This window comes from Calliphora vicina, chromosome 4, assembly GCF_958450345.1.
Source record: "Calliphora vicina chromosome 4, idCalVici1.1, whole genome shotgun sequence".
Lineage (NCBI taxonomy): Eukaryota > Metazoa > Arthropoda > Insecta > Diptera > Calliphoridae > Calliphora > Calliphora vicina.
In genome coordinates this window covers 101,591,800-101,711,481 of record NC_088783.1, presented here as the reverse complement: position 1 = coordinate 101,711,481, position 119,682 = coordinate 101,591,800, and the positions used below count along the sequence as shown (strand labels likewise).

Below are 119,682 nucleotides of genomic sequence, written 5' to 3'. Positions count from 1 at the left end.
TACGATTCGTATCATACGAGTACGAGTATCCACAGTGGAGAAACACGACATTGGGGGTACGTTTGTACAAATAGTTTGTGTTTTTGAATGTCCAACAAAAAACAAACAACTATAAAATAACAAACCCAAACAGACAACAACCAACAAACCAGCCAGCCAACCTTTATTTTGTTGGTATTTTCTTTGTATTTTATTTCTTAGTTTTCTGTTGTATCTCAGTTTCAATGGCGGTTTTAAATTTTTGCTCAATAATAAGAAAATGTTTAATTATTAAGAGTGTTCCCAACAAAATGTGTATTCTCTGCAATCTTAGCAATAATAGGCCAGTATTGCCGAAGATGAATATCAATTCTATACACCGAAGTCTGAAAATTATCCAAAATTTCTATGTAATTTGAACTGTTGCTGAAAATTTAAAAAATCCAAGAATTAACAAACAATCTATGACATCGAGGTTCGGAATAAAACAACTGACATGAATTGGATTCTTGCCCAACTAGAAGATTGCTAATGATAATCCTAATACCCACGCATTATCAGCCTGAAATAGAAATGTAAACCTGGTTATCTAAGGTAGAGAGGTAATCATCCCAAGAAATGGATGTGATTCGAATATTGTGCATTCGATGAAAGAGAACTTGATCACCACAACCTAAAGTATATATTGTGCTGCTGTGATGAGATAATAAAAACATTCCATGGAGCCCCACCCCCAAAAAATTACATGATACATGACCCCAGTGGCAGGTGTTCACTGAGTGTATGGTCTAATGTTTCGTTGAGCAAACCACAGAATGGTATGGTAATCAGGCAGCCGTCCAAAACCTTTGTCTCGTACAGCTCACTTGGGTCCAATAATCGTTCCCTTTGTGATACCTGACAAAGACAATGAAAACAGAAAGAAAAGAGAAATAGAAGTTGGAGAAAAGAGAAGTCTATAGATTGAGTTAGAGTGAAATTTGCAAGAGTAGAGTATGGATAGAAATGGCAGGAGAAGGAGGAGAAGAGGTTAAGAATTCATCTAACGCAGACCATCATGGGATAGTTGCTAGGTCCCTAAGAGGTGTAATTTGCATGGTCGGTCTTATCAACAATCTGCTTTACCTGATAAAGGCGGCTATGCAGCTTAGTTCCTTCACAGATAACCCGGAGAGGTTACTAAAGGATCGCTCACCTAAAAGCCTGGCACGTAGATGACCCAGTGCCGGACAATTAGACCCCTTTCACACTAGGCAATTTAGTTGCGCAAGTCTCTTGTGTTTGTACTGTCCGGTTAAGGAGAAAAAAATGTTGCATGCTGTTTTGCTGTTGGGCAAGAGACTTGCGCAATTAAATTGCCTAGTGTGAAAGGGGTATTACAAAAGAAGTGTAATACCCCTTTATTCTGACAACTTCGGCAGAAGTTGTGGTAAGGTAACCCAAGTCTTGCGGCCTGAATACCGAAAATGCAATGCCCGGTGATCATCATCCGCCACCTGGAATTTACTCCTGGATAACGTGATAAATCGCTTAACTTGACTGAGCCGCAATGGCCAACAAACTCCAACTCCACCCATTGCCCAGTTTTTTGTCTCTATCCGTTAGGGGTACCAAAACAAGGTTCCGGTCCGCCTATTGGCCAAACAATCAGCCGGTTAATTTAGCCTGCTCTGGACTTTGTTTTGAGTGGTTGGTGGGTCTTATATAAAGAGTTCCATGTGATAACCTTCCTCGTTTGGCTTTGAAGCCAAAGTTAATTTCAATTACCATTACTCAATATCGAAACTTTGGAATACTCAAGTATCATGGAGTAGGAATTTTCTGAGCAAAGTAAAGACTGTTATCGATCAAAGTAAAACCTAAGAGTATTCGTAAATGCATTTCTAAAGGATTTATATTTATTCGTGTATAATAAAGGTTAAAAAATGTAAAAACAACAAATGGCAACACTCAGAAACATCATAGTAGTAGTATTTGTAACAGTATTCGTATTAGTCTCTGCAGCAGAGTAACCAATATATCAATATTATAAAATTACGCTCAAATTAATATAAATAAATAAACGTAAACAACAATCGATGAGAATGTATGAATTGACAAAATGTCTGGTTATTCTTCTTCTTATTCTTGACAAGACGGTTGTAAACAACAACAATAATAACTAACGGCTTAGAAAAGTCTGTACAAAACGAGGACAGTTAAATAAGATAATACCCTGCCAGCGTTTTCTATCGTGGAAGTTTCTGCGTCATTATGTTTTTGAGTGGAAATTTTACATGTATTTTGTGTTTGTTACAATAGCAAAACACCTGTAAAATTTCAACCCAAAGTACTCGCTTGTATTATAAAAACATCACATAAATTCGTCGCGGATGAAATCGTATTCTGATCGCTGTAGTAACACCAGTTGGGAAGTAGTGTGCAACTACAGTCAAACACCTAAGGACATACTTTTTAGTGACTTCTAGAAGTAACGAATACGACTTTTCTGGATGTGTCAAAAAGATAACGAAATCAAGGAAGAAGTAAAGTAATACCATAATGGTATCTATGTGCATTGATTTTTAATCGATTTCAAAATATAGCACATAGACTGCGTTCACATCTATAAACGCATCTTATTTTTCGCTTATCCGTTTTGTCAAACAAAAATAACACATATGTCTGATACAACAACAAAATACTTTAACTACATGTATTTTGTTGTTGCAAGAGTTAGGTTTTTGACAACAGACTTAGGTTTTTGACAATTACGTCTCGTCTCTATGTTACCCTATAGAGACTATAGCTTTAAATCTACCTTCATTTTTCAAAATTGGCTGTCATAAGCAAATTCTCGTGCCCGTTTCGTAATCTTATATGTACATTACTATAAATAAATATATCTTCATCGCGTAAAAGTTGTCGCAATGACCGAAATGTGCTTTGATACATTTGTGGTGAATACACAATCAAAAAGCTCAGTAAACCTATAACAGACTTACCCCCATTTTCTCAATCTTTGGTTATAGTTTTTCGTAACGAACTGTCAGTATATCGACACGATAAAAAATAACAAAATTTTAAGATATTAAGAAACTGGGAGTTAGTGAGAAATACGTATTTCAATTACTTTAAGATGGAGACTATGGCCCTGAATAAGCCTTGGTGAACAGAAAGCGTCATTTGAAACGTAGTCATTTTGAAAGGGCTTCTGCCCTTTTGACTCCAGTCAAAATTTGAATAAACTGTTTCATTGAGGAGAAATTGGAAATAGTGAATTTCGTCTGCTCATTAAGCATTATTTTTTGCGGAATAAAATCCATCACTCAAATAAATTGGGTTAATCGGATGAGGTACTGCCGAGCCAGTCACGGTAGTCATATGAATGCTATTGTGTTTTATTCTTAAATGACAAAGTTCAACCATTCCAATAAAACCAGAAATTTGAACAAATAATCAGAACTTGTTTTATGGCCGATTAAAATTTTAAATTGTAAATGGCAAACCCCGTATCACATGATTCAGACGCAATTTTCAAAGTCTTTTGTCAAAAACGTCAATGTATTTTGTTGTTGTATCAGATATATGATTATTTTATTTATCTATGTATAATTCTATATGTCGAGGGTTCTATACAGCTTTGCCAATTTAGCTCTTCACGCGCTATATTTGTCGCTTTTTAACTACCCAAAAGTGGCATTTTTTCTCTTAGCGCTTTTTTAAAAATTAGCGCGTTGGAAAAATGTCATCGGAAAAATGTTTCACAATCGATTATGTTATCCCAAAAAAGATTTATTATACCCTTCACCTTCGTGAGAATATATATATATTCTGGATCCTTATAGATAGCGGAGTCGATTAAGCCATGCCCGTCTGTCTGTCTGTCTGTCAATTTTCAGAAGACCCCAGATATCTTCGGGATCCAAATCTTCAATAATTCTGTCAGACATGCTTTCGAGAAGTTTCTTATTTAAAATCGGTCCACAAATGGCTGAGATATAAGGAAAAAACTAGGACAACCTCGATTTTTTACCTATTTTTGACTTATATCTGGATTACTAAGTCATTTATATAGACAATATGGATATCTAATAGATAGATATTTCAAAGACCTTTGCAACGACGTATATAAGAAATCGGAAAAAATATTTTTAACCAGAATTTTTTTTTCACCAAAAGTTTTTTTTTCGCTAAATAATAAAAATAAAATTCAAAAATTGTTTTTCCAAAAAATGAAAAAACAACTTTGGAAAAAAAATTTGTTTACCTAAAAATATTTAAAATTTTTATTTTTAAGTATTATTTGGTGAAGGGTATATTAGATTCGGCACAGCCGAATATAGCTCTCTTACTAGTTTTCTTTAGTTGTCCCGGTTACTTTTATTGTTTACATTTTTTTGGAGTTGTCAACCCGGTTTTCGAATTATTCGAAAAAACGGTTTTTACAAAAGGACGGTTTTCGAGTTATTCGACAAACCGAAAACCGGTTTTTTTTGTCTCGAATTATTCCACAAAATCGAATATTTTTTAAAATTTATTTTAAGATTTAATGCGATTACTTTTAATAATTATCTATTTCCCTTTTTAATTTTAAACAAATTTTAATACAAAAATGTTATACATATTTAAATTAACAAACCAATGCACTATAGGAAATTTTCCCCATTTTTTGGCCATAATTAATTACACCCAAACGGCTGGACCGATTTAAATAATTTTTTTGGATTCGAATTTTTGAAGACTCTTAAAAGGGAGGGAGGGACCATCAAAACTTTTCCATACACTGAAAAAAAAATTTCAAAGATAAAAATAAAATTAACTAAAAATTTCTTCCAAACTGCGTTTACCGGGTTGTATGTTCCTGGATCCAGTCCATACCTGTAACTCTTAGGTATTTGCCTAAACTCTTTTCTTCTATTTTGTTTTTTGAGTGTAGTTAACTTTTGAAAATAAAACAAACTTAGTTATGGTTAAAATTTTAATTTATTCATTAATTTGATTTTCTAATTCTAAATTATCAACCATATTTAAAAAACAAGGGTTCAAAAGAACGCTCGATTCTATTTCTTCATCTTCACTTTCCGATTGCTCTTCATCTGTTTGGTAATTTTCTAAAGAAATAGGATAAGATTTGAGCATATGGATTACTTCTGTAGGAAGCTTTAATTTCTTCTGTTTTTTAATCCGTTTGTTCAGAGAAATACTGGAAATGAAAGGATCAGATGTATCCAATTCTCTATTAAAAACGTCGGTCAAATTATTCACACGGCTTCTTTTTCGTGCATGCAACAATCTATCAGATTTATATATTTTATGACGCGATTCAGAGGCGTCTTCACCGAAACATTCAACGGGAAGCACAGTTGATTCAATAATTTGCCTTGAATGCACAAAACATTCGTGACTGCTCCTCTAAACATTGATTTAGATTTTCTGAACAATCACTTTCATCAATATGTGACAAGAAATATGCATATATAGCGGCTCTTTTTTCATTTTCACCATATTTCTCATGGCATACATTAAATAATTCTGAGTTTTTCACACTGTATTTACCTGAAAAAATGCGTTTTTTGAAAAAGTATGCAAATATATGCAGCTGAAATATGAAAAATTCTGTAGGTAATTGACTGTCCTAAAGAACTGTTATGATGTTATAACTAACATCTGCTAACATTTTTTTGTAAGTCCAAATAAAATTCAGTTTCATAATTTTATTATTTAATCGTAAGGTCACTTTAATTTTTCCAATTTAATCGGTCTAATAGCCGAGTTCACCAAGATTTCTCTATATATTAATAAAGTACTCACTTTCAGCATTATTTTCCATTTTTTAATTTTTAAAAACTCTATATATTTATTATGAAAACTTTTATTAGAAATTGTATCAAAATTTGCTGCACTCAATCGTTATATGAAAACTTATTTAGAAATCGAACATAAAACAACTGATAAAGTGACAAATAATCAACTTTTTTGCAAAATTTAAAAATATATGTTTACTTTGTTATATTTTTATTTATACTAAAGCATAAAAAATGTATTTTTCAAAATTTTAAATTTTACATTTTGGCCAAGAAATGGGGAAAATTTCCTATAGTGCAATGTTAGCAAACTTTAAAAGATAGTAGTCAGAAAACATATCGAGCAAAAAATAATCAGATGGCTTTTTAATGTCATCTGTAATAAATTCGTCTTGTTGTACCGTACGCAGTAACACTTTTTAATTGACTTTTTGGTCAGAACTAAATGAAAGTTTATCAAACTCCGATTTATAATATATTGAAAGTGACTCGCAAATTTTAGAAGCTCAGCTCAGTTTAACATTAAAAGAAGTTCAAAATCTACACAAAATAACAAAGATTGCAACAACGAGCGACTTAAAACAAGATTGTAATTATTTGGACAAATTTTCAAAAATATCGCATTAAATCTTTCATACAATGCAATTTTAATTTTAACAGTTAGTCCATGTTTCTTCTTTAATAAAAAATAATTTAAGGAAAAAAATACAATTAACTATTATTATTATATAAAATATCTATTAATATACACACATCCTTTCTTTTGACTGAACGATTTTTTAATTTGTTTTAATAAAAAAAATAATTTAATATAACTCAATTCTTAAATTGACAAAAAAGACTAAAAACCGGTTATTCGAACCGGTTTTTGATAGAAAAAACAGAAAACCGGTTTTTAAAAATTAACCTTTTTCGAATTGTTCGAAAACCGGTTTTTAGAATATGTCGAATATTTGACAACTCTACCTTTTTTTTAATTTTTGATATCTAGTAAAATTGATCGTAATTTTCTTATTTGAGATTATGGCATTCGATATCGAGCACGAAATTTAGTACATTTTATAATAATTTCGATATCGAAAGAATTTCGATCACGGACGCAGGTTTTTATTTTAAAGTTGTTTTTAAAAAGAACCGACTTTAGTGTTTGACAATGATTATGGGCCATTATCTTTTCTAAATTTTATCATATTTCTTGTTGGACAATGTTAACGGGACTTTAGTACGCAAAATTACGTATACGTACTTTTACGTCAGAGTGTTCCTGTCTTAACGGTAAATTTTTAATTTGTACCAAAATGTACCAATACTGACTGCACTTTTTAGGTTTTAATTGTAACAACTATTTGTATTTCATCCCTGATGTGCATGATACAATATTTGGGCAAATCGTTTTTAATGCTGGGATTCATTCCTTTACCCATTACCCATGTGCGAGTATGAGCGTACAAGCATTTTGTCATGTGAGTGTTTTAAATTTAGCCAGCCACTATTTTTTTTATTTCACATTTTATTTATTTTGTAAATGTTTCAAAAACTATAATACAATTTACGTGTATTTGCTTAAAAATTACCACATGGAGAGTTTCTACATGAAAACAAAAAAATGTTGAGTGTATTTGAGTCAAAAAGAAAAAATAAAATAAAAAACATTTAGAGAACAAGCATCAATTTTAATTTTATTTTCATAGGTACAAATTGTACAATGTGCGTATATTTATTTATACACATATGTACAAATAACAAAATATCTACATACTTTGTCTATTTTTAAGTACTTATTTTAAATAAATTTGTACGTTTATGCATTTATATGCTTAGAAAATGGAATAGAGAAAAAAGTATGTAGTATGTACTTGATATCTCTGTGTACCTTGTGTAAATGAATCGAGTTGAACTGGTACTAGCGAGATGTAGAAAATGCATTTGTCTATTTGTAAAACTAATAAAAAAAATCTTTAAATATACGATTGATCATTAAATATTTTCTTTCACATTCGTTTGTTGTTATTATTCGCTAATTTTGTTTTGTTTCTTTTTCTGTTTCGAGTAGTTGTAGTATTTTGTTTGTACACACACAATTTGCCTTGTCCATCCATGTGTACGTAAGCAGCGGTGATGTTGTTGGTTTTGTTAGTGGCATAGTTTTATTTGTTGACACGCGCGTGCTCAATAAATGCGCAAAATGAATAGTAAACAACATTTTGTTTTTGCTATTAAATGAAAAAATAAGAAAAACCAAAAGAGAAAACTCAAAAGTATACCAAATAATAATAATAACAAAGAAAAGAAGAAGAGGCAGAACAAAAAAACTGTCATGTTAGTATTAGTTTTATACTTGTTATGTATGAATTTAATTTAGCCAGAGTTCCCTCGTAATTTTGTTTAAATAATTTCTAGAATGAAATCCTGAAATCCTGATCGATTTTGTAGGTGAGGTTTTTATTCCAAAATTAACTATCTGACTTTACTATTCTCATTTGTGTAGACTGAAGTGGGTCCTGGGTAGCTTTAACCCTGGCATTATACCAGCTCATCTGTCGCACAATGCTGTTCTCATTATGCCTGGCTTGGATATCTAAGGCCTGTATTGAGAGGTCTAAATCATGGGCCAATTGTAATGTCGCCTTAACACATGAGAAAACATCTCATACGAAACCGAAGGACAAATAGCCCTATAAGTAAAGTGTACAACTTGTTTTCACATTTAAAACGCTTTATTTACATATTAAAAAACTATTTTTTTTTCAACTTCTAGTATATTTAACAAAATATTTAATTGTTCTCTTACAATATATAAACAAAAAACTAAATTAATTCAACAGCAGCAAAAACAGTAACAACAAAAAAATACTCCATTTTTAACGCATCAAAAAAAGTGTACATCCTTTAAAACAGTTTCAAGAATTTCTACAAATTTTGATGTCACCTCTATTGGGATTTTGGACCACTCTTCCTGCAGGATTTCCTTTAAAGAGTATCTGCTGGTATTATTACTTTTTCTGATCTGTCTGTCCAAATACTCTCACAGATGTTCAATGGGATTAACGTCCGGTGACTCTAGGGGGTGGTCCAATTGTTTCGGTGTATGATACAACAACAATTCTTGAACAAGTTTAGAGGTATGCTTCGTATCCTTTTCCTGTTGTAAGTTCACAGTTCGATATAGATGGTTTTCAAATTATATTTTAGAATGTTTAGGTAATCGGTTTTGTTCATCAAAATATAAATAAATATGAGTTTTTCCACGCCACTTGCCGCCATACACCCCCACATTATCACCGAACCACCACCATGCGCTCGACGAAATGTACTGGCACTAACTCTCACTCCAGACGAATCTGTTAAATCTTCGCATAATTTCAACTCACTTACTGTGGGTTCTTTCTTCAATGCTCTCACAATTTATCGTACTTCAAAGTTGTTAATGCGTTTTGGTCTTCCAGCACGTGGCTAATCTTCTAAACTTCCAGTTTTATCATCCCTACCGTGGAATCTTGCAATAAATTGGATTTTCGACATGGTCGTTAAGCCCATACCACTATATGGTGCCCTTGTCTGGTGAATGGCTCTTAATAAATCCACACACCGTAGTCCGAACGGAAATATTCTACGTACTGTTGATTACGGGTGCAATATGCAACACACCGTCTGAGGTTCTCATTGCCATGCTAAATGAGACTCGATAAGAAAATCAAACAAAGTTTTATTAATTCGACAAATTGTAAAATGAACTAATAATGGTTTAAATATTATTAAAAAATATTTGATGAAAAACGTCCGGCGCAATTCGCAAAGTTTTGAAACGTGCGACTGTCACATTTTTGACCACGGAAATACCCATATATAGTTCAGCTTCTTTGAATGAAAATACTCAGGTTAAAACATATCCTCAATAGATTTTTGACCAGGGAAGTCTAAAGTGTTTTATTAATTACACGGTGCTACGATGGAAAATAACTTGGAAATCGACCTAGCGTAGGTTATAGGGCTTGCTGAGTACATTACAAATTGTGTAAAAAAAATTCCAAAACACCCTCAAATTCAGAAGTTATTCTGAAAAAACCGTTTTCAGTTATGTCCGTGACCTTATCGATCTGTAACTCAGTCAGTCTCTGTCCGACTTTAAATTTTTTAACGGGCTTAAAAAGAAAACTGATTACGCTTTAAAATGACGTGCATAAAATTGTCTATATATTTGTCTATATATATAATTACTGTGCAAAAAAAATAGGGTTTCATAGACAAAATTTAAATTAACTATTGTTGAATTTGAAAAATTAGGAAAAAATAAAAAAGAAAGCCAAACTATTTATAAAAACTTAAACAATTTCTAGGAATATATTTCTTATACATACATTTTATGAAAGCTTAATTCTTTACCTAACTATAATTGTTTAAAATTTTGAAATCGGTCTAAAAATGTGTGAGTTAGAGGTACTAAAGTACTACGATATACCCTAAAACAGTTTTTTCAAAATAACTAAAAATTTTGAGGGTGTTTCAAAATCTTTGAAAACGGTTTTAGTATGTCCTCACCTAGGCCTACAACCTCCACTAGGTGGCTTTTCAAGTTCTGACAAAAAGTGTCATTTTGTAGCAGAGTGTTATTTCATTCGTCATGTACAAAATAAAAAAAATATTAAGAGCATGAAGTACTCCACTAGACAAGCAGGATTGATTGTCCATATTTACGAAATTGACCGGATTTCCAGATCCTGTTAAGGCTTTGTCCTAAAATTTCTTGTGAAAAATATAAGAAACTCTCGATCGATCATATAATTAAAGAGCGTTATTTGAAACCATCTTATTAATCGAAAAAGTAATGCGAACTTTATAAATTCCACTCAACCCTTGAGGATGAATCTGAACATACTGACTGTAGTTCCCGAGTTCCAAAAAGAACGAGACAATGTTGAAATGAAATAAAACAAACTGTGTGTAAAGTAAATGAAATTTATTTTTATTTGTCAATTCAGAAGGTCTCTTATCAGTCATATTATCATAATGTCCTAATATATAACGACTCGGCAGCTCGGCTTAACCGACTCATAGGCATTCGGCGCAGGTCTCTGCTGGTTGGTTACGATACCACAATAAACATAGCATACAGAGTAGTATTATTTTAGGACATTTTTTGCTCGAAAAACAATAAAAACCATTGTAAAATATCAGGACATTATGATAATATGACATGATAAGAGACCTTGTAAATTGACCTTGTATTAACACAATAATATACGCAAAAAACTGGCAAAATAAAACTTCAAATTAATACATGTGGCAACTTCCATGCTTAAGTGTCATTTTATGCCGGAATTTCCCGAACAAATTTAGTTGGCAATTAACTGCGATCCCAAAAAAAAGTCTAGCTGCTTCAAATCATGATCTTGGTGAAATCACTAAATAAAAACCATTTCATTACAAATTATATTATGACTTGTCAATTTCCAATCAGTGCAAAAACTGTATGGCAATACAAATGAAATGTCATACATGCAATTGGTAACTCTAGTGCTGATTTTGTTGGGTTAAAAAAAACCACACATACACCAACAACAATGAAAATGTGTAAATTTTTGATGATAAAGTTTCTTAAATAAGAACAACAAAAATACATACAAACATATTAAAATAAATGAGAGATTAAAAAGCAACAACAAATAAAACAATAACAACAAAATTGGGTATGGCTAAAATAATATTTGTTGTATTGTACATATAAATGTGATGAGTGTAATTTACAGAGGAATTATACTGAACTGAATATTTTTATATGTGATGAACCCAGAGGTAAAAAGATGCAGTAAAGAGGCCTTCATACAGGCCTTATTTTACAAAATCGTTTAAATTGCACATGACGTGTCATTAGCTTCTGTTAGAGCGCTGACAGAAAGCCTTTTAGTTGGTCTTCCATAGAAGTTCTGTAAGCAGATCTGTCATAGAATGTCTGCATAGGAACTTCCCACCATAGTAGAAAAATAGTGTCATTCTCTTTATTCTCTTTATTTTTTGAAATTCTATATCTGACATGCTTAAGGATTTTGAAGTTTTCATTAAAATAGCAATACCATATTGATTTTAAATTAGCCCATATACATATTCTAAAAACAAAGCTACTTAATTTGTGAACATTATTTTAAGAATTAACAAGCATGAGTTGCATTTTCCCCAACAGCGAAAATACCAAATATTTTTGCCAAAATTCAAACATAAATTTGAAGGGGGACATTAAGTCCCTATATTGCCCAACAAATGACAACTGTGGCTGGATATACAGTAGTGGTCAAAACATTTGGAACTGAGGTCGCATTTTAACTTTTCATTGTCTAATTTTCTCCAAATCACATTTCGTTACGAAAATTTATTTTTTTTCATGTCATCATACATTTTGTTAAAAATATAAAAAAACAAATTCCGTTAAAGTAAAACAACAAAAGATTTAAAAGATGTATTCAAAAAGCAGCTGTTCAAAACATTTGCAACTCTTATTACTCTTACTCTTAATCGCATTCCTTTTATTAATTCGTGATTTAGATCTTTGCATTTTATTAAAAAACTCATCATAATTATTTAGCTATAAGAGTTTTATTGGAAGCATTAGCATCGTAAGAATTACTTTTGTGAAAAATTTCAGGAAACAAATACAATTATGTATTCAAGAACAAAGTTTTAAATTACTTTAAAAATCAACAATTTGTCGCATTGTTAATAGTGGTAACATCCATACAATTCACAAAGGAGGAAGACCCCGTATTACTAATGTAAGAGAAGACAGAAAAATCAAGAATTTTTCACGAAATATCCTAAAGCAGTTCATAGAGAAGTTAAAACTGAACTTTCCATAGATGCCAGTCTTTCCACAATATGTAAAAGAAGAGCCCGAGAATATGGTCTTAGAAGTTTTAGATGCACAAAAGAATCTTTTGTGTTGGAAAAAAATAGAAAAGCTCGGCTTGACTTTGCCCGCACCCATTTAAATTGGACTCAACTGCAATGGAAGAACGTACTATGGTTCGATTAGTCCAAATTCAACCTCCGGAGTTCAGATGGAAGAGCCTACATTCGACGACCACGGGGCGAATAGTTTAATCCCAGATACAAAACCGCCACAGTGAATCACGGTGGTGGAAACGTTATGGTGTGGGGGTGTTTTTCGGAAAATGGATTGGCCCAATTCACCGGATTACTAATACAATGACGGCCACAATATATAGATACCTTTTAAGCTCAGTTATGCTTCCATATGCAGAATGGGATATGCCACTTTCATGGACATTCCAGCACGATAACGACCCTCAACATACGGCAGGGGTCGTAAAAGTATGGTTGGAGGAAAATAATATTAGTGTCATGTCGTGGCCGCCACAATCTCCCGATCTCAACCCGATTGAGAACATGTGGATGATTGCAAAACGGAATATTGGAAATAAAGTATTCCGAAATGGTGATGAACTTTTCACCGAGTTGGAAAAGCAGTGGAATGAAATTCCCGAAGATTATATTAAAAAGCTAATAGCCTCAATGCCTAAAAGATGTTCAGAGGTAATAAAAAATAACGGCTATGCTACAAAATACTGAATATTAAAGTCAATTTACGAATTTGTATAATATTTTCTTTAAGAGTGGCAAATGTTTTGAACACTTGTATTTTGTTAAACTTGATTTTTTTTATTGTTTTTGTAAAATAACACTATACAATTTTTTTTTTCTAAAATTACAAGATCCGACCAATAAATTTTGATAGAGGAACAAAAAAAAAAAGACACGTGTATCGGCGTTTTGAAAGTTTACATCTGAATTTCATTTGAAGGGGGTTAAAGTTTCCCAACTTTGGCAAATTCTTATTGTTAATCGGCATAAGAAACCATGTGATCCTTACATTTTAGGTATAAAATGTGTTCAGCAAAGTTGTTAACCCACTAAATCCTCAAGGCATGGGTCTTTTTTGTCCTTCTTTTAAAAATGTGCAAAAACCACCATTAAAACAGGGATTTAAGGGGTTAAAATGTTCTGCAAAAAAATTATACGTGAAATTTTACTCTAAGTCCCTGAATACATAACGGAAAATTCAACCAAAAAGTCGGAAATAAGACATAACAAAAGAGAGCATAGGGTTAATTTCGCATTTATTAAGAATTTTATTTTAAAGAACATTTTAGGTATAAAATGTATGCAGCAAATTTATGTAAAATGTTACGAAGAACATTTTTGTATAATATGTTAACCTCTAAATCCCCAAGGAATGGGTCTTTTTTGTCCTGAACACATAAGGCTTAAAAGTTATATTTCAGTTAATACAAAAAGAATGAGATTGCATAGAAATGCTGTCTCAATGATCACAAGGTAACATCAAAAAATTGTCAACGAGTTTTAATTATGTATAAGAAAGCGAAAGTAAGGAATTGAATAAATAACTTCCAACACAATATGTATACTTAACTTAAATGCTAAATTATAAATTACACATCTTTTGTAAAAAATTTCTCAAAAATCAAAATCATTTTTAAGAATGTGTCAACGCTTTATATGTATATTCCGGATCCTTAAAGATAGCGGAGTCAATTAAGCCATGTCCGTCTGTCTGTTGAAATCAATTTTCTGAAGACCCCAGATATCTTCGGGATCCAAATCTTCAATAATTCTGTCAGACATGCATTCGAGAAGTTTCCTATTTAAAATCGGCAAAATCGGTCCACAAATAGCTGAGATATGAGGAAAAAACCAGGAACATCGATTTTTGATCTATATTAGAATTACTAAGTCATTAATATAGACAATATGGATATCTAATGATAGATATTTCAAAGACCTTTGCAACGACGTATATAAGACCATAGTAAGTTGGACCTACAATGGGTCAAAATCGGAAAAAATATTTTTTAAACCGAATTTTTTTTTTCACCAAAAAAAAAAAAAAATTTAAACTTTAAAAAATTTAAAAAAAAAATTTTAAAATAACAATTCGAAAAAATTTTTTTCCAAAAAATTAAAAAGACAACTTTGGAAAAAAAAATAAATTTTGTTTACCTAGAAATATTAAAAATTTGTGTTTTGAAGTATAATTTGCAGTTCTTTTATAAGGCCTACAAAGTGAAGACCACGAATTTTTTCCCGCTGGGTAGTAATATACCAATACATACTTACAAATATATGTACAATTCAAACGGTTGTTGTTGTTGTGATAAAAACAAACTATTACTAGTAGATGCATGTAACTATGCATGTGCATTCATGTTTGTATTAAAACATCCGTATATAAACAATGATTTGTAAAAATACATATCATACCTATAGTATATACTATCTGTAATGTAAGTATATAGTATCTACATACATACATATGATGAACGTAAGTACATACATACATATGTACACAGTTTTGTAACCATGATGCGGCTTATTCACAATGTTAATGGTGTGGCTGATCACATTATCAACAATAAAAAATGCGGGACAAACAAACAAGAACTAATGCAGATCTTAAAATATTGTTTATAGAAAAAGTAATACATACATATGTATTATTAAATTAATCTAACAATTGTTATTTCTTGTAAATAGCGTTTTTTTATTGGATTAAAAAGCACATTTTTGTTTTGTTTATATAACATAACTCGAGTACAGAAAGAGAACCACAGTGAAAAACCAAAACACAAATAATACAAGAGAATGTAGTACAAAGTGAAAAGAGCGGGAGGCACGAAGGCAGCAGTTTACCTTGTTTTTGCTGTTTTTCTTTATCAAAGTAAATTAGTAAACAAAAATGAAATAAACAAAACAAATGACAACGACATAAAACAGTATTGTAAATTTAGCGCATTTCGCAATAGATTTAGCGCTTTATAACAACGAATTATGTGATATGCAATTTTGGCTACCGTTACCGAAATAACTTCAATTGCCCTTACTGCTAAAATAGCATTACCGATATAATCGTACATATCTTACCGATGTTGGTATAAATAATTTAAAAATAGTAGCAAAAACTACAAATTTTTAATTTTAAAAAATGAGTTTTTTGAAATCTACAAACATTTTAAACTATAAAATCTATAAAAAATTTGATTAGTAATTGAATTTATGACGAAATTACCGTTATTATTAAAATATCGTTGCAGATACCGTTACCGAAATAGCAGAAATACCGCTACCTTTTTACCGTTTTGAATCGGTAGCCAACCTTGGCATGTTTTAACAATTCTTCCGAGTGTTCAAAAGCAACACAATTCAGCTTCACTCTAGATGTTAATTAGCTTTTCTGAGCAGCTTGGATCTCAATTTAAATCTAGCTGGACTAAATTATAATCCCAATAAGCTTTTCTGAGCAGCTTGGATCTCAATTTAAATCTAGCTGGACTAAATTATAATCCCAATAAGCACTAAAGCCCCAAAGATTCAAGCACTTGAACATTTTGTTAGAATTTGACTTGAATGCAAATATGATTATTTTTCAAACTTGAAAAATATTTGAAAAACTAAAATATTTTTCAAACAAAAAACTGGAGAATGCTAGAATATAAAGTGTAATACAACTATAATTCAATTGCTTGACTATAATTCAAGACTTGAACTTGAATTCCAGTAAAAAGTAGCAAATTCAAAGTTTAAATTGAAAAATTAAAATAAAAACATTAAAATTATTTTTAAATAAAAAAATGGAAAACGAGAATCCTACAAAAAAAAAAAAACATAAAAACAATTATGTTATTTGTAAGTACATAGTCAGTGTAATTAAACTTGGACAAAAAAATGGTTTTTAGCATTTTTGTAGGGATCAAAAAAGTTATCATTTCACACAGCAGAAACATGAAAATTTTTCCCCACAGGGAAATATTTTTACTATAGTAATTTGCTATAATTTCACACATGCCCGTTATTTTCATTAATTTAATTTCTAATAGACCACAGGTGGACAAAAAGTACACAAAACTGAAGTGCTATAGAACCATACTGCCTATATCTTAATCTGAGATTTGAGTGCACTTTTCAGATACCGCACTGCCAAAGGTTGGATTTAGTTATATTTTACTAGTACCAGGTCTTAAAAATATGACAATATAACAGTGCGGTTTTAACAAAACGAAAATAAGTCATGTTCGATTAATAATATTTTTTAAAAAATTCATGCCAATTATGAATTTCTTTTTTTCTGCGTAGGCTCATAACGAAAAAACTGCGTAAGCCAAAATAATAAAATTATTTGTAAAATACGAAGATAGCTTTATCTTAAATATTAATTTTAGTCAGGTAAATTTAATTCTGTTTCATGATTTCAGTTTCATCTGAAACTTTTAACGTGTGGTAAATTTAATTTAAATTGTGTGTAGTCATATTAAAATATATGATAAATAATTTCAGATCATTTTGGCAGAATTAAAAGTAAAAAAGTATAGTCGATCAAACCCGAAAATGAGCAAAAACCTTTTGCTTTTAAAAATTCAATAATTTATTTTCGTGAGTGGTTTTTGGAAGTGGTTAACCCTCTAATGCCCAAGCATACTGCTCGTTAAAGTTATTTTCGGAAGTGGACTTTGGGAGCTATGGTAAATTATAAATCGATCCGGTGTACTTTATTTGTACACTAATACCCCGGTTTGCGTCGCTAATTGGGCCTGGAGAAACGCGACTCAAACGGAAACGACGCAAAACGAAGCACGATTGACCATACATTTCTATTGATTTTCATTTAATTGGTTACTAGATTCATATAAAAATAGATTTTTCAATACAAACATTTTCATATTAACGACGCAAATCGAAGTACTAACGACGCAACTTCGAAGCCATGCGACGCAAACTGAAACAAAAACGATGCAAATCGAAGCACTACCGTAAGGGCATCATTAATTCGATTCAAAAGTGAAAATGTCTCGCAAACTGCACGATTTTAATTTTTTGGAAATATTTATGATTGTAGTGTTATTAAATAATGTTCTTCTTCTGATTTGAACTGATTTTTAAATGTACCGTTATCATATTTAGCAATCTGGCAGCTTTATGCGCTATAATAAAGGCAAACAAATTTCTCATTGCCTATTGACTCTCCCGCAGAGAGCGAATGAGAGAGATTATTCATGAATTTGTATTTGATTTCATCATGAAAACAAAACAATAAATTTTATTTTATTGAATAAAATGAGACCAAACAAATCACATTTTAAAGCAGTTTTTTTTTACAAAAAATAGATACATTTTAGAAACTATTTACTAAAATTATGGTAAAAATTAAATTAATGCTAGTTCTTTGTGCAATCTGAATCAATTTAAATTATTAATACAAATATGAATGTAATAAGTAAATATGTACTTAGGTGCCTACATAGAAAAATTATGTTTATTACGATTATTTTGTTTATATTTCATCATCATAAAACTCGCACTAAAAGGTGACAATTTAGACTTGTTGCCAGAGTTGCCATATACATATGTAGATATACATACATATATGATTCAGTTTAGAAAGTCTGTCCATTTGTATTTTTTAGTTGACTTTCGCTTTTTGTGGACCTAAGGACCTTAGATTGGGCCTTCTGTATTAGATCAATACTAGTATTACCAGCAGTTTTCCATAATTTGGTTCCGTATGTCCAGATTGGTTTCAAAATGCTTTCGGAAATTTTCTAACCATATCTCCACATGTCTTCCAATACCATGGATGCTATGTATGCGAGGGTTTCCGTTCAAGCTAAGATTAGCTATAATGTATATCATCAGCAAATGTTGATATTTTAAGCCTACACACACAGGCAAATCAGAAGTGTAAATTGTGTTTAACTCTAAATATTCAAGTTGATAAACAGGGGTCTAGTAGTTAATGAATGCTTTTAGGCAATTGACATTTAATCTTGTCCATCCTGCCATTCATTGTCGAATGATCAATTTCGCATTTTACATCCATGATCAAAAACGGTCAGTGTTCTTTTGTCAAAGCCCTGGCAAGGTCAGCATCTGCATACTGTCTTAGATGGATTAGTTTACGATGTTTTGCTCATACTCTTCATTTAGTTGTTATAGATGTTTTAAAGGATGAGAAAATTAACCGACTGATTAGTAAGTGCAAAGCTGCTATTGAATTTTTCACCGAAGTACTAAAGCTTCAACTCAAGAAAATGCAAGAGCAAATAGAATTGAAAATCAAGAGGTTTTGGAAGCAACGGTGGCAATACTACATAAGCCAATTGAACTTTTTTCTTTTGAAGTGCGGGAAATTTTAAAAGAAATTTGTAATATTTTGCAGACATTCAAGGAAATAACTACTAAAATGAGTGCCGAAAAAATTAACAATATTTCTAAACTTCAAACGTTTTTAAATAAGAAAAAGTCTGAAAACAATACGGACGTTATATCCGTATTATTAGATAAATATATTTCTAATTTAAATCAACGTTTTTTAGGTTAGACTATCACGATGTTTTAGCAATTTGCACCTACATAGATCCACGATTCAAGCCCAAAGGATTTACTGATTCCCATGCCATAAATAACTTAAAGTCTAAAATATCGTCATTGTTCAATATACGAGTACCAACATCAGAAAATCCTTCGCCAGTAAAAAAAATATAATGTCAATTCAATTTGAACCGATTTTGATCATTACATCTGAATGTATAGTGGAGCTAAATAACTTTAGTCATGAAAAAGTGTTAGATGAAAAGAGGGATCCTTTGCAGTGGTGGAAGGAGAGGGAAAATGTATATCACAGACTTACCAAAATAGCTAAGAAGTATTTGCCAATAGTAGCAAAAGTTGAATTTTGGCCATTCTCACCCTCCAGTTTGGTGAACATTAGTAAAAAAATCATCCTGAAAAATTTTAGGTAAATCGGTTGGGGTTAAGCCATAAGCCCTCTGAAGTTTTGAGATGCATTTACAAGGGGAAAAAATGAATTTTTTCAGTTTTTGTAAAAATTTTGCCATTAAAAAATTACTTTTCCAATTTAATTTAAAAGAATAGAAATGTGTACGTAATTGTCGTTCTAATGAGACATAAAAAAACAGAAATTGGTCAAAAAATGTTAAGGTTATTAAAAAATCGCCAGGCCATTAACGTGTCTCAGGCAACTAGAACAAGAAAGGTAGGAACAAAATTAACATATTTTGATAAATATTAAAATCAAAGCTCATTTCTACTTAAAATATATCCATATTTACTTGTATATCAGTTTTTGTCTTCGTAGGATACCGTTAACCTATTCTTAGGTATGAACAAAAAAATAAAAATTTTTTAACGGCAGTTTCAAAACTCCATTTTCAATTTTTTTAAAATTTTGTTAAACAAATTTCAGAATTTTTTGATCATCTCATTATATACGATTATATACGATTTACTTAAAATTTTTTCAGGATGATTTTTTTATTAATGTTCACCAAACTGGTAAACTTTCGTTTATTAAGGGCCACCCTAAGCAACATATGTGCGAAGTGAAAAGGTATTTTCTATAGCTTGCCGAGTTTTAAGCGACAGAAGAAGTATGCTAAAATTTTAAAATGTCGTAAAAATAATTTTTCTACAATTTAATAAAGATTGAAAAGGTATATTATCATACTTAAAACATGTATGTACAGTGGTGGCCACCAATTTAAGACAAATACTTGAATTTTTTTCATCAATTGAATTTTAAATGCGATAGAGCCAAAATAAAAGGACCTCTAAGGGTATGAAATTTATTATTAATGTTTCTAGTTTCTGAAAAATGTTTGGAAAAATCGGTAAAACATATATGGACAAAGATATGTGGAAATACGTTGACCCACCTCAGCGAACATCCGCTGTTAATAACATGATATGACCGAAACTAATGGAACTAAAAATACGAAATTTGGTCCGAATATTTTATAATACTAAAATTATAATGATATAAATATGAGAAAATATGTTTATTTAAAAAAAAAAATTTTGGTCAAATTGTCGAAAAATTGTATGTGTTCATGGTGAATATGTATGAATTGACACAGTCGAATAAAACACACTTGTGTGTTAAAACAGTCCTCATGCATACATATTTGCGGAAATATTCGAAAAAATAATTGACAATTACATGGAATTTAGCAAACAATTTTTGTCTTAAATTCCTGGCCACCACTGTATGTAGATTCGAAAACTCGAAACGAAAAGTATAAATAATATATATTATACTTTGCACATATGTATATTTGAACAATAAAAAAATTTACGATTTTTCGAGGTTTCATAAATTAAAAAAATCGTTAAAGTATTGAGTACCCAAAAAAAAGTATTGAGTAGTTAAAAGTACCCATAATTTACAACACTAATATGAATGATATTGCGTTCCATTCTGAAGTGACAAAGCTCAACTTTTCCAATAAAACCAGAAATTTGAAAAATAATCAGCTTTTTTTTATAGCAGATTCAAATTTAAAATGGCCCACAAAATCTAAACAAACTCAAAATTGGCGACGATTGGTGATTAATAATATACAATTTGTCGATGTAGGTGAAAAAATCTGACAACCCTGGTCAGAACAGCTTTTGGGAAGAATTGCAATTTGCAAACAAAATTTTCATTTGCTCTCTTTCGTTACTATTTATTTAATTCGAAACACACAGTATTATTCTTAAGAGTAGCATGTTATTTCTCTTCAACACTAATAGAAGAGATAACTAGAATGAATATTCTTATAAGTTTTTTTTAAATGTAAACACAGATTATTAACTAGATATGTATGTAGTTACTCAATTGTCAAAAACCCCAAAGTCAAAAAATTTATGAATTAGTAAAACAAATTACCTACTTATGTAAATGAAATCAAAAACAACATAGGTACAATTGGTGTGCTGTTTTGTTGTTGTATGTAAAAACAAAATAAAATCGACACTTGGAGGCCGGTTTTTTGTTTTTGGTTTATACCTATAGGTATATAGACGAATTTAGAAAGAAAAGTAATTGAAAAAATCAACAAAGGAAGCAAACTTTGAATGCAATTGTGAGTAATAATTTATCATTATAGAATTAATTCATTTGTCTGAAGTGGAGAATTTTCCTTCTTTTTAAGCATTTCAGACCTTGTGGGGACATTGTATTAACCCAGCGGGAAAAAATTATAGGACTTCAGTTTGTAGGCCTTCTAAAAGGCATACTTACACATTCTAAAAGATCCGATACTCATTCCACACTGCCTGCTCTTAGAAGGTGTTCAAGAAGGCCTATGAATCCCCTTCAAATAACAAGTGGTTAAATAAAAATAGTCTACATCAAAAAATAACATACTCTGCATCTCTTTGATTAACTCTCTTTACAAAATTTACAACAATATATTGCTTGATGTGGCTTCTTATTTATTTTTGTTGTTTTTTAAGTATGTAATCAGAAATTATCATGTTTCAAAAAATTAAACAAACAACTTCATTTTAATTCTTATTTTTATTTTAGATCTTCTAATATGACTTTAAACAGGTCTTCCATGGTAGACGTTCTATAAAACTTGAAAATGCACGACTTTTCATAGGCCGTCCTTTGATGTCTTATTCTAATGCTTTTTTCTCTAATGCTTTTTTCTTTATTAGGCCTTCTCATGTAGCCCTTCAATAAGACTTTGCAGGATTTGCAGTAGTCCTACCTTTCTAGGCATTACATATGACATTCCTCTACAGGCCTTTCATTAGATCAGCAATAACAGGTTTTTGTACAGGAATGAGACCATATAGCAGCCCTGCGAATAGACCTTCTAATAGCCCTTCCAAAGTAGACCTTCTAATAGCTCTTCCTAATTAGGCCTTCTAGAAACCCTTGCAAAGTAGGCCTTCTAGTACCCCTTCCTAAGTAGGCCTTCTCTCAGCCCTCTAACAGCAGCGAGTGTGCAAGGCCTTGGCTCGCAATGACACGCCGTGTAAAATTGAAATGATTTTGCAATGCGGCTAGAAGTCCTTGTGTCTGCAAAAGAAGGCCTTTAGGAAGGCCTCTTTACTGCATCTTTTTCCCGCTGGGAAGGCATAACACCATATACAGTTACAAATAACTATACATCATGTCTATATGAATGCTCACAGATACTCATATTGCTAGTGTTGGTAGGTATTTTTTATTTATTTTTTTTTGCTTCGGTCTTTTTATAATTTTAGCATTTTTTTTACTTTGAGCACATATCTCTGAGTGTGTGAGTGTTGTTTTTAATAGCCTTTGCAGCAACAATAAAATATAAAAAAAATTATCTAAAATAATGAAAAATAAAAACAAACTAAATGTAGGACAACTATTCAAAACAACACAAACTTGCTTTATTCAATCGTTCTCTGTCGCTTCTCTCTCTCTTCACCATCTTCTTCTTTCTATACATCTCATTCTCTCTGAATTACTTTTTCATACAATTTCTCTAGTTCTCTCGCAAAACAACAAAACTGTAAAAATAAACAAAATAACGAAAACAAAACAAAACGATACAAACAAACAACGGTTAAACAGGTGCATTTCTCTTCTAAGCTTTAGTGAAAAGAAAAAAACAAACAACAAAAAAATAACTTAATTTTCTTTACCACATTGTGGATTTGTGTGCGTGTGTATGTGTTGGAATACCGCAAAAGATCGCATAAATCTATGTTTTAAAATATGTATAATTGAGTTATTTTATTAATCATGCCACATCTAAATTTAATTTTAATTGAATCATCATTAACAGACAATTTTTAAAATTGCTCATCCGTTACTTCTTAAAGATACAGTGAGTGTTGCCAGTTTCCATAGAGATTTATAAAAAAAAGATTTTTCATCAACAAATTGATTTATTTTTACTAAAAACTAGGTTCTTCAATAATATGTACAGATTTTTATCGATCAAAGACATGCTACACAGAAAATCGTTCCAAATGCGTTAAAAACGATTGTTAGTTAATGTATCCTGGATTGTACATATCTACTTGTTGTGTATTAAACTACCTTTCCTATTTAAATAAAACTTTAATAATATACTATGTACAGCTGTGTTCAAAATAATAGGAGCAATAGTTAACTTAATAAGGTTATTTTGTTAGTCTTTGTTTTTACAATGGAATGTAAAAAACCAAAATAAAAATAAATTATGGTGATATACTACGTTTATACGCACGGCTTATTCACAAATTAAAATATTGCATTTAGAAAAATTAGTCGCATAAACAGTGAATTAATTCCTGATTAACGACAGTATTTGCAAATAAGATTTTAAGCATTGCCATATGTTTTAACGTTTTTAAAATATTTCATCTGTGATTTTTTCTAGTGATTTCTTTATTTGTCTATGAAGTGCATGAATCAAAAAAATAGGAGCAATTGGGATTTACAATAAATTAAAGTGATTAATGAATATGTCGTGTACGAAATAATAAGTAAATATGAAAAACATATGCGAAAACTAGAATAGAAGTCCGCGAAAAGTGCCCTTACTAACTAAGAACAAAGCAGCGGCAAGATTTAAAAACCCTCACGAACACATCAATTGGCCAAAGTAAAAATGGAGAATTATTTTGTGGACTGACGAAAGCAAAATTGTATTATTTGGTGGAACTGGATCTAGGCAGTACGTTCGACGTCCCCTGAATGAAGTTCATACAACGGTGTTGGTACAATACACGAAATAAAAGAAACTATGGACCCAAAAATATACGTGGAAATATTATGGAATATGCCACTTAAATGGGTCTTTCAACAAGACAACGACCCGAAACACACGAGCAAATTGGTAAAGGTGTGGTTTCGGGTCAACATCGACTAGGTTAGAGTTTCCAAAAAACCGAAGAATTTCAAAACCGCGGTTTCGGTTTTAAAAAATTGAAAACCGATAGGTTTCGGTCGGTTTTGTGAAGAGAATAAAGGAAAATTGGTACATTTTCTTTTAATGGTACTTTTTTAATACATATATTAAATTAGTTAGTTGGCTAATATGCTTCTCAGTAAAGAAATAATCAAGAAAAGGAGAACTAAACCAAACTAAGGAGTACTTTTTCGTTCTTCAAAATGGTACCTTTTGAATTTGCTATAATATTGAACCTATAATCAGGAAATTACTTTGATTTCAAACATGACGGGAATTCAATTGTGGAAAATTGGTATTTTATCTTCTAATTGTACTTTTTATTATATTAAATTATTTTACTTATGTACATAATAGTTGGCAATAGTACTATTTGTTTATTGTAATAGTACTTTGGAATATTTTATAATAATAAACCTAAAAATTAGACACACATGATTCTGAAAAGTTAGAATTCGCAAAAGGTGACTTTAGTTGTACATTTCTTTTGCATTTTCAATAATAATGGGTCCAGAAATATGAAATTAAGCATTCATGATGCTGAGTGAGAATACAAAATGGTACTTTTTTAATTCTAATGATACGTTTCGAATGAGCTAGAATCCACATTACAATGAACCGATAAACTTGAAACTAGAGAAATGTTATCCTGAATTATTATTAATTCACAAAGGGAGATTTAGTAGTACTATTTCTTTCTTCTAATTGGGGTGGCGAAGCGCACCGGGTGAGCCAGTACTCCATACTTTTATTGGATATTTGAAAATAACTACTAAGTCTTTGTTTAAAAATCTTTGCATTCTTTTTTTTTAAATTAAATAAATAAACAGTCATTGGAATTTTAATTGTCAGGAAATACTTGGATGAATCTTTGAATGAAAAAGTTTGTTTTTCATTTCTAAATTTTAAATTTTTCTACTGAAGATAGATTAAAAGTAAAAACCGAAGAATAATTGTCGGTTTCGGTTTAGGCCTTGAAAAACCGCGGTTTCGGTTTCGATTAAAACCGAACACGAAACTCTAGTCTAGGTTATGTCATGTCCTGCTCAGTCCCCAGACTTGAATCCCATAGAACATTTATGGAGGGATGTTAAGAAATATGTTGCGGAACGAAAAGATCTTTTCATTTTAATTAGAAGATCTTAATGTGCCAATGCATCGCCTAAGTTATCCTGTTCCACATTAAGTGTTTGCTCCTGATTCGATCAAATACAATTAATAGTTTTATCGTAAGTATAAAATAAACCATTTCACCTCTCATAATTTTGTTTAAAGAAATTTAACTAAGCATAAGTTATAAGTATATTTTGTTTTGGGGGATTATGGTAAATGTTACCTTCAGCTATAAATGTGTATAAAATCTATTTTAATTATTTATATGTATACTGTTCTGTCTGTGGTAATCATAAATACCTAACTAGACTGGAAGAAAAACCTCGATCAACAACAAACTTTATTTGAGTTAGATAAAGAACATATCGCATTATCTCCAATATGATCGATAATAGGGTGGGAGAAAATACACATCAATTTTTAAAATACATATATATTATTTGCTTTAGAACTATTAATATTGATGAGAGGATTAATTGAGTTAAAGAGGATTAAATGACTTAAATAAATAGTATATGATGTTTGCAAGTGACACTAACAACTTCAGAAATAGTGCTGATGTTTAGATGGTGACTAACCCCGAAAATGCATTCCATTCTGCCGTTTGTCTAGATATAACATTTTCTGTATTCTTTAAAATTATGAAAATTTAATAAATAAAATTATCTTTCTAAGGAAAACAAATTAATGAACAGAAGTCTGAATAATTTACTAATACCTACTACCTATAATAATATTAACATTTTTTAAAATAAACTGCTTTTTAGTTTGCTTTAAGAATATAATTAATGTGTTTTAAAAAATATACGTAATTTGTTTTAGTATTATTCGATTCTTAGGAATAGTATACAATACAAATTGGGGACAAGAAAAAATATTACTTGCTGTAAATCAAAATTTTTTAACAATCAAATAAATATTCCCAATTGAATGACATTTGACGGTATTTAATCAAATAATCGCTTAAACAAATACAAATCGATGTCACTTGCAACACACAAAGAAAAGTATCAACAAGTGTAAATCCTATTGAAAGTAAAAGAGAACAAAAGATCAATTGATGATATAGACCAGACAATTGGCTGGGTTGATGTTGAAGATGTTGATGCTAACTGACAATTCGAGTGTTTGTTCGTGTTGTTGATTTGTTGTATTGTTTGCATCAAAATTTGGTTGGTGTCAATCATTTGACGATTTTTTTGTGTGTCCATGCTTAAGAAAAAACAAATTTGTTGATAAATGTCAAGAAATTTATTTTATTTGTTTTATTGGTCGTTCAACAAAATTAAACAAACATTTTATTTTTTCATTTAATTAATAGAAATAAAAACTATTCAATAGAATAGAATATTCTAGTTTTTAAATAATGTCTCAAAATCTGTAAACAAAAATACATATTCCGACATATAGACATTTTAGAAACCGAACGCATAAGCAGAGAGTCTCTTACTCGTTCGTTCACATTCATTATCTAAATTATTTTATGATTATTTTCAATGAAATTTTTGTTAGTTTTGTTTTATTTCACTTAATAAAAGAGCAATAGTTGGCAATCTTTAGATTTCTTGAGAGGCTTACCAGATTGTCTTGTAATTTAAACATTATATGAATCAATTCTATCACGACATGAAGTTTAAACAAAAATGAGAAGAATCGGAAAATTAAATATCTTCAGAACTATAATTGCGAGATTCATCAAACTTTGTCCGAATAGCTCTCTTATCATTTTACATAGTTTGGCTGAAAATGGTCGGTATTGGATTAGTGGGCGTGGCACCTACCATACAAAGTAAATAGTTAATTTAGAATATATAATTTGATTCAACTCATTAAAAAAATAGCTTATAAAATCTTTCACATTTTTTTATTTTACTACGTAGGTGTAACGAAGCGCAACGGGTTAAGCTAGTATTTAATAAAGTTTAATTATTTCAGTCCTTAATTTAAATATTTTTTCTCGCTTTTATCAACAACTTACCAACAACTCAGCTTTAAAGGTACAAGCTTCCTAGAGCGAGTATCGTGCCATTTATTTTTCATGAATGTTAAAAAATGTTTAATGATGCGTTTATTGAATCAGTTTTTTCGGAACTCATAGAAGTTAATACACTAAGTATGTTGTTAAATAGTGATATTCAGTTTTTAAAAAATACTATATTTCAGAAAATAAAGCATCCTTGTCTATCGGTATTTCCAATTATTTTTTGTGATAATTAATGGAAAAGTTATGTTTTTTTTCAAAACGGAACAAATGGCGTCCCGTTCAGAGTATCGCCGGAACACGGGACATTCGACTCTAAAACTGGTCTGTCCTGACGAAAACTGGACGGTTGGCAATCTATTTCAAGGTCAGACTTTTAAATGACTTTAAAAATGGACTTTCTCAAAAAGCCATTTTCTTAAAATATTCCGTTTCAAAATCAACAATTTGTCGCATTGTTAATAGTGGTAACATCCATACAACTTACAATGGAGGAAGACCCCGTATTACTACTGTAAGAGATGACAGACAAATTAAGAATGCCAGTCTTTCCACCATTAAAAGAAGAGCCCGAGAAGTTCCAGATGCACAAAAATACCCTCTGTGTCGGAAAAAAATAGAAAAGCTGGGCTTAACTTTCAAAAATATTCGCCCGTCCGCATTTATGTCAAACTTCATATATAAAAAATAAGTGAATTGGCATGTATTTATTTCAATTAGCCACTGCTGTCACCTTGTTAAATACGCCTTGGAACAAACCTTTTATTTAATATTATATTTTTGTGAATTTTAATTATCGGATACAATTTTACTTCCATTATCGACTTCCACTAAAATAAAGATACACATCTGAAATTGTAAAATATTTGTATTAGATATTTACAGATATTATTTCAGTACAAATGTGCCAAATTTTTAATAGGGGTCCTACACAAATCCTTCCAATTTTATGTCGAAATTTTGGATTTAATCTACTTATTATAAAATCCTCAAGAAGGGTACGTTTTGAATATGTCATGTAAGCTTTTTATCAAATTCGAAACAATGCACGATGGGGCCAATGATAGTTGTCGTCCATATGTTCTTTGGAATAGGACTTTGTTTATCCGACTTAAAAAAACACGAGTTAGGGCCTTTTTATATTAAGCCATCGATATACACAAAATTCTTGTTACCAAATTTTATAACGATCGGTCCATAAATAGTCATAGCTCCCATATAAGGTCCACTTCCAAAAATCATTTTAACGAGCATAAGTTTCTTACAGAGGTTCGTATTCAAATAAAATTCAACACATATAAGTTTCATATACATATGTACACAGAAAACATGCCACCTAATTTTAGGGCGATTTGTTCATAACTAGTGATAGCTTATCGCTTAATTTCAAGATCCGCATATCGCCATACATATATTTCCTGTCACTAGAGGTGGGTGTGGCAGTAGGCGAATTGACTTGAAATGATTATGTACTTAAGTCTTTGGTGAGCATTTATGTGACCTAATTGAAAGTCAGAAACTTATTATTTTTCAGTGATCTTCATCCGCAGTTGCACTTTAATCCACCCACTGGAAATGGGCGTGGCACTGCCCGATTGACTTAAATTTTTTACTGAAGACTTAAAAACTCATTATTATCATCTATACGAAATTTGAAAGATCTATCTGTGATTTATTGCCTAAAAAACTGGCCATTGGTCTCATCGTGCAATATGGTGAATGCATAGTTTTTGGCCTTTTTTAAATATCTTTTTTTTGAAATTTTGGGATTATTTTTCTACAAAATGTTTTAATTTTCATTAATAAACTATTTAGAATTACATTGTCTACCTAAGTTGAAAATTTCTTTGCTATATGTTTAAACTTATTTAAATTTTCTACAAAAACCTTATTTTAGTCAAACTTTTTGGACTAACCAACATGACAACGTGCGCCTATTAAATGTTCCATGTAATCTCGTGGGATAACTGATAATTTATGGGTAGTTTAGAATAAATACTACACCTTAAGTAAGTAATATGAGGGTATTAGGTAGACTAAAGTTATTTTGGTGATTTTGGATATCACAAAATGGGCGGAACACACATCACTTTCCTCTGGCAATACGAAAACAATTTCAAATCACAAGAGATTAAAAATCAAGAGATTACAAATCGTTTATACTACTTGTACATTCATATGTTTATATGTAGGTACATAAATCTATTCTACATAAAATATTTTAAAATAATCTTATATACATATGTACAACACATATTGTTTACATAACAACAAAAATAAAATGAATTTTGTTGTCAAACAAACGTAAAAAAATATCAAAATAAACATGTGCTTTTTAGCAAAAAAAAAAAGTAAATAAAATAAAACCGTAAGACGGACGAATAGACAGACAGCAGAAGCTACAAACAAATACATAAGCAAATAAAATACGAGTATCTGTGTGTACAATGTCCATACATATGTATTGTTTAAAATAAAATCAGAGTATAGAAAAATGCTTTAAAAATTAGAATTTAAAATGAGGGCAAAGTTCTATAAAAACGTTATATGCTATGCAAAATACTAATACACTCGACGACAAAAAATTAAATGAAATAGACAAAAACTTTATTTTTATTTATTTTAAATACAAGTTTTTAATTTTACTAAAAGTGGTTTATACGATTATTTTATGATTCATTATTATATTTGAATGAAAATATAATTTAATGTTTAAATTAATTTTGTATATAATCGTACGGTTATTTAACAAATGTTAAGATTTTTCTAATTCGAAACTATAATTAAAATTATGAACTGATATGAAGTTTTGCGCACTCTGTGACAGGTCACGGAACTAAACCAAACATAATAGACTTATTTTGAATTTTATATTACTTAAAGAGCCATTAGCCTATAGATAAGACTACGAACGACTTTAAGAAGAGAAAATAAAATATTGGTTGTATGACTTAAAAATGCGGTATTTAAAATATAAAGCTTAGAAAATTTTGTATCAACAAAGCGTCATATGCGGAAAGTTTTGATTTACTTCATTAATTTGAAAAAACTGACGCTGAATCACACCGATTGCTCACCAAAGCTTATGGTGAATGTGTTTCATTGGTTTAACGTGCGAGAGATGATTTGTGCGGTGATTTTGACACGAAAGAAAACGATTGGCCAGGCCAGCCAAAAAAGTTTGAAGACCAAGAATTGGATGCATTACTTCATGGAGATTGTTGTAAAACTCAACAAGAGCTTGCAAAATCATTGGGAGCTACTCAATCAGTAATTTCAAAACGTTTGCATGAAGCAGGGTTCATTCAAAAGCAGGGAAATTGGGTACCATTCGAATTGAAGTTCAGTGACGATGTTGTATGTGAAATGCAGCATGAACGCATGTGAAGTCCGGCCAAGCAGCGGAATCGACACCAAAGCCAAATATCCATGGCGCTAAGGTAATGGTCTGTATTTGGTGGGACCAAAATGATCCTATTTATTATGAGCTACTGAAATCTGGCCAGACCATCACAGTGAAGCTGTACCGAATGCAACTGATTCGCTTGCAGCGAACATTGGCCGAAAAGTCCGTGACTTCATGCACTTTGTCCAACGTTTCTCCAATTTTTTTATCCCTCTCAAAAAATAAGATTTGTTGAGGTCATAATTTCATCGTTGGAGTCAAATCTCTTTCCGCAGAGACATTTCTTCAGGTTTGGATACAAGTAGTCATTCGAGACTAAATCCGTAGAATATAGCGGAAGAGGGAGCATTTCGTAGCCTAACTCATATATTTTTGCATTGAAACTTCACTGTGTGTAGCCTTTTGTAAGCAAACGCGGCAGCCATCTTGCGGAAAGCTTTCCCATACCCAAGTGATCATTCAAAATTTAAACCACTGAGCCATGTGACATGCCTATGGCTTCCATAATCTCTGGCACTTTCAATCTCCGATCGACCAACACCATATCGTGATTTTTTTCAATTGCTTCGGGTGTAGAGACGTCAACTGGGCGTCCAGAACGTTTTTTTGGTTTTGTGCTTATTTATATAGTTGTTTGTTTTAACGCACTGTCTGTATTAAACCGCAAATTTGTTTTCTCTTTCTATCGAAACAATTTCAAAAAAAGCTGATTTTAGTGTTTTTGAACTGTCAAATTTGACACCTCTGTATACTTTGTGACGATGTATCAATGGCTGTCAAACACAGATGATGAGCAGATATGACACGGTGTTAAAATGTATCAAAGTGGCATCACACATTTAACCTTAACGTATTTATCACACCAATTAATGACGTTTGTTGTCAAGACAAAGTTGTCTGAGCAAAAGCACTAACAATTTTGTCATAACGATGCAATAATACTAATAAATGGAGACTATACTTGATAATTTTTTATCTGGATAACCATTTTGACTTTTATCATGATAAAAATTTATCAGGTATAGACAGGGGGTAAAGAATAGCAAATATGTATGTAAAATGTATTGTTATCCTTTTTCTTCGATGGGGTTAAATGAAGAAAAGCTGATTTGTACAGCAATTTTGTAAACGTCAGTTTTGACGAATCTGTATTATATCTGTGCTGCCAAATAGTGGTGTAAAAGTGTTGAGTATTTGGATACTCAGTACTCAATACCGACTATTTTTTTGAGTACTCAATACCAACTTGGTAATACTCAATACTTTCAGGGTTGTATTTTATAGTATTTGGAAAATTGAAAAAAAAATTCTGTTATTTCGGATAAAGCAGCAATACAAATGGCTGGATTAGTTTTCGATTTTTTGCTCATACTCTTCAATTAGTTGTTATAGATGGTTTAAAGGATGAGCAAATTAACCAACTGATTAGTAAGTGCAAAGCAGCTGTTGAATTTTTTCAACATGGAATTCGACTCTCAATATGATTTTGAGAATTGTGGAAAATCAAGAAGATTTGGAAACAACGGCGGCAATACTACATAAGCCAATTGAACTTTTGTCTTTTGAAGAGTGGGAAATTTTAAATAACATTTGTAATATTTTTCAGACATTCAAGGAAATAACTACTAAATTGAGTGCCGAAAAAATTAACACTATTTCTAAAATTACAGTTTTATTTAAAAACTTTTAAAAGTTTTTAAATAAGAAAGTCTGAAAACAATACGGACGTTATATCCGCATTATTAGATAAATATATTTCTAATTTAAATCGACGATTCTTTAGGTTAGAATATAACGACGTCTTAGAAATTTCCACCTACGATTCAAGTCCAAATGATTTACTGATTCCAATACCATTAATAACTTAAAGACTAAAATACCGTCATTGTTTAATATACGAGTACCAACTTCAGAAAATCTTTCGCCAGTAAAAAAATAATAATGTCAATTCCATTTGGACCGATTTTGATCAGAAGGCTAAATAACTTTAGCCATGCAAAAGTGTTAGATAGATAGAGGGATCCATTGCAGTGGTGGAAGGAGGGGGAAATGTAAATCGAGGACTTGCCAAAATAGCCATGAAATATTTGGCAATAGTAGCAACATATATTCCAAGTGAAAGGGTATTTTCTATAACTTGTCAGGTTTTAAGCAACAGAAGAAGTCTGGTAAAAACTGAAAATATCGAAAATATACCTTTTTACACTTCAATAAAGATTCAAAAGGTAATATTATCATACATAAAACATGTATGTATGTAGAAAACTCGAAACGAATAGTATAAATAATTTTTATTATACTTTGGACATGTATTTGAACAATAAAAAAAATGTTCACGATTTTTGAGGTTTATGGTTGTTTACAACTCGACGTTTTGGATCTAGTTACATATTTTTGTTAAAAAGTATTTTTAAAATGCATACACTAAAATTAAATTAATAAATTTTTAATAAACTGTCTAATTTTACTGTTTTATTTTTTATCTATTTCCTTTTACAATATTTGTAAATAGTATCTGAATGTTTATTTAGTTTTTGAATTAAAAAAATCGTTAAAGTATTGAGTAGTATTGAGGAGTTAAAATCAGACAATTTTTGAAAAAACGAAACGACTACTATGTTTCCATTGTTTTAGCAATACCATAATAATTTAAATAATTTTTTTCTTATTTTTTGTTTGGACAAAAAAATATGGAAAATTGTTAACGCGGTATTAAAATAAAAATTCTCAGGCTAAGCACAAAATAAATTTTAAAGTTAATTTTTGTTAAATTCAACTTTATCTTAAAATAGAACTTTTGTTTTTTCCGTACCATAAAATATATGAAAAAAAAATCAAAACTTTTTCAAATTATTGAAAAGATTTTTCCAAAAGACGTATATAAAATTTCAAAACAAAAAGCTTAATTAAAAATAGTCGACTTTATGGATTTATAATCCATTTTTCGGCTTTTGTGGTTAGGCTGTATGTTAATAACAAAAATTTGTTTAAATTCCACCACGTTCCTCATTAATCAAGCAGCATTTAAAATCTTACATAACAAATTAGACCAAGGTAAACGGATTTGAAAATTTGTTTAAGAATATATTTTCAATACAAACATCCTAACCACAAAAGCCTTAAAGTCGATTTTTAGCCCATAAAGGTTTTTAATTAAAAATTTTAAATTAAATTGTATTGTCAATATTTCATTATATTGTCAACCACTGTATATATAGTGCCATACAAATCTGAACTTTCAAGTTGACCTATTTGTTTTGAAACATTTCAATTGCAAATCACATTCGGAGGTTGAAAATTCGATATTATTCTTATTAAACTAAGGGCCAAATCTAAACACACTTGAACTATGTTTAATTTGTATAAATTTCAAACACATTTATTTTGATTTAAAATATGTATACATGTTCTACATTAAAATTAAATATGAAAAAATATCTATGATAAATGTATAAATTGTTATCTCTATGTGTGTATATTTAACACTTGCTACATGTCAGGTATATTTGTACTTAAAGTTTTTCGTTGAGCATTCAATATTAGATATCGTTTTGGTCTAAAGTAAACTCAATTACACTTGATCACATTAAATTGTAGTTTAATAGAAAAAAAACCTTCAAGAAAAATTAACATATTCATGTGATTTGATCTCATTTCGTTATTTTTTTTTCTGATTTATTCAAATAAAACAAAAATATTGAACATGTTGGAAAGTTAACAAGTGCGAACCCAAACAATGTTGAGTTACACAAAAGTGTAGGTGCGCTACACAATTAAAATTGAAATTACAGTTTGATTTACTATTTGTTATGAACTGGATAAAATTTTGAGAAATTTCATACTGACTATTTAAACTTTTGAAACCCTTTTTTCTCTTGGCAACTGTATGGAAATAAAGGTTTAATATGCCAAAAATATCACCAAAGATAAGTTTAACTAAATTATTAAAAACAGGATATGGACTAACTTATAGAAATCTGTAAAAACTTTGAATTTTAACTAAATAAAAATGCAAATAAATAATGCTATATAATGTTACAAACATAATCTTGGATTTGTTATAACTTCTTCCCCTTGACTATTAAGTTATGGTGTGACTACAAACAATACCACCGAGAAGATTAAATTTTCTGCTCCCTCGCCTAAATAAGTATTTATAGTTTCATTTACACCTGAATAATTGCAAATATCAACAATCTCACACATAATTGTTTATTTGTATAGTTTCGTTTTAACAATATCTATTAGTTTTAACAATTATTGGGGGAGTTTTGTTCAACCAAAGTTTTCATTTCATTTTTTTTTTATTATAATTATTTTCAATATTGCATTCATAAAGCGTTCATGTTAATTTATTGTACAAACAACATAAACTTGAGTAGTTTTGAAATGCATTTTCTATGAACTTATTTCTAAAGAAAATTTGAAACTTTTTAATGAATCTGTTAAATATTTAATGGAACAGTTGAATATTTGGATCATAAATGGCCGAGCATGTGCCAAAGAAAAAAGTGTGTAAAAAACTTAGTTTTGTTCACACCTTAGATTTTAAGCTTCAAAGCATGGCACATGTCTATAATTAAAAATCTAACGAGCGTTATGATTTCGTACTAGGGTTTCTACGCGGGAAAAATTTCTCGGGAATTCCCGGGAATATTTTTTTTTGTTAATTTTCGGAAAACTTTTGTCGGGAATTACAATTTTCAGATTCGTTTCGATGGCCAAATTTTTTGCTAATTGAATCATTCTATTATATCCATAGATTTTTTCGGTTCTAGCAACAGATAGTCAGTTGGCAAAGAAGTATTACGGTTGAAATAAAAGAATTTTTTTCACTCAACTCAAGCCACTGCAGAAAAATTTGGTTATTAAGAATGAATCTAATTTAAAGTGTATGCGCTTAAAGGAATTATTAAGATGCCTAACATTAAAACTTTTAGGTATATTCAATGAATATTTAGAGAAAATAATAACAATAATAGTGGTTCAAATTTGTTTATCTACATTCAGATATGAAAAATGTCTCCAACTACATGTTTTATAGATTTAACATAGTCGAAATTCTTAAGTTTTTTAATTAAACAAAGAATTTATTGATTTTATACTGATTAAAACTATGCCTGTAAAAATACCGATAAAATGCCACTATTAAATTAGAAAAATATAGTAATTTTATACTTCTTTTAAAAATTGATAAGTCAATTTATCCGAAGAAAATGTTCTGGTTTTTGGTTTAATTTAGTTTTAAAAAATTCCCGGGAATGAAACGATTTTTTAATTTCCTCCCGGGAATGAAAAAAGTCCGGGAAATTAGGAACCCTATTTCGTACTCATAAAGAAGTGGCCACTTAAAATCGGTAAAGTGAGCATAACTTTTAAAAGAAACAACGTATGTTAACATTTTATACATGAAATTAAAGGCAATTTATTAAGCTTTTTAAAAACAATATGACTGTAGGTTTATGTATCTTTATTTCGAATAAATTTTCTGGCTTTTCTTTTTATGCCTCCCAGTAATAGCTGCACAACTTTTCTCCCCACTTCTACCATTATTCCAGCATATTTATTCCATTTTGTTCTCATCTGTAGTGCGATTCACTAACTTTTAACGAACCGACAATCGTAATGTTTATCGACATAAATAATCGCTTGCAGTAACGATAGTGTGATTCAGTAATTTATTTTTAACGATTGTTTTAGATATGACATCTCTGTCTATAAAATATCAAAATAAGCGAAAAGTAGAAAACCATTATTTGACACACAATGAAATAATTAACCAGTGGTGTAGTGAGTACAACGTTGACACAGAATATACAGAAGTGTCAAATTTGACGTTTAAAAAATGCCAAATCAGATGTTAGGGCAGTTCTCATAAAAAGAGATAGCAATATATTTTGTACTACAATATCAGTGATGTGTTAAAGCAAAATGCTATATACAACACGAATTTGGTAGACAAAGAAATGTGAACAAAACAAACAAATAAATTTGTAAAACAATTTTTTCGTAGTCTGCGGCACAAAATTTTTTAAAATTGAAAATTATAAAAATGTGTGTATTGTTTACGTGTAAATTTAAATGAAACAAAATTCTTGGTTATTTTTTACATTTGCAAAATAAAACTCCACATGTACAATGGCAATTAAAAGTGAAATATTACAAAAATAAATGATTGCATCAAACTAAATCGGAAAGAAATTGAATTATTGCGGCAGATAATTAAGACTAAAACAAAATGAAAAGGGCAGTTACTAAAAATGAAACAAATATAGAACTATATTATTTTCTGTCTCGTGACGCCTCTGTATACTTTGTGACGTTGACTAGCAATCGGAAGGTTGTTGGTTCGACACTTGGCTGCGACTTACTTTTTTTAATTTATTTTTTTTAGTAAATACATAATTTTATAAATAATTCTACTAACAAAACAACTTATTTCCGTCCAAAATGTAAAGGATTACTTTTGGGACATCGCGAACAAAAATAAGTACTTCTTTCAGGTGAATAATTAGTAGTTTAATCTTCAAATTCCCCTATTTTTCAGCTTATTTTTTTATAAAATATAGCATTCGCTTTTCCAAACTCTCTTTTTATACCCTTCACCTTCGTGAGATGGGTATACATATATAAGTTTGTCATTCCGTTTGTAAGTTCTACATTTTTCATTTCCGACCCTATAAAGTACATATATATATTCTGGATCCTTATAGATAGCGGAGTCGATTAAGTCATGTCCGTATGTCTGTTGAAATCAATTTTCTGAAGACCCCAGATATCTTCGGAATCCAAATCTTCAATAATTTTGTCAGACATGCATTCGAGAAGTTTCCTATTTAAAATCAACAAAATCGGTCCACAAATGGCTGAAATGTGAGGAAAAAACCAGGACAACCTCGATTTTTGACCAATTTTTGACATACATATATCTGGATTACTAAGTCATTAATATAGACAATATGGATATCAAATGATAGATATTTCAAAGACCTTTGCAATGACGTATAGTAAGTTGGACCTACAATGGGTCAAAAACGGAAAAAATATTTTTTAACTCGATTTTTTTTTCACCAAAAAGCAAAAAAAAATTAAAATTTAAAAAAAAAATTACTTGTTATATATAATTTTGATGGGGGTAGTGCACTAATTTTGCAGTTTGCAATAATACTTACTGATAGTGCAACCATTTTGTTCATATTTAGTGATGAGTTGAAAATTAGCAGCCTCACTAAACATTAGTGATAGTGAGTTTAAAAATTGCACTCAAAATTAAATTAGTTGATTTAAAAAAATGCAATTTTTTTCCAACTTTTTTGTATGCACTAATTTGAGTGCAACTTCAAATTGTGCACTAAATTTTTAAGTTCAAAATGGTTTAAATTTATTTCTGTACACTAATTTAAAACTAAGACTAATATTTCTTTAAAAATAAGAAAAAATATTTAAAATTTTTATTTTTCCAATTTGGATTCCACAATTTCATGACTACTCATTTTTGAAAATTTAATGATAGTACGTTTAATGCAGCTTTTTTATTGCAGTTTAAAATTTTGCACTAATTAATTGTAGTGCAGATTTTTGCACTAAATCTTCGTTTACTGATAGTTAAAATATTATCACTATCACTATTTTTTTTAGTGCTAGTTAAGAAATAAGCATTATCACTAAAGCTGATCAAAAATAGTGCAAACTAAATTTTTGGCAATTTTAGTGAGTGATAGTGCAATGCTGTTTTCAATCAACATTTAGTGCACTACCCCCAACTAAGATAATTTTGATGTAATTTGTTAAACATTTCTGTTAAGCTTGACTCTTCAAACCGCAGCTGCGGATTGCTTGCCAAATTAATATTTTTGTTCAATTTTACGTATTCATATTTAAAGGCCATACAACCTCGAGCTGCCAAGACGTAAAATTTTTGACCTGATATCTGCCGAAAATCAGATTTTGGGTATATTTTAATCCGACAAAGTCGGATTTTCTATTTATTTTTGCACAATTTTATCTTTAGCTTCTTTTTCCATTGTGTCTACACTTTTTATAACTAAACATAACTAATAATAACGGTAGATTTGTTGTTAAAAACATATATTAATCTTTTTCCATTTTGATAACAGGGGGCGTTGTTATGATTACAAGGACTTAATAGTTATAACCAGGGAAACCAAAATATGCAAATTCATGTTTTTTCTGGTGAGTCTAATGGGCACATTAATAAGATATTTACATGTTTCAGAACTATTTAAGAATTTTGGCATCGATTTGTAAGTGCATATTTTTGCATATTTTACCCTTCAATGCATATTTTTGTATATATTTGTTTTAAGAGCATATTTATGTCATATTTTTGCGTTTTTAGAGCATATTTTACTGCTTAATAGCATATTTTGACTTTATCAAAAACTAATTTTGTCTTACTTATTTTTGTGTTACAGGTTTTGTGTTACAGGTTTTTATTCCTTTGTTTAAAATTCAAAATTAAAAAATATATGGTTTTTAAGGTTTTTAATAAACACTATTTTAATAATAGCACCATCTAAATATCAAATTTTAGTTCTAATTCAAACTTAACCGTTCTTTAATATTAAGAGAATGTACAATAGCACAATATATGTACAAAATATAATATGAGAAACAAAGTCAGCAATATTCACATTAAAATTATAACTTCCATTGTGAATATTGTGTTCAAAGTGTAAATGTAATTTGATAAATTTAATAAGGTGTAGTCACTAAAACAATAGCTGCTTGCTTTTATATGTGAAATTTAGACTGTTTACTGCCAAAGTTAGTACGAAACAAATATCCGCCGTTTACTACTTTTTAACAACTGCCACCAGAGCCTGTTGTAACTCGCTGGGGAACATGGCTTTCAGCTGTTAATTATTACGCCAACAATTTTGAAAAAAATTTGTGAAGTTATCAATGCTTTAAATGCTGAGGAGTCTCAGTTTATTAACATTGCTAAAGATGCTTTCAATACACCTACAATAAAAAATTACTTAATTTTTACAACGTCAAATTTAGAATTTATTGAAACATTTATTAAATAACTTCAAACAGCTGGGCTTACAATGACCGAACAGTATAATTTAATGGAACATAAATTTAAAAATATTGATAAAATACCAAATTGTAGTGTTAAAACTAATATTAAAATAAAATTTGAACAAATAATAGGAAAAAATTCAGGATTAAAAATTATAGAAAACATTTGTAAACAGTTTAAAGGACTTTCCTCAACACAGATTTCAAAAATAAGTGTTAAAGAAATATTATCTTTTAAATTTGCTCCTATAACATCAGTTGATGTCAAATGAACTTTCTATGTATAAAAATGTTTTCAGATCCAATAGACAACGATTTTTATTTGACAATTTATGTCAACATTTTGTAATTTATTGCAATAATAACCTTAATTGAAGAAGTGACTTTATATTTACACTGATGGACAAAATTCACCGCCATTTCCTCTTTAGGATGTGTAAAGGATCGCCACGGTACGTATTTGTAAATTAGGTTAAGTTAAAAAGACTTGTTTTAACTGAAGTATAATTTAATTGAATTATTGTTTTTGTTGAAAAAATAAAATTTTGTGTTTCAATTATATTTATAACGTGGTAGTCCTTTAAACATTCTGAAGGGAAATGGCGGTGACTTTCGTCCATCAGTGTATATAAAATTTCATCAAAAAATACCTCTCGAGGCCTTTCCATAACTTAAGTTCCTATTGTTTTTATGTTTTATTTATTTTAGTTCTTGTTATTTTTGTATATTTTATGTTACTTTAACTTTTTAGAAATGAATTGTGATGATTTTTTAAATAAAAGTATATGTTTTGGTTAAAAATTATGTAAAAGTTTGTTTTTTTAAGAGCATATTTTAAAGTTTTTACTGCATATTTAAAGCGCTTAAAACGCTTATTTCCGGTTTCCCTGATTATAACTTTTATTCGATAAAAATTGATTTAATTTATTAATAATAAATTATTATTTTATTTATTAAGAATAATTATTATTTCCAATTCTTATTTTTAAAAATTGATGATAACTATAACTATTATGGGTATCAAATAAAAGTATTACTATTCGATAGATATATTATTAATTATTTTTAATAGTTATGAATAAGAAATAACATAACTGTTATAACTCATTTTATATAATAAAGTTTAGTCACACAGTTTTTTTAATAAATTATGTTTTATTGCACTTAAGAGGTTTAAATTGAAACAAAACATAAAAACATTGCTCTAGTTAAAATCTATTATAAAAAGGGAACACCAAAATTACAAACTCTATCGCAACGAAATATTATATCAATGTTTTATGCACTTGCAAATTTCGTATACATAAATATTAAAATACTTTATATTGTCCCGTTACTTTAGTTTTATTGTAAATTAATTCGAGGTATAACCACTTAAAATTAAGAATCAAATACAAAGCCTATTTATATGATCAATGAATACAAATCAGGTTATATACCTAATGTATCCAAAAATAAAACAATATCAAGAAAATATTCGAAATAATTATTATCGTAAATAAAAATAATAAAAATCTTTAGTAATAGTTATCTGTAAGAGAAATAAATATTTATTGATCATAATAGTTATGAGCCAATGTAAAAAGATATTAATTGGATATAATAATTATGTTTAATAATTATTTATTTTCATTATACATAATAATTAAACCAATTTTTATAAAATATTTCTTAAAATGGTAAATTTTTTGGTACCTGAAAAATGAACATAATTATTACTTAGGGTCCTTGCTTTAAATACATTTAAATTTTGTACATCATTATTTTAGTTAATTCTTAACAAATTGTTAATAGTTTAATATAATTTTGTTACACTTACGAGTGTTTCATAATTTCTATTGGTTCATAATTTCTTAACTAAAAGAGTGTCCAGTTAAAAATTGTTTATAAATATACTAACGACTTTGCTTATTAAATATTAACCTCTGTCCCACAATAGTATATATATATTATAGGTCCTCGTAAGATTCTAAGACGATCTAGCTATGTCCGTCTTTCTGTCTGTCTGTTGAACACACGATAGGGCCCAAACGAAAGTAGCTACATAGCTGGCTGAAATTTTCCACAAATACTCTATGTTAATAAGGTTTGTTTGGTATTGCAAATTACCAATATCGGTCCATGATTTGTTTTGGAATATTCGGCAAAATACTATACTTCGAGACATCAAAAAGGGGTTAGTTCCTATACAACGGCACGGAAAAGGCGACCTTCTGGTTTCGTACAATACTTCGGAAAAGCTAAAGCGAAGTATCTAAAGCACGACGGCTAAATCGAAAACTGCACAACATCAACGATATAAGACGAGTGTTGCAATTCTAGCAAAAGGGCGAAAAGGTGACTTATGTGCTGTTTTTCAATAGCGAATGAGTGCTTTGAGTGGAAATTTTACAAGTATTTTGAAAAGAAACAGTCAATGTGCTATTGAAAAACAGCATTACGGAGAACATATTGGTATAAAAAATATGTTCTATTTTTCGAATATCAATGGTTCTAAAACCCTAAACCTTGATGTGTTCCCTAGTTATCCCCAAAGCATTTTCTTTCCCAGTCGCGTAGGAAATGTGTACCCTATGGGCAAAATTGTAAAAAATACAATTTTTGGGATTTTTGCTCCAATTTTTAGGAATTGGGTGATTCCCTTGACCTTTTTACACTTTGTCATTTAGAATGACAAATTTAAAAAACGTTGAAAATTTCATTGTGTTTAGTTAATAAATAAAGATGTTATTACATGTTACATAATTATTGAGTTTCTAAAACTAAACTTTGTATCAAAATTTTAATAGGATTGCAAATATTAGGACCAATTTCATCCATATTTATTACGAAAAATAGTTTTTGTTTAGATAGGTTAAGTTTTGGTCTTACAAAAAAATTTCAAGTATCTCAATTAGTTTCAAAAATATGCCATTTAGAAATGCCAGATTTATTTTGCACAAATTTCTATTCTGTCCCACTGTGCAGTATAAGTATAAGTTACCATTTAACCAGATATCGTGATAATAGAAGTAAATTATACAACGTTACTGCTTTCCAGTACGATTAATTAGCGTATTTTGTGCTTAACTGTCTGAATATTTTTCTCAACATTTTTATATAGTGACAGGGTTAAACGGAGTACATTACAAACAATATGGCAGCCTTTACAGTTGGTCAAATCAAGGACACAAACCAAAAAAGCAACAATTATAAAATTTACATTTCATATCTACATAGTATGTATGTATGTACTTTGGTATGTACGTACGTATATTTGTAATTACACATAGAGGATAATAATAAACTTTAATACATAATTGAAATAAATAAAAAAAAACTTACCACATTCGATTATAAAAAAACACACATAAATAGTTTATTCTAAACACACACATTGATGAACGTAAGTCAGTCTTGTATGTAGTTTGCAAATGTTCAAGAATTTGTTTAAATTTCAAAATAGTTTATATAATTGATCATAAATTATTATTATTATTAATAATTTCTCATAAATAACACTTTCTTTAAAAATAAACTTGTCGAGGTATTTGCCAAAATAAAACATTGACTCCCGCACTGAATACTCAAGAAAAAACCATCTATAAAAAATGTGCTTAGTTTGGAGTTGTTTGTTTACGTCAGGCTTTTTTTAATGTTTTTATCTCTTTTTGTTGTTGATTTTTTGTTTGCAAACAAAACAAATCAATTGATGGGTATGTTCAGTGCAAGTGTAAGTAACCGGAAATACATAACATAGATGGAATTGTAAAGTAAGATGTTACCAGGCTTAAATACAAAAAATGCAGGGTTCTGAATTCTAATACAAAATTCTATAAGTTTTATTATTTCTATTATTACCAACACCTAAGCCTTATTCTTTTCTTAATTATTAAGTTTTAATTGTCAATGTATTAAATTTTTAATTTTTGTTGTGATAAAAATCAGATAAAATAAAGTGTAAAACATCGAAATTGTAAAATAAACACAATCACAACTAAATATGTTCGATGTTGCACAAACCTTTTTCTTTTTTAGTTTTATACATACATATTTCTTCTTTTTTGAATAAAATGTTGTTTTCGTTTCTTTGAGAAGTTTTTCTTTCAAATTAAAACAATACTTTTTAAACATTGTTCTTAGTTATTAGAAGTTTAATAGAAAAGAAAATTTAAAAAAATTTGATTTGTTTTTTATTCATTTTTTTTCATATGTATTGACTTTATTTCATGGTTGTGTTTATGGAGAAAATAAACATAAAGCGGAAACTAGAAAAAACTACTTAGTTTTTTGACAACTGAGTTAGGTCTTTGACAGGAGAGTTTCCTTAAAGCAATTTATAAAAAAATCGTTTTAAATTAAAAAATATTTTTCTAGTTTTTAGTAACAAAACAGTGGTGTAAAGAAAAAATGCACTACGTAGGCTCTAGTTTAAGTTATGATTTCGAAAAATAAAAGGATGGCTGCATTAAGAATAAAATTATTTATAGATATTAAAAAATTGTATTAAAAGACATTACGTTAATCATAACACTCTTGGACCCACAGGTTTTATGTTATCTACGATGGTCAAAAGTGACCTCCAAGTGACTACTAGGAAATGTCAATGTCGTGACACAGATGCTATAACCCCAAACTGAATTTTATTAAAAATATTATTAAAATGTCACAAAAAGTGTGTAAGGAAACCAAAAAAAAGCCCTTTTTTGCGAAAGAATGCGAAAACAAAAGACAGCAATAAATTTCTTTTAATAATAACGTGTTAAGAACGTTAAAAACCATAATAAATTTTGTGCTATTTTTTGACTGTAGTTTACACTAAAATAATTACAGAATTATTTCATTTTTTTTTAAATTCCCCCAACTGTGCGCTGTTTTAATATGACTTCATGATTTTGCTGAGCTGTCACAAGAGGATCGAATTTTTCAAGAAGTTACATAAATAATTGATTAAGGATGACACTTACTTCCAAAACAGAACCAGCAGTTTTAATTTTATTTGCATCAATTGTTTTCTTACCACATTCTGGTTAACAGTTGATTTCTTGGTAAATATTTTCTTCAGTTAGACTACGCCAACCATTAACCAATGCAAGAGTGAAACGTAAAACTTTCGAAGTCATCGAAAAAGGACGCTTAAGTTCTTTTTCCACCCAGTGCTTACGAATGCAATTTTAAAGAAAAACTTACCAAAGAAGAAAACACAATAAATATATATATACAGTCGTGTTTAAAAGATGGTGTTTTTTGACAGCAAGTATGTATGAACTTAGTATAAGCTAAAATTTATATCATCTTCTTCAGTTCAGTATTTTTCAATTAATACCTTAAAACGGTTTTTCTATTTAAATTCACTTGGCAATATTAATCTGGCAATGCCTTATATATAAAATGCAACTCTGTTAGTTAAAATACAAACCACATGTACGAACGAGACTCGTTTGACAAATGTCAAAATAGACGAAGAGCAAAAAAGAGGAAGCTTATTGTTGTACACGGTCTTAAAGAAAAATATCGCTTTATGAAAATAAGTAAATTACGCGTTAATAAATATAAAAATAAACAAAAATTGCGGTGAAACATAAAACTATCAAACAGTATACATTATATTAAATTGCAATGAAGAAAATTGACTAGAAACAAAAAAGTCCTAACAAGGTGAAATTTTTATCTACGCCAAAGTAGCACAAGCAACAACAATTGAAAGAAAAAATAAAACAAAACGGGAAAGAAAACTACCACCAAAAAGAAGAAAAAAAATTGCGCGAAAAAGCATAGCGTAGACACAACAGAAACACGAATATGAACATACCGCATAGCAGGGCAGACATGTCTAGTGCCAGGTGAATCCTAAAATTTTATCTCTGATAGAAAATAAAACAAAATCCAGACCATCAAGGAAACAAAATTTTCCAAATCGACAAAAAGAAAAAAAAAAAAGTAGAAAGAGTGTGTGTTTTCTGCAGACAACAGGCTGTTTCAGTAATACGTACGAAGACAAGTTTTCTTTTTCTCATGCAACAAAGTGGGTCTCGTTAGAAAGGTGAAATGTTGCAGTTTTTTTATAAATAAATCATTGAAAATCCTACTACTACCGGGTATACATTTTGCATAATAAACAGTATTTGAGTTTGTCATTTGGAAAAGGTACATGCAAAAAAAGGAACATTGCAACTAAACCATGGTAAGTGACATTTTTCTTTTTTTATGTTTTTATTTTTCTTTATCCGTGTTTTTATTTCTATTGAAAATTGTTTAATTTTTTTTTTCTGTAATTTACATGTGTAACGAGGTCAAGTACAATTTTAGATTTCATTTGCACAACTATTTTGTCTTATGATTTTATTGTATTTCTTTTATTATGTTTAGTTTGTTTGTGTATTTTTCTTTTGTTTTCTCCTAATAGAGAAGCGTTTTATAGTCGTTCGTTAAGGTGTTTGTTTGTATCATTGTTTTGCTTTTGTTTACCGTAATTAACAGCGGTTCTCAAATATGTTTAAACCTAACCTATCATATCCTCACTTGATTAGTAGTTTGCCGGATTCATAATTTTTATGAAAAATTTGTTTGCTCTTTCTAACCATTTTTTATATCTTTAACTCATTTTGGAACTCATTTACGTCCCGCCACAATCGTAAATATCTCTCAAAATAATTAATCGATCTCTCACATTTTTAGTGATTTTGTTTATTACAAAAAAGGAAAAAAATATTGCTGAAATATTGAATATGAATCCGAATACCTTCGATGACATTATCCGAAGATATAAAAACCAGGATCGAATTGATTTTAAAAAACAAACTGGGCAGCCAAAGAAGCTTACCGAGATAGAAGAGCTCCGTTTTGTTAGAAAAATCAAGGCTATCCCACGCTAAATTACCCCCAAAATTGAAATCTGCGCAGTGGTGGTCAGTTACTGAGACATATTGTGATACAATTCATGGAATTATACAATCGTACTTTTTTTTAAATTTTGTTGACTTTCTCTAAAAGAAGCTTAAGGCTCCAAAAGAAATGTAGAAGATTCATACAAGAAAAAAGATTTAGCCCAAATAGACCAATAACCAGTTCATTATTTAAAATTTTCCAAAAACTCTTGAATGTTCACGGCTGTCACAGAATTCTATTCCGTGAAATTGAATTTTGTTGAATATTATTGTCTTTTCTTCAAGTTTTAATTATCATCTTTACTTAATGGTTGATTTAATATTTAACGAAGTCTACATTCTTAAAATGGAATAATTTGTTCAAGGCGGGAATTCCCGTTATCCCGGAAAATTACAAAATGAAGTGCGAGAAAAGAAAAACTCTAACCATGACACAACAATATAAGGTAGACTCATTAGAATATACATTCTCAATTATACAACTACAAAACCAAAATAAATGCCAACAAAAAAATTAAATTATTTCTAGATTTTAACTTTTCACTTATTTTTTTGTTTTCGCGTTATTTAATAGATTTAACATGTTTATTTTGATACAAACAAAAATTTATTTTACGAAATATAATTATTCATTAACAATTTCAGAAAAAAAATATTTGTAAAACTCTCCCTAATGATTCTACATTCTAGGATTATTGTATCATGGTTTGTACCATTCTTTTTATAGAACAATTTCTAGATCTAGAAAAATTTTGTATAATTCTTTTTTATGCAGAAAATTTTCCGTAAAACAGTTTTCACAAAATTTTCTGTGTAATAGCTTTTTATAGAAAATACTAGCTGCCTCGGCAAACGTTGTTCTGCCATACAAATCATTTCTAGTGAATATTTTGGTTCCTGCGGTATGAAATATACTCCACGACCTATTCTCATAATTACCAATTATACATACATAATTTCATAAAAATCGGTAGAACCGTTTCGTTCTGTTTGAATTATTTGGATATTTTGCTAATATTAAAATACTTAAATCGCGATTAAAAAAGTGTAAATATGGGGTTATATGTATTTTTTGATTCCAAATAAAATAAATGCGAAACAATTTTTTGGATAGAATGACCTAGCAGTATGAAATATACTTTACGACTTATTCTCATACCTACCAAACATACATACAAAATTTCATAAAAATCGGTTGAGCCGTTTCGGAGGAGTTCTAACACTAACATTGTGACACGAGATTTTTATATATTAGATTCTTGATACAGAAAATTTCTATATCAGTTTGTCTATAGAACATTGTCTACATAATAGCCTTTTTTAGAATATTTTCTTTTTTTTTAACGATTTTTCTATAGAAAAAGTTTAACCCACAGACATTTTTTCTGGAAATGGAACTGGGTGATCGCATACTACACTATATAGAAATATTACATTTTTACTATTAATTATTCGAGAAATTGTAACATTTACTATATGATTAATTAACTCGTTTCATTTATACATACAATTTCATGTATTTTATAAAATGTCTTATCAATAAAGGTTGGAATTACTATATAGCAAATATTTGTTTATTTCTTTTTCAGACACTGCCGAAAATCTTTTCTTTGGCATCGAAAAATTTCAATAACTTTGATACTATGTCATTTGAGACTGGCACAACTACACAAACAAATTCATTATTATCGCACCAAGAACAACAACAAGGCTTAAGCTCATTAAGTAACCAACAGTCAACAATGTCTACATTGCCACTCGCACAAAACGCTAGAACTCCAGAAACAAATACAATGTTTGATGCTAATACTAATTTAAATTTACCCCCCATACAGCAGTTGGTATCTGAAAACCCAGAATCACAATTATTGGTAGAATGTGTTATGCCTGGTATATATTTGACCAAAGATTTTATATCATGGAAAGAGGAACAGTTGCGCGCCCGTGGATTCACACACATCATCATAATTGATAAACATATACAGGAGTTATACTATCCAAATCAGCAACCCGACATTTTTAAACTCTGTTCCATGAATAATGAAAAGGCAAAAAGTCTTACACATGGCGCTAGACGTGACGATAGTTCCTCTTTAAATGCATTTGATTATTATTGCCCGCCCAGTGCCGTAAACCATTTAAGTTTTAGCAAAGAATTTAAAGTGATTGACTTAAATTTTGGCGAAAAATCTTACTTAACCACAGTTTTACCAAACTGCTATAGAGCGGTTAAGTTCATCAATAAAGCCTTACAAGCCGGTGGCATGATCTTGGTGATTGACTGTAATGGTGGCGAACAAAAATGTCTAACAATTATTGTTGCTTATTTGATGTATAAACATAATATTAGTTTTAGGTAAGTTATAAATTGTTTAAGTTATCTAACTAGAAATAAATATGGAAGAAATATCTGTAATTTTATGATTAATTACTGGATTTTATCTTATTGATTAAATGCCAATTAATAATCAGATTTAGTTATAATTTAACTTTAGCGAGAGAAAAATCACATTTCAATAGGCAACGGGTGTGATATATATTTGTCCCTCTTTCCAAACCACTACCATTTTGACATTTTCTTTTATTTTTGAACAACATTTTAAATTTAACTACATTACATTATAAGAGTCAAATGTGTTTACCTTCCATCAGGGCACCTTCTATCTGGTGAAAATTTCCTCTCCTTATAACATGTCTTGAAAATGTCTCCAATGGTTTCTGAGCTAGATTATGTTTATGAGCCATCTTCTCTTTGAATATAACCGATAACTCTGCTGTTTGTGGTTAATGTTCGGAGGAACGCTGCCTAGTTACCGTCGACCATTGATCTCTAAGATCCAAAGCCCCGCCTAAGATCATAACTGCGCTTAATTGCAGTTATTTCGGTAATGGTAGCTTGGCGGTAACGGTAATTTAATGATAACGGTAATTAAATCTTGCATCAAATTATTAATAAAATTTGCAAAAATTGAAAATAAGTTGATTTTGTAGATTTCAATAATTTCAATTATTTAAAACAAAAATTTGTATTTTATAAAACTTTTATTTAACTTGAAATGTTAATTTGTATGTTTAGATCACAATTTTTAACTGAATTTTTAAGATATTTGGAATTCATGAATTATGTTCAACAAATTTTTAAAGTTGTAGAAATATTCTCTAGATTATGCATACAGCTGATGACAAAGAAATATGTTCGAAAATTCAAACTTATGTTCGAAAAATTTTTAAAGCTGTTAAAATAATCACTAAATCAAAATTTTCATGAATTTTAAAGTATTTGAAATGTATGATATGTTCGAAAATTCGAATTTAAATTTGAAATATTCAAAGTGAAGTAAGTAATGGAAGAAAATAAATATTATTTATATGCTCTAACCCCCAGTAACACGAATTCTGGTTTTGTATTAACTAATAGTTAAACTGACAGTTTTCATACAAAAATATTTTTAACCGACAGTATAACTATTAGTTAATCCATAACGAGGGTTATGGCTTAACTAATAGTTGGGTTTATGACTTAAAAATGCGGGATTTACAATATATGGCATATGTTTTGGACGCGGTTTACGTTTTTAATAACTTATATGACATTTTTAAGGGTACATATCTGTCATTTATGCTCATTAAAGTGTAAAAAAAGTTTTTCTTTTGCTTCGAAAATGTCGAATTTTGTGCCAACAAAGCGTCATATGGCGGAAGTTTTGCTTTACTTCTCTAAGTGATTTTTACATGGAAGACAAAGATCAAAGGCGGGCGCCCAATGCTGATTGTTGTCAAACTCAACAAGAGTTTGCAAAATCATTGGGAGCTACAAAAATCAGTAATTTCAAGACGTTTGCAAGCAGCAGGATTCATCCATAAGCAGAGAAATTGGGTACTATACGAATTGAAGCTGAGAGACCTTAATATACGGTTTTGTATGTCTGAAATTCTGCTTGAACGCTATAAAATAAAATAATTTTTGAACCGAATCATTACTTGCGATGAAAAATGGATCCATAACTATAAACCGAAGCGTAAAATATCGTATGTGAAGCCGGCCAACCAGCCGCATCAACACCAAAGACACATATCCATGTTATATATTTGATGGGACCAAAAGGGTGCTGAAATCTGGCCAGACCATAACGGGGATCCTGTACCGAACGCAACTAATTCGTTTGAAGTGAGCATTGACCGAAAAACGACCAGAACATGCCACATGTTGCATGAAATACCTGTTAAAAACTATTTAGAAAGAAGTGGTTGGGAAGTTTTGCCTCACCCGCCTTAGAGTGCAGACCATGCCCCGTCTGACTACTATTTGTTTCGATCGATGCAGAACGCGTCCTCTGGTATACGCTTCACTACAGCACAGAGTATCCGAAATTGGCTTGATTAGTTCTTGACATAAAACGATGATCAGTTATTTTGAACATTAAAAAAAATAACTCATTTTTAAGTCATACATCCAATAGTTTAATAGAAATATGTCGTTAATCGTTTATATCATATATTTCGGTAACGGTAGCCAACCTTGATTAAATCTGATAAAAAGATATAAATACAAATTTTTCTCTCATAAAGAAAAAAACTAAATTTCCTAACAAAATTTGTTTTATGAATAAGGCTTTTAAATTTTTGTAAAAATAAAAATATTTTATTTTGTTCTTCTTCACAGTAATGCCTTTGCCCGCCTTAAAGAGTTTTATAAGAAAGCTGATTTGGATCGATTTTACATTAGTCAACTTTATGAATATGAACCCATTCTACAAGTACAACGTGCACAGTCACGAGGCCACAGTTGTTCTAGAGAACTTCATGCTGCCATTTTAAAACGTAAAAAAAATCACGATGACGATGATGCAACATTGGATAACAACACCACATGCTCGACATCAGATTCATCCTGCTACGCCAATACCACCACCAGCACCTACTCCAATGCAACAACTACAACAACAGAATTGTTAAATAATTGCAATCCCCTAAATCGTTTTGATAGCACACAAATGGAAAGACAAGCGATAAAACCGCCAAACCATAATCATCAAATGTCCCAGGATAACCGTAATCTTCATACATTTACTCGTTTTATGAGTGGATCGACATCATCATCAACAACAACAGGTGGTTGGTATAATTGGGATGATTATGCTATGGAATAAACAGAACATGCACATATGTATGCATGTTATGTAGTTTACAATATTTACTTACAACTACAACATGTTAAAATACAATATGATACAAGTATACATTTTATAGATTATTTTTTATATATACATACATAATTTTTTTTCTTTTCTTGTAAAAAAGAAAACATACATATTTTGAAATTGTATCATCCTAAAGAAATGATATATTGTGAATAATATTTGCAAACTTTGCATAATATGTATAACGTAATAATTTATGAAACAGTCAACACGTTGTGAAATAATAATACGAACATATATTAACATTATTAATATTAAAATATTATTAAATTTGGCTATGCTCATTCAAATTAAAATTGTTTGGCTAGAATTTTTAACCAATATCAAGTTTGCCCCAGGTCTACTTGAAATGTTCTTATAATTATTTCGCATACTGTGGATACAAATACTCCCATATATAGTCTGGTAAGTGAAGAACTGAACTTGTTATGCTTTAAAAGAGTACTACATTTCATTATAAAAAAAATATTGATTTAATATCTATATAAAATTGGAATTTGTACTTGTAATTGGAAAATTAAAAATATTTTTTAACCACATTTTATAATTTTCTTAATTTTTTTTTAATTTTAAATTATTCGTTTGAATGTTTTCTTCAAAATCTAAATGCAAAAAAAAGACTTTCTAAAAAGAACCACTACAAATTGTAAAAATGTAATAATAATTATAAAAATTTTAATAATTATTCTATTAGTATGTTAGTTTAGTGTAATGAAACTTACTTCGTTGTTTTATTTTTTTTTTATACTTTGCTTGTATTGTAGTAATTTTTTTTATTGATTAATATTTAGCAATACTCCAAGTTAAGTTACCCATCCATTTTCATTAATTAAACATAATTTTCCTCACCACATTATACGTAACATAATAAACCCATTTTTAACGAATATGATTTGTCTCTAATAATATCAAAATTCAAGTGTGATTCATCATTAAAACAAAATATTAAACATAGTTAACTTTACAATATTATATGCAAATATAATATTCGAATAAAAATGAAATACATACATATTATACATTACACATGTGTAAAAATAAAATAAACTACTTACATACATTTTCTATATGTTCAATATACACAAATATTTGTTGTTTTATTACGTATTTTAAAAACATTTAAATTTGTAGGGGCTATTTTGTAATTAATTTTCAGAATTTATTTGCTGTATAAATAGTTTTTCAAAAATGTTTTCTTTCGAATTTATTTGCCGTAAAATTGGTTTTCGAAAAAGTTTACCTTCTAATCGAATTTCACTCACCTGCTTTATACAAAGAAAATAAAAGCAAGTAAGTAATCGTGTTAGCAATCTTGCACCACAGTAAGCCAGTTTCAGCCATGTGGCAAGATTATTCACCAAATCCCAAGGACCTAGAATAAATAAACATATAGTTTGCGGATTAATATTTGCGCCATACAATTTATCCTGTATACAGAAGAAAAATCCCATTCCTTCTATTTTTTCACTTTTCCCTTATTCTAAACATTTATGTAAAAAACTACTGTAACAACCAATTGTTTCGGTTTGTACAGCTGTTTCCCCGCACAGTGCTGTGCAGACACCACACACTCTTCCTCAACTACAACAAGAAACCCCGGCAAGAATTCCACCTCAATTGCCAAGTATATTAAATATACCACCTCAACAGCAACATACACGGCGGTCTTGGCATTTCGGGGATTCCCAAGTATCGTTTAAGATCATGCAGTTAAACTGTAATGGTCTTAGAAATAAGGTCGTGGATATCACCAATTGTATGCATGTTGATAATTCATTGCCGCCATTCAGGAAACGAAGCTAACCAGGGATTGTAGACTCTCGACTTCCAGTGATTACAAAATCATTCGGAGAGACGGAAGAATCTCACTTGAGATCCTCAGTCATGCTCCTTAACCTCCCGTGAAGTCGAGTTTATTATCTCCAAGTCGAAACCTTCCAAAGCTCTAGGCCCGGATGGCAGCTTTATGATAATGCTAAAGAAGCTCGGTATAGTAGGTCTGGAATACCTTCTGAATCTCTCGATTCACCATTTGTTGTTTCCAGCTACCCTAGGAGAATCATACCGCCCATCTCCTTATTATCACTGTTACTCACCCTGAAAGAGCATTTCCGCTCGCCACACATCAACATGGATTCAGGGAAGCGTATAGCACAACAACTGCTCCTTATTTATCCAAGGCATTCGATACGGTCGATCGCTCGATGCTCATTAATGTCATCGTGAACTCCACACTCCCTAATGATGTCAAACGCTGGATAACCAACTATCTATGTGGAAGACATGCGTTTGTCGAGTTTAGAAATCAAAATACCGCAAGATAAAAATGGGCGTGCCACAAGGAGGAGTACTGATGATCTTCAACATATATCTTGCCAAGCTTCCTGAACCACCTCCCAAATGTCTCTATGGTGTCGTATGCATATGATTGCACTATAATTTCATCAGGTGTCAACATCGACGGCATAACTGCCAAAATCACCCAATACCTGGCCACCATAACATACTTTTTACAGGAACGCAAACTAAAGTTATCTATCCGAAATCCTCGGTGTCCCATTTAACCTCTTGGACTAAAGAAGTATGGATGGTGCTTGAAGGTCGAACTATCCCCACGGTTCAAAACCCAACAATTTTAGGGGTAGTCTTCGACAGCCTCCTTCACTTTTCAAGGCACGCAACCGACATCAACCAAAAGGTTAGAAATAGGAACAAGGTCGTTAAAGCTCTAGCTGGCACGAACTGTTACAACAACAACCAATTGTTTCCAAATTGTTGGATAGTCTTCGACAGCCTCCTTCACTTATTTTCGCACGCCACCTATATTAACCTGAAAGTGAAATTAAGTAACAAAGTCCTAAAAGCACTCGCTGGCACCTTCTGGGGCATGGACAAGGAGACAATAACGACTATAATATCTGGTGGCATGTCATCAGCCATCCCTTCTCAACAATCAAATTTTTGATTGAAGTTCCCCTTCGACACATCCGGCCAAACTTTCGGCGTTACATTGGAGACTTCCAGGACGTCATCCAATCAGACGACGACCGATTGTCGATAATAAACGTACAGAAGACATTGCACCAAATGGCGGTCACAGAAGCCATTAAAGGCTATAGGTACAATAAAGTCTTAAACCAACATCCACCCTCGATGTCGGACAGTGAAAGGCAGTTACCCAGGCAAACTCGATCAACACTTGCACATTTAAGAACTGGTTGGATCAGTATTCTCAACTACCACCAGGAACGAATTGTTCCAGGCACTCAAGACACTGTGCATCTTTTAATTGTCCCCGTAGGACTACTATCTTAAACCCTATAGACCTATGGTTAAGGAATTCCATTGATAAGAATTGGGGACTACGACCAGGCATGGTAAACTGGATTTACACATCGGTTGTTGTAACAGCTCTTCCGTCGTCGAAAGTTCTTCTCTTGGAAAAAAACTTCCGATTGATACAACTGTTGCTGAGTTGACAATCTTTGGCCGAATGAGATGCGGGTCGTTGTAAAACTACAAGAAAAAGTAGTTATCGAGAGATACTTTTTGTGTTTTAATTGGTAGGTTATTCTCTCTAGCAAAGTGTTTATTAGATTTCGTTACGGTTTCCTCATAATACATACCACAGCTAATCTAATAATTTTTGTTTTGCATTTATTCTCAAATATAAATTAGTTTATTAGAAAACTGTTTTAATAAAATTGGAGTACGATTTTATGGCCTTAAAAGAAGAAATGACTAAATGTTATCGCTATTAGACAAAAATTAAGATCAGAGTATTTCTGAACCTTACAAAGGTAAAAATTACAAATTTTTCCAAAACAAGTTAAATTTTTGTAATAATTTTTAACTGATTTTATCCTTTTATATCCCGTTTTCTCAAGAAATAAATGTACAGTGGGGAGTTCAAATGAGTTCATGTTGGTACTTTGTGCATTTCTTATGGAATAAAAATAAAACTGATGGGTCGATTATGGATGGCAACCGAACTTTGCGTTGTCAGTTGCCTAAATGGTATTACAGATGGCAACTGACAGCTATCATTTCTGTTGCCAAACTGGCAAACAGAAATTTGTGGTTGCACTCTGACAACGCAACTGAAGTTCGGTTGCCATCCATAATCGACCCATAATAATGCAAATCCAAAATGTAATCATTTGTGCTCCCCACTGTAGGAATATTCAATAACCAAAAACAACAAAATTTTTTGGTATATCTTACATTTTTAGTGCAGCTCTTTTTTAATCTCTACTAAAATAAAAATATCTACTAAAAATAAAGCGTATTTGTTTGCAATTTAAGTTATTTTTAGGGCCTGATTCAGAAACACGACCGGAAAACTATTTTAAAATTTGTTTATTCAAATCAGTCAGTTTTCATATAATTTTTGAGTGTTTTTCATACATAAAATTGAAAACAGTCTTCCGGTCGTGCTTCCGAATCAGGCCCGTTAATATGAATTTTATTTTGTTCAACAAAATCCCACTAAATTTATTAAATTACAAAACTTAAATGATCTAGTGATTTAAATATAGTACATTCGAAAATTTTAAATACTGAGTGATTTTAGTAGTATGTAGTAGAAGTAGTAGTGCGTAATATTAATTAATTTTAGCAGGTATTTCAACACAAACAATATCTTCACCATTTTGATCCTTCAATTCCCATTTAACCATAACATTTACTTTGGGATATGCTTTCAAGACCGGCAATGTGGCGGTATATTCATATGTTTCATCCTTTTCCAAAGGACATTTAAGACCACTGTCAACACAAGCATCGGGATTTTGTAAATGGAATGGCATTTCTACACCCATCACTTTGCCATGGACAACTGTTTTAATCGATGTAACATCTTCAGCTGTAAACGAAAAGCAAAAAAAAATATTTTAATTACAAAATTAATTGAAATGAAAACTGTCATCTTCTTTTCTTACCCAAAGAGAAATCAATAGTTATGGAGACTGATGAATTACGTTTTAAAATGCATTCATTTTTGGTAGTATCACAATCGGAAACAACAACTTTTGTAAATTTTCCTGTTTTGGAACCTAATAATAATAAAAACAAATCATTAATATTTTTATTATTGCAATAAAATGTTTATTTAGTTTTAGAAATTGATATTAACAATATTATACATGTATAATATATATAAACCCCATATTCAAAAACGATTTTTAAAGATAATAATGGTTTATTAAGCACTTTATAGGTACATAGAAAATTCCCGTTGTAAACCTTTGATAATTTTATTAATCGTTTCTTAACTAAATATTACTTTTATTTATTAAGTACGTGATGAATATGAATACAGTTTTAATATTATATACTTATGCATATAAATACATTTTTAGCTATAGCTAAAAATTCCAAGATATCTCAGGTTAATTAAAAAATTAACAATAATCCGACAGCATTTGATCAAATAATTTTTCTTATGTGATATTAATTTTTAAAATCTGTATAACAAAGTAAAAAAGTTTGACCATATCAAGCGCCTATAAACAGATGGTTTAGTATTTTAATTTATGTTAAATTTGTATGTAATTTTGAAATCTTGGTAACCTTGAAACGATAACTATCGTAACGTACTTGAGGGTCTCTGGTCTGTAGCAATCTCATTTTTAAACCACATAAAAATTTCGAAAAAAAATACTAATTCTACATGATTTACTTGAAAAACCTTATTTTGAAAGGCACCAGCAGCGTAAAGTGGTCGAAAAAAATATATGTAAAGGAGAACGGTGAGCTTTCAGCTACAATAGCAAAGTATGACAGTGCTACCGCGACCAATCCAATTTGAAGTATTTAAATTTTCAATGACTCTATCTCGTAGATCCATCTGAATTTGAGCGATGGCCTGGATTTGATTGACTTTATGTTCATCGATCAGAAAACCAATTAAGAAAACGTCTGAGGTGTAATTACATGTTTTTGGTGAACAATTCACGTCACCTCCATATCATAATATCGTATTTGCAGAACGCACAGTGGTATAGAAAACAAGTAAAAGAGCTATATTCGGCTGTGCCGAATCTTATATACCCTTCACCAAATTATACTTAAAAATAAAAATTTTAAATATTTTTAGGTAAACAAAATTTAAATTTTTTTCCAGTTGTTTTTAAAATTTTTTTTTTTTAGTTTTTAATTTTTTTTTTAATATTCTGTGAAAAAAAATTTTGGTGAAAAAAAAATTCGGGTTAAAAATATTTTTTCCGATTTTGACCCATTGTAGGTCCAACTTACTATGGTCTTATATACGTCGTTGCACAGGTCTTTGAAATATCTATCATTAGATATTGTTTTTTATTAGTTACGGCATTTTGCGTTTTAGGTAACGATATACAAATGAAAACCTCAAACGCATCTTTAGCACAACGTTAGTATAAACACTGGGTATTAAATGCTAGTGTTAATGTTGTTTAACATTGTTGTAGTTTGGAATATTAAGCCCCATTTTCTCAATGACTGGTTATCGTTTTTCGTACAGTTTTCAGTATATAGTCACGATAAAAAATAACCAGAGATTGAGAAAATGGGGCTAAGTCTAGTATATAGCTTCTCTACTGTGGAGCAAACTGTTTATGAACGTTAATTACACTTTTGCGAGAAACACGAGAAAATTTTACGTCATAAATAAACAAAACAAAAAAAGGCTCAGGTTCATTTTAAGAATATGAGTTGTAGGTCTCTACCCAATTATACAATTTTATTTGTGATAGTTTAAATTATATACGACTATGACAAATTGTATTATTTCACATTTTTATTCAGAATTGAATTAGTTGATATAATATTTAAGTAACTGAAAACGGAAATATCAAATAAGTCGTGCTAATTATAACGAATAAATTGTAATTAAGGCGAAACATTTAAAACACTGACAATAAAATATATTCAGTTTTTGTTTGTTTGAAAAATCGCTTACACACATTTAAACTCAAAGTTCAATTTTAAGATCGTCTTCATTCATTGATAATTCTTAATTAATCTTAATTGAATTAAATTTGCAAAATAAAAAAATTAAATACACCGAGATCAGTTTGTTTTAATAGTATTAAGTATATTTTTAAATATATTTTTGTATTTACCACAATCCGTAAATTGCAAAGCATAAATTGAGTTTTGGAAAAATCCTGCTAACAAAGTAAATAAAATCACAAACTGTTTCATTTTAAAACTGTTTTGAATTTATATATGAATATTTTTTTAAAATTCTTGCAAAGAAATAAAAAGCAATGAACCGTCCTCTAAGGTAGATAAACAACTACTAAATTTTTAAAATTTAATCATTTCCAAACAAAATTTTTCTAAGCGACAAAGAAACACTCGGAGAATTCTCTTTATTACTATTTTTATTTATTGTTATTTTTTAATTAAATAAAAACTACAAAACATTATTGTTGTATGAATATACGGGTATTAAGTAGTCTGATAGCGGTCTATTTAACGATACTACTCGGATACCATTGAGTGAGTGTATTTACATACGTAGGTGGATTGTAAACAATGTGCATTTCCGTTTTTTTATTCAATTTTATTCTTATAATACAATTAGAGCCGTACACATATTAGGGTATTCAATTATTCGAGTTTTAAAATAAAGCTCGATTATTTAAACAAATAAAGATTAAAAAATATTTCAATAATTTTTAAAAATTAGATTGAAAACCAGACATTTTTTATAATTTGTTTGTCAACAATGAATAAACACATAAAATTAATTTAGAGGATTTTAAAGGATATAGTCTCGTTAAATATTTTATGATTGAAATACTTTAGATTCCAAAGTACTTATTTTCATATTCGCATAAGGCTTTCAGTACACCTTTAATGCTTTTGACTAAAATACATATATTATAAACAATTACATCTATACTGTTTAAAAGATCTTTAGTAGTTTTTGATTTAAATATCATAGTTTTCTGAGATTGGTGTGTTAATCCAAAATCTATTGAAAAGTGAATGTTGAAATAATAAAACCAAATTTGAATGAAACCAACTTGGAATAAAATTTTAAGTTATAATTATAAAATTTTGAGATAATAGTTTTGTCCATATTTTTTAAATTTTAACATGAAAATAAATTTATAATTCTTAATTGAAAAATATTATTTATTCGAATAAAAAATATATTTTTTCTTAGATTATTCGAATAATTTTAGTCAATATGTACAACATATTCATGCATAGTACATATGATGTATGTAAATACGTGTTTTGCATGACTCAAATTGTATTGAGTTTTTGTCTAACCACAAATTCTTATCAATTTTCTCACAGCTTTTAAATACATTTTCTTATGTACTTTTCTTTTCTTTTTTCGTTTTCTTTATAAATTATTTTTTATTATTATAGAATAAGAGTATTGACTGTATATCATACGATAATAACAGCAACTTCACACTATAATCATAATCTTTGAATATGAATTCAAGGCGAGTTCATTATAACGTGAGAGCGATCCTACAACAAGTACAACACTTACAAAAACCATATGCAATTTCATTATGTTGGAACTGCCAAAGTCTGCTTGTTGTTTTTGTTGTTGTAGTATTCAGAACAACAAACACTAATGCATTTGACAGCTCGAGCCTCTAAACAAGCGAAAAAAATACAAGTAAGAGAGCTATATTCGGCTGTGCCGAATCTTATATACCCTTCACCAAATTATACTTCAAAAAACAAATTTTAAATATTTTTAGGTAAACAAAATTTAAATTTTTTTCCAAAGTTGTTTTTCCATTTTTTGGTAAATTTTTTTTTTTAATTATTTTAAATTTTTTAAATTTAAAAAAAAAATTATTGTTTGTTAAGTTTTTTTTCGAATTATTTTAAAATTTTTTTAACTTAAATTTTAATAAAAAAATTTTAGTTTTTTAAATTTTTTTTGGTGAAAAAAAAAATCTGTTTAAAAATATTTTTTCCGATTTAGACCCCTTGTAGGTCCAACTTACTATGGTCTTATATACGCCGTCGGTAAAAATCGTGGCTGTCCTTATTTTTTCCTCATATCTCAGCCATTTGTGGACCGATTTTGCTGATTTTAAATAGGAAATTTCTCGAAAGCATGTCTGATAGTATTATTAATGATTTGTATCCCGAAGATATCTGGTGTCTTCAGAAAATTTATTTCAACAGACAGACAGACGGACATGGCTTAATCGATTCCGCTATCTATAAGGATCCTGAATATATATACTTTATAGGTTCGGAAAATTATATTGTGGATATAACAAACGGAATGACAAACTTATATATGAAGTGAAGGGTATAAAAATCATCTGTGCTATCGACACCACCTTGTATGAATTATTGTTCTGTTATCGTCATGTTTTTGTAAAATGATCCTCAGTATAGTGTCATTGTGTATAAACAAAACAAAAACTTTACTGTTATTGTTCTCTTATCATCACAATGACGTTTAATTATTTTTGTTTTGTTCTTTTGTTAAGAGTGTTTTGTAAGTATTTATATGTAGTATGTATAGTGTATTTTTACAAACTAGTCTATATATTCCGGCGTATTCAAATATTACGATGTTGCATAATATGACCTTTGTACATAGATTTTGTAATATCAAATATAATTTATCATTCACATATCGTCGTCGAAAATCCAAAAGTACGTACATAGCAGCAACGCAATATACGGAAAATTCTAAGAAAGTTTCCTCAAGAAAAAATCAAATCCTATCTTGCGCATTTCGTCTTTTATCCAATAAAAAAAAAACTATTAAAAACAAGTAAGAGTGCTATATTCGGCTATGCCGAATCTTATATACCCTTCACCTTTGTTGTGGATGCATTATTATTTTTTATAATTAGTATATACATATGTATGTACATTGCCCACTTTCAGCGTACAGCATCCTAAATTTATCAAGAACACAAAAAACAACAACAACGCCAAACGAAACAAAACACCAAAAGAAAAAACAAAATACGCAAGCCAATGAAACCAACACACATCCAAACATACGTTTAATTGTATAAAAAACAACAACGCCAAAAGAAACAAAACACAAAAGAAAAACAAAATACGCAAAGCATGCACATTCAAACATACGATTTGTTGATTTTTTGTAAAAAAAACCAACACACAACCAAACAAAAGTTTATGTGCTGTTTTTCTATAGCGAACGAGTAGGTACTTTGAGTGGAAATTTAACATGTGTTTTGTTATTGTAACAAAAACAAAATACATGTAAAACGTTCACTCAAAGCACTCGTTCGCTATAGAAAAACAGCACATTAGTTGTATAAAAAACAACAACAACGCCAAAAGAAATAAAACACAAAAAAAAAACAAAATACGCAAAGCTTGCACATCCAACCATACCCCAGCAAAAAAAGTGAGGAAGAAGATGCTGAATTTTCACAACAAATAGCATGCTTGATGTACTTCCAATTTTGGTGAAAAAGCTATGAATTTTACATTAGCTTGTCATTGGAGGGATGTTGTTCATTTTTGACAACTTTTTACTTAATAAATTCGATGCTTTCGATGCGATTAAATTTCGATTTTAAGGTGTTATTTTAATGTAGGTAGTGGATACCTATATTTTTTGGCATCTTGGATGGAAATATAAATAATAGAAAAAAAGTGATGTAATTGAGCATTTATGAATTGATTTTAATGTAGTTATACAATTTATGAAACAATGGTTGATTAATTTTAATGATTAAAAAATGTAAACATTGTTTGTATACCAATTTTTACAGGTTTTAATAAATTTTATAAAATTCAAAAAATGTAGGAAACAATTACATCAACGAAATATTTATAATTCAGTGTCAAATACCCATATTTAAAATCACATCTTCAGAGGTAGAAAAGATTCATTTGCAACTTTAGATGTGATTAAAATGTCATATTTAAAGATGCACTTCCATTATTTTTTGCTGGGACGTTTTGTTGTTTTTTTGTCAAAGCATGCAATACATTGTGTTTTTTGATGAAATTTTCAGAGGTTGTCTCGGATTTTTGCTCATATCTCCGTTATTTATGGACGGATTTTGCTGATTTTAAATAGCAAAATTCTCGAAAGTATGTCTGACAGAATTGTTGAAGATTTGGATCCCGGAGATATCTGGGGCCTTCAGAAAATTGATTTCAACAGACAGACAGACAGATCCGCTATCTATAAGGATCCAGAATATATATACTTTATAGGGTCGGAAATGAAAAATGTAGAAATTACAAACGGAATGACAAACTTATATATACCCTTCTCACGAAGCTGAAGGGTATAAAAATATGTATTGAAATATCATTGGATAAAAGACGAAATGCACAAGATAGGATTTCATTTTAGACCTATAATTTCTTGGGGAAAATTTCTTAGAATTTTCCGTAGAATGCGTTTCTGCTATACGATTTTTCGTGACCCGCCCTAATGTACATACATATGTATGTATCATCAAAAAATCAAAATCGAATTTGTGATTGATTTTGATTCAAAATAAGTATTCACAAATTATTAGAGAAAAGATTAAATGTTCAATAGGCCACGAGTATGAAACGTCTTTTAAATATGTAAGTAATTTTGGAAATTTTAAAACCAAAAACAAATTTTCATCGAAATCTACCAATTCAAAATTTTGCATTTTTCAAAAATTTTCATCGAAATCTATCAATTCAAAATTTGCATTTTTAATCCGCAGTTAAGCAATGTTAGAAATTTTTATATTTATACATGGGTAAATGAAAAATAAAAACTGTTTTTAGCTGGAACATATCGCTGGCTTAACACGCTCTAAGTACATATTTTAAAATTTTACAGGAGATACACAAAACAATCAGACTTTATAGGGACATAGAACATTTTCTTGTTATAATTGGCCTAAGCGCTTTTGCTCATCACTACAAAACAACAAATCAATGTATTTTTACTTATCATTGCATTAAAATCTCAATTTCTAAAAAAAAGTGGACTTAGAGCAGTGATGTTCAAAAATAAAAATGAAGATGTATTGGTGAGAGAGCTACCCAGCAAACATAATGTCAAACATTTAAAATAAGAACAAAATAATGAAAGTTTAGATTTAGAATTTTTATCACATATAACCAATTTATTTAATGAATGTAATTTAAATTTTAAGGAAAAGAAAAAATATGCATTATATGGCCTAAATTCTATTTAATTTTTTATTTATTTTTGACTTTGTTATTTTGTGTTCAATTGCAATTGAAACGCTTGTGTTTGCTATGTTTCGTCCAAAAACAACCAACAACAATGCTTAGTAAATGTCTGAAAAAAATGACGATAGTCCGTCGCATGTGTTTTCATCGAGAGCTAAACGATGAATGAACAAAAGTTTTTAAAAGAGCGTAACAAATGTGTGTAAATTTTTCAAACAATTGTTGTATGGCGTGAACATGACTGACTTAGAGCCTTTGCATGTTAAGCCTGCGTATTACTAATTTGACACAAAACTCGGAACTTCAAATAAATTTTCTGAATTATGACGGAGAATAATTGAAGACATTTGTTGCCCCAAAAATCTAATAAGTGTTTCCACGGCAGTTTGAATTACTTAATTCGCGTTTTGAATTACGATTGCGAATCAACCTGTTTACACGACAACATTCGTAATTCAGTTTGACATTTATTTATTTCTTCTTCTTGTATTTTTTTTCTTCTGTTTACATGTTTTGTTTTTTTGTTTGTTTGGTGCGAATTTTAAATTTGTAATTTGGATAAAAAAGGTAAGTAAAAACATAAAATTGTAGCATTATTAATTAAACAAATATAATTTAATTATTATTTTCATTATCAGAAAAAAGAAAAAGTGCAAATAAGTGGGACCAGGGCAGCGAGCGGGCTTTATTACAGGTGTGGGCTGAAAGAATGGCAGAGCAGCTATTTCTACAAATGAATTTAACTTTAATCAGACTTTTTATTTCTTTTAATTTATTTATTTAATCTTTTTCTTTATTTTGTTTTGACATTTTTGTTTGGACAGCTGATTTTGATACATAAATAATCGATAAAAATTAGAGATGGCAGTCATTCGTTCGTAATTCATAAGGTAATTCAAACTGAATTACGTACGAACAAGGTAATTCGCACTTGAAATTTTGTATGGCGAATCATGTAATTCAGTTCGTAATTGGGGGTTGAACGACGAATAATGCCGTCGTGTGAACATGGTATAAACCCCCATTTTCTCAAACTATGGTTATTTTTTATCGTGACAATAAGTTTATCGACAGTTCTCATACAAAAAAAATGTTAATTGGAGGTTTATCGTTAAGAAAAACGATAACCAGATATTGAGAAAATTGGGGTTAAGATATTTTCGCAGTTAAGGCTTGACGAGTATAATAACATAAACATTAATAAAACTAATATATGTATATCGATGGCTTAATATAAAAAAGGCGTAACTCGATTTTTTGTTACTGTACAGGAGAAGGAAAAAACTTAATAGAATCCATAAAATTTTAGATACAAAAAAAGTTTGAATGCAATTTTTAATAAAAAGAGGCAACACATATTATTTCTCATTTAAAATGTTTTTTTTTTATTTTAATGAAGTTATCTAATATGGGCCCTTTTTTCATTGATATTTTTAAAAAAAATATTAAGTTATTAAAAAATATTGTTCATACTTATCCACAAAAGCCTTTGTTACATTTTTTCCTTTATTAAAAGGTAAAATAAACCACAAACAACACAAAATTTGTTTTTATTAGGACATTCCATATTACTTTTTAAAAGTGACCACTTATTAAAAATTATTGTTACGAAATTGTACTTGAATTCAAATATAACGATTTTAACGGCTGATTTAAAAGTAGCATAATGCTTTCAAATAACAGTGCTGTAAAACTGTAACATATCTGTGGGCATTATTAAATAAAAGCTTTCAGTTGATTTGATCGTAAGTTGGCAACGCTGTATTCGATTTCGAATATTCAGTTAAAGAACATTGTAGAAAGTACACCACAGATGGCGTATGTGTTAGAAACCTCTAGACCCATGGTAGGCGTTCATATTGTTCAGGTTACGATGATTTTCGTCAAACAACCCGAATGTGAACAAAATAGCGTAATAGAGCGTAAAAATACACACAATTCATTCAGTTTCTTGATGTTGTTGTGGATATTTTATTTTTTACCCAAAAGAGCACACAAATTAAATGCCTCTTTTTGCCTACCAATGCTCTAGAGTCTAGACAGTTAAATAGAAATCTAGAGTACAGATCAGTGATGTTAACCGTACGGTAATTACCGTATTGTACGGTAATTTAGACCTCCGTACGGTAGGCAGGTAATTTCTACATTTGTACGGTAATTTTAAAAAGTTTAAATATTTAAGAATTATTTCCCAAAAGTTATATTTCCATAATGTGTCTACATATATATATGTATATACGTATTATACGGTAAAGTAATCGCAAGTCTTTCAAGTATGGATATTTCAACATACAAATTAGTATTAAAAACATATTGCAAATCAAATGCAATCATTAAAAACATTGACGTAATAAATCCCCAATTATTCGATACCAATATTTCTGTAATTCCTTTAGTTTTGCATTTCCCAGAAGCTGTTAAAATGGATAAATTTAATGAAATTGATAAGGAATTTATGCTTATAAGGCAAATAAAAGATGTTGATAAAAATAGCATTCTGCTGTTTTACAAACTTGGTCCTATATTCAAAACCCTCTATCTTTGATATTCACGAAAATTACTTTTTGATGGTAAAATGTTTAGTAAAACTGCCCTGTTTTTTGCTGTTTTATTTGCATTTTTGTTATTTCTCTATACAATTAATTTTATCCGAATTCAAAAGCGTCTATCTTTTCAAATAATTAATTTTCAAATATTTTTTTCTAATAATTTCTGCTTGCAATTCATGTTTTCATACTAATCTTTTAAAAAAATGAATTACCATGGAAATATTTTACCTTTTTGTTTTTGTAAAATATAATTTCCATGACATAAAAATTAAAAGTTAAAGTTGGAGTTTGCTTAAAAAAGTGTCTATATCATTGGTAGGCAAAAAGAGGCATTTAATTTGTGTGCTCTTTTAGGTAAAAAATAAAATATCCACAACAACATCAAGAAACTGAATGGTGTGTATTTTTACGCTCTATTACGCTCTTTTGTTCACATTCGGGTTGTTTGGCGAAAATCATCGTAACCTGAACAATATGAACGCCTACCATGGGTATCTTATATATAAATAGGCCACACGTTTTTTTGTGGTACACTTTTAAGTATGTTATTGTCCACCAATATTGATGAAACCTATATGGTTTAAAAGATTATTTTCTCTAAATGTGCACAATATAAATTTTTGTTTAAAAATTCTTTCCGTAAAAGTGTTAAAAAGCGTTTTACATTTGCTTGAAAAACAACAACAACATGTTTATGCACATCTAAATACACGTGTATTTGTACACAAACGTGAAAAATATTTTTGCGTATACTCAAAGTAATTGTATAATTTTGTTATTAGTGGTCGAATTTTGACCACCAGGCGATCCTAGTATATCTTAAATAAATCACGTTAAAAACTGACAGATAGCATAAATGAAATCAAAATACAGTAATTTTGACTTACCTGCACAACCAACTTTGAACGATATTTTGTGCAGGTAAGTTAAAAGTGCAGTTAACATCAGTTAACTTACCTGTGCATTGATGCTGGTAAGTGCATTTAAGTTTACTGCCCAAAAAAGCAGCTAACGGCAAATAATTTACATGAAGTTTTGTGATGTTTCCCTTTAAAAATAACAACAAATTTGGTATTTTAGCTACTTTTAAAATTATTAAGAAGTTTACAACACAATTTTTTATTCAAAATCGTATTTTTCTTATTTTTTTTGATTTAATTTTATATTAAGCAGCTAAATGAATTTTTTTTTCATGAAAACCAGTTATAGCTTCCAAAAGTGTTATGCACTTATCTTAAATGTGCAGGTATGAACAATGCACTTAAATTAGCGAATTTGTATGGAGTTTGATAAATAAATATATAAAACACAAGTTTTGTGCACTTATATGCAAAATGCTCTTAAGTGAAAGGCAGATAAGTCAAAACTACTGTAATTTAATTCCATTAAAATGCAAAATTCTCTATCTTATAATTTTTATACATACACATTGAATATTTTGAGAAGAAAAACCTACCTCTATCTATCATAAAGTACCCAATAATGCAAAATTTTAAAAACCAATTTATGTGAGATTTAGTAGTTGCTTTAAAATAATAATTGTAGCATAGCGAATTTTTATAACTCAAGTAATACGCGAAAAAAATAGTTTTTTGGCTTTCCTGAAAAGTTGTGTTTTTTAAGATAGAGAGTTTTGAATATAGGCCCTCGATATATTGAATTATAAAAATAAACCTGTTTCAATAAGAAAATATTATTATTTTTGTACAAAACTGGATACGGTAATTTTACTTAAAAACGGTAATTTTTTTAGGTCTGTACGGTAATCGAAATTAAAAAGTTAACATCACTGGTACAGATGGCAGTTTTATAAATAGTAGCAGAGGTTGCAGTCGTTAGTGAGTTTATCAGAGACGCTTTTCGAATAAACATCATCTGAGTGCCTTATGTGCTGTTTTTCTATAGCGAACGAGTGCTTTGAGTGAACGTTTTACATGTATTTTGTTTTTGTTACAATAACAAAACACATGTTAAATTTCCACTCAAAGTACTCGTTCGCTATAGAAAAACAGCACATTAAAGTGTGTTGTGTTTTTCAAGTAAATTCGTGTACATTATAAATTGTGTCTGTAATTCTGAGAATTTATAAACCTGTATAAAAAAATATTGAGTGACTATTTAATTATTTGAATAAATAAAGAGTTGTTACCATTTACAAACTACTAAACGGCTTTTATTTGCAATCAAAAGTATCCGGTTTATTTAAAGGAAATAAACCAGCGTTTTAAATAGGTTAAAACGTAACATTATTTATAAGAATTTTGACGTGTCAATTCAAAACTACTAGATGCTTGATGTTACATAAGATATTTAACTTTTTATATACAATGTATCCTGATAAATAAAAACGAATTAACTTTTAATAGACTCAACCCTTTTTTAAAATTAGTAGGAACATTATCTGGGACATGAAAGAAAAAATGTTTAAAGGATTTTCCTTGAAATTTGTTGTCCTGAAAAATTAAAAAAATATTGTTTCCATTTCTGGTGACCGTCTTCTTTTATATGACAAACATTTATAAAAATATTTATTTAATTTTTTATAAATTTGTACATCCTTGAAACTTTGAAGTCCTTTAAAAAGAAGAAAGGATCAGAAAATTAAAAACTGAGAACGCAGATTTACTATATACGATCTCCAGTTTCATGTGTATGTGGACTTGTTCAAGTCCAAAAAGTACTATCTAATATTTTTGTAATCTTAATTGCTGTATCGATAAAAGTATTTTTTTTTTAATGAACTTAATAATATGTTTTTTTCTGTTTAGGCCTAACTTATAAAGCTATAAGAACGAAATTTAAGCATGTGTTAAAGTATATGCATGGTTTCAACATATATTTTTTTTAGGAAAATATATTGGAAATTCTCGAGGATATAAAAGGATACATTTTTCAAAGGACATTTTTTACAACTTTTCGTCCTGAAAAGTAAAAATAAAAAAAATTATCTACTTCTAGAAATTGTCCCTTTTCATTTGATATCCATATAAAGAAGAACTAATGAGCAGAACTATTTAAATAAATTTTAAGAAATTTCTATATCCTTAAAATTTGAAGTCCTTTAAAAAGGAGAAAAGATCACAAAATGAAAAACTAAAAACGCAGTTCTACTATATATGACATAAGGTTTCATATGTATATGGTCCCGTTCAAGTCCAATAATTGCTGTCGCACGGTGTAATATGCAGCACTCTTCTTTAGTTGAGGAATTAATTTTTGCCTAGGTTTAAATATGGAATAGTTCGATCACAGAAAAAATGGATAGGACAACTTTATGTTTCCATTTTCTTTTTTTGAATCACACTCAGCAACATAAAGCTGTTAAATTTCCTGATAGGTGGAAAATCCGATTCAGAAGAGAATTTATACTTGGAAAATATAAACGCACAACTACAGCTGCGCTGAGAGATTTATCTTGTATTATTGTCACGAATTTTGACAGAACTTTTAAGACCAGAATACCGACAAGGGATGATTGGGCCGCGAACTCTGTCCTAAGGGATGACGTGATCTCAATCTACACTGATGGTTCAAAGACAGAAAGAGGCACGGGCTCGGGAATCTTTTCAGATGAACTAGACCTTCTGATGTCTATTCGATTACCCGACACCTGCACGGTTTTCCAGGCAAAGATTTATGCCATCGATACAGCCGCGAGAAGAATCCGGGAACTGAATCTCGAAAATTCGATTATACATATTTACTTGGACAGCCTTGCATCAATCAAGGCTCTTAACTCCAACGTGATCAGGTCGAAATGTCTTCTCAATTGTATCAAATCACTGGCACAACTGACACAACATCACGTCGAGTTGATATGGGTTCCAGGACACGAGGGCATCCGGGGAAATGAAGTATCTGATGAGTGCGCAACCAACGGGTCGTCCCTGGACGTATCTCTAGCGCAAAGGGATATTCACAGTCCCCTAGTGACAATATCGAGATTGATAGATGAATGGGCTTTGAGTGAGACGGAACTCAGGTGGTCAAATATCATCACTTGTAGAATATCAAGAATGCTCTGGCCCAATCTGACAGAGGATAGAACTAGGACTCTTTTGTATCTTAGCAGGAATTCGATCAGGCTTCTTACGGGTATAATTACTGGGCACTGTATGATTGGACATATGTCGGAACGTATGGGTTACACTCGTTATAGCTACTGTAGAAGTTGTTTAGATGAAGAGTAGGAGGAATCGGTACAGCACCTTCTATGTGAATGCCCAGCCTTACAAGAGCATAGACTACTACATCTTGGTAGAGCTCTTTTCCATGATCTGGACTGTCTCAGAGATGTGTCACTAGTAAATATGATCAGATTTATTAGAAGTACCGGTTCCCACGGGGATCACAGGAATCACATAGTCAACGAAATTAGGGAGGGAAACTATTCTCACTTTATGTACGAATTTTCAGCATAGGGGAATAGTATTTCTAAGGGTATCACAATGGGCCACAAGGCCTCCGAGTGAACTCTCTAAATTGCGAGCAACCCACGTAACCTAACCTATTGTCATGGTGATAACCAATCAAACAAAACAAACAAAAAATGAGTTAGGGACTTTTCTTTCAAAAATTCTTTGACTTGACTTAGGGCTTTTTTTGAAATCGTTATAAATCTGTTATTTGCAATTATACCCTCCGGAAATTTTGAGGCAAGGTGCATCTGACATTTGACTACCGGAATAAACAAAAAACGCTATTTTTAAAAAAAATTGAGTTACGCCTTTTTTATATTAAGCCATCGATATGTAATTAAACTTACAATTAGTTTGTTTCTGAAACTATTAATTGGAAGAGTAAAGAATTCCAAACGGTATATTATTTATAGTAACCAAAAGCAATTGGAACCAACAACAAACTGCAATATTCCGACTTTGATAAGAATGCTGATGATGCAACAATCATCATCGCAGTTACATCCTAGATTGTGTTGTGGATTGCAGTCCAACTGAACAATTCGACGAATTACAATAGCGAACAGCAGTTTCTCTAGGATCGTACAACTTAGCCATATGAATTAAACGCATTCAAGACAACAGGCTACACGACTACACGAACACAAATTCTGCTGGTTACAGTTGTAGTCATATGGCAGCTACAAAGTAAACAGCTGATTTATAATTCAGTGGTGCCACTTTAATAAAAAATAACCGTACAAAATTCCAAAGTAATTAAGATTGAAACAATTATTTTTAGTAAAAATATGTATATGGTTATAATTAATTATGTACCTGTTATTAATTTATTTCAATATGGTTATCAGAAACTTCTCTTAATTAAGTAAAAAAATATATTTTTTTAAGCATTAATTTGATTTACATTTTTTTATTATATTAGCAACACTATTTCCGTTTTGTAGTTGACAAAAATAGAAATTAGCCTAATTCGGCTACATCGGCATGAGTTGTCGTGTGGCCGTGTAGCTGTGCTGTCGTTAAAATAATCGTCTCCATATAAACGTTTTTGACAGATTGAAGTTGGTAGCCTGCTGTCTTGAATGTGTTTAATGCAATAATTGTTTGTCTGCACCGGCCAAACAATATTATCGTCTCTGAACTCCTCAGAGTCAACAATTATTAACCAGGTCACATTTAATTTTGATATCGACATTTTTTCAAATAAATTATATAAATTATAATTTTTTTTCGTCTGATGAAAAATTTAGGGAAATGTTTTAAACTTGTTTTTATTAATTTATATTTTTTGTTTTTTTTAATTAGATTTTAAAAGTATTCCAATCCGAATTATGAAATATCCAAAAATCTTTTCTGACATAATTTCTATAAATTTTGATTTAATTTTTCCCTTTATTTATTTGCCAGTTTTCAGCAGCAACTTAAAATGATTCAATAATTATTTGATCCTAAAAACTCGAGAGTCATTCTTTGACTTTAATATTTAGCGCTTTTAAATAATCCAAAAGACGAATTTTTGTCATAATGGATTTTGATTTTACCAACTAATAAGCCAAAGGTGATCGACGACAGAACTTATACCCAACTGGACTTGCTTAAGAGCATTTCTCAAACAAACTTTCAAAAGAGTGATTTAAAAAATATCACTATCTGAAAATTTTGTTCAAAATGATTTAAAGTCACATGTATGGTTTAATATAGTTATGTCATAAACATACTGAACATTTAAACTAAGTTAACTAACTACAAACAAATACAATATACATAAATGCTGCGAATCACTTAAATACGGAATCGTATTTTTCCATATTTAAATGAATATACATATATTTTAATTTAATGTTGTAAAAGATTGGTAACGAATTTTGTTATTTTTGGACAATTTTTGTTTACTTACCTATAAAAGCTAGCAATTTTTTACCTATCACCAAGAATCCGAATAAAAATATTAACGGTCATGAATAAAAACAACAATTTGGCAGCACTTTGCATTAAAAATACAACTTGTATAATTTAAACGACACATAGATGGCGTCGTAAACATTAAGTAAATGTCTGCCACGTATAATTTGTCAAAGTTTGTCAATACAACAATTTCATTCTCGCCGTTCATTCGTGTTAAATTTACTGCAACGAAAAGTAGGTGCGTAGTGCATATTCTAAAAAACGAATTATATATAAATTGTTAAACAAATAATACAAATTTCTTGAATTAATTTAATAAATAAAATACATTGAAAAGGTTTAACAAAGTTATATCGTATTAAAAAGGCATTATAAATAACAAAACAACTTGAAAAGTGAATCAGAAAAAGAAATAAATTAGAGGGGAGAAATTTGCTCTAATTAGTAAAAGTTAAAATATCAAATACAATTTATTATTTATGTATGTGTTGAAATATGAACAAATACGTTTTCTTATTTAATAATAGTAACTGCTTGTAATTATGTGGACAATAATACATTTTCTAATGGAAAATGTATTAGGAAATTATGGTATTGACGTGTGACGTATGCCACGAGTGCAAGCACAAAAAGAAAACTACAAGTTGTACTGACAACACAATACCACTTCTTTTTATTACAATTCACTTTTCATTATTGTGTGTCTTTATATGCTAAAGTCTTTGGTATTTGTATCTAATTTGATTTATTTTTCATTTACTTTCAGTTGAAATTTCGCTAATAAAAACCCGCCATGGATAAAGTTGTTAAATTCTGTGAACCTGGTCGCGCTTTCGCCAAGGACTCCATCCGTTTGGTAAAACGTTGCACCAAACCTGATCGCAAAGAATTCCAAAAGATCGCCATTGCCACCGCTATTGGCTTCTGTATTATGGGATTCATCGGTTTCTTCGTTAAGCTGATCCACATCCCCATCAACAACATCATTGTGGGCTCATAAATTTCAAATAGACGTTTTTATACCTCAAGGCTGTATCAGCTTATGTTTGTATCATCATCGTCTATTTCTTTTTTTATGTATGTTAATATTTTTTAAGTTCCACATCCACAAAATATAAGAAAATTTATTAATGTTTGTGTTTCTACTTTACAACAAAAATGCATATTTTTTAGTAAATTTTTCTAGACTTTAAGCAATTATATTTGAGAATTTTCACGTCAACAGGCATTGCACAGCCCTTGGCTAGTGAGAGTTTACGACTTTTTCCATTTTTAAATTCATGTTTAATTTATAACAAAATAAATTTCTATAAAAAAACAATACGATAATATTTTTCTGGATTAAAAGGCAATGTAATGTATCTGGAGCAATTTATAGTGAACAAAGAGAAGTAATCACCATTTGGGAGGTGAAAGAGAATTATTTCGAGTGGCCTTAATATTTTATGCAGAACAGTCGGAAATTTATTGTTAAATTTTTCTATAAAATTGTTTCAAATGTTTTGCCCTTTAGTATAAAACAAAAAGCCAAAGTTCTTCTCATATAACCTTCATCTTAAAACTGTTTTGTTGTTACCTTGAACCGAAGAAATGTTTCCTTTAAACCTGGTTACGACTTTTTCCAATGCAGAATCCACGTTAGAATTATATACGTTATCTGGAATCTTCCAGAAATTAATTTCTGTGTATAAAATTTGAGAAAAAATTTATGATGTAGTATTGAGTTTTTATTAATATCTTAGCAATCTATGGACCAATTTTGCTAACTTTTAATACCTAAATTGTCATGACTATCAGGCCTGTCACACATTTTGTTCGGAATGGTTTCAATTCCGTAGTTTTTATTCCGATCGATTTCGTTTTAGGTTCTTCAGATTCCGTGAAACTTATTAATTCAAAAAAATATTTAATAATTCTATATTTTTGATTTTAATTTGACGTTTTTAATTTTAAAACAAAAGTGAAATTTTTGGTACAGAAACTGTTTAAAAATTTTACATAAATAAATAATTACAAAGAAATATCAATACCACTTTGTAAACTGAAAGTGGTTTCTTTCCGAAAGAAATTTTCGTTTTACTTTTTCTGAAGAAGCAAAATGCGGAATTAATTCCACTTTCGATCGGAATGGAATTCTGTGACAGGCCTGTATATTTGATACCTCATGTCCGGTTTTCTGGGCGAAATAGAGTTATCTCCATTGTGCTCCCCTTCATTGAGTGATAGCCAGCATCGAAATATTCAAAAGTATCATCTGCGGGATTACTCACTAATTCGATTCGAAAGAAAATCTTTTCGAAGTTTTTCCAAATTGAGTTTTGGTACTCCACAAGTATTCCAAAAACAATTTTGTTTGGTTCTCCATAACCAAAACGAATGCAAAACTTCTTTAAACCGTAACGTATACGATAGTGAAACGCAAAACACTCGAAGGCAGCGAAAAAAGGACGGCCTAATTGCCCTTAAGCGATGATGACAATGATCCGCGTGTTCTTTCTCCACTCAGAGCAGATAACAATAATAACTAGTTTAATTCGAAATAGATCTAAACAAACGTCGAGGAGAAAATAATAATAGTGTTTGGTGATAATAAAGATGATAATGATTTAAATTTCAAGTTAGGGCCTACATAATTTTAATAAAACGAATCATTTGTAAGAAATTTCTATGAAAAATACTTGGAAAAGCTTTGAAACTTGGGGGTTAATCACTAATTTGATTCGAAAGGAAATCTTTTCGAATTACAATGTATTTTGCACATATTTTCAAATATTTTCGTTTTCGGATTGAGTTACGCGGTAACTGCCTTGAATATTTTCCATATACATATATATTGTTTAACGTTAGTTTCGTTTTAAAATAATATTTTAATATTATGATAACCTTAAGGGCCTCATTTTATAAAACGAAACGACACACGTTGAACAAATTTTGTATGGAAAATATTCAAGTTTCAAACACTTTTCCCAGTATTCTTCATACAAATAGCTAACGTTTCTGAACGCTTCGTATTACAAAATGAGGCCATAAATTTATCTAGCACGGACAAAAACCAATTTTCTTTAAAGAAATTAATTCGAAGGGCGAAATGCAAAACATTATTTTTTTTCCAAAAACGAAAAATATTTTTCCAAGATAAATGCTTGAAAAACTTCCCAGGCTAATAAACAAATGTATATCTATAATATACAATAATTTTAGGGCCTCATTTTATAAAACGAAGCGAAGCGTTCGGAAACGTAAGCAATTTGTATGAAGAATACTGGGAAAAGGGTTTGAAACTTGAATATTTTGCATAACAAATTTTGTTAACGTTTGTTTCGTTTTATAAAATTTGACCCTTAGAATAATAAAAAAACAAACAAGTTATTAAAAAAAAATATCAAGATTGGCTACCGTTACCGCTAAGCTACTCTAAACTACTCTATGGACTCAATTAAAATAAAATTGCTACATGCTAAATAATTTTCATATTTTCAATGTAAACAATATAAAGGGTTTCATTTTGTGAAACGAAGCGTTCTGAAACGTAAGAAATTTGTATGAAGAATACTTGAAAAAGGGTTTGAAACTTGAATATTTTTCATATAAAATTTGTTTAACGTTTGTCGTTTCCTTTTATAAAATGAGACCATCAAATTTTTATATTCAAATTTAGGGTCTCATTTTATAAAATGAAACGGTTAATCACAATTTGTATGGAAAATATTCAAGTTTCAAACCCTTTTCCCAGTATTCTTCATACAAATTGCTTACGTTTCTGAACGCTTCGTTTTACAAAATGAGGCTTTTAATTTAAAATAAGGGCCTTATTTTGTAAAACGAAGCGTACAGAAACGTAAGCAATTTGTATGAAGAATACTGTGAAAAAAGTTTGAAACATGACTTTTTTACATACAAAATTTGTTTAACGTTTGTCGTTGCGTTTTATAAAATTAGACCCTAATGTTTAAAAATAGTGTTTGTAAGGGCCTCATTTTATAAAGTGAAACGTTTGGAAGCGTAAGCAATTTGTATGAAGAATACTGGGAAAAGGGTTTAAAACTTTAATATTTTCAATAGAATTATATTTTAACGTTTGTCGTTTCGTTTTATAAAATGAAACCCTAAATGTTCCTTTGGACAAAACCATGTGAATTTGGTGAAATGTCCAGCAGATAAAATAAAATATTTGAGTTTCAAGTGGTGTAAATCTAAACAAAGAATATAATATTTCATTTAGCTTCGTTTCTGTTATTTGTCATAACAAGGTAACTAATTGACAACTCTTCTAATAATTGATTGTACCTTAGTCTGTTCTCAAAAACCCAATTCATGAGAATATATTGACATGTATTTTGTTATTGTAACACCTATGTACATTAGGGATATAACTAATTTTGGCGAAATTTTTGGCATACCACCACGTGATGGACAATATTGTATAAGTAATGAAAATATTTATTTTTTTCTCTGAAAAATTATATGTATAAATAATTTCATATTTTTTTGCAAGTGTGAGGGATACTTCCCTTATTTAAAATTACAACCGCGAAAAAATAATACCGTGTTTTTTCATATTTTTTAATGCTCTATTCGACTATGCTATGCCAATTTGCATATTTGCAAAAAATGTCAATAGTTATATACCTAATGCACATGTGTGAAAAAGAAAGAAATTTTGTTTGATTTTTTTCATCAATATTTGTCTCTCATTCCCTTCCATAGATGTATTTATTCTATGTCGAACGATTTCAAAATATTAGCATCAAATAATTTTTAAAATTAACTTAATTTGCTGTAGATTTTATTTTGGTTATCCTTAATCTCTATAAATATCATTTAAATTTATAATAAACAAAATTTTGTTTATATGTATGTACTCCCTATGTACTATGTAATATTAATTTTTGTGATGCAACACAGGCTTAAATTATGGTATACATTTGTGTGTGATTTTTAATAGTTTGAAAAAGAGCACCAGCTCCTCCTTTTACATTCGATATGCATATGATTATAAAAAAGCACTTACGAAACCAATAATTTACAATTCCTCGAAGAAAGCAACGCGGGCTTTAGTTGAGCCAGATTTTAACTTCTTCAATGTGGAATATTTCGTTTCTCCGGCCTTCAATTGTGCCTCACTTAAAATATCAAGATTTGTTTGGTTTTCCTCGATCTTTAAAAGTTCAATTTCAGATCTCAACGTTTGTAATTGATTCTGCACTTGTTTGTGTTTTTTCAAATACTCTAGACGACTTCGTTCGATTTCGTTTGTGATTTGTTCCATTTCGCTGTCGGTTAAAATGAATTCTTTTGTTTCGAAATCGTCATTTTCCGAGTCATCGTCTGCAACTTCATTTACAACTACTCCTACACCTAAATCGCCACCTCCTCCCTGATTCAGATTATTTAAATCGTTTGTGGTCAATTCAACACCACCAACTGATTCATTAATATCGGCAGTAGAATTACTATTTGTCAGCGAAGGAGTGCTGACAGAGGCGGCAATATTGTTACTGGAACTCGACGACGAATTGACGGTTATGTTTGGTGGCAGCATACTGTCCTGTGAATTTTTACGGCCACGATTTAGGAAATTTAATAGACGAGCCGTGGCTTCTCGTTCTGCTAGTTTGGCACAAATAAGTTCTTTTTTAAGTTTTTCTGCTTCAGCTTCACGTTTATCCTTTTCCACTGTGAGCTGATGTACGTAGAAGTCTGCATCTCGAATTTTCTTTTCAAGCTCCATTTTTTCACGCTCAATTTTCATTTGGCGTTCACGCAAGCGATCCATTTCACTCTTGAAATGATTCGCCTTGCATTCAGTCAATTGCATTTGCTCTTCATTGACACGACTTTTTTCGAAGTACAATTCTTTAGTTTCTTCGGAACGGCGCTATAAATATTTCACATAATAAACTAAATATTGTTAAAGTTCTTATAAAATATTTACCAAAGCATCACTAGCCATGCGCATATCATCTTGAAGACGTTCCAAACGACTTTCCAGTTCATAACGATCCTGTTCAGCTTTTTCTCGTAATTTTTTCTCTCGCAAAAACTTTGTACGTTCAATTTGTCTCCGCTGTTTCTCTTCCTTGGCTTGAGCTTTCATTTGTTGTATTTCCATTGTGTCAGGCTTACGACGTCTCATGTACAAATCATGATTGCCTTTGCAAAGATCCAGTATCTTAAAAAATTAAGTTATAAATAAGTGTATTAATGCTAATAATGCGACAATGTTTAACTATAATCTCACCATTTTATTTATGTGTAAATCTTGTGAATAAAATATAAAACTGGATACTTTTGCATCCACTAATCGTATGGTAAATTTCTTATCATCAAAGCTCACATGTCGTATTTCATTCCACTGAAATGTCGTTTTCGGTGTTAATTTATTGTGATAATCGTAAATATTGAGTCCTACTGCAGTGACACCGAGCCAAAGCTTAGTTTTATTTTTATTCTACAATATAACAAGATTTAATAGTATAGTTTTAAAAAAAACTGACACGAAATTTTCTTACAGTAATGGGGAAGTAATTGACACCGTACATATCTAGGTCTTGTGCAATTTTCAAGTATTCCATTTCAACTTCATCTCGTGTCATTGGTTCATGATCCATATACCTTAAAAATAGTTGCAAAAAAATCTTTTGAATATTTCTACAATACAATATATTTTAAGGACGCAACTAAATTCTACGTATAATTTATTTTTAAAATTTTGCATTATTGCCATTATTATTAAGGATAGAGGGTTTTTTAACATTCATTTTACTATCGTTTTTATTGGAAATTATTATAGGGAAAACGATATCGTTTATGATACGAGAACGATATCCTATATGAAGTTTAAATCACCTAGATGATATCGTTATAATATCGTTTGGTTCATTGGGTAGTTCAGATGCCTAAGGATCCTTAGTATATTCCTGATCAAATGGACCAAGGTGCATTCAGTAAGGTCTAATTGTTATTTGTTTGTTTATGTTCTGATTGCTCTTGTCAAAATTTCTTTATATTTGCTGTTGTGAAAAAAACAACAAATAATTCCTCTTAAATACATACAATTGTGTACTAAATAAAATCAGGTGAGTAGCTGTGAGATAGAATACTCCGAAAAACCAATGTATGACCAAAATAAAAGCTTTTTTTGTTAGTTTGTTTCATGTGATTTGTCTGATTTTGACATTGGCAATCATTTGACAACTAACAAATATTGTCTTTGTTGCCGAGACGCTCCCTCCTGATTAATACGCCTTGTTTAGGCCTATTTGTTGAATATTTTAAATCGTTTAAATAAGAATTTAAGATAGACGGTATTGAATATAGTTCCTCGATATTTAAAATACTAATTATTTTCTATTCAAAATCGCAAATTGATTTTGTTTAATAAATTCATATCTGGCGGTCGATTCTGGTCCTGTGAAACGGTGAAATGAAAAAACTTTTCATTTTCGTTTTCGTAAGAACTTTTCATATTATCATTTCACAATTACACAAATTGCGATTCCCGTTCTTCAATTTGTTTTATTCAACTTTTCTTTTCACATGAAAACATTTGAATTTATAATTTTTTCACCAAACGAGAGTCAGAAAATATGAAAAAACTCTTCATTTCACCGTTTCACAGAACCAGAATCGACATATATTTTTTAAATAAATCGACAAAATATTTAAAAAAAATGGGAGATATTTAGAACGCTTTTTGTGACTACTGTAAAATTTATGAAAAGCTACTTCATCTCTTACCAGGTTTTTATACGTTCCTCCCACATTTTTGGTGTCATTTGATACTGATCCGTAACGCCCTTTGGTAATAAATCCACACCCTGTAACATGCCGTCCTTGTATGTTTCCGAATCATATGGACCATATTGTACGTGGACAGCATACGATGCCAGCAGAACAGAAGCTTCTGGACGACAATAAATATCCATGGAGAGTATGCTTTGTTTTACTTGTAAAAAGAATAAATGTTGTGTTATCTCTTGTATCAGTTCTTCGCTGACATTCTCTGGAAAATATTTCGCATAGAAACTGAAAACATAAAAGCCATTTGGTTGCAATTGAATGCGTTGATCTTTGACTTTTTTATCCATTTTTAGCCAGGTAACATTACAGCGTGTGTCGACATATTGTAGACCGAAATACCAATATTCTCGCAAACCGATCGTACGACATACCAAATCGAATAGGTCTTGACCACTGGCCCTCTGTTCTAATTCGAATTCTAGTTCCGAATCAAAGGTGATGACCTTAACAGGGAAAACCCGTGGTTTTTTGCTACGAAATGGGCTCATTTTCATCGAGACTTGTGCTTGTGTTTATTTTAAACACACTCGCTTAAACATTCCCGGGGGATTTTAAGGTATTTTTATGATCGATTCGATTTTATTTTTATTGTTTATAATAGATTTTTTTATGCTGGCGCAGCATACTTTTCAAGGCACATTAATTGTTGTTCATAAATAAGGCACTGATGTTTTTATTGCATAACAATAATGGAATTTACAAAATTTTATACTATAATTTAATGTTTATTGTAATATGTAGTAGGAAAACAAAACTTTTTCTATTACATTAAAAACTAAAAATAAAATTAATTAAAACAACAACAATCTTATACAATTGTCAAAATTTCTAAAAGCAACAAATGTTTGTTGTTGATAGCTGGTGGTGTTCACTAATAATCTTATTTGATACAAAGAAATCAACACAGAGACCAACGAGCAGTGTTGCCATACAAAATTTGATGAATATAAAATCTGTTTATGAATATGGGGATACAATTTAAAAATATACATATTTAGTATTTTCTAAATTTTAGAAGGAAAATTGTAATTTAAAATGTATGTCGAAGTAAGATGAAATATATACTAGACCAATATTAATTTAAAGGTTTAAGGAATTTTCACAATTTTAAAATAACTACAAAAAATGGAAAATTACAAGGCGAATTTATAGAAGGTGGAGTCAGTCAAACAGTTGATAATTTTTTTTTCGCTTTTTGGTTCTAACAACTGTCAAAGCTTGTTTTTAAATTTAAATATCTACATATTCTAAGCTTATTAACAAAATATTTATTGTTTACATAAATAAGTAAAGCCCTCACTATTCAATTATCTACACTATATTAAGTTTAAATACTTATTTGTTTAATTTTTCATTTTGGTTTTTTGACATTTGTTAAGACCAATCGTTGTTTTTGTAGAACTGACACCACCTTGTATGAATTCGCCTGGAACATACGCAAAAAAAAAATTGTATTTTTTTGTGGAATTTTGTTCATGTTTTTGTTGTTAATATTTCGTAAATTTTAGTGGAATATTTTTAATTTAAAATCTATTTCGAACTATGGGGAAATATGTATATCGTAGTCCAATTTTTATTTAGATATTAGATCTACCCAATACACCAAACAATATCGTCTAGGTGATAACATCTCCATGCTACAGCTTTTATTATAAATGTTTCATATATGTAACATGTGCATATTTTGTTGCACATATTTAAAATTTTTAATAATTGCATACGGTCCTTTCAACATAAAACTTAAAAACTTATGTGGGTAATATATTTGAAAATTTTTAATTTAAATAATTATACTGTTTAAAGTTTTTTATTTTATTGGAAACAAAATATTTGAAAACGGTATTGATATCGTTTTCAAAATATGATTCGTTATCATATCGTTCTCTGCTTTATTGGGAATGTATACTTTGAATAAATAATCATAAAATGGTAGTTGAATATTTACAATAAGCCTAAATATTATTTGTAATCTAATTAGAAAAGTAAAATATAAATATCGTCTAGGTGAAGTTATTTATAAAATGTTAATTTTGAGTTTTTCAGTTTTTTGAGGGATGACTCATTACAAGATTATTAATTTCAAATCGAAGAAATGTCTGAATCAAATTGTATTTTTATTCCGATTTTACTTTTAAACTAAATTAGTAATTATTTTATAATAAACTAGCTGTCCCGGCAAACGTTGTTCGGTCATAGCTCACACAAAGTTTGAAGATTCCTACTATAATAGTACTCCAGATATGCAATAATAAATTTTTACTTTGTATGGGAGATGCCATTCCCATTGTTCCTATATATGTCAATTGTGAATGTAAACCATCCATACAACATATTTCATAGAAATCGGCCCAGCCGTTAAGGAGGATTTTAGTTACTAACACACGTACAGAAGAATTATATATATAAAGAAAATATAAGAACAAATGTCTGAATCAAATTGTATTTTTATTCCAATTTTACTTTTAAACTAAATTAGTAATTATTTTATAATAAATATAAGAAAAATACTTAAATATAATATATAGAAATAATATAACATCTGTACTCCTTTAAACATCATTTATTCAATAGGATTATAAATAAATACCATAGTGCAAAATAATATTTAAAAGTAGCTCCATTTTTATACTGAACACCTTTTAAGGCGCTCCAAATGTAAATCGTGTAATAATTTGTTTTTTACGTAATAAAATGGATTTTGAGATTCATCTAATTCTGGTTCATACATATTTTTGTCGGCAGTCATAGGTTTCAGACCAGAAGATTCTCCCATCATGTCTTTGGTTAAGTGTTGTAAGTGATTGTTTTGATGACTTTGAGGTTGTGGTTGTTGATTATATTGACCCTCTTCAAAATTTGTTAAGTGCAAATTGTTAATACGTTTGGACAAAGGCGTTGATTCGCATAATACATCATCTTCACGACTGCGTTTTCTACAAAAAAATAAAGACGATCAAATTTCGACTTTAAAAAGCAAAATTTTGCAAGTCCGTGTCCACTGTAAAATATTTTGTCTCCATCGTACTATTTATGCTACTTTAATTGTTGCTCTTACCTTTTATCAATTAATCCTGACATTTTTATATTATTTCTTTTTATCCCCCGAATTTGGTATTATAATGTAATACTTGTGGTTTAATATTTGTTTATTAATGTTTGCCTTTTTTAATTTTTTTATTTCAACAAAAGATTGATTAGTTTCTCAGCTGTCATTGTTTTTATTTCAAAAATTTCTAGTTGTCCTCAATGACATTCTCTTCTCTCTATTAATTTTACATACCGTAAGCACACAGTTGTATAAAAACGTACTTCGGAAAAGTTGATGTATCGTTGCGTTTATTGGTAAATATCCTTTATTGAAAATATGCGGTATAGTCGTTAAAACCGAATAATTTTCTATAATAAAAAAAAATTATTTTCTCTAAATCAACGGATATATTTTTTTAGATTTTGATTGTAAATAGAAAGTTTTGCTATTCATGGAATGACAAGTGTTTTTTTTTATTTAGAAATCATATACATATTTGTTATCCGTATACTTTAAATTTATATAAAATAATTCGTAAAACCTAGGAAAATTGTTTCAATTCTAATTATGAGTTCCAGTTACTGATTTATACACATAAATTTATCTCAACGTTAATAAAAAGCTATGGATTAAAATATGTAAATTGATTTAAATTTACGATTCTTGTTTGCGCAGATTTAATATTCCTTGGTTGTACATCCCAAAGTAGTCACAGAATTAAATATGACATTATATTATGTATTTTTTTCTTGTAATTTTAGGATTTTTTAGCATTTTTGTATGGGAAAACATGGAACAACTCCATTAGTTTTGAGTAAACCGAGTTATTGTAAATACCATAAGTCTACATAATTTGGTCAAAAGGACTTTAAGGCCAAAAATCCAAAATATTTAACAAAATATTTAGATTAATATTGGTTTAACAAAATAGCGGTATTCCAATGTATTTTGTTTTTAGTTTTTTGATATTGTGCTCTTTTACTACATTACCAGGCCAAGTACTTTACATTGTGAATACCGCTAATGTAAAAAAAATTAATGAGTTGCCTTAAATTGATTCGAATTGAAATGAAAATGGTGCAAATCGTATGAAAAATAAAACATTCGTAAATAATTTGTTAAAATATTCCTGTATTTTGTAGATCTTACAAGGAACGATCGTTTCAAAAAAGAACATATTGTAAGTGGTACAATAAATTGGGGGTGTCTGTCTCATAGATCTTGAAATCATAAATCTTTCAAGAAGATATATATACCATATTTAAAAACCTTGTAAAATGAAATTGACATGTTAGAATGTTGTTAACAGCATGAAATATGTGGAGCATTTTGAATGTGAGATGTTGCAACGGAATATTTCAAACTTTTCGAAAATTGAAGTTAGCGCGTTGAACTTCAGAAGAAAATGAAAATTAATAACTAAAATTAAAAGCTATATAGAAAAATTATTTGGGATCAATTAAGCAGGAATTGTGTTATAGTTTCTCTGGGCCTTTTTGATCATTCTGTTCTTATTTTAAAGTTAAGACAGAAGTTTAAGTTTTCTGTGGCGTCCTAGAAAACTATTAGGATATTGTTGATATTATATGTGGAGTCCCACAGGGATCAATCATTGGACCTATTATGCTACTTTTATATATGAATGATTGCGTTGACTGTTTTAATTTAGAATTAGTAATGCCTTTTATATAATAAAACAAGTAACTTTTACAATATTATTGCTTATGACCAAAAATATATCAAGATTAATTTGCTATTTAAGCGGTTTAAGATTTTAAACGCTATCTACATTTTTCCCATCGTATAATTACTAATAATTATTTATGTCTATTTACAATTTTTAATTAATTTATTTAATTTTAGAAGGTCCCAAACGGAAAACGTTATTCAAACATTTACGTTTAATACTTTTTGTTGCAAGTCTGTTGTGCAAAACTACTATAGTAAACTTCCCTAAATTGTGTTCACCTCTAAATGTGGTGAATTTCTGTTAGTCATAATCAAGAAGCACAAAGCAAAGAACAGCAGAAAGAAAATTTATAGAAGGAAATTTTTTGTGAATACGAGCTGATCTGCCCAACCCATAAAATTTCTTGTTAAAAAAGTAAGTAAATTAACAAATTATTAATAAAAAAATAACAAAAAAAAACTATACAACAATAAGTGCTAATGAGAGATAATAAAAACCAAGTGCTAATGTGCAAATTTGTGATGCAAAAAAGAGAAAATTCTAAAGTGAAAAGTTGAGACGATATGAAAGAAAAAAAAACTTTGCAACGATGACAGAGAAGTAACGACGAGATGATGAATTCGGCGAAGCAGTGCAACAAAGAAGAATACAGAATAAAAGAATAATGGAGTGTGGGGAAAATCGCTACTAAAGCGCTTCGCTGCTGCTGCAAAAAGTTCTTCCAACAACGCTACACACAAACGTACATTTTCTATGGGATTGAAGCCAGATTTGGAACCTGGCCCTTCGAGTGCTTTGATTATTGGATATACATATATGTATTTTTTTAAAATCCTTTCGAATTAAATACAAAACAAGAAGGAAACCAATACAGAACTAGTCCCGTGATTGGGTAGTGACCGGTTCTAGTTTAACACAATAAGAGGGACCTGTCACATAGTGGTATCATAGAAGGGGGTAAATTAAGACGGAGTTAGTACTCTGCTTTGGATATTGGTCATTAAATTCGAATAAAATTGAATATACCTATATTTTTTTAACCAAATTGAGCAAGTGACACAAATTTCCCCCAGGGTAATAACAGTGAATGTGATTATTAATAATTTTTAAAACAAATTTATGTATTGCAAATAGAAATACATCGTCAATATTAAGTTAAAACCATTTTTGTTCGACATTTAGTCAGTTTATTTGTCGTTCTGTCTATATTTTTTATGGTAGATTGAGAATTGAGCTAAACAGCTAAAATAAAACAAGCCCAGGCACTTTATTGATGATAATGCGCGAAAAATAAACCAGTCAAGTCAGCCAACGCAAGCCAGCTTATCCGTAAGAAGTATTCGTGCTGCTATTGATATTTATGTGTGTGCTTTTTTTTTTTTGGTGTTGTTGATATTGTGGTTGGTGTAGCAATTGTTTTTAATCGCTTTGCTATAGTATGTGTTTGGAATTTTCTTTATTCTTGTGCTAAATTCCTAAAAACAAGTTTGGAAATCAATGACTTTCAGTTGTAGTGCAATGTTAATAAAAAAAAAAAACAATTACATTTTTATTATTGTTAGGCCAAAATCATAAAAAACTGAAGACATAAGCAGAGAATGCCATTTTTTATTTAATAATAGACAAATTTGTTTCGTTATTTTCTAAAATAGTAATGCGTAGCTTATGAATTTTTGTATTAACTATGTACTCTTTCTTTTTTATTTGTACAAGTAAATACATACGAGTAACATGATGGTGATTGGTAGTTAATTATTCTTATCACGTTATCACATAATAGTTTTCCCGTCAAAAAGAAAAAAAACTACAGCAACAACAAAAATTGAGTCATATCAATGTGGAGAGATGTATACAATTGTATATGTATATAAATTTGTTAAAACGACCATAGTGCAAAAAATGTACCAGTCAAATTATTACTCCTCTGCATATAATACATTCGCTGCTTCTATGCACCATGCAATCTTAATCAATTGCGTCGTCAAGACTCTGCTATCACTTTTTATGGTTGTAGGGCGCGACTGCATTCATCAAAAACAATAAAAATTCATATTGTACAATAAAAAAAATGTGCTTGTATAAGTTTACTGCAAAACAGAGTATTAAAGCTATAACTTCTCAAGTTGTTGTTGTTTTATTTTAATATTAAAAAAAACGTAAAAAAAATCAAGATCCCAGTAACAGTTTATAGGTATTTTAATATTTTTTTTCTATTAATATTTATATTTTCTGTATTGCCGGCCTTCATCCAGGCGACTTCAATCTTTGAGTGTATCAAACACCGGCTTCGCTACTGTACTGTTATATAAATTCAAAAATTAATTTTTGGATCTGAATGTTAATAAACAGTAACATATTATATATCATATTAAATGTATTTTGAAGCACTATTCAATGATACCCATAATGATAGATTATTTTCCAAATATGTATATGAGAAATTTACTATTATATATATTGACTTTAAATACCTATAACTCCTTAATTAAGAGAGAGCAGTCAAATTTTGTTCTGCTCTCATTTGGTTTAGGAATTATGTATGTATATGCATTTAATGGTTTAAAGGAAAAATAAATTTATTTTTAATAATAAACAATTCTATTAGTTTAGGATCCCCATATGGGCAATTCCATATCATCGTACATGACATTTGTACGCATATAGAGTGGAAAAGAATTTGCAAAAATAAGAGTATCTGAAAAATAATTTGGTCTTTATGTTCCATTCATAGGATACTATATTTTAAAATTATAAAAAGTTCTTTCGAAATATTGTTGTAAAAAATATCGAGCGAAATAAAGGAAGCTTAGTTTTAACCGAAACGTTAGCCTAAAACATGCCAATTAAATCAAAAAATTAAATATTGTCAGGTTAAACTATTATTTTTGTCAATAAAATGTAATAAGTTTTAAATACTTACACATAGTAATATTTTAGTGTTTTCTCCTATTCAAATCATATTGAAAAAAAGTTTCAAGGGTTTTTGGGTTTTCAGTCGTGGTAGTCATTCTCGTGGAATTGCCCATATGCAATTAAGCTAGCAATGAAGTTTTATTTATTCACTTGTTAATGGATGTCATTTTTGGTGCAGTTTGACCATATTTTCATTTAAAATGAAAAATTATTTTAAAATAATTGCAAGATTAAATTTTAGTACAAAGTGGGTATCTTTGGTATTCAATAATCAGCCCAATTATGAATAAAAATTCCTCGGGAGTTTTTTCCCTTTTCTCATTTTTCCTATTCAAATTCAATGGGAAAAAACTCCCCGGGAACAAACTCCCGCGGAATTTTTTATTCATAATTGGGCTGAATATAATGTATTTACAAAAATATACCTGTTGTATTTACAAAGTTTTAGAGGATTTAATTTTTTAATTATTTGTCTACCGATTGATGGTTAAATTCATGTCTTCTAATTATGGTATATATTATTATTTTGCTTGCTATGTTGATTTTAGTTCTACTCTTATTATTTAATTAAAAATCACAGAATCATGTATAAGATTGTTTACAAATGTTAGTACAAAAATTCTGAGTGAATGTTAAATAAATGCCAAGTGTGATTTCATGTATAAAGTAAAGTATGTAGTAAAAAAGTTATCCGTTCTTCAAATGAAAAAAAAAACAACTTCTAATTAAAGGAATTACTCTAGAGAATAAGTTGTTTTAAAGCTCTGGTTAATTGTATGTTGCGAGACAAAATACAGTCATTGGGGCTTTACACAACATAAAGCAATTTGTTGTCTATTTTTTGTTCGTATGTAGCTGGCAGGAAGGAAGTTAATCAGAAATATTCGAAGAATGTTATTAAATGCATTACTACTACATAACTATCAAAGAGTATAAATTAGAAACCATTTGTATCTTTTTTCAACTATTGTACACGTTTGTTAAAACTTTTTTTTATAGATATGTATGTATTTCCAAATTAAACAAAATTCATAAATAAACTCATGATATTGATATTGATCAATAAATTAATAAGAAAAATTTTTAAAAATGGTAATATTTTTTAAAAAAGTTCATACCTATTATTTGTTTTAACTTTTTATTCGCTTTGTCAATATGTGTTATCAACCATTGCAGTGATTTTATTGTTAACATTGTATGAACTCCATCTAAAACTTTGCTATATGTATGCATATTCACCATAGTAAGGTTATTAATTCTAATTCAAACGTTCTTCCTTTGTGTGGACACCAACAATAACGATTTTTTTTGTATTTTATTTTGAACACATTCATACAACAACTCTTATCGTTTTATATATAAACTTGAACAGGCACTCCCCACAAATACTGTCAACTAAAGAAAATAAAAAAATGCACCATATGAAGATAAAATCAGACAAACATACATTTGCACACAAGGGAGTTCTCAGTAGCAGTGTCTGCCTGCCTGCCTGTCAACCAACCAGTGTGTTTTAAATTATGTTGGCTTTATGTTTATATGCAAAGTTACAACAGCGTGGTGAAAAAGAGTTAAAACAGGCATAGAATAAGGGAAAGGATTAAAATTAATAAAAACAATCCAACAAAATAAACCTTAAGAAATGATTCATAAAAATTAGTACATTGTACACATTTTAGTTATAAGTCATATAGTAGTAACAAATACTACTTACATATTTTGTAATGTATGGTTTAATATTTCTTTTTATTTTTAATTATTTGTCTTTGTTAAACTAACTTTAATTTTGTTCTTTTGTTTTAGCGTAATTAAAGACAATGCAGACTATTAAGTGTGTTGTTGTTGGTGACGGTGCTGTTGGTAAGACATGTTTGCTTATCTCTTATACAACCAATAAATTCCCCTCGGAATATGTGCCCACCGTATTCGATAATTATGCCGTAACGGTTATGATTGGCGGCGAGCCCTACACATTGGGTCTATTTGATACAGCTGGTCAAGAGGATTATGATCGTTTGCGTCCATTGTCGTATCCACAGACAGATGTGTTTTTAGTGTGTTTCTCAGTCGTTAGTCCAAGTTCTTTTGAAAATGTTAAAGAAAAGGTAAGTGTCATGAACAATTTTTACCTATTTTTTTTTTATTCAAAATTGTAATTTTAATTGCAATTTTGTAAAATTTTTATATGTGTTTTTTTGTGATTTTTCAATTGATTTTTTAATGAAGATTTTAAGAATTTGATTTTTTTTCAAAATTGTTTATATTGTATAAACTTTTTTGGATCAATCTGGCTAATTTTTAATAATGATATTCATTATGCCTGTCTGACAAAGATATGTACAGTGGTTGACAATACAATGAAAACTAGTAGATTACATAGTTTTTTATTTCATATAGAGTAGGTATATTAGATTTATATTACTAGGGGGCGTATTTATATGCAAATGCATGTATTTTATCGAACGTCCAAATACCATGTATATAAAAGCAACAGCAGCTAGTTCTAACATTTTCCCAAAGTCTAGATATTCTAGCATATAAATCGTATTAACTCTTGGCGTTTATAATTCCTGTAAATATTGTGAATTCTCAAATTTTTTGATTTTGTAAAACAAGCTTATCAAACTAAGATCAATAAAATCCCTAAAAATACAATCCAAAAAATTATTTTTTCCTCTCGAAACGTGTGTAAAGAATTTTAGATTATAGACTCGTATAATCTTATTGAAACATTTTCTCAGTTTATCGATATTCCCTACTTAGTACAAGCATAAATCTCTATACCATAAAGATATATTGACATTATTAAAGACTTTGCAATTTACCATCATACCATATTTCAGCTGTGGCAAACACTTAACATAATTACCAAATCTCATTGCATACGTTTTCAAGGGATTCCGGGATAATCAATTATCAGCAGACGAATTAGCAATACTGTTCAGACCATACAGTTATGAGCAATACTAAAAGAGAGATCTATCAAAATCTTTAACATACATCATAAACAATAATAGAGCTTAGACGTTCTGATACCGACATTAATACAGAAATTACTATATCAAGTTACATGCTACACGTGAACAATTAAATTGATCATTTAAATTTGGTAGTAAAAGTGTGGGATTAATATCCAATCGAATTGAAAAAAAGTTCTTAAGAAGTGTTTATATTTTTATTTACTTACGTACATATATTAACAAAAAAAATAAGAACTTTTAGTATTGACAAAACAATGCAAACTTAGGTTTAAATTTTACAATAAAGAACTTGTCTGGCCTTTTTAGTGACTCAGTGTTTTCTTGGATATCGCTTGTTTTCTATTACCAATTAAAGACTCAATGTTCTCCTTTGAAAGGTTTATTTTAACTGACACGCTGATAGAAGTACACAGTTAGGTAGTACAAAATAATAACCGTATAAAACAATTATTTAAAAACTCGTAAAATTTATATCGTATTAATAATAAATATATATTTTCAGTGGGTACCAGAAATAACACATCATTGTCAGAAGACACCATTCTTATTGGTGGGAACACAAATTGATTTGCGCGATGAAACCAGTACTTTGGAGAAATTGGCTAAAAACAAACAAAAACCCATTGGCATTGAAATGGGAGAAAAATTGGCTAAAGAATTGAAAGCTGTTAAATATGTAGAATGTTCAGCTTTAACACAGGTAAGTTGTTTCTTAGATATTAATTTAAAGTTTATTGAAATGTTAACAAATACAAATTTCAACTTAAATATGTATGTATGTATACTACTAAAGTTGTAGTTTTATTTTATTAACACACAATTATTATTTGGCATTTACAGAAAGGTCTTAAAAATGTATTCGATGAAGCAATATTGGCTGCTTTGGAACCACCAGAACCCACAAAGAAAAGGAAGTGCAAATTCTTATAATTTTTATGTGTATTATAATTTATTGAAAATAACATAACAAGAAAAAAATACACGCAATCAACAATTTCTAAAAAATAATAACAAATAAACATAACAACAAAAAAATATTGGCTTATAAAAAAAAATACAAAGCATAAAATTTCATTACTGAATTGAAAAGAAGAAAGAATAACATTTATGGCTTAATTTGAAATGAAAATTAACCAGTTAATAAAACATTACAATTAACGTTCTTTTTTCAAACAAAATCTTCTTAAATTATAAAACAACACCAACATTTTGAATAATGTTAAACTATTTTCTAAAAAAAAAATCTTAAATATATAATAAAAAACATTTAAAAACTATTCAAACAGCAGTAACAATAATTTATCTATAATTATAATGGAAATTAATACCAACAACAGAATTGAGTATTGAAACAAAAAAAAAAACATTATTATAAACCACAAAAATATACATAGTTATTTATCATTAAAAATCTACATAAACATTATTTCCGTTTTTTTTTCTTTTATTTTAGTTTACATTTAATTGTTTTAACAGTTTTTCAATAAACCACATTTTACTGTTAAATAAAAGAAAAAATCAAACTCCACACAATAAACTCTCTATCTATCCCAATCTCTCTCTAACTATTTTCTCCCCATTCAAAAGCAACGCTTTGACTTAACAAGGTGTGTTATATTTAATAATTAAAACAAAAATTTAAAAGTAATCTAAAATGAAACACAAAACGTGCATAAACAAGAAAAATAGTAAAAAAGAAAACAAAAAATGATTCTAGTTCGTCGTAATGAACTAATGCATTTTTTTAATTTAAATTAAATAAAAAGTATATTAAAATATATTAATCATTAATAATAACAAAAGCAAAAAAACATATTTTTATATATACAATTATCAATTTTTACATTATATTTTAGTTTTAGACATTGTAATTATTGATTTCAGATATTATAATAAAGAATAAAACCAAGAAACAATAAAAATTCAAAAAATTGGTCTTTACTTTAAAATTTTGTTTGCTTTATTGATGTTTTGTTAATGATAGCATAATATTAATATTAGAGTTGTCAACACCAGTTGCTGCTTTAATCGATAAAGCAGCAACTGCTCACTTTTTTAAGAAATTATAGGTTTCGGATTATTCTATTGGGTGTATGACTTAAAAATTCGGGATTTACAATAGATGGCGTATCTTTTGAACGTAGTTTTTAATAACTTATATGTTTATTTGAAGGGTACATTTATTCAGAATTAAAAAAATGGTTGCAATTTAATCCATAAAACCATACCCAACAAATATTGGTAATTGTGGGCGTGGATTTGGATTGTAGACCTACGGGATCAATCAGAAATAACGACACTAATAAGGAGTTAAGAAGTTTAAAAAATAAACATGTATACAACATGTATACATAATACAACGTATAAAGCATACAGATTCGAACGAATTTATTTTCGAAAGAAGTTACATAATAAGCCCCCAGGTGAACCACAACAAGGATCAGGCAATACGAATGATGGGAACACGCCAAAAAGGTTATTTTCAGATCCCGAATGAGCATCTTAAATAACAGGTGTTGATATAAATCTTATTACTTGTGTGCAATGAATAAATTGATGCTAGAAAATTTTATTGTAAATCCTTTTTTAAAAAAAATTGTTTTCCCAAAAATATGTAATAAAATAAAAACTTGTTGGTTTCAATAATTTTTATTTTATACTTTTCAACTATGTATAGGAAACTATAACTAATGAAGATCTTGTATTTTTAAATTTTCTTGATAGTTCTGTCATTGACAGAAAATTATTTGCTATTTTATCAAAATCATAAACATTTAAAAAATAATGAATATTGTTTTAGCATATATCTCTTGACAATACCTACGTTCTATGCAATAGTAAATTCTATATGAAAGTTCTAAAACGAATTCGATCGGAACAATAACTACGGAATTGAACCATTCTTTTATTTATTAAACGTATAGGTTATTTTAAACATAATAAATTGTTTCGTTAATTATAGTAGTTGCCGATGAAAAAAAATATTGCCGCCGTTGCTATCTTCACTCTCGTTTGACTTTGGCATACCGATTTCTCTCTGTGTAAATCAGCTGTGTTACAGCTGTGTCTGTTTTTGTTTTCTTCTGATAAGTATTGGACGAGTTTATTTCGGTTTGTGTTAGTGATTTATAAGACATTCTTCTTTTATAAGTGAAAAATGTTACTGAATTGTAAAAAATTTCTAAATCATAAATGCTACAGAAATCTGGCAACGATTGTTAATAGAAAATTAAATATTTTGGGAATTGAAACTTCATGTGATGATACCGGCATCGCAATAGTTCGTCATGAGAATGGTCGCAATACAGTGTTGGCAAACGTCTTAAATTCACAACAAAGTTTTCACATAAGGTAAGTAAGTCGGTTATGTTTAAATGTTAAATAATTTATTTGATTCAAACTAATAAAGTGATTTGATGAATGACACAAAAAGGAAAACCGGAAATATTCTATAAAGTAGTGATTTATTCACATAAAATATTCTGTAAAAACCGAAAAATTTGTCCTTAAAATTAAAAAATAAAATCTGTATGCTTTTTATTTTAAAAACTCAAAATTTTCATATTGAAAAATTTAAATTTTTAGGAAAAAAGCAGATTTTTTAAAATTTTTGATTTAATGTAGATTCAAATATTTATTGCTCTTTTGCACATTATCCAAAGCAATACAAAGTTATTGTTAAAATTGAAAGTTTCGGAAAGATTAGTTATTTTCCAAAATCCTATGACAATAACATTTATCATATTATTGGCAGAAGTTGACATAGCGATTTTTTTTACATACATATGCATAGAGACGAGATACTCCGAATTGTCAAACAAAAATACAATAAATCATATGTCTGGTACAACAACAAAATACATTGACTAGCATGTATTTTGTTGTTGCAACTTGCAAGAGTTATGTTTTTGACAACAGACTTAGGTTTTTGACAATTTCGTCTCGTCTCTATGATACCCTATGTACATATGTATGTATATATTAATACAATATGAAAAATAGCATTTAGGCATATTCTATAAAAAAAACAATAGCGGTATTCACTGTTAAGTGCGAATGGTATTGCATCATTGCAAATGCAAAATTGTAAAGGTTTTTGTGTGTATTTTGTTATTGGATTACGGTAAAATTTTACATTTGCAATGATGCTAGAACATTCGCACTTAACAGTGAATACCGCTAATATTATGCTCTTAAGGGCAAAATATGCAATGACAAATTGATGCCAAAATTCTTAAAATTCAGGTTTTTAGGCAACTTTTCTCATGATAACTAACATTTTAATTTTCGATTCCGTTGGACTTTCAGTGGAAATATATTGCAGTTCGAAAGTATTTCCTTCCGAATAGTATTATGTAAAGTTTCCCCAGGTCTAATATAAACTTTAAATATGTTCAGTAATTCAAACGTACAATTAGAGTATCCAAAACCGAAAACCGGTTTTTTCATCTTTATAAACTCGACCAGTTTCGGTTTTTTGAGAAACCGGTTTTTGTAAGACGGTTAACCGGTTTTAATGAAATGTGTTTTCGAAAGCTCATTTAGACATATTTTTGAAAAACTTCGATACCATTTTTAAAAATATTGTTTAATTTTATAGAAAATTGTAGCATTTGACAATATTTCGTAAAAGATATAAAGTAATTGCATAAATATAGATCCTTAAGAAGTAAAAAAAAAATCATATTGAATAAAAATTGTTTTAAAGACAAAAACCGAAACCGGTTAACCGGTTTTTTAAAAGACAAAAATCAAAACCAGTTTTTTCAAAAACACACTTTTTCGGTTAAACCGGAAATCGGTTTTTTGGACACTCTACGTACAATCGACTAATTTGGCGTTATAATTTAGTAGAGATTGTCCGTGAATTTGGTTAATGGGTAAAAACCTAAATTAAAAAAATAATTATTCTATCTTAGGTATGGTGGCATAATACCACCACGCGCTCAGGATCTCCATAGATCTCAAATTGCCAATGTATTTGAACGCTGTTTAGAAGAATCTAATATTAAACCCGATGATATTGATGCTATTGCAGTTACTAATAGACCAGGTAATACAAATACATTTATTATTTAAAATTATAAAACAAATAATACAACTAATTACCTTCTAGGTTTACCGTTAAGTCTATTAGTTGGTTTACGATTTGCCCGTTATGTAGCCCGTTTATACAATAAACCTTTAATACCGGTACATCACATGAAAGCTCACGCTTTACAAGCTCGCATGGAGTATGATATACCATATCCTTTTCTATGCCTTTTAATAAGTGGTGGCCATAGTCAGTTGTGCTTTGTAAAATCCGCTGAAGATTTTCTACTGTTAGGTCATAGTTTGGATGATGCTCCCGGTGAAGCATTTGATAAAATCGCTCGACGTTTAAGACTGTATATAAATCCAAAATATAGAAAATGGAATGGTGGTCAAATCATAGAAGATGCCGCTAAAAATGCCACAAATCCCGAAGCATTTGAATTTCCATTGCCTTTGGCACGTATACGTGATTGCAATTTTAGCTTTGCTGGCATGAAAAACAATTCATTTAGAACAATTAAACGCCAGGAACTGAAGGAAGGTAAGACAAAATAATCAGTTTAAAATTACGGTTTGTTGTAAATGAATGGGTTTATTGTATTTATGCGATGTTGATTTTTGTAACAAATGTTTTGCGATGGCAAATGTTTTGTTATTTACGATAACATTATTTTCGGGTCATTTTGGAGTAAAAAGCTCAATTCAATTTTTTTTTTCAAAAGATTTTACTTAAATATGAGCCAGAATAGATTACGATATGATTAAAATTAATGGATACATACATATATTTAAAAAAAATATATATTTAAGTTTTTGTGTATATTTTTATAATTGTCCAATTTTTATAAACTCAGTCTCATATAAATCGTGGAAAGTTTTGTTTTCCAATGTATTAGTTTAGTTTGGAAGGGGTGTCCCTTCAGATATAGAAAAAAAATTACTTAAAATGATTACTCAAAAAAACATTTTTGTCAGATAAAGGATAATTGGTATGGGTCCTTTCATAAAAATTAGTTTTACTGTTGGGAAAAACATGCCAAATATTGAAAAAGGTATATCTTAAGATAAATAATACTTTTGTAAACTACATAGCATAGTATGCGTTCGTAAATGTAGTAAATTTGTGCATCACTGATGTAATGGCCTGTAAAAAAATGATGCGGTGTTTGCGGCATCACTGCCAAAAAATTGCATTATGGGCCTTTTCGGAAATGCGATGCGTATCTATGATTTCACTGTTGCTTTTTAGAACTCAAGACATTTGCATTTTAGAACGTACTGCGCATCAGATGCAGCGCAGTAATGCATTTCCGAAAAGGCCCTATGTTACATTATGTTCAGCAAGAACTACTGTTACAATAACAACAACCAACAAATATTTCACAATACACATTCATATGTTTACTTCAGTTTTTAAGTACATAATAGCTTAATTACATGTTATTTGTATAAAATTACAATTATTTTTTTTATTAAGAATGAATTTTCCATTTCTTAGGCTGTCCCGCAGATTCGGTTATTTCAAATTATGCAGACTTCTGTGCGGGTCTCTTAAATGCTGTAAGTCGCCACTTAATGAATCGAACACAAAGAGCTATAGAGTTTTGTATAGAACGTAATTTCTTTGGTACTGGGCCCCGTTCACTAGTAGTATCTGGAGGTGTGGCCAACAATGATACAATATATCAAAACATTTCTTATTTAGCCGAGCAATATGAGTGTAAAACCTATCGTCCCTCCAAAAAGTATTGTTCGGATAATGGTGTCATGATTGCCTGGAATGGTATAGAACAGATATTAAGAGACAATAATTGCCTGAGATGGGATTATAATGCCATAGACATACAAGGTAAAGCAGAACTAGGTGAGTCTTTAATAAGTGATGTAACGGCAGCAAGTATTAAATGTAAATGGATACATCCAACCCGAAGCTAATATTAAATAAATGAAATATTGTCTAAGAATTTTAATGAGTTCTATAAAAACATTGTTTTTTTTACGAATTACTTTCTTTAATTTTGTTTTATCTCGAGACGTTTATAAATGTTTCGTCATATTAAACATAAAAATAGATACATTAATAAATATTATTAAATAATACATTAAAGGAATAAAAATAAAAGATGTATATGTGTATGTAATCTAAATTAAATAAATTTAACGCTCATAATAAACTCGATAGTATAATGTTTTTGAACGCCATATACTGTAGCTATTGTCAAATTTCAATAGATAAACACCTTCGCCCGGATAGATGTGTGATCCCACATAAACCTCATTAAAACATTCTCGTCGATAAATCGGCACAATAATGGAAATTGGTGGCTTTATGGAGGAATTACTTGTCAAACTACTGCGATCATTTGCCAATGAGCCACATTCGAGATCTTCATTGGTGGACAAATAATCTTCATCCAAAAATTCATCATCATCATCGCTGTCGCTGACATGGACAGTAACTTCTTGTGTAACGGGTTTACTCCACTCGAAGTAAATACCAAAACCAATATCGTAATTATCAGTAGCAAATTCCCAAAATATTGATTTTCCATTAATATTTGTGGGTACACGAACCTTATGTTTAAAATAAAAATAAATCATCTTCTACTGTTTTTCACAAAAATCATAACAACTTACTGTTACCGTATCGCCATGGCCTATAGTTATGACACCATCACCATCTCCAGCTGACACTTCTGCTTTAAAGTCCTCAATATCTGGTCTAGTCCATATTTTAGCTGGTTGTATTAAAACATAATCGTCATCATCGTCATTGTTATGAATTTGCAATTGTTGATGTTCATCGTAGTGTTGTTGCTGATTATCTATAGATAATTTGGCCAATTCTTTATTTAAATCATCTTCACTGTGCTGTGGTTTGTTAGTGTCGGTGCCATCTCCAATAGTGGCTGATGTTGTATTATTATTTGTAAGGTTTTCAGTGGGGTTATTATGATTTTGCATATGTAATTGTTGCATGTACTGATGATAATGTTCCTGTTGCAGCTGGTGTATAAGAACGGCTTGTTGTTCAGGATTTCCAGGAAATTGCTTTTCAGCATAGGTCTATAAATAAATTATATAAATAATAACAGGCATAGTTATTTATCGGCCATTTTATCGCTATGTTTGCGTAAAAATAATTTCAAAGGCACTGTCAGTTATTAAGATTTATAGCAGAATCACCGGCTTCGCTAAAATCACTTTTTCTGTATATCAAAAGGAATTTTTGGTTCACAATGTTAATAAATTGTTCCATATTATAAATTATATTAAAGGTTTTTTGAAGCACTATTCAATAATACCCATAATGATCAGATTATTTTCCAAATATATGAGATATTTACCATCACATATATTGACTTTAAATGCCTATAACTCTTAAACTAAGAGAGAGCAGGCAAACATTTTAACATTATGAGAGCCAAAAAAATTATTAAATTGCAAGCTGTTTCGATGATCTTGATTTATGCCGCAGTTTTTTTAACATTGCATCTCATTTTCAATAACTATATACATATTGAAGTATTCAAAACCGAAAACCGGACAACCGGTTTTTTCATCTTTAACATTTCGGTTTTTTGAAAAACCGGTTTTTGTAAGACGGTTATCCGGTTTTAATGAGATATATTTTCAAAAGCTCATTTAAAAATATTTTTGGAATCATTTTTAAAAATATTGATTAATTCTATAGAATTTTTTTTGAAGATAAAAACCGAAACCGGATAATCGGTTTTTTAAAAGATAAAAATCAAAACCTGTTTTTTCAAAAACACACCTTTTTGGTTATACCGGAAACCGGTTTTTTAAATTTGCTGTTTTTTTTGGATACTATACAATTTAGCAGTTCTTACGTGGTGCTATTATTTTGAACGAAGCTGTATGTTCATTTTTTTATTTTTCTCGCACCTTTAGTATAAATAAGTGGGCGACTTATTTTTTGTCTCTGGTTTTAATTAAAATTCCAACTACAAACAAACGCATATTACATATCGTCACCTTAACTACAAACAAACGTAACTACACTTTTATTTTTTACAGGAGAAGAAAAAATAAAGTTATACCATCAAACGTCCGTTGAATTTCTTTAATAAAGTTGTAATTTTTGATCGCAGGGGTCTAAAAATTTGCGTGAGCATGTAGTTTGATAAAAAACCATTATCAACAAAAACTCGAATTGAAATTTTTGTATAGTTATGTCCGTTTGCATTTAAAGTGACGATATGTATATATCACAAACAAAAGTAGCAATAAGAAATAGGATATTTATAAATAATTAATCAGCAGAAAAAACATTGCTGTCTGGTGACACTATTAATTTTATTTGTATTGACCCAATTAAATAATGATTGATTTGTTGTTGTTTTTCCTACCTTGAACTGTTGATATGTTTGCTTGTTAAGCGCATCCTGTAGTTGACGTCTTTGCATTTCTTCCTTATAACCCTCCTCTAAAAGTTCCTGCTGTTCACGTTCTTTTTTCTCCTTCTCTAACTTCTCTTGTTCCATACGTCGCAATTCTTCCTTTAAGGTTTCATCACGATTCTTCCTTACTGCCTCTACATAGGGACGAAAGGCGCTACACATCGTGTCCAGCAAATCAATAAAACCCTCCATGGCCTGTTCGCGGCTAATGTTGCCCAGCATTTGCCAATGAAGTCGGCGATCTTTGCCAATTACATCCAGTACACCCAAAGCGGGTGAATCTTTGGGATTGAAAGGTCCACATGAGGCCTGTTGTTTAAATGCAATTAATTTAAGATTATCCTCATACGAAAGATGTATAGCTTTTCCAGCATTTTCTGTTGAATTAGAGAGGAAGAGTCAATTAATTTAAATAAGTGTTCTTTCTGTAGATGTATATATTTTTTAGTTCTTTTGCATACGTTTGTAAAACTGCAAAGCCATTCGGTAAAGTTCCTGCAATGGGAAGCCCCACTTTTCCAACTCAGCTACATTTTTATCCATTATATATTTGTATTAATGCCTGTCAATTTTCCTAAATTGTAATACGTTTTTTAATGAAAAATTTAATTTACGTTAATCGAAAAATTATAAACAAATAGTGCAAGAATTTTTTTCTTATCTACTGCCAGCAGTTCAGTGTTGTAGTGAATACTTAAGTAATCGGTGTTTGAAAATGTGTACAGTGGGTACTAAATAAATCATAAACAGTATCATGGTGTAATGATATACAAGGTGACATTAATCAAACAGCTGATTATTTTTTGCTCGAGTTTGTTTACAACTTTCATCTTGTCAAAATTGTTTTTTTGCTGTAATTTGTAAAAAGTTTGTTTATAATGTGTTTAACAAAAGAATTTTATGAAAATGAAATCTAAAATATATCCATGTTGGTCTGCTTCGGCTGTTTTCATCACATTTCTTTTTTTTCTAACAATTTTCATACAAAAAAAATTTGTTCAGGCCTTTACAATCAATTTTTCATTTATATTAAGTCGGCTATAAAATTTATTTGTTTTTGCATTGTTGTATTTGTTGTTTGTTGTTGGCATACACCAAGGTGCATTTAATAAGGTGTCATCGGGAGCACAGCTGATTATAGAAATATTATTGAATTGTCAATTCACTTGTGGTTGTTGTGGCGAAAAATACAACAAACCCAAAATCAAAAACAACAACAGGCAACTTTGACAGTTCACCTAACTTTTAACAAAAACAAAGTTCCTGTTGTTTTTGTATTGTTGTAATTGTTGTAGTGATGCAGTCACCTTTTTAAGTGTGCCCTGGCACACACTTTATAATCATTACGCCATGAACAGTGTTATGCAAGGCAGCAGTGGCGAATTGAAATAGTTTGATAACTTTTTTTTCGGTTTTTGGTTCTAACAGATGTCAAAACTTGTTTTTATATTTAAATACAAAATATTTATTTATTACATAAATAAGTAAAGCCATCACCAAGGCGTATTTAACAAGGTGACAGCAGTGGCGAATTGAAATAAATACAGGCGAATTTACTTATTTTTTATATATAGAGTTTGACATACGGGCGTACGGGCGAATATTTTTTATATATGTAGTTTGACATTTGTGCGTGCTATTTCTATAATCAGCTGTGCTGCCGATGGCACCTTATTAAATGCACCTTGGCCATCACTATTCAATTATCTACACTAAAGTAAGTTTCAATATATATTTGTTTAATTCTTGTTTTTTGACATTTGTTAAGACCAATTGTTGTTTTTGTAGAACTGCCATCACCATATTAAATGCACATTGGCCATCACCTTGTATGAATTCGCCTTAAGAACGCATTTATGTCAAACTCCATATAAAAAATTAATGATTTCGCACTGAAAGAAATATTATTTTTTTATTGTAGTTTCATGGTGTAATGATATACAAGGTGACATTAATCAAACAGCTGATTATTTTTTTGCTCGAGTTTGTTTACAACTTTAATCTTGTCAAAATTTTTTTTTGCTGTAGTTTGTATATATTATGTCAGCTGTTTTTGACACTATAAAAGTTATTTGTTTTTGTATTATTGTATTTGTTGTAACAAAGCTTATAATCATTACGCCATGTGTAGTTTCAAGGTGCATTTAATAAGGTGCCATCGGCAGCACAGCTGATTATAGAAATAGCTCGCACAAATGTCAAACTACATATATAAAAAAATATTCGCCCGTACGCCCGTATGTCAAACTCTATATATAAAAAATAAGTGAATTCGCCTGTATTTATTTCAATTCGCCACTGCTGTCACCTTGTTAAATACGCCTTGTGTAGTTTTTTGTTTTTAGTACTTTCCCAGCAGTTCTTTGTGTCTGCCCCAACTAGTGATTTTACCTATCACTTATGGTGACAACTAGTTGATTAGTTATTTTAACACTGTCTGAATGCTGGTCCAAAGTAGTCAACGAACTGGATTCAGTTACCTAACTGGTTCCTTGTTCAACTAAATAACTAGTTATCTTAACATATACGGGAGCTAACTGAGCTCATAAGTAGTTAAATTTTGGTACACTGGTTGTTTATGGTCGTACCAAATTTGAAGTTACTCAAAAATTTTTATTCGCTTTGGGTTGTTTTTTTTATTGACGTTCAAAGTTCAAGTAAAATCGCTCAAATATACATATATAACACAAAGTATATATATATAGTTTGTGATATATAATTTTGAAACTGCTTATCCAATTTTTACATTGGTATTGGTCTCAGAGTTTTCTCTCATACTAGAAAGAAAACTTTAAAATCTTCGATTCATTTAGCTTTAACATGATATAAAAAATTATAAAATCAGACTAATAGCTCTAAAGTTATTAGAAGTATTTTGCACGCATCTATTAAAAACAAGTAAGAAAGTATAGTCGGTCAAGCCCAACCATATGATACCCTACACCAATCTAATTATGGAATAAACGCCATAAAATTAAGTGGCATGACTTCTGTATACATGAAACCTATTTGTGTTGAATTTTATTTGAGAGCTTGAATAATTATGGACCGATCGTTATAAAATTTTGTGACATGACTTTTGTATATATATAAATTATTTGTATTGAATTTTATTGCAATACCAACATTTTTAAGAGATTTTTAATGCAAGTTAAAGTGATTTTCGGAAGTGGATCTAAACGGCAGCTAGTACTAATTGTAGACCGATCATCACAAAATTTGGTGAGGCGAGTTCGGCTTATATGAAATAGGCTTTGTCCTTGGGGCAATGGAAGATTTTGTACCATATTTTGTCGAATTATTCTTTGAAATTGCGACTTGTAGTTTGATTACAAGGATTACATGGACGGACAGACGGACGGACATAGCTTAATCGACTCAGAAAGTGATCCTGAGCAGATTGGTATACTTTAAGGTGGGTTTTTGGGCAATATTTCTGCACGTTACAAACATCAGCACTAACCCAATATACCAACCCCACTATGGTGGTGTAGGGTATAAATATGAACTTTAAACCTATGAATGTAAAAACCAATCTAAAGCGATTTTCAAAATTCTGAAGAACTTTAAGTTTTCAAAAGAGTTTCGTATCGTCTCATTAAAATTAAGAAAAATATTCAACACTCTCGTTTAGTTTAGAACAAAGGTTCAATTTTCGAAATCCAAAAAAATGTATCCTTAACCATTATGTGGAATGAATTCATTATGAATTAATTCATAGGCTTAATTCCTTTGTACTTCAAATGAATTGAATCAATTTCTTTGAGAATACATTTTTTATAAAATTAATTTCTTATTGAACCATTTGAATTTCTGTGAATTCAAATCCATTACAAAATAGCTTTATAAATGTATTGAATGATTAAATTTTTCTTCAATTCAAAGCTATTATAAAAAGTCTTAATTTTTTTTCTATTTATTTGTATTAGATTTGAATTACAATAACAAAAATTTAATCATTCAAAGGTTGGATGAATTCTGTTATGAATTAATTCAAGGATAATGAATTCTATTTACATAAAAGCCTTTGATTTACGGAATGATTGGCTGAAATTGTTTTTATTCCGTATTAAGATTCTAGTGTTTTGTATTAAAAGTGGACTTAGTACGTTTGCACACTAAGCTAACGATATGTAATTAATAAAATTAAATGAGAACTAAAACAGTTTTTATTTGGTTAAATATTTATTTGTATTATGCATAATTCTGCGTTCGAATAACATTTAATGTATTTTTTGAATAACATACATATTTATTTTAAATTTCAAATACGTGCATTTACATTCACACTATTTGTCTACAAATTTTGTGTAATGTTTTGCATCTAAATCTAATAAAAAAAATAGATAGATTAACAGCATATTTAATTTGTAATCCAAAGGAATGTTGCTGATTTTGTTCAATCATTTAACTGAAAGGTAAAGCAATTGTTGTTTTTTTTTTTTGTAAACATACATTTAGTGGTTGAGGCAACACAATTGATCGATCAAAATAAAGACAAGTTATAATAATTAAAAAATAGGATAGATAAAAAACGAATACTTTTAAGGATACAATTCGTGTCAATTTTGTTTTTTTTTTTTTTGTAAAGAGAATATAGATAATTATACTTATATTATTTGTATGATTAATTTAAATTCAAATATATTATTGGAGCATCATATATATTTTTTTGTTGCTAATTCATAGTTTTATACTTGTAGTAATTTGAAGTAAAATAATTTAAGGTGATCGTATTATGGCTTCGTAGGCAGCAAAAATCATTGGTGCTACTTCAACCGAACGCGATTTCAAGCTAAGTGTGGCATCGGGATTACCGGGCTGCAATTTCAATTCGAGAAGAACCCAGATATTATTGGTCAACTTTAGTGATTGATAGAGCATATCCTGGCCCTCTACATTGCGTTTGGCAATGGTAAATACATTGTTGGTGGTCATTTTCGAGGCAATACCATCGGTGGTGCCAACCACACCACTTAGCGAATATTGAACTTCATTGGCAGCTGGTATTTCCTTCCAGGTATTGAGGAAGACCCGTTTATCGAGCTGACCATCTTCGGCAAACAAGACATTACCATGTATCAAGCAGGCGAAATAGAAAATATCAATATTATTTTTGACAGCTACTTGAAGATTATTCAAAGGTTCCATACGCTGTACTGGACCGTGGGTGGCTAGGGTCAAACTGGCTTCTGTGGTCTGATTGGGAGGTAAAGGTGCTACTTGTAGCGGTTGGCCGGGTACCAAACCGAAACTGTTCTTATTAAGTTGTATGGCAAAACCACTCATTGGTTGCATGGCTTTGTTGGTAAATTTCATATCCATGAACACTTCACCGTTGCGACGGGAGAAACTACCCTGAATTTCCAGACCTTTGCCTTTCTCAGCGGGGAGCCAAACAATTTTTGGAATTTGCAGACCAACATTGAGAGCAGCGCCTCCAAGACCAAAGATATCGCCCAACAAACTAGTTGCACCACCGGAAGTTGTTTCAGTAGGAGGTCCACCAAGCTAGAAATATAATTAAAATTACAGTATTGGTCAATTGTTTTTACCTTCACTTTTTTAAAAATTATTTGTAAAAATATGTATTGTATTATATGGCCCAATGTGATCGATTATTTAAATAAATAATGAAATGAAAAGTTACTACATACATACTTGGGCGCATACATACAAAATACATTTTGTAATTAATTTCAGTTCCAATTATCTATTACTACGTTTATACGCACGACTTATTCGTAAAATATTTATATTGAAATAATTTGCAATTAAGGGTATTTTTTAAAAATTAACTTTAATAAAAATGTATGGTTGTAAAAATATTAATTTCTAAACTAATGTCGTGGTTTTTCAAATTACTCGTATGTAATCACATGCTCTCGGAAGAGGGCATGGATTGCAATGACGCCACTGATCCAGCCGACACTGAAGATACCAACTCAGTCTCCGAACTAGTTGGTACATTCTTTGAACGGATGGATGAGGTGGTGGACGAGGACGCCCTCCTGAATTCTGACCAGGAGGACGCCGACGTCACTATTGTAAAAATGGAGCATGGTGAGGGTGACCCAGATAAACCTTCACCACTCTAAAGCAGCATCAGCTGCACTGCTCCTCCGAATTGCTCAGAACGGGGAGGAGCTAGTCATGGTCCAGGAACCTTGGGTCCATCAGGACCGTATCTGTGGACTATGTTTGAAGGGCTATAAGCTCTACTTCGCTAAAGGCGCAGGTAAAATTTTGGCTAAAAGCTCTTTGAAAATCTTCATTCTGTCTGATTACAGTAATGAAGATACAGTAGCAGTCTCATGGGAAACTAATGAAGGCTGTTTGTTATGGCTGATATCCAGCTACATGGCGCATGACCACGGGGAGCATCCACCAAACGATGATATCCGTAGTGCTGTGAAAAAGGCGAATGAGTCCAGGATACCATTGGTTATCTGTGCTGACGATAACTCGCACCACATTGTATGGGGTAGCAGCGACACCAACACAAGAGGTGAGAGTCTTTTCAGTTTCATACTTAATAGTAGTTTGGAAGTAGTTAATAGAGGTTCAGAACCTACCTTCATTGTTTCAAACAGAAGTGAGGTACTAGACTTAACACTTGTGAGTGCTGAGCACCACAGTATGATTAACAATTGGGCTGTCTCCGACGACTGCTCTTTTTCTGATCATCTATATATTGATTTCAATATCAGTGTAACTTATAGGAATGATAATACCATTCTAAATAGGAGGAAGACCAATTGGGAGTTGCAGAGTGATGTACTCTCCCGGTCTCTACCAAACCCGCCCACTATTGAAAATAGGGACGATATTGAGGTAGCAGTTGAGGCACTTACAGAAGCGTTCCAATCAGCTACTAATTTGGCCTGTAAGCCGAATATCTGCAGGGGTAGGAATAAGCCACCCTGGTGGAACCCTGAGATTGCACACGCAAGAAGGGCGTGTCGTAAATTGTTCAACGAGGCAAAGAGGCTGGGTAACTGGCCGGAATATAAGTCCTCAGTGAACCACTTTAAGAACCTTACGAGGAATGCGAAAAGGAAAGCCTGGAGGGACTTCTGTAGCGGCGTGGAAGGATCCTCTGAGACTAACCGATTACGTAAAATTCTATCAACTTCACCGGTTGTACCAAGCTATATCCAGAAACCCTGTGGTAGATGGACTCTGAATAGTAAGGAAACACTTGAGGTCCTATTAGATACTCATTTTCCAGGTTGCCTTCCAGTCGATGATGAGACTATGAATGGGGCTGCCGATTCTGTTGCTCCGGGTGATAACTCTGTTCCGATAAACAGGGATAGAATCCAATGGGCAATCAAAAGCTTCGACCCGTTTAAATCTCCTGGGCCGGATGGCATTATTCCTGCTGATCTTCAAAAGAACGAAGAAATAGTTGTACCATGGCTCATTAGCATATACACAGCGTGTATTAGATGGACCTATATCCCCACATGGTGGACGAGATGCAGAGTAGTCTTCATTCCTAAAGGTGGTAAGGCGACTCACACTAAACCAAAGGATTATAGGCCAATTAGCCTTGCATCCTTCCTGCTGAAAACCCTAGAAAGGGTGATTGACGTATATCTGAGAATGACCATTCCGTCGGAACTCATCTCTAAATCCCAACATGCCTACACCAAAGGCAGATCTGTGGAAACAGCTCTACATTCGCTAGTTGGCTCCATTGAGGAGTCGCTAATACATAAGGAGTATTCACTTGTTGCCTTTCTCGATATTGAAGGAGCTTTTAATAATGTCAGGCCCGATGCCATCCTATCTGCGATGGATGAACTGGGAATTGATCTATGTGTTCGCCGACTAGTCGAAAAGATACTCGGTTATAGAGTCATTTGTGCTACTTTAGGTGGTGTAAGTGTTTTAAAAGTGGCCAATCGTGGAACCCCGCAGGGGGGTGTTTTATCACCACTTCTGTGGAATTTGGCTATGAATTCCCTGTTGATCAGGATGGACAACAGAAGGATCAAGACAGTCGCATATGCTGACGATGTTGCAGTTTTTATATCTGGTAAATTTCTGGATACAATATCCAGTTGTATGGAATCAGCATTAAGTACACTGAGTGAGTGGAGTATTTCATGTGGACTTAGTGTGAACCCACAAAAAACGGAACTGGTTCTCTTCACTAGGAGGTATAAGATCGATGACTTCAGACCACCTAGACTGAATGGAATCAGTCTTGAGATTAGAGATAATGCGAAGTATCTTGGCATCATTCTAGATAAAAGATTGTCCTGGAATTTGAATATTCAAAACAGGATTAACAAGGCTTATGTAGCCATCTACTCCTGTAAGAAGGCAATTGGTACAAACTGGGGTATTATGCCGAAGGGTATCAGTTGGATCTTCAAAGCAGTTGTTAAACCCATCTTGTTCTATGGAGTGTTGGTGTGGTGGCACGCCTTGGATAATGCTACTCACCGTAAGGCTGTGGAACGAGTTCTCAGGACTATTGCGATACTGATTACAGGCGCTATAAGGACTACCCCCTCTAAGGCACTTTTTACTATCCTGAACTGGTTACCAGTTGATTTGAATGGCTCTCAACTCTGCTGTGAGACTAAATGCTGGATGTTCGTGGTATGGTAAAGATCATGGGCACTCTAAGATACTGAACTACTATGGGTACTTACATAGTAATGTCGATTACTGCATCGCAAAACCATTTTTCGATATGCATTTCCATATTAAGATCCCGAATAGGGATTCATGGCAGCGCGGACTCTTACCCCCTGATGATGTCATAAGGGTATTTACTGATGGCTCAAAGAGGGGCAATAGGGTCGGTGGTGGTTTCTTTATTGAGAACTATGGGATTAAATCCTACTTCAGGCTACCTAACTTCTGTACGGCACTTCAGGCGGAAATTACGGCCATTAAACGTGCATCCAATTGGCTGAGGTTTTATCAAATATCTGGTGATATATGTATATTTACCGATAGCAAGGCTGCCGTTAAAGGAATAGCGGGTGTCTTTACGACATCTAGGTTAACCGAGGAATGCCGGGTATCCCTTAATGAGATAGCGAGACATTCTAGGATAACGCTTATATGGGTCCCTGGCCACGATGGTAATCAGGGTAATTGTATAGCTGACGAACTGGCCAAAATGGGGGCGATGATGGATGATGATGAGATCGACCCCTTTTCTGGTATTTCCCTTGCTATATGCAAGATGGCTGTTCAGCGGACACTATATGAATCTGCACAAAGCAGGTGGACCAATGAGTCTTCCTGTGTTACAACGAGGTCTACTTGGCCCGTATATGATGCCAGCAGGACGAATCTACTTATGGAATTTCGTCGTGAGCAAATAAGGCTAATTGTCTCCTTCATTACAGGACACTGTATAATTGGGACACATGCTAGGAGATTGGGCCTACGGTATAATGACTACTGTAGGAGCTGCCATAATGAAGAAGAGGATGAGACGGTGTCACACCTATTCTGTCAATGCCCGGCTCTGATAAATCTGAGGGAACGCATCTTCGGAACACCATTCCTATCATGCTTAGATGAGCTATCAAGGATAAGTCTTAGACGAATCTACTCTTTCATCAGAGAATCTGGTTGGTTTAGCCTGGAAACAACGGACGTATAATTAATACCAAGATGTTTACCCCTTGGGTATCACAATGGGATCAGTTTTGAATGGACCCAAGTGAGCTGCTTGAAGAGTGGCTACCCATGGAACCTAACCTACCTAACCTAATCACAATTTATTAATTAAAATTAATTATACTTACCAAAATATCTAAACCACCACCCAAAAGATCCACATTAGTTGGAGCAGCAGATGGCATTGAAGGTGTATTAATGTCCATTGACAATAGGTCGCCAATTAATGATTCTTGGTTGGGTATAACTGTAGCTTCACCACCAGCACTTGCTGGGGCACTGGCTTCACCATCGGCCGCGGGAGCAGCACGATTTGGCAAAGATTTACGTACACCAGCCCCACGTCCCTCTACAAAAGCAGTAGGAGGCTTATGATAAACACTGGCCAATGAACTAATGTGGCAAATCAATTCATCCAACAATGTAGGCTCCAGCAAATCAGTTTCCTCCGAAATTAAAGGTTTATCAGCCAAAACAACTTCTTTGGCGGCAGCTGGGTCCGTAGACAATAAACGCCAATAGATAAAGCCACGATCACGTAAATCAGGATTGTCTGAATCTTGGGTGGCCAATGAGAGAACATGTTGTACCAACTCTTGTGTGTCCGATGGACGTTTCAAGAAAAGCTTAACTACAGCAGTCAACAGCTGCAACTGGACTTGGGCGTTTTCGTCTTGGAAACCTTCCAGGAAACTATCCAACAACTCATCCGCATTATCAATACGCTCAGCATATTCACCAATAATCCAAACCATTGATGCTCTGGCTTCAGGCTCATCTAAAGTGTCAAGATTTTCACATAAAGTGCTGATAATACTTTCATATTTATTGGGATATTTGCGGAAAATATCCTTAATGACTACAATGGCTTCTTGGACCACATAGTTGACTTTAGTCTGAATCAATTCCAGCAAAGTGGATACACAACGTTCAGCCGAAGTTTCCACCTTTTTTTTTTAAAAAAAAACACGAATTAAAAGAATTAAATTTTTTTTAACAAATGGTTCAAAACTCACCTTAATAGCACAACGTCCAATGGCGCGGACAGCTTTGCGCACAAAGTCTACATCAACTTCGGTGGCATATTCTTTTAATTCACTCAAAACTTGAGCAATATTACCCTGATTAGCTAAACGTATCATAATATCTAGCTTTTCCAATTTCACGTAAATGGGATCATTGTATTTCACAAAGAATACTTTCATTTCGTGTTTGAGAATATCGGGACGTTTTTGCACAATCAAATTAATGTTGCGCAAAGCGACGTATTGAACTTCGGGTTCCGATGACAGCAAAGTAACCAAAGGTGGTGCTAATTTCTTGGTGAGTGTTGCACAAAAGTCGCCATCATTTGACAACATTTCCAAAAGTTTCATTAAAACCTTTACAGCACTTAGAACAACAGCTGCATTGGCATGTGCCAATCGCGGTGTAATACGTTCACAGATGGATTGAGCTTCACGTTCATCCTTGGGGCTGTAGTTGGCCAATGAGTCTAAAATGAATACTTGGCCCCATTCGGTGCATTCATTAAGAGCAGTAAGTAGTTTGTTAATGGTGGCCGAATTCATTTCAACCAAAGGTTGACCCGATTGGCTAGACTCATTAATTTCACTTAAGGCAGCCACTGCATTTGCCACCACCATGGGATTGGAGTCGGATAACAGATCCTTGAGTTGGTCCAGAAATCCTTGATCCTCAACCATTGAAGCTGAAATGTCATACAACTTGGCTACACACACTGCAGCTGTCTTGCGTACATAGGGATCTTCATCCTTGAGGCATTTGCGTAGGGGTTCGCATAAATATTCGGTGATTTTATCCACACGTATACAGCCCATTGTACGTACAGCCAAGGCTCTTATTAGGGGATTGGAATCTTCACAATCCTTTACAAAAGTATTGACAGCCATAATGGCCGCATCTGGCTGTGACTTGGCATAATTCATCAAGTACAAATACACCAACTTTTTCAATTCGAGATTATCGGTTTGCATGCAATTTACGACATCGGGAAAAAGCACAGACACATCTTTGCCCACAGTCATGCTGGCAATAACCTAAAATGCATGTTAATTAAATTAATTTAAATATGTATGTACGTAATATAATCAACTAGCTACAGATTTTTAAACATATGAACAAGCGAATGATGCTTAAGTATAAATTTATTTTACTTGCCTTCTTAACAGCTTCCTTCTTTTTTTCTTTCTTATCATTGTTCAATTCGGATTTGAGCTCAAAGATTTCACCTTTTTTGGTGGTGGAGAAATATTTGGAATCGGTCATTTTCCAATTAATTTATATCTAAAAAATTAAAAAAATAGTATATAATTTGTTATCAATAATCTTTGTAAAAAAAACATTTTTTTTCATATCAAAAATGCCAGCGCAGTCTCTGCCAATAATTTTTTCCGGGGCGTATACATTTCTCCAATTCAATTTTTCACATCAAATCGTGAAATTTTGTTACAAAGTATTTCTTTGTTAGTTTTACATAATTTTACCACTTTCTAATATTAAACTGAAAATAACATTAAGTTTTTTGTGTATTTTATAAAAATCGTTACCTTATTTTATTATTAAATTACAGATTTTCTTTAGCTGACGAATAACTTTTCACTTGTTTTTTTCATATAATAAAAAAATCCGATATGTCAATACACAGTTGCATAAATTTAGTATTAAATAATTCTGTTTAGGAAGTGTTTGTAAGAACATTGTTGTTTTACAGGGTTCCTGAATGAATAAAATTCAAAATTAACAGTCATCTATGTGTAATTACTGTTCAACAATCTTTTGTATTCGATTTTTTAATCATAGAAACTTTTGTTTTGTATGTTTGTGAACATTATTTTCATTCCTTTGTAAACTTCTGTTCAATATTTTTCATAAATAAATTAAAATCTTTTTAAATAATTTTGTCATTGTTTTCCAATCCATTATTTAACGGTTGCGGATATGACAAATGACAATTTAGAGTACAATTATTTACGTTATTGATCCTGTTGTGACAGCTCTACAAAATCTTGTAGGTCAGTTAAATTACGATGTGGTAAAACAGAAACCAAGATTTCAAGTCGATATATGGAAGAAACGGTTCCGACTGAAACTGCTTTTGCTGGTAAGAAATATAACAAAAAGAAGTTTGTTGAAAAATGTTTTAAGGGCAACAAGATCGGACAAAGGGTAAATGAATGTCGCAGTAGTGAATCTTGAAGAGTTTCAAAAGGTAAGTCTGAATCCAAAAGTATTTGATTCATTGCAGATATATATAAAGAGAGCTAAATCATAGCATCACATTCAAGTTGGACTGCGGTTCAAGTGATCATCTTGTCAATACAAATCAATATTTTACTAAATTAAATGAAATTGTAGACCCAATTCAAATAAATATTGCAAAAGATAATCAGTATTTAAGGGCTAATCACTTAGGAACAAGATGTCTTATATGTACCAGAATTGAGAGATAATTTACTTTCTGTTAAAAAGATTTCGGCTGCTGGAATAGAAGTTAAATTCAGTAAAGATAAATATTTTATATACAAAGATGGTGAGATGATAGCTAAGGGTTATATACGAGGAAGTTATTACGAAATTACTTTTCAATTGGAAAAAGTAAATGTCAATCTTTCAAATCGTAATGAAGTAGAACTGTGGCATAAACGCTTCGGTCATATTGGGCAATCTTCCTTAAATGATTTATTGACCAATAAAGTGGTGGATGGAATAAATGTTAAACCCGAAAAGCTAAATTTTTCTGAAATTTGCGTAAAAGGAAAACATTGTCGACACGGAACACGTCACCAAGCGTCACGTCCATAACAATTTAATGAAACAAACAGGTCCCACAAACAATTGGTAAAGTTAATTGGTGGCTTAACATTTGGTCCTTCGAACCGGATCATACAATCCATAGTCAAACTTCCAACAATAAATTTAATTAATTTTCGAATTTAGATATTTTGAGTTTTTATATAAAAAATCGAGTTTTGGTCAAAAATATAAGTGATCACAGATCGAGCTCCTTTTCTTGATTAAACGCTTATTGGCCAAGATATTAACGAATTTTGATATTTTGAGTATTTATATAAAAAATCGATTTTTGGTCAGAAATATAAGTTATCACAGATCGAGCTCCTTTTCTTTATTAAACGCTTATTGGCCATATTATTAACGAATTTAGATATTTCGAGTTTTTATATACAAACTCGATTTTCGGTCAGAAATATGAGTGATCACAGATCGGGCGCCTTTTCTTGATTACACGCTTATTGGCCAAGATATTCAAGAATTTAGATATTTTGAGTTTTTATATAAAAAATCGATTTTCGGTCAGAAATATGAGTGATCACAGATCGAGCTCCTTTTCTTGATTACACGCTTATTGGCCATATTATTAACGAATTTAGATATTTCGAGTTTTTATATAGAAACTCGATTTTCGGTCAGAAATATGAGTGATCACAGATCGAGCTCCTTTTCTTGATTACACGCTTATCGGCCAAGATATTCACGAATTTAGATATTTTGAGTTTTTATATAAAAAATCGATTTTTGGTCAAAAATATAAGTGATCACAGATCGAGCTCCTTTTCTTGATTAAACTCTTATTGGCCAAGTTATTAACGAATTTAGATATTTTGAGTTTTTATATAAAAATTCGATTTTTGGACAGAAATATGAGTGATCACAGATCGAGCTCCTTTTCTTGATTAAACGCTTATTGGCCATATTATTAACGAATTTAGTTTTTTAGAGTTTTTATATAGAAACTCGATTTTCGGTCAGAAATATGAGTGATCACAGATCGAGCTCCTTTTCTTGATTAAACACTTATTGGCCATGTTATTAACGAATTTAGATATTTTGAGTTTTTCTATAAAAAATCGATTTTTGGTCAGAAATATGAGTGATCGCAAATCGAGCTCCTTTTCTTGATTAAACGCTTATTGGCCAAGTTATTAACGAATTTAGATATTTTGAGTTTTTATATAAAAAATCGATTTTTGGTCAGAAATATTAGTGATCACAGATCGAGCTTTTTTTCTTGATTAAACGCTTATTGGCCAAGATATTCAAAAATTTAGATATTTTGAGTTTTTATATAAAAAATCGATTTTTGGTCAGAAATATAAGTGATCACAGATCGAGCTCCTTTTCTTTATTAAACGCTTATTGGCCATATTATTAACGAATTTAGAGTTTCGAGTTTTTATATAGAAACTCGATTTTCGGTCAGAAATATGAGTGATCACAGATCGAGCTCCTTTTCTTGATTACACGCTTATTGGCCAAGATATTCAAGAATTTAGATATTTCGAGTTTTTATATAGAAACTCGATTTTCGGTCAGAAATATGAGTGATCACAGATCGAGCTCCTTTTCTTGATTACACGCTTATCGGCTTTAATTTTTTTTATCAGAAATATGAGTGATCACAGATATCATAATAAAATATGCGTATGTCTGTGTCAAATTATAGAAAAAAAATATTTTATGAAAAAGTACAAAAAATAAACACAATTTTTACCCCTTAAGGGTTCGTATTTCCAAAAAGTACCAAACTTATAATTTTTATTTTTTGATAAGTAAAGAATACGATTTAAAATTTGTTCCTATGTGTATTGGTTTAAAAGATACATAGGGTGCCAAAAAAGTACCATAATACAGTTTTTACCCGTTTTCTCCCCTAAAAGGTTCGAATTTCGAAAAAGTACGAAACACCTATCAGCTTATTTTATAAATGGAGTAACATGCAATTTTAAATCTTTTTGTATCGTTATTAGTTTCGAAGATATAAGGGAACCGAATTTACCCGTTTTTACCCCCTAAACATCCGAATTTCCAAAAATCCCTTCTAGTGTTTATAAACCGGTTAACCGAAAAACAGGGTTTTCTTCGAAATCTCGGTTTTTGACGAACCGGTTAATTTAAAATGTTGATTTTCGGTTAACCGGTTTTTATCACTCGGTTATCCGGTTTTTAAAATTTATGTCTAAAATTAAGAAATCTCATGGTTTTGTACATTTTTTAAATTCATTGTACACACATTATGGTTCTGATTTGTAACCTAAACTGCTGATTTACAATACAAACCCTTTAGATAATAAATTTCAAAATTATCAAATATTTAATTAAAAAATTGATTTACATTTTTTAGGAAAATTTAATGAATAAACCAATAATTAAAACAAGTATTATATATTCAGTAAAATATTTATACTCAATTCCATCTGACTGAGATAATAATTTTTAAATTTTTACAAAATAAAATGGACTTAGCACATTTAAATATTTATTGTTATTTAATATTAACCATTCCAGACTACTTAAAACCAAAAATTTTAAAGCTATATATACTTTATTGCACATTTTATGTTTTCTTCACATATATGTCGGTTAACCGGTTTAACCGGTTTTTTCGATGTCGGTTAACCGAAAACCCGGTTTTCTAAAAAAGGTAATTTTTTTAAAAAAGTCGGTTTTTTTATAAACACTAATCCCTTCTTAACGGATCGTTTTGGGGAGGGAGGAACCCACAGTTAAAATTTCATGATTCTAGCATCAGTCGTTTGGGCTGTGCGATGAATTTACTTTTGTATGTATATAGATATTGCTTATATCAAATATTTAGTCATAGGGTAACACGAGGCGTAATTGTCAAAAATCTAAATCTGTTGTTAAAAACCTAACTTTTGCAACAACAAATACTTGTTAAGCTACGTATACACGGTTGTCAAATTGTCAGGAACATGCTCAGAAAATGGTTAACACAACCATGAGAACTTATGTTGAAACATATGGGTGTTAACCATTTATTGAACATTTTCTGACAATATTGTATACGTAGCTGATTCTCTATGTATTTAGTTCTCAAAACCTCTTAAAAGTCAACTCAATAAAAACAGCATTTTGTTAATTATATTTTAACAAACAAATGTTTATCAATAAATTTTTATTATTTCTTTGTTAATATCATGTTAAAGTAATTCATTTTTTTTATAAAAACCAATGAAAACAATATTTATAATATATAGTACATAGTAAAATGTTTAAATAACAATATAATAAATGTTAAAAGATTATTTTTTTTGTTTATAATAAATAAATTGTTAATAACTATTTATGTATTATGTGAGTGAGTAAGTAAGTAAGTAGGTACACATATGCTGATTAAAATTTTATAAAAAAAATTTCAAAAATATTTTGTTTTAAACAATAAAAATTGCTTTATTTATTTAAAGAGTGTTATTAAAAATGTATACATAAACAATATAAAAATTAAAATTTTACAAAAACCACAAATTGTGTGAAATATAGCTTAATATTAACAAAAAATCAAGATCCTGACAAAAAAACTTTTACAGAATTTCTAAGAAAAATTATAAAATACATATAAAAATTTAAATAAAATTTAATGTGAAAGAAATTCAGTCTTTTGAAAATAATTTTAAAACTTAGGTAGTTTGTGTGTAGATAACATCGGTTCAATATTCATTCAGTATTTTAGTATTTAGTTTCAGTTTCTTTAAATATTATATTACAAATTCAGCAATGTTTTAGTTTAAATATTTATGTTATTATTATTATTTTGTTAATTTATCAAGTACACAGAGTTGTATTTCTAAAATGGATTGTAATTAATTTGCTTGATAGTTTCTATTATATTTATTTAGTTAATTATATATTTTTGTTTATTTAATATTTGTATTAAGGTGGTTTCGTAATGTGCTTCAATTTTGTTATATTTTTATTTATATGTATTTTTACGGGTTGACTTTAGGTGGAAGTTTTTTTTATATTAATTATTTATCATTTAAAATTCTTTTAATATGGTTATCTAAAATATTGCCCATTTTTTGTTGGAGAGATATGTTCATTGCCTGTTATTTCAGTGTTTTATTGAAAAAAAACTTGGTCATTTCTATTAAATATTATGTACAGTAAAACCTTAATAATCCGGACATCAGTTTTCGTTACATCGTGTACTCTATAATTCGGATTGATTGCATATTTTAAACTTTATAATCCGGATTTCATACAAACTTTGAAAAAAAGTTTGAACAGCTCTCGACAAACAAAATTTAATGACTATTTTACCAAGCATAATAAATAGCTTTAATATTTTTATTGTTATTTTAATGACTTGTAGAATTGAATTGTATGTTAATACTTATTTTATAAAATGTACATAAATACTATAAATGTTCTTTTTAAATGTAATTTTTTATTTAAATGATACATAAATATAATATATCATTAGATATGTGTTTTAAAAGCATTTTTAATACAAGAACTATGTTTTTTAAATTTTTATTCGGTAGTCCGGATAATTTGATAATCCGGATTAGGGTCTGCAATCAATTATTCTGATTATCTGTATATAAAAGGTTTTACTGTATATAAAAGAAAATGTTGTCAGGATTTATTAGTGTTATGAAATTATGAAAATAAAAAGAATTAATTATACTTATACATAAGTAAATAATATAACTTTTGAATAAAACCATATTTAAATATTTTTAAGTACTCAACCAAGAAATTTAATCACCCTAACTATGAAAGAAATTTTAAAATTAACTATTGTTAAAGTCGCCTTTATTTTAAAATGGAACTTTGTTTTTATTTGAAAAAAGTTTCAAAACTTTTTCCAACATATACATTCAAATAATTGAAAATATTTTTCGATGAATGTGAAGCGCACCATACACTATCAAAATACTCACCAAGCACTATGGTAGTATTAGTGAAAATGTGTTTGTATGTGTGACACCGACAACGCCCCAGCAGTTCTAGGAGACAGTACCGAACTAGTGATTTTACCCATCATTTAGGGTGGGAGCTAGTTACTTCAATAGCCACGTGACTAGTCATTTTAACACGGGCATGTCCTAGGCAAGGGGTCAATGGTCTCTTTTTGATTACAATGGGACTGTCTAATAGCTGGTCCAAAGTAGGCAACGCATTGGATTCACAAACTGGTTACATAGCGTCAGTT

The 119,682-nt window shown here is 30.2% G+C and overlaps 9 protein-coding genes across 10 annotated transcripts; 4 read left to right on the top strand and 5 right to left on the bottom strand.

Annotated features, from left to right (window-relative positions):
• Positions 1-45,527: 45,527 nt before the first annotated feature.
• Positions 45,528-53,212, top strand: LOC135958196 (uncharacterized). The gene is made up of 3 exons (XM_065509078.1): positions 45,528-46,222; positions 48,515-49,281; positions 51,589-53,212. The coding sequence occupies exons 1-3, from the start codon at positions 46,220-46,222 to the stop codon at positions 52,073-52,075; spliced, it is 1,257 nt and encodes a 418-aa protein (XP_065365150.1). The 5' UTR covers positions 45,528-46,219; the 3' UTR covers positions 52,076-53,212.
• A 3,377-nt stretch (positions 53,213-56,589) lies between these two features.
• Npc2a (Niemann-Pick type C-2a) lies at positions 56,590-59,384 on the bottom strand. Its single transcript, XM_065507322.1, has 3 exons — positions 59,227-59,384; positions 57,067-57,180; positions 56,590-56,990 (listed from the first exon to the last, which is right to left on the bottom strand). Exons 1-3 carry the CDS (start codon positions 59,306-59,308, stop codon positions 56,731-56,733), a joined length of 456 nt encoding a protein of 151 aa, XP_065363394.1. The 5' UTR covers positions 59,309-59,384; the 3' UTR covers positions 56,590-56,730.
• Positions 59,385-73,228: 13,844 nt separating this feature from the next.
• LOC135957880 (protein transport protein Sec61 gamma-2 subunit) lies at positions 73,229-74,282 on the top strand. 2 transcript variants are annotated; one of them, XR_010576433.1, is made up of 2 exons: positions 73,229-73,389; positions 73,918-74,282. XR_010576433.1 is itself a non-coding variant. In XM_065508707.1 (2 exons), the coding sequence occupies exon 2, from the start codon at positions 73,945-73,947 to the stop codon at positions 74,149-74,151; it is 207 nt and encodes a 68-aa protein (XP_065364779.1). In that variant the 5' UTR covers positions 73,272-73,385; positions 73,918-73,944; the 3' UTR covers positions 74,152-74,282. The 2 variants fall into 2 exon arrangements, 1 of the variants encoding a protein (XP_065364779.1); XM_065508707.1 differs by having other exon boundaries at positions 73,272-73,385.
• Positions 74,283-77,906: 3,624 nt separating this feature from the next.
• Mer (ezrin/radixin/moesin family protein merlin) lies at positions 77,907-81,785 on the bottom strand. The gene is made up of 5 exons (XM_065507868.1): positions 80,892-81,785; positions 79,664-79,766; positions 79,393-79,602; positions 79,087-79,323; positions 77,907-79,029 (listed from the first exon to the last, which is right to left on the bottom strand). Exons 1-5 carry the CDS (start codon positions 81,446-81,448, stop codon positions 78,175-78,177), a joined length of 1,962 nt encoding a protein of 653 aa, XP_065363940.1. The 5' UTR covers positions 81,449-81,785; the 3' UTR covers positions 77,907-78,174.
• Positions 81,786-83,380: 1,595 nt separating this feature from the next.
• LOC135957097 (uncharacterized) lies at positions 83,381-84,208 on the bottom strand. Its single transcript, XM_065507767.1, has 2 exons — positions 84,010-84,208; positions 83,381-83,887 (listed from the first exon to the last, which is right to left on the bottom strand). Exons 1-2 carry the CDS (start codon positions 84,030-84,032, stop codon positions 83,578-83,580), a joined length of 333 nt encoding a protein of 110 aa, XP_065363839.1. The 5' UTR covers positions 84,033-84,208; the 3' UTR covers positions 83,381-83,577.
• Positions 84,209-85,944: 1,736 nt separating this feature from the next.
• Positions 85,945-93,497, top strand: Cdc42 (Cell division cycle 42). Its single transcript, XM_065507120.1, has 4 exons — positions 85,945-86,086; positions 90,389-90,690; positions 92,069-92,266; positions 92,407-93,497. Exons 2-4 carry the CDS (start codon positions 90,403-90,405, stop codon positions 92,494-92,496), a joined length of 576 nt encoding a protein of 191 aa, XP_065363192.1. The 5' UTR covers positions 85,945-86,086; positions 90,389-90,402; the 3' UTR covers positions 92,497-93,497.
• A 1,192-nt stretch (positions 93,498-94,689) lies between these two features.
• On the top strand, positions 94,690-98,573 carry Tcs4 (Threonyl-carbamoyl synthesis 4). Its single transcript, XM_065507902.1, has 4 exons — positions 94,690-94,917; positions 96,486-96,619; positions 96,683-97,144; positions 98,102-98,573. The coding sequence occupies exons 1-4, from the start codon at positions 94,724-94,726 to the stop codon at positions 98,536-98,538; spliced, it is 1,227 nt and encodes a 408-aa protein (XP_065363974.1). The 5' UTR covers positions 94,690-94,723; the 3' UTR covers positions 98,539-98,573.
• A 17-nt stretch (positions 98,574-98,590) lies between these two features.
• On the bottom strand, positions 98,591-101,627 carry LOC135957206 (Golgi resident protein GCP60). Its single transcript, XM_065507901.1, has 4 exons — positions 101,489-101,627; positions 100,977-101,404; positions 99,241-99,669; positions 98,591-99,177 (listed from the first exon to the last, which is right to left on the bottom strand). The coding sequence occupies exons 1-4, from the start codon at positions 101,568-101,570 to the stop codon at positions 98,761-98,763; spliced, it is 1,356 nt and encodes a 451-aa protein (XP_065363973.1). The 5' UTR covers positions 101,571-101,627; the 3' UTR covers positions 98,591-98,760.
• A 3,566-nt stretch (positions 101,628-105,193) lies between these two features.
• AP-1-2beta (adaptor protein complex 1/2, beta subunit) lies at positions 105,194-113,352 on the bottom strand. The gene is made up of 5 exons (XM_065510104.1): positions 113,252-113,352; positions 112,863-112,988; positions 111,698-112,741; positions 110,810-111,628; positions 105,194-106,538 (listed from the first exon to the last, which is right to left on the bottom strand). Exons 2-5 carry the CDS (start codon positions 112,968-112,970, stop codon positions 105,750-105,752), a joined length of 2,760 nt encoding a protein of 919 aa, XP_065366176.1. The 5' UTR covers positions 112,971-112,988; positions 113,252-113,352; the 3' UTR covers positions 105,194-105,749.
• Positions 113,353-119,682: the final 6,330 nt, after the last annotated feature.

Excerpts from the sequence above, each read along its gene's own strand:
- LOC135957097 (XM_065507767.1), bottom strand. The coding sequence starts at position 84,032 with ATGTCAGGATTAATTGATAAAAG. Across the intron at positions 83,888-84,009 it reads TCAGGATTAATTGATAAAAG|AAAACGCAGTCGTGAAGATG; the intron begins GTAAGAGCAACA and ends ATTTTTTTGTAG.
- Tcs4 (XM_065507902.1), top strand. The coding sequence starts at position 94,724 with ATGTTACTGAATTGTAAAAAATTTCTAAATCATAAATGCTACAGAAAT. Across the intron at positions 94,918-96,485 it reads CAACAAAGTTTTCACATAAG|GTATGGTGGCATAATACCAC; the intron begins GTAAGTAAGTCG and ends ATTCTATCTTAG. Across the intron at positions 96,620-96,682 it reads TGCAGTTACTAATAGACCAG|GTTTACCGTTAAGTCTATTA; the intron begins GTAATACAAATA and ends ATTACCTTCTAG.
- LOC135958196 (XM_065509078.1), top strand. Across the intron at positions 49,282-51,588 it reads AAACATAATATTAGTTTTAG|TAATGCCTTTGCCCGCCTTA; the intron begins GTAAGTTATAAA and ends TCTTCTTCACAG.
- Npc2a (XM_065507322.1), bottom strand. The coding sequence starts at position 59,308 with ATGAAACAGTTTGTGATTTTATTTACTTTGTTAGCAGGATTTTTCCAA. Across the intron at positions 57,181-59,226 it reads TTTGCAATTTACGGATTGTG|GTTCCAAAACAGGAAAATTT; the intron begins GTAAATACAAAA and ends TATTATTATTAG. Across the intron at positions 56,991-57,066 it reads AACTATTGATTTCTCTTTGG|CTGAAGATGTTACATCGATT; the intron begins GTAAGAAAAGAA and ends TTTCGTTTACAG.
- LOC135957880 (XM_065508707.1), top strand. The coding sequence starts at position 73,945 with ATGGATAAAGTTGTTAAATTCTGTGAACCTGGTCGCGCTTTCGCCAAG.
- Cdc42 (XM_065507120.1), top strand. The coding sequence starts at position 90,403 with ATGCAGACTATTAAGTGTGTTGTTGTTGGTGACGGTGCTGTTGGTAAG. Across the intron at positions 90,691-92,068 it reads TTGAAAATGTTAAAGAAAAG|TGGGTACCAGAAATAACACA; the intron begins GTAAGTGTCATG and ends ATATATTTTCAG. Across the intron at positions 92,267-92,406 it reads AATGTTCAGCTTTAACACAG|AAAGGTCTTAAAAATGTATT; the intron begins GTAAGTTGTTTC and ends TGGCATTTACAG.
- LOC135957206 (XM_065507901.1), bottom strand. The coding sequence starts at position 101,570 with ATGGATAAAAATGTAGCTGAGTTGGAAAAGTGGGGCTTCCCATTGCAG. Across the intron at positions 101,405-101,488 it reads GGCTTTGCAGTTTTACAAAC|AAAATGCTGGAAAAGCTATA; the intron begins GTATGCAAAAGA and ends CTAATTCAACAG. Across the intron at positions 99,670-100,976 it reads AAACATATCAACAGTTCAAG|ACCTATGCTGAAAAGCAATT; the intron begins GTAGGAAAAACA and ends ATTTATTTATAG.
- Mer (XM_065507868.1), bottom strand. The coding sequence starts at position 81,448 with ATGAAAATGAGCCCATTTCGTAGCAAAAAACCACGGGTTTTCCCTGTT. Across the intron at positions 79,767-80,891 it reads GAGGAACGTATAAAAACCTG|GTATATGGATCATGAACCAA; the intron begins GTAAGAGATGAA and ends ACTATTTTTAAG. Across the intron at positions 79,030-79,086 it reads GCATGGCTAGTGATGCTTTG|CGCCGTTCCGAAGAAACTAA; the intron begins GTAAATATTTTA and ends AAATATTTATAG.
- AP-1-2beta (XM_065510104.1), bottom strand. The coding sequence starts at position 112,970 with ATGACCGATTCCAAATATTTCTCCACCACCAAAAAAGGTGAAATCTTT. Across the intron at positions 112,742-112,862 it reads AGAAGGAAGCTGTTAAGAAG|GTTATTGCCAGCATGACTGT; the intron begins GCAAGTAAAATA and ends CATGCATTTTAG. Across the intron at positions 106,539-110,809 it reads GTGGTGGTTTAGATATTTTG|CTTGGTGGACCTCCTACTGA; the intron begins GTAAGTATAATT and ends TTATATTTCTAG.